At 38.2% G+C, this 144,179-nt stretch overlaps 2 protein-coding genes and 1 long non-coding RNA gene across 5 annotated transcripts; 2 read left to right on the forward strand and 1 right to left on the reverse strand.

Annotated features, from left to right (window-relative positions):
* Positions 1–520: 520 nt before the first annotated feature.
* Positions 521–8,114, reverse strand: LOC107499076. The gene is made up of 4 exons (XR_001594197.2): positions 7,148–8,114; positions 6,114–6,198; positions 2,789–2,850; positions 521–2,687 (listed from the first exon to the last, which is right to left on the reverse strand). It is a non-coding gene; the product is annotated as an uncharacterized LOC107499076 (long non-coding RNA).
* A 559-nt stretch (positions 8,115–8,673) lies between these two features.
* On the forward strand, positions 8,674–99,031 carry CUL3 (cullin 3). Of its 3 annotated transcripts, XM_016122888.2 has the most exons (16): positions 8,674–9,075; positions 29,132–29,329; positions 48,251–48,364; positions 65,271–65,431; positions 66,403–66,517; positions 68,372–68,600; positions 72,412–72,557; positions 73,279–73,455; positions 74,649–74,819; positions 75,399–75,506; positions 77,512–77,636; positions 78,261–78,357; positions 79,775–79,909; positions 87,716–87,902; positions 94,513–94,658; positions 97,342–97,818. In XM_016122888.2, the coding sequence occupies exons 1-16, from the start codon at positions 9,010–9,012 to the stop codon at positions 97,471–97,473; spliced, it is 2,307 nt and encodes a 768-aa protein (XP_015978374.1). In that variant the 5' UTR covers positions 8,674–9,009; the 3' UTR covers positions 97,474–97,818. The 3 variants fall into 3 exon arrangements, with proteins under 3 accessions (XP_015978374.1, XP_015978375.1, XP_015978376.1); XM_016122889.2 differs by lacking the exon at positions 29,132–29,329; XM_016122890.2 differs by lacking the exons at positions 8,674–9,075; positions 29,132–29,329 and adding an exon at positions 30,557–30,642 and having other exon boundaries at positions 97,342–99,031.
* A 35,010-nt stretch (positions 99,032–134,041) lies between these two features.
* Positions 134,042–141,238, forward strand: FAM124B (family with sequence similarity 124 member B). The gene is made up of 2 exons (XM_016122899.2): positions 134,042–135,095; positions 138,465–141,238. Exons 1-2 carry the CDS (start codon positions 134,364–134,366, stop codon positions 139,116–139,118), a joined length of 1,386 nt encoding a protein of 461 aa, XP_015978385.2. The 5' UTR covers positions 134,042–134,363; the 3' UTR covers positions 139,119–141,238.
* The last annotated feature ends 2,941 nt before the right edge of the window (positions 141,239–144,179 follow it).

The raw sequence follows: 144,179 nt of genomic DNA on the forward strand, positions 1-144,179 counted from the left end.
AACATACAACAAAATAACACATCTATTTTTATATTCGGGGTTCGTTAAAACATTCCAAGTTGATTCTTCTGTGGTGACTTAACTACTCAAAACCAAATCACCAATCATATTTACTACAACCTATAATATAATGCATTGAAATGCCTTTAAAATCCTGGTGTCAAGAGGCAATCTTTCCTTATAGGTCAGCTAAACCACATCAAGTTTCTTTTTGGTGGTTGTTTTAGTTGGACTCGTGTAATTTGATCTTGGTGTTATATATTCAAAAACATTTGTATATCCAAATCCATAAAATAAGAAGCTATAATAAAAAGAAATTCCTTTACATACACACATACACACACAGACAAATTGTTACTCCATGCAGTGATGGATGTTAACCAGATTTCTTATGGTGATCATTTCACAATATAGTCATATAGTGAATTGTTATGTTGTACACCTGAAACTAATATGTCAATTGTATCACAATTTTCAAAAAAACGAGAAAAATAAATATATAAATATGGAACAAGGAGACATCAAAAAAATGAATATGGCGAGTCGGTAAAATTAGAAGGATAACAAGGTCTCATTTTGGTTCTTCTTGTTTAATTCTACCATGTTTGAGCACCCAAACTCATTAACTCCCACAAGCAGCACTACGGAGGAGGTGGCTGAGAGCTCTCCTACCAGACGAAGAGTTCTGGCAACCTTGAGTCTTATTGGGTATGTTCCAAGAGAGAGAAGGATTACGACAGTATTATCCCCTGACGTGTACATGTTCAGTGTTTTATCATTCACACCTATTCCCTGCCCACCTCTCATAATATATTTGTTGTACATCCGATTATCTTGCCCACCTAAGTGGATGGCTAGTTTGGTCTCCTTGTTTTCGTGCATTGGTTTGCTTTGTTTTGCTTTTAGGGGGGAGAGTTTGGAGAGTGAAGGGGCCTCTTAATCACCTGTCAAATGGCTCTATGTGGGCAACTACCTTGTCCTCATGTACCTGTAGCTACTCTTGTCTATAGGGCTCGTGAAAGCAGGGAACAGAGAATAAGGTTTCTCCAGTACCTCTGAAACAGAAGCCTACATCTCTGAAAGGTATGTGCAGGTGTCTGTGTAAATGTGAGTGCCATGCCATCTTTATGAAGCAAGCTGCACCCTTCTGTGGGTACCTGGTTGTGATATTCATCTCTTTAATCTCCTTATCTGCATTTGAGAACTATTCTTTCAGTGTAGTTGGGGCTGAGATCATGTCTCCTTCACTAGCCGAACACTCTATCACACACACGCACACACATACACACTCCCTCAAACTCATTCATCTTCCTGTAAAATCTCTTCAGAGATAAATAAAGGTGTTCTGTGGTGGTAATTGGTGGTGGTAGTTGATTTCCAAAATCTATTCTAGACCAATGATTAGTAGAAATGGTGTCCATCCTCCCTTGCCACTGGGTGGGTTAATAGAGGCATGTAACCTAGTCTGGCCAATGAGCCACGAGAGAGTCTCTGGGGACTGCTCCTGGGAAGTTTCCTAGGTCATAACACAGAGCCATAAGAAAAAGACAGTCTGACTCTCTTCTTTCTCTAGTCTGGACTTTGTTATGACTATAAGTGATACCTAAAATGACTGCAGCCACCTTCCTACTAGCCGAGGCCAGGGGCAAGAGAATCGCTACAAAGCTGAAACAGAGCTCTGATGCACCATGCCTGGAACCCACACGAACTCTGGACTTCTTGTTCTGTGAGGTAGTAGATTTGATTATTGCTTGTGCCAATTCAAGCTGGGTTTTCTGTTCCTTGCAGCAAGAAGTAATTTAGCTGATTCAGATGCACTACTTTTATGGACAACCTTAATTGTCAAGAGTCATTTAATTTCACCTATTTAGTTGTTCATCTGCTCGACTGCTCTGATATAACCATATTATAATTGTTAATATTTTTTTAGTTCAAATTACATGCCAAATATTGATATAGAAGAGAGTCTTCTGGCTTGTTTTATAAATTAAAATTGCTTCTATTCGATTAATTTGTAATTCTTTCCTATCCCTACTCATGGGAACTTGTTAGTGTAATGGTAGACAATAGCCATGCAAATTCACCAAAAACTAATGACAAGTGAATTGATCAAACTAGAGGCATGTGGACCGCTTCTTTTGCTTCTACGTGTTGGGACACAATTGTGGAAAGAACTGTCTTCTTATCAATAGATACAATAAATACTTCAGATAATATAGCATCACATCTTTAATCGAAATTTTAAGGCTAAATTTATTTTGCTATGTACTTAACACTAATGCGAGACATCATTTTTCAGTTATTGTAATGATGTAAGGTCCGGCTTTGCTGCCCTCTTGTGCAAAACAAAAGTGGCATGGCAGTGGGGAAAGGAACGCAGAAACGCAAACGATGAGGAACGGAACCACCTGTAACTTACACATCCAAAGTTTGTAAGCCGCGTGTTTTGGAAAGAAAGAATTACAGTATGAGAAAGATCATGAGAAGTGACAATTGGGATACATAGCTTTGTGTGTTTATTTTTAAAAGTCTATGTTTAACCTTAAAATAAGCATAACAGATTAGAAGTTTTAATCCTAGAATTGTGGTGAAACCAAATCTTAATCAAAGCCCAGGGAGGCCGCCATGTAAAGGGTGATTGGACTCGGAAGTAGGAAATAGATTGAGCCAACAGGATGGTGTGGAAGCTGCATGAATGAAAGTCAAAAACGGTATTAGCAAATAACCATAAAATAATTGTTAATATTCTGAGTTCCAACTATGCGCCCTGTTGTGCTAAATACCTTACCTGTTTTCGTTGAATCCTCACAGTAGCCTTGTGCAGTTGGCACTGTCATTAACTCGATTTTACTGAGAAAAATAAATGGAGATTACTTTATACACCACGGGACTCAGATTAGAATGCAGGTAATCTGATTCCAGAGCTGGCACTCTTAACCACAGCGCCGTATTATTTTATAGTTCAAAATGTTAGTGTACTGGCAACCTCCATGCACTGCTGGTCTCTATGATGGTTTTAATGCAGAGTAGATAAAAGCCAAAGGGCCCTGTCTACCACCCAGGACCAGTCACAAGTTGCTCGTAAGCACTCTCCATGGATATTTCTTGTTTTCCTCTCCAGATCTATTCTCCATCCTTCTTCACTCTGCTCTAGGTCTCGAAAGGTTAGGTTCATCCAATGGAAGGCACCAGCCAGAAGTTCAAGGGAAGGAGGAGAGTGAGACTTGTAATTTCTTCTCTAGCTGCCCCCCTACTGAGCCAGTAGTTGGGGTTCTCCTCTAAGGCCTCAGCTTGATAGGCTGTCCTCTCCTCTCCCATAGCTTCAGAGAGAATTCTCCTTCCAGATTCTGGAGGCCTCTTCTCCTCTTGGACCTTCTAGCCCAGAAGCAAGACCTCCTGCTGCTGTTAGTCCTGAGATGCTTCATCATCCCTTCGTCACTCTCTAACTCTGCCCACACTTCTGTAAATAGTCCCTGCCCCAAAGTTGCTTCAAATTCCCTGTTCGAGTGAGCCATCTGTTTCCTGCCAGGACCCTGACAGATACAGAGCGGAAACACACTTTGACTATTTTAGGCAAAAATGGAATTTGGGGAAGGCATATTTGGAGTCACAGAAATGAGGAGAGGTGGGGGGGGACAGAGTTGGAGAACAAGCAGGGATCAAAGGACTACTGGAAAGCTGTAGAACAAGAATGACAGCTACACTAAGAGGGAAGAGCCTACCCTACCCATCGCCACTGCCTACATGTCCGCCAACTGTTCCTGTGTCCTTCAGTCACCTACTCAAGAGTTTCAGGGGAGGGTCCGATTGCCAGAGTCTACTTTATATGTCCCCAGGCTGATCTGGGGAGTGGAGGGGTAGATCACGTCCCTTTGGCTATTATGATAGAAGTAGACACCACAACTACCAAGACCACACCCATGGGAGAATTCTCTAAAACAAGAAATCAGGATGCTAAGAGGAAGCAACACCCCCCTCCCCCAAATGACAAATGTTGCCATAACAATTAATTTTAAAAATGTGAAACTGCCTTCACAATCCAAGCATCTAAAGCAACTTTTCCCAAAAGATGAAGGTTCATAGTAAGATATCTACTTCTCCACAAAGATTTCAGTAGCAGAGAAGTATCATTTCTAAAATTCTCTGAAATGAAAATTCTTCGAAAGGTTTTTTAACTGTGTTAGATATAAAATTGCTGGATTCATCATAACCAGGCATCTATGTTGTCCCTTGCTTAGAATTGCCCATTTAATGAGTCTTCTGCCCAATAACCAGTCACTCAAGAACTAGAATATTTGGGAACCAGTAACTATAGTTCTCCAGAAATTTATTCGTTATATCAATTTGGAACTAGAAATTGGTCCCAACAATTTTTTTCCTATTTGTTAGTTTCTTAAAGGTTATTTTCCATCTCTACCAGCAACCCTTTGCTTTACTCAGATTTTCATCTTCGCTAGTTCAAGATATAATAGAGAACATGGCTTTACCATGAACTAAAAACAAAGAGCTGATTGAAGAAGTTTAAAGATAATGCTATTTTATTACATTTGTGGGCTGCTGTATTTACAATTCACACAATCCAGAGTAAATTTAGATGATTTACTTTTATAGCTCTTTGAAAACATGCTTTATCTCAACTCCAAATTAACTCACTTCACAAAGACAGAGCTGATGACTTCTAAATGTCAACATATACTTTCCTCGTCACAGATGAAAGCAATATGTATTTGTAATTGTCCCCTGGAGATTTCTTGAGACAGTTATTGTTATCAGTAAGAGAAAATTATTTTTTTTCCAAAATAAAATTACATGAATGCAATGTCTATAATTTTCAATTAATGATTTATGCTCTGTTAAATTAGGTTAGTTGGTTGCATATATAAATATTTTTATTTCCAAAATATTAATTCACTAGATAAATATGAAACAAACAGAACATTGTCCAGGCCAACTAGAAAATTTCCAGAGCCGTCAGTGAGATGATTTTATTAAGCATGATAATATGATGAAAAATTGAGATGAGTTTTTATAACATTTTAAGATTTTTTTAATTCGAAATGTAACTTGTATCATATACTCACTCATATGTCTTACATACTTCTTGTTTTGATGATATATGCAAGGAAAACAGTAAGAACAAATTAGATAAGGGGCATGGTGAATACTTACAGTTTTCATGTATGTAAGTGTCTGTGCTTATTTTTCAATGGGATATTCCTCTAACACGTTATCTTATAACATATAAATGCTACTGCTCCAAATATATACAAACCTAATGGCCTACAACACAGTTGCCTGATAGAGACAAGGAAGAAAATAGAAGATCTAGCCCTTACTTTTAAGGAAGTGATAATATCTATAATTCTTCCCCTTCTAATTTGAAAACATACAGCTTTCCCTAACACAGTCTTCGTTTATTCAGATCCATTAAATAGGTTTTTCTCAAATCCACTGAACAGGTCTTTCTAATTGAATTGGTAAGCTGTCAGCTGTTTTAATAACCAATATCAGCATAATCAAATCAGCAAGTCTGACACAGTGATTAAAGCGGCTTGATTTCCTGGATACCTAAAAACTCGTGGTCAAGAAGAGGCTATTCCCTTTCACTGGCTTCTCACTGTCCATCCTGTCCATTTCTGGACTGAGATGTAGAAAAGGGGCTGGCCCACTCAGCTTCCCAGCTTTGACTGCACGTGCCCTGCACCAATAAATAGAAATGGGGCCACTGTTCTCCTGTGTCAGGACACCGTCAGCATATAAGTAGGAATACCAACCAGCAGGCATGCAACATCTAGTGAGTTCCTATTCCAACACTGCTTGCTCTGCTAGATCAGGTGGCAGTTTGCAGAAAAACTCATATCCTGAAAGCTATTTTGCTATTTGCAAGTCAGGGAATACCATTGAGCATAGAAGAATAGTCTACTGCTGCTTCAGAGAGTATTTCATACACATTTGAGAATGCTAGTTTCCTAGGATGAAAAAAATCTCCGATTTCTGATGTGAAAGGGCTATTTGGTCTGTGATAGCAGGTCTCAACTGTCTCACTCACTTTAGTACTTGACATACAGTAGCCATTAAATAAACAGTTCTCAAATAAACGAGGAAATACTGACCGAATAAATGAGCAGTAGATTTCTTAACGGCAGTGGCAGACAAATTCATTTTGAAGAGTTTTTCTGGGTCTTGGTGGTTAAAAGCCTATCGAAAAACACAATTGATGGTGATTCTTTGAAATGCTGTTAAATTTTGCTTAAGCAAAACCAACATATGAAAAGCTAGGTTCACAAACAAATTAAAGGGTGATTATATGCATCACAATGACATGGAAATACGCCTTAATGCAGGGGGTTCTTCAATGTTGCCCTTTCCTTCAACCCAACCCCCACCCCTGGTGTTTTCTCAGGTTCACGTGAAAATGAGAAATATCAATTTAAGAAACTGCCCTTTATTCCAGAATTGATCTTCTGCTATTTATGTGGTTCAAATACTTAAAAAATAGGATACCGGACCTAGTTTATGCTAGTTATCCCTTTTTAGTAACCTTACTTGCCGAAATAAAGTTGCCAACCCTCTATTGGTTCCCCAGCTCTTTGAAAATATTTTATTGGTTTGCGAAATCCAAGTGTTGGAGATTGGCTCAGGTTTAAAATAAAATTCATTTTATAAAAGCATACGAGTATTTCTTTTTAGAAGCTTACATATTGAATGAAGGAAGAAAGTATAACATTATGACCTATGATAAAAGCAGCTAACAGGTGTTAAGTGGCTACTCTGCGCTGAGAACTGCTCTCTGAAATTTTTAAAAATTAGGAAATCATTTAAATTTCATTGTAGCCCAAGGAGGATGTAGTATTATTACCCCCATTTTACAGATGAGGACCTCCATGCACAAACATTCAAGTCTTTGCCCCAAGAGACACATAACACAGTTAGTAAAGTGGTGGAGCTGGGAATTGAACCAATGGCTCCAGAACATATATTCTTATATTTCAAAGAAACTGGGCCATATGACAGTATGATCAATAGAAAAACATTGGTTGTTATATTCTAATGATTATGGAATGTGAGGTTCTATCACACACAGATTATAAACTCGTCCAAGACTCCTATTATCTTACATTTAAATCAGAGCCCCACCTAATCTTACCTTATCAATCCAGTTCTTGATGACCTATTTTTAGCTTCAGTGTTTACACATTGCTTCACATAACAGCCTCCTTTCTTAAGCTTGTGTTTTTGATTAGCAAATACCAAAAATCAAAATAAGAAAATGCGATATTCGAAATAGGGCATTTCAACCAAGTAGGGGATGAAAGCACACTCTCAAATTTAGTCAAGATTAGGTTAATTTAGGGCAAATTCTATTGGATAGTAAACGAATAGAAAAATATATTTCAGTTTACTAATTAAAAAATATTTTAAAATCTCCGCTTCCAAATGCTAAAGTATGAAAACCCCAACTTTCACATGTAGATAGATACCCATCCCAACCGCAGTTTATTAAAATGAGTTCACAAATTTTAGTGAGAAGTCACATACTTATTTCTCTGCGGCATCAGAAATCTCAATATAATATCAATTGGGGAAAGAGGTAAATTAAAAAGTAAAAGTCAAAACATGAATCAAACTAGACCTTTGACTATAATGAAAAAAAATTCTAAATTTGCAGCAAACTGAATCAAAGACAATTTTGGCTTTCAAAACTTACTATACTCCGGGTAGTGGTAAAACGATTCGGCAAGTTAAAGATAGTGTGTCATTCTATCTTCTATTTAGCGCCATTAACCGAAATATTGCATTACATTAAGGGAGTTGTCATTTTATTTCAACGGCGATGACAAAGGAATGTTGACACTAAGAAGCCCTGAGTCCCTCAGGAAGTACCAGAGATTCGAGAGATCCTGGAGCTTCTGCAGTTCAGGAAATTCTGTGGATTAAAACCTCCACCCCAGTCCTAAGAGTTGGGGTGTGCATATCCAATCCGAATTCCTTCTTTAGCATACAGGACCCTAACTTCTGACACCGCAGGTGACTCCTGCACACATGCTTCTTTCAACTTTCTAGCTTCTGCTCAAGCATCCATTTCTAGTCCGCATGCCCTAGAAAAACACTGGAACCAGTTCCAGGACGTAGCTATCCAGCTTGCACCCCACGCTCCACCCCGAGACTATCCTCCCGCCCAGCTCCAGCCCCCGCCCTAGCCCAGCCCAGCGGGACACAGACCACTACAGGCCGGCTCTGCCTATCAAAGCTTCCCCGCCCCCTCCGTCCACGTGACCAAGACCCCCACTCCCCGCTCCACCAATCAGCAAACACCTCCGCCCAGAACCCAGCCTCCGACGCTCCCCTTTCAAAAAGGCAGCGCACTCCTCCCACCCTCGGCCCCGCCCATTTCCCCTCCTCCTCGCCCCGCGGGGCTCCCCCACTTCCCCAACTCCCGGGTCCGCTCTCTCACGCCCGTGACCCCCTCCCGCTCCCGGGCTTCGCCCCTCCTCGCCCGGGGTAGCGCGCTGCCCTCCTCTCGCGAGATCTGAGCGCGCCCCGCCGCGGCCGCCGCCTCCCGCTCCCGTCCTCCCACCCCTCCCCCATCTCTCCGCTCTCCGCTCTCCTCCCTCCCTCCTCCCCCCTCCACCCCTGGGCCGGATCTCGTCTCGCTGAGGCGGAGGAGGAGAAGGAGGAGGAGGACGTTCGGCCTGCGCAGTGAGATGTTTGTCCGTCGCCGCCGCCGCCGCCATCGCGGAGGAGCGCGATAAAGAGAGCCGGGCCGGGTGTGAGGGGGACCCCGCGGAGTCGCCGCGCCAGCGCAGCCCCCCAGCCGAGCCCCAGCCGCGGAGCCCGAGCCGCCGCCGCCCGCACCGCGTCTGCCCGGGGGCCGGCCAGCCCCCCACCCCAGCCCGGGGGCCGCGCCGCCGCCCCCTGCCAAGCCCATCGCCTGCCCGCCCGCCTTAAATGTGACACCGGCGCCTCGGGGTGCGACCCGAAGCCGCCGCTGGGGAGGGGACGAGCACCATGTCGAATCTGAGCAAAGGCACGGGCAGCCGGAAGGACACCAAGATGCGGATCCGGGCCTTTCCGGTGAGTCTCTGCTCGGCACCCGGGACCCCGGGGCCGGGCCGAGAGCCGCACGCGAGGCCGGGGCTGAGCTCCCCCAACAGGCCGCAGGCCCGCCCTCCCCTCCCCCACGCCGCCGGCCGCGGGGCGCGAGCCTTCCCGGCAACGGGGCGGCGCGGGGCCCCGGCGCGGCCGCCCTCCCGGGCCGGTCCCCGCGCCCGGCGCCCGAGCCCGGCGCCGCGCCCCCGCCCGAAGCCGCGCTTCCAGGCGCTGTGCAGGCGTCGGCGGCGACCGGAGCCCCATCGCTGGTCCCAACACCTCCCCACGTTACTGGGGTGTAGGCCGAACCCCTAGCACTCCTCCCCCGGCTCGGTTCCCGGGACTCCCCGTCCCGCGGGGATGGGGACTGTCCAAGTCCTCTTTGTATGGGGCCTGTATGTAACTTTTCACGTGTGGTTTCGCTGTGCTTTAACAAAATAGCCCAGTCCCAAAAGACTGCCAGCCAAACCATAGGATGATGAAGGGGACTGCCCTCTCTTTTCCCATGCTCAGGAAGGGTCATGCCACTAACCTACCCCCGACGCAGTGACAGTGGTTCCACGTAATGCTCGCTAGTAATGGACTAATAACATAGGGCTGTACTTACAGCATCTTTCATCCACAAGCTTCAAAAGCACTTTACAAACTCTCTTGTGCAGGAATTGCCCCCGCCTCCCGTAGGAGGGTCAGGAGAAGCGAGAGGGAACAAATTGGACAGTCAGTTCTCCATTTCTTAGCCTTGGAAGCCCAAAAGAGTAGTCACCACCCTGAGTTGCTTTACTCTATAGGTTTTAGTAACAGCAAACATATTCTGTTTAGAAACTTTTTCTTTTTAGCATTACGTTGAGTCATACGCTTGCGGTGTTTAGTTTATAGGGTATAACTTAGGCTGTCATATCTGATTTAGATAGGCAATGGCAAGCAATTAAAATGCGCTGTTGTAACAGAAACTGGACATACTTGCTCATGTCGCTACAGTAACAAATATATGTCAAGATAGACAAACTAGGAATTGAACAGATTTTGAAAAGGTAGGACTAGAAAGATCTTGGGTTTTCTTTCTTACAGTAATAAACAGGAGGAAAAGAGGTTTGTACTCTTTAAAGCATGTGTTTTTTTTTTCTCCTAAAGTACTTTTTCGTAAGGAAAGATTTTATTAATATAATTGTCCTAGTCGTGTAAGAAACCCACTCAAAGAATTTGACCTCTCTGAATTCTTGAAATTTAAAAGAATACATGTGATGCAGGATTCTGAAATTGTAGTAACATAAATAGAAATGTCAGTGTATAGAGACTTCTGGCTTTATGTAGGATACACTCAGGAGAGTTAAGTGTTTTGATGCTAATCAAAGGGATTTTGAATTTTTTAAGTTTTTTTCTAAGTAGATGTGAGAAACTACAGGGAAAGTGAGAAGTGTTGCCAGAAGAGCCTGTTTTCCCTTGTAATGGAACAATGAGCTGGGTTTATGAATTTGTGAGTAATGTAAGTGTTCCTACTAAATCAGTTCTGACTTTTTAAACAGAATTTAGAATTATTCAGTATTTTACATAATTTTAAACAAGAAGCAAGGAAAAGTTTGTTATTCTTGGGGGTCAGAGTTTTTCTTATTCAGATTATTACTAAAATGTGCAGTAGCTTACAGCTGACTTATGTCAGTATTCTGATTAACCAGTTGTGCCTTTATCTGTGTATTGTCTGTCAACTCTTTGATCTCTGTAGGTCTGTCTGTTCCTACCTCTTCTCTCATTCCTTCTTCATTCATTCAACAAATACTGATTACTGTGTGCTAGGCACTGTTCTAGGGGTTTGGGATACATCAGTATAGCTTGAAAGACCAAGACCCCTGTTTTCTGGGTCTTGTATTGGGAGAAAGTTGCGGAAGAGAATTTCATTATTTCTTGAGCTGAAGAGTGTAATGTTATTTAATAAGACATAGTACTGAAACTAACTTTTTAAGTAGCTTTATAATTATGAGCTAATTTGGACCCTTTCTCTAACTATCTAACTTGTTGCCCTCCAAGTTTTTCTAAAATCCTTTTATGAAGTTTGTGACTACCATTTGATATAGTTAATACCTGCTCATTTTTAAAAGCATAAGACTTTTTCACCATTTTATCATTAATGTTCATAAGTAGTTCCTAATGAAAAGAACCACTACATTTTTTTAATATGTAAATTTTCTAAGTTATAGTTCCTCAGGCCTTTATTAAGGAAAGAGATGTGCCTCAGTGGTATGGTATTTCACATTGGTAAATGTTTGAGTACATGCAAACCTTCAGAATTTTTCTTCTACTTAGTGATCTTTTACGTAACCATAGTCTGCATAGATTGCTAGTTAGAAGTGGTAAATACATAGTATTCCATAAAGGAAAAATATTGTTTACGTTTGTACATATCTTCATACTTATAAATATTGTATATTACGTTACCATTTGGATATATAGTTACTATAATTTAAGGGAAATTACAGTTTAACCAAAGGTCTTAAGTGCTTATTTCAGATTCTCTTGTAAAATTGGTGTGTAAAAAGTACAAAAATATATTTTGGGTTTGTTTTGTTTTCATCATAAAATCAGTAGGATCAGATTGTTTAGTGTTTTGAGTTCATATTTTAAGTATGCTTTCATGATTCAGTAGAAGTTATACCATACCAGTTTTAGGCAAAATTTGCATTTTAAGTAGATCTTTTTGTAAGATTCCAGGAGAAATTGGTTCTTTTTAAGATGGAAAACAATAAGGAACATTCTGTATTTATAAATTGTTGATGGAGGAAAAGTCTTATCTCAGTTTGTAAGCTTTCCTGCAGTGCACAAAATATATATCCTTTAACATCTCTCTCTTTTTTTTCCCCTGGTACCCAAAGTAGCAAGGGCCACAAAACTTTTTTAAGAAAGGAGGCTGTAGATGCCAGAGTCCAAGAAATTGTATGGATTTGGACCAGCGAATCCTTCCCCAAGAAGTTTCTACTCTTTCCTTGTGTTTTCATGGGTCTCATTCCCTGGCTTTGGTTCCACTATGTAGGATTAGTTTCTGTCAGGTGAACCTGTTGTCCTTATCTCTGAAAAGCCATTCCTTACCATCTGTACTGTCCAGGGTTTTGTCCACAGGGGCTTGAAAAGTTTGATTGGCTTGGAGGGGATCTATCTAAATGGAAGTGCTGGCCTCTCAGATTTGCCTGAATTGGCTTAGCCTTCAGAGTTTAGGAGACATGTCTTGAAAGTTATTGTAGCTAGAGTGTGATCTGGACATAGCTTCAGTTGCTAGTTTTAGAAGCATGCAAAATCATGATGAAGAACCTCTGGTTGTAATGTCCACTCCATAAGTCCAGATGAGCTTCACAGAACTTGGCTGTGTGGCGTGGACAGGGAATGATGTGGAGGTTATTGTTAGATGGAGCGCATAAAAAGTGACTGACTTTATAGTAAGTGATAAGTTTTAAGATCATTTTCAATGAACTTAAGAGCACAATAACTTTATGAAAAATGAGGACAGTTAATATTTTTATTTTTTTTCTAGCTGCATAATATTTGTCAGATTTGGGGGAACAACTTTGATTTTCCTAGTAGGTTTCTCTTATTTCAGGGAAAGTAATTGTTGCCTAGAACTACCTGGACTGTGCGTACAAGAAAGCTGAATAATAGTCTTGCAAACTACACAGGGTGAGGAATTAACTCTAGGTTTGGTTTTCATTCTCTAGTAATTTCTTACAGAGAAATTCTGAAGTGAGGATATAGTAGATACATTAAAGTGTTGCTGACACTTAAACTGATCGTTTTTAATAGTTTTCGGCCAGCCAGCTGTATTGTAGCTGTTAGTACCTGTCTGGCTTTAGAAGTTGAAAAATAAAAGCACAAAGCAGTTACCTATAAAGTGTTTATTTTGTATTAGCTTTCTAGATAGCAGTTCAGAGGAGCCTGAAAAATTATTAGTACCAATATTAACAATTTTTGCTAATATAGAAAATAATGTGAGAATTTGGTCTTTCAAATAATGCATTAGTCACAAGGTCAATTCAAACAAAAGAAAGCTTCATTTGTACATTATTCATCAAATAATAGCATTTAATTATATAATTAAGGTTAGAAAAAGTATGCTTTCCTTTTGTATTATAAATTGGGAGACAATTTTTTTGCTGTTATTTTCATTCAAGATTATTTTGATATTTAGCAGTTTTGTTAGATTTTTATAGAAGTTGCTGGACAATTTGTAGTTTTAAATAATGCAGCTTTGAAGATATTTTTGTCCACTGTAAAGTCTAAAAAGGAAAGGTGTTATTAATGAGAAAAGTTATTAAGGTAAAATATGAATTCCAATTAGTGTCTGTCAGTGTATTGTGAAAATTATGTAGTCATAATTTGTCAAAGCAATGAATTCATTTTAGTAACTTTTCTAGTTATAAAAGTGATGCATATTTATGATAGAAAATTTAATATCTAAATTTATAAATAAGGAAATAAAAATTACCTGTAACCCCACCACTTGGAAATAAACCATATAACATTTTGATGTGTTTTAATCTTTCATACACATGTGAGCACATATTAAAAGTGGGGTACTATGTCATTTTATATACTGCCTTTTAAAATAATAGTATCTTACCATACATATATTTCCATGTTCCATGCTTCAGTATTTCCACGTTGAAAACATGATTTTTAATGACTGTGTAATGCTCTTTAGTACCTCAGTTTGCTTAATTATTTCCTTATTGCCAGGTATTAATTCCAGTGAATACATATTTTCTCTATTATAAATAATACAACTGTGACTAGGCATGTATTTGAGCCCATTTTTGATTATGGAATTCCTGGACTAACCATAATTGATGTGTATTACCAAATTCACCGAAAGGTCATAATAATAATAGCTAATTCTCACTGAATGTTTATCATGTGCTATGCACTGGTTTCTCTGCTTTGCCTATATTAACTCATTTAATTTGCACAATTCTGTAGCATACTACTATTTTCATTTGTTGTACAAAGGAAGCCTTGAGAGATTAAATAATTTGTTTAAGGTCAGTATACTTGTAAGTGGCAGAATTGGGATTCTAACTCAGACTGTCTGGCTCTAAGGTGATTGCTCTTAAGAATTAATTATACCTCTGAAGGTTATGTGAGTTTAACTTCTGTGTAGCAGTGTCTTAGTCAACATATCTTCAATTTCATAGGTGAAAAAACAGTATTTTAATGCTTTAATTTGCATTTCTTTGACTAGTAAGAATAAAACTATGGATAGTCTGTAGAGAATTTTCATCTAGTTTTACATTAATTTTGTATTAAGGAGCATTCCTAAAAAGCAGAGACTGAGAGCATCAGAGTGTGGACTCTCAGGTGCCAGGATTTGAATGTCAGCTCCGCCTCTTTAAAGCTGTGTTATTCTAAACAAGTTACTTACCCACTTCTAGACTCAGTTTTCTCCTCTATAAAATGCAAATACTACTAGTACCTACCTTACAGAGTTGTGAGATTAAGAAAATAAAGCATTAGAACCTAGCACTCAGTTAGCTATTATACCAATAATTAGCCATGATTATGCCAGAATTTAAATATAAAAATTGAACGTTATTTTTGCAAATGGTTATAAGGGAATACTATACACTTATTTTAGTGATGCTGTCATTTTTTTGGTACAGCTTTTTGAACTCATATTTTGAAAAGCCTACAGAGTCAATTTGTGAACCACACTAAGAAATTAGTCTCAAAGGATAGAGATTTGGTACCACTGGGGCACTTGAAAAGAATGCTGCTGGCTCTTGGGGGATAAATTCAAAAGAGAAGTTCCAGTGATTATTCTCACATAATCATTGGAGTAAGTATATAATGTTGTTGAAGGAGTAAACACTTGCATGTACATTCTAACATGTAGTTAAATGTTGATGTAAAAATGCATTTTGTTATTTCCTTTCAATCCCACCCTTCACCCCCCTCCTTTTTTTATTTTTGGTCTTACATAGGAACTAGGTTCATAAGTAAACCTAGTTTTGGTCCCTACCCAAAGCTTATACCAGACACCCTTTTGAACCACAAAGCACTTAGCATGGGGTGAGAATTGGTGTCGGTGGTTAGTGAATGATTGATTAAATGAGAAACTAGTCCTTAAAGCAAAATCATAGTAATCAGTTAATTGGTAAGTTGATGCAAGTAGTACTCTTAAATGTTTGAACTCTTTGCAATTATAAGTGAAATCTTAAGATACGGTAGGTCATTAATGACCTTGTGACACTTTCCTTAGGTGGGTAGTCAGCCTAGTCTCCTGAAACAGTAATGACTTGAAAGTAAAGGTGGTGTGATGCATTGGATTGAGTGTCAGAAGACCTAACCTCTGGTCCCGTCTTTTCTGATTACTATCTGTACTTTACATTTCATTCCCTCCGCCTTGACCTCTTCTTCCTAGTCTGTTCACCTGTGCACTCGGATTCCCCTTCTTCACTCCTCTATATCCTGGAGTTCTTTGCCTTTTTAAATCTGATACCTGGTTTTGCCCGGAGGATACAGGCTTATCTTCTTGAACTGAGGTGTCTGTTTTCTTGTAATCCTTGGATCTCTAGGCACAGACGCCATTTATTGCCACATCCATCATCCTCTTGTGGCTCAGGCCCCTGTGAACTATTCAGAGTATTTCCTGTGACCATCTCCTAACTTCTTACCTGTATTCCCTCAGTCACTGAAGACTTCAGTACCTTCTTCATAGACCTTCTCTGTAGCTTAAATCTTCACTTTATCCAATGCATGTGGGCATAAGTATTCATTTATTCAATTTAAAATACCTTCGTTGTATGTGTCTGCTAGGGGTCAGGTACTAGATTATAGTGATGATGATCAGACAGACCTGGCTTCTTCTGTATGTTATCTTCACCGTATCTTGGAGCTCATCATCTCACTACTTTAAGAATCTTAAATTCCAGTGTTGCATTATACCTTAGGTTCTCCACTTTTTAGATGTAGGACTTGAGCAAATCACTTAACCTCTGCCTGTTTCCCCTTTTGTAAAAAAGGAAAAAACAATAGTGCCTTTGTCATAAGGTTGTGAGGGTAGAGTTGATACATGTAAAACTCTTACGAAGTGCCTAGCACATAGTTATAAATAAATGCAAGCAGTTATTATTTAATTATTCTATGTTGATCGTTTCCTTCTCACATTAATGTTTTCTTGGATCTCGAGAAGACCCCTTTCATACTCCTAAGCCATAGTGCCCGGTACTAGTTGCCCCTTCTTTCCTGCTACCTACCTCCTCAGAGCAAGGCCAGAAATATCAGCAAAAGCATCTTGGGTCATTCCACCTATATGCCTTCACTGCTTATATGTAGGCTGTTGTGTACTCCTGGTGAAAATTGCAAGATGTGATGGTCTCTAACCTTCCTGGACTCTCCGTGCCTCTGGACAGTTTTTTGTGTCCCCTTGTAAGCTCCCTCTCTCCTTTCCTGCTTGAACTATTCCAGACTTTAAGCACTGTCCATAAGCTCTTTATGGAGAATTCTCTCATCTCTCTTCAAGAAATTTAACTACTACTTTACTGTGAAAACTAATGTTACCTAGTATAAGTTCCTCCAGCTTTTCTTTCAGTTATTTTCTTTTACTCGTTCTCAGCTCCTCCTCTCAGGACTTAGAGAAAGATGTTCCTTTTTCCTTCTTTGCTGTGGTGGTAACTACCATACTATCTTTATAGCCAAGAGCCTTCAAAGAGTAATCTGTATGTCCTTCATTAGAACAGTTTTCTTTAGAGGAGACATCAAGTCTTTTCGTATTGATATTTGTCAGTGCAGCAAATGGTATACCAACAATGCTGAATGAATGAACTAATAGACTGGTTTGTTTTGTCATCTTTAAGATGGTAACTGTAGCAATCTTACAGATTTATTGTAAGTATTAGAAGAAATAATGTCAGAAAATGCTTTCTAATAAACAGTGGCATCACTGGGGCGTTTAAAATGATTTTTTAATCATAAAGTCAGAATTTTCAACTGAAAGTGATAATGATTGATGTGGGACAGTTATTTTCAACTTGTTTATAGTCTCCAGGACCCAGGAGGAGTGGAGTAGGAATCTCCCTCTCTGGTAATTTAGAGCAGTTCATATGTTGCCATTTGTATAAAAGATTTCGTTTAAAAAGTTGTATTAACCATTGCTTTAAAATCACTAATTAATCCAGCCTTTTTAAAATCGAGGAGAATCCTGCTTGCCCAGGTTGGTAAAGTTAATAGGAAATTGAGAACAGACCCAGTAGTTGCCTTAACCCCTAATCCAGAGCTTTTGCTACTAGAAAGTATTACTTTTTTTTGTCAGTTTTAAAGTTGAAATAATTGAGTAAAATTTCTTAATTTGACTTTCATTCATTTAGTACTTTTGATCATAGAGAAAGGATTAGTCCCAAATTTGCTCATTAAATAAAAAAGGCTACTGCTAAGCAAAAGAATAAAGACTTCAAAGGGATTTCTTTACCGACTTTAAGAAAATACAAGATTCTTTACAGACACTTTTCTATAAAAGCAAACCATCATTGCTAAGAGGAATGCTTTAACATACTGATTGTAAGTCATTCCTAATGCAGCCCCTTAACTGAACAACACTTAGCCTCTTTTTGCCCTATCCTCTTGAAAGTAATCATGAAAAATTCTTTCTCTTTTTTTCCCTTCCAATTTATTGATAGTATGAGAAGTTGCATTATAAGATTAGTAACCACAACTTGTTGAATGTCTGCCTTGTGTTAGGCTCTGTTTTAGGTACTTTAAACTACAATTATCTCAAATCCTTACAACAATCTATAGGTGTTCTTACTCCTGTTTTAAATCTCTCTAGGCTCAGAGACCTAGTGAAATATGAATAACTACATTTATACCTAGGAAAGGGCAGAGCTGAGATTCAGATCCCAGGCATGTCTGACTCAAAATTTCATGTTCTTTTTATCACACTACACTGCCTTATTCTGTTACGAATTTGCTAGATTTTTGAATATTTACTTTCTTCATAGGAACATATTGGAAAATTAATTTTAGGTTCGCGTTTAAATTCTTAGCCTCTTTGGGGGTTTTGAAGCTTATACAATCCAGTACTCTCTTAATGAGAAGAATTCACAATTAAGTTCCAGGCTTTGGAAGGAGTTTTTGCAGGCTTAAAGCCTCACTAGAGTCAAGGTAAATGCACCACTCATAAGAGAAGAAGTGTTTTAAACTTTGAATCAGTCAAAGTATACAGTCAGTAAAATTTGAGTATATACATTGCTTAAGGAGGGCCCTAGTGTGTATTGACTTGAATAAAGCAGTCAAAATCATAATGTATAAGAAATACACAATAGTTGACATATTTATGATTTAACACTAATAAGGCTGATAGCACAGATTTCGTTTAATCTTTTTCAGTTAATAGAAATTTATCTTAAGTACGTTTAGAAAAAAGCAATCCCTTGAAGTTATTGACACATGTAAATACTTTAATATAATCTTCACTTTTTTTGTCTTTGAGAATATACTAATAAGTAGACCGAACAGTAAAGTGAATTTTGAAGCACAAAGATGAGATACTTTAACATATTTCACTTTTTCTCATGATATATGCAAGTGAGAAATGAAAAAGGTGTGTTTTTTGGCTGAGAGCTATCACTAGCCAAATAAACAAGTAATTTATTTGCTCCTATTTGTATTTGTGTTTTAATTTTTAAAAGCTAAAGGGGATCTTAAAGGGAATTTGTTCTAAATAGATGAGCAAACAGAGGACTTGAGAGGGTGATTTTACCCAAGGAATACTTTCATAACTTGAGTTAATGGAGGGACCATGACTTAGAAGCCTGATTTCCAATTAAAAGATTTTTTTCTCTAGACCAAAGCAAAATAAGCATATGACCGTAATAACTCAGTATTATCGTTTGCCTATTCAGTTATAAAACAATTTCTTAATATTGAGCATCCAGGCAATTTGAGTTGACGTAAGGGACACTTATGTTTAGATTAGGACACTTGGATTTCCTTCATTGCTCCAACTAGCATTGTGATCTTGGATAAGCCACTTAGCCACATTTTCCTCACTTGTACAAAGAAGAGATTTTAATTGGGGGTTATTCAGGCTCATTCAACTCAAAAAATTGCACTAAAGGTGGCATATTTATACATAAGTCTAGGAACTGAATACTGGTATATTCTGTGGCCTAAAACATTTTGTGTGATGTTACCAAACCTCTAATTTTTCAGCCTTAGAATTTCTTTTACAATAAGAGCGGTCTATTTCAGTGATGACAGATAAATCCTAGTAAGAAGCAATAGGAAAGCTTTCTGTGTTCTTACATACTTTCTGAGTGAGTTGGTAGTTTTAGAGACTTAATTAGTTTTGATATATTTTAGTAATAGCTTTTATGATAGGGCTTTTGCTATCATATCACATTAGTTAGGTTCATTCAATTCAAAGATAAAGCTAACTAGCAGTTGATACTGTTTAATATGTTTTTGTTTTTCTTTGGATTGCGTGTAGCTGATTCTGGTGTAAACTAATTTGTTATTGCCTTACAGTTTATAGAACCTTTACACAGTATCATAGTTTTGGTGAAACTAGGTTTACCCATTTATTAAAAAAAAAGAACTCAGTGATTTAAGCTAAAAAGAAAGTATCGTCACTTTTGAATAAAATCAATAACTTTACATTATAGAATAGAAATATGAACTCAGACATGCAGTTAGATATAAAGTATTTTTTCCCTGTAACATTATTTTTACTACTTTGAAATTTCATCCAAAATAGATTTCCGCTTTTCTATCATTCTGTTTTCCAGATGAATGTGTGAAGAGCAATTTTATACACATGATCCTTAATAGTGTTTGGGATTTGATAGGTTACTGGGAAATACATGAATCGTTTTTATTTTAAAGTGTTGTTCTTATTGACTTAATAACTAATTTTCTTAATAGGGAGGATCTCTAATTACAAAATTTGAAGAGTTTCTGTCAATATGAATATATTGTATTTTCCGGATAAAATGTGTTTCAGGGTGCCCAGTAACATCTTTTTATTCGTCAACAAAAACACCAGTAGTAGGACAGTGACAAATTTCTTGCTTCAATAGGAATACTTAGGATTGAATCTTATTTGTTGTGGTCATCATCAGACTGAAATGTTACACATAGATTTTTTTTTTTCATAAATGTAAAAGTCATTCACAGAGATACAGTTAAAATAATACTGTATTGTTAGTACTCTTAAATCAATTGTGATTTCAACGGACTTTCATAGGGTAATTTGGAATCTTGACCCTGTGCCTTAGAAAAAAATTGTTCCAAATTTCCAAATTGATTTTTGAGCAGCCTAGTTATATTGAGGACTGAAATGCAGATTGTGCTTGAACATTCTGTTGATGCTTTAGCTTTCTCATTATGTTACTCTTCTATAATTCAATAGTATTAGAGGCCAGCTAAATGTAGATCACACTTGGTTTGTGACTCCACAGCGTTGTCCATGCTGCTGTGCTTGTCTAATTGATAATCTTTTTCTCTCTTTTCTTAACATCTGTTACTACTTTCGGCAGTGCACTTCTGCTCCCATCTAATCTCCACTGTAACCGAAGAGAACCCAGTTAACCAAATATCAGAAGTCTCAATTTTGCACTCAGATCTAAGTTGTTAAGGAAGACTATATGTCTTTCTCTTCAGTGTAGAAAAGAAAGAAATTTATCAAGTACTGTGTGGCAAATGCTTTCACAAACTTAATTGTCACACAATATACCATCTTCTCCCATTTCTCCTGCCACAAGCAGATAAGGAAAGTGAAGTCTGGAAAGTTAAAGAACTTGTCCGAAGTCTGCATGTTTCCTACTGGGCTGTTTTCCTCAAAGCTTGGATCTTTGGTTGTGTTTTTGCCGATTGCTTAAAGATTAACTGTTGAATAAATGGGATTATTGCAGATGTCATAAATCATTGCATAGTTTTTGGTCATGAGATAAGATTCTTCATCACTATTAACTATAACTGCACTGCATTTAAATCATATTTTTGAATATTATCTAGGCATTGTGCTGTTTATTATAAAGGACACAATAAAATAAAGGAAGAAAGACCTTGTATTACTCTGAGGTGTTTACAATCTAGGAGGGAGTTTCCTTTCATAATATATGGTTTTGTGTTTCGTCTGACTAGAATACTGCCATTCCTCAGATATTTGTACCAAAGCATCCTTTTTGAGGCTGAAGCTCAAAATTAAGATCAAGCATTTTTACTTGTTTTTTTTTCTAGCTGTGTCATTCTGAATTGCTTGGAATTTCAAATTCTCACCCTTTTCCCCCACCCACCCTGTTCTAAATTTCTTGTAGAAAATTATTCACAGGGGACTAAAGACTTCTTGTTCTTTGTATGTAGTAGATGTGAAGAATACAGTTCTCTTCCTTTTAGTTTTAATTGGCTCGTGCTGTAATTCTCTCCAACTGAGTAATTACAGAACCTTCAAGATGTGTAAGTATGTAATAGACTTACATCCTTTCTGATTCAGGCATTTTGAAGGTTATGTTTTATATCATTTTAACTAATGTTAGATGAAAAATCAGAAGTTTGTGAAAGAAAATAAAGACTGTTAGCTTATTTTCGTTGTTGATACTAATGAGGGAATTGTAATCCTAGATTGGTGAAAGGTAAGGGCGAGAAGGTCACTCTTAAAAATTAAAGTCTTGATTTGTTTTTTAAAAGTGCTACTGAACCTTAAGAATCTTAGAATACTTAATTTTGGTTTTCCTTTAAAAAATGTCTTTTGCATTTTTTCCTACTAAACGAATGTACTTTGCTTGCTGCTTACTTTGTAACTTGAGCTTTTAGAGGATACATATTATAAATACCTAACAATTAGCAAACATTAAGTGTTTGCATATATGTGTGTGTGTGCATTTTATTTTATCATTTTATTTTACCAAATCCCTTCCTGAGTATGTTTGCAGTTATTGCAACCTAAATTAATCAGTTTTCTCAAATGGAATTAAAACCCCGCTCACATAATTTAGAATATTACTTTAAAATAAGAATGTTATTACTCTTTTTTATTGTGTACATAAAACTAGAGTCTTTAAATTTTGTGACATGTGTTTATTGGAGATGTGTAAGAAATTGAAGTTATTTATTAACATAATTATTTTGCCACTGCTGTTGACATGTTCACTTGTTGCCAAGACCAAAGCAAGTATATGTAGGAATTTGCACTTGAAGCTAGTTTTTTGGGGTGCACATTGTTTTTGGAGTTGTTTCATTTCGGGAGAGATTGTAGCTTATTGATCTCCTAAATGGCCTTTACTGTGCACTAGTTTCCTCTCAGTTAATACATATTAAATAAAATTAATGATTAAGCAGTCTTCTTAGGTATTTAGTTAGGTAAATGGAAGAATCCGAAAATATACTTGATATCTGAAATTGCAGAGTTTGTTGTTTGCACATTATTGTACCATATTTCCACTTGAAAAAGACATTTTCTTATTTAAAAATTACATTAATTGCTGTAGATAAGCACATCAAAGTACTTTCCTTTGTCATTGTGCTTAGTAATTCAGATGTTCATGTTTTCTAAATTGCACTGGTATAACATGGGTGAAACAAGATATTTGCTTATAGCCTTCTAAGTGGCATTGAAGAAAAATGCACAATCCTTTAAGTATCTCAAAGTCTAAAAGAAAAGATGCACAAACATTATTTATGAAGCTGTATGGGAGTGTAGTGATAGATATAACCTGAGTATTAAGAAGGAGCTGAGAAGGAGTTATTAGCTTTGCCTGAGGTCAGGGAAGGATCCATGGAGAATATGACACTTGAGCTGTGTTCAGAGGCTATGTAAAGATTCAGATGAAGAAGAGGGCATACAGAAGACATGGGAGGATGCCGCCTGGATGGGGAGTGTGGCAGTGGTAGGGAATTACGATCGGTTTAATGTTGGGAAAAAATGTCACATTTGTAATGGTGAGTGAAATATGAAGTTAAAGTAGGTACAGACTAGATCTTGAAGAGTGTTATGTTCCCTTTTAAAATACAGCCCTCTCTGCTGTCAGTAATGAGAGCTAGACTGGGGCATGATGCTCCTATGTTTATTTTGATGGTGATTTTGAGGAAGATAGATTCCAAGAGGTTATTCGAGTTCATGCCAATTGGAAGGCTCTTACAGTGATCTAGATGAAAGTTTTAAGACAGTACTATTCAGGATGAAAGAATGGGGGCATATTTGAGGAATATCTTGGGCCTCATGTTGTAGCATTTGATGAATGGATGAGTAGGTGTTGAGGGAGGAAAGAAAAAAAGTTAAGGCTTATACTTCTAGCTTGTTATAACTAGGTGGTTTGTGTTGCCACTACTGAATTAGAGAGTACAGGAGTAAGATTTGGATGGGTGTGGAGAATGAGTTTACCAGGGATTTTGGACATGATCAATTTGATCTGTGTCCGGGGCATTTGATGGTTTACATCCAGCAGATAGTTGAAGAAAGTAGTTTTAGCCTTTAGGGGGAACATGAGGGCTGGCAATATAGATTTGGGAAAAATTGTCCCATAAACCGGTTAATTTATCTTCTTTGAGATGTGGTCTGAACTGCTTGGAAAAACTGAGCTAGGGACCCGCTATCCAGAAAGAAGTGCGCATACATTATATTTGCAAAATTTTTTGTGCACAGTTTTAGGAGGCTCCAGAATCCCTTGCCAATCTAGGGTCTTGTAAATTTTAAAACCCTGTATGTGTGGGTAGTAGTTGTAACCATGGTAATGAATGAAAATGCATAGGGACTCAGCGTAGATGGAAGAGAGCCCAGGACTACACTCTGGGGATTAAAATGGCCCTGGACAAAAAGAAGGCATGAAGGGGTGGGGGTGGGGGGGGGGTCTTTCCAAAAGAAGGCTGCAGTATACCGACCATTTAGCATAGGTGTGATCTTAGGGTGCTTTTGTTTTCGCTCATGTCTGTTGATGTGCTCAGCTTAGAATGCAGTATTTCTGACATTTGAATTATACTGTGCCTTGGGCTGCGCTAAATTCTACTGACATTCTCATTTAATCTTCATTATAGTCCTTTGAGATAGATATTGTTATAAAACCCACTTTACAGGTGAGGAAATACAGGCTTAGAGGAGTAAGTAATTTGCCCAAGGTCACATGGCTTGTGAATTTAAGACAGCCATGACACAAACCCAGGCCAGTCAGACAGCAAAACCTTGTTCTCTGTTAATATACCGTACTGTGTTTACCAAGGGAATCAGTGACTGGCACTGTGGTATTACTGCACCATGTTAGCACAGTGGAACGTGAGGTGAGTCCAGTAGTTTGGATTAGATTTGGGAAAATTCGAGTCCTAATCCTAGCTCTGGGTAAATCATTTAATTTCTCTGGGTCTCTTTTTGTTGGTGTGAAAATTTTTACACCTGAGCAATAACCGGAAGAAATGTTGTTCTGTTGTTCCATCTCTGCTCTGTCTCTTGGACTTGAGTGTCTTGGATTAGAAAACAATCTTCGGTTTATATATGTGAGAAATGAATTTATTATAATGTACAATATTATATTTCAAAAATTCTTTATAGTCTAATAGAAAATGTAGTAATTTGTACTCCATAGAGACTTTTTTTTTACATTTTTAAGCTTTCATGGAATCTTATGTTATAGAGCTTGAAAACATTTCAAGTTTAGCTTAACTATTGGCAGTGTAGTTATCTCTGGAGTTTATAGTCTATATTTGAAACTGTTCTGAATATCCATTTGTATATGTTTGTTATTAATGTTAAGAATGGTGTCTTAGTCTGCTTTATTATAACCTCTGCATATGCTGTCAGCAAACTAAAATCACATTGCACATACAGCAGTCCCTCCTTATCCATAGGGGGTGCATGCCAGTATCCTCAGCAGATGCCTGAAACTGCAGTAGTACCAAACCCTGTATATACACTGTTTTTTCCTATAAGTTCATACCTGTGATAAAGTCTGATTTATAAATTAGGCACCATTAAGAGAGTAACAACAATAAGATAGGGCAGTTCTAACAATATACTGTAATAAAAAATGTGAAAGTGGCCATTTGTTTCAGGGGGTCCCTTGCTGAAGGCTTCATACAGGCTCAGTGCTTTCTTGCTGCTTTCATTAGGAACATGGTTTCTGTTCATGTCTTCCACACACAAATTTAGTTCCTTTCCACTTTACCTAAGCACTTACACACTATGAATGTAAGTTTTGTAGTTTGAAGTGTGACAGCAAATCTAGCTTAGATTTCTTTTTCCTTCCTCACAGTGTCTTGGATAGAAAAGTCTTACTGTAAATCTTCACAACCTCAGTGTATGATTATTTTTTTTAAGTCAAGAACTTTCACCTTTTCACTTAAAGGAAACACTTTATAGCTTCCGCTTGGCATATCTAAGTTGCAGCATGATTACTCGGTGCACTTTCGGGCCATTATTAAGTAAAATAAGAGTTACTTGAACACAAGCGCTGCGAAACAGTGAGGCAGTCTGATAACCAAGAGAGCTGCTAAGTGAATCCTGGGTGGGCAGCACAGACAGTGTGGACGTGCTGAACAGAGCGACAGAGTGGGGTGGTGCGAGATTCCATCGTGCTACTCAGATGGCGTGTAATTTAAAAATTAGGATTTAAAAATTTATTTAAATTTTTAAGTTTTTGTTTAATAATTTTGAACCACGCTAACGGTGGGTAACTGAAAGCATGAAATGCAAAACCACGGGTAAGGGAGGACTGCTGTACATGGAGTATTTGAGGCCATCATTGTCACATGGGCTTGTATCTTTTATTTGTGAGAAGTTATTAAATAGCCACATCTTACTTATATTTGACATGGATGGCACCTTGAGGATCAGGGCATCTGACAAAAAAATAGTAGTTTAGGTGCAGGGCTAAATTCTCTTAAGCCCATTTCAGAAAAGTCCAGTAGACCTGGGATTGGAATAAGATTTGAGTAACAGAAGTTTTTCTGTTAAAGAGTACCCTTTTAAGCTCTCCAGAAAAGATTAGAGTCATCTTGCTTGAGTCTTCTTGATTGATAGTTGAGCTGGTACTTTATTGACAGGATGACTGAAAGAACTGTTTTGCCTACTCCATCCTCTTTCACATTCATACCCATTGGACATGGCTTTTTTTTTTAACCACTTGATTGAGGGTATGGTTGCCCTACCAAAAAATACATATTTAATGTGTGCAACATGATGAATTTGGAGGTAAGTATTCACCTGTGAAACCATCACCACAATCTATACAATAAGCAGATCCATTCTCTAAAAGTTTCTTCCTGCCTTCTTTGGAGCAGATTGTACTAGCTCAGAAATTTTCATCCAGTGCAGGTCAGAAGTATGTGTGAAGCTGATGAGTAATTGTGGCAGAGTTTTCCAGGTTGTGAATGTAGAACTTGTAAGTTTTATGTGGCATAAAAAGGTCTCCTTAGAGATTAGCGGAAAATCATTCAGTCAACAAGTGTTAAGAGCCTGTTATTTGACAGGTATGATTTTAGTGGCTGAGAGATTCAGCAGTGAAGAAAATCCCTGCCTTCATGGAGCTGACGTTTGGCTGGGAGAAAGGAGGCCAGCAAAAGAAATAAAGGAATGTGACGTTGGAATGTGGGGGCCATTAGTAAGAACCAGCTGCTATTTTAGAGAGGGCAGTTAAAGCTTCATTTTAAGGGGACGGTTGAGCAGAGTTTTGAGGCCGATAAGTGAATGAGCCATGCAGATATCTGCGGGAAGAACACTTTAGAGAGAGTAGCAAATGTAAATACCTTGAGGTGAACTTGTTTGATGTATTCCAGGGGGATCGCAGGGAGGCTGGCGTGGATAGAGCAGTGAGCAAGGAAGAAGACTAGCTGAGTCAGAGATTATCAGATTGAATGCAGCTTTGTAGGATAGTGTAAGGACTTTGACTTCAACTCCAAGGGAAATAAGAAGTCACTTGAGGGTTGTGAACAGATGACTGACACGATTCGACTTAGGTTTTCAGAGGGTCAGTCTGGCTGCTGTACGATAGTGGGCCAAGAGCAGAAACAGACTAGTTAGAGGCCGTTGCAGTGATCTGAGAGATGATGGTGGTTTGGACTAGGCCAGTAACAGTGAAAGAGGTGCGAGTTAGATTCTCGGTACATTTTGAAGGCAGAGACAACAGAATTTCCTGTTGGATTAGAAGTATAAAGAGGATTACAAGCTTTTGGCATTGGCAAATGGAAAGATGGATTGGATGTTCGCTCAGTTGGAGATGACTGCAGGAGGAAGCCGACTTAGAGGAAAAGATTAAGGTTTCCATTTTAGACTTGATAAGTCTGAGGTATCTAGAAGGCATTCAAGTAGAAACATTGAGTAGGTGGCTGAATAGATGACTCTGGTATTAAGGGGAGAGGGCCAAACAGGATATATAAATTTTGACGTTAACTTAAAACCATGAGAATAGATGAGATCAACCTCACTTTTTAAAAACCGAATGTGAATGGACTAGAGGTTTAGAACCCGAGCCTTAGGCTTGGGGTCTGTGGTGATGAGTAAGAAGTGGTAAGCGGACTGACAAATAGCCAATAGAATAGGAAGAAAAAACAAGAGATTGCAGTGCTTGGAATGCAAGTGAGAAATGTTTCAAGAGTAGGAATGATCAGCTCTTTCAGTTGCTGTCCAGATAGGTCAAGTAATATAAGAACTGAGACTTTGACCATTAGACTTGGCAATGTGGAAGTCCCTGGTGACCTTCTCAAGAGTAATTTCAGTGAAATGGAAGAGACGAAATCCTTACTAGAGTGGATTCAAGAAATAATCGGAAAAATAGGACTTGGAGACAGTTGACAGAGAATACTTCTCCCCTGCCCCATGATTTTGCTGTAAACAGAAAAGAGAAATTAGGTGGTGAGGATTTCTTTGTTTTTCAGGTGGGAAACTGATGGTTTTGAATGCAGATGGAAATAATCTAGCAGAGAGGAAAAATATTGATGTTGGTAGAGGAGATTGCTGGGGGTGGGGGTCCTTGAATAGGAGAATTGGGATGGAACTAGAGCAGTACCTAAAATGCAGATTATGCTTCTGTAGGTGTGGGTTGGGGTCTGCAATTCTGCATTTCTAATAAGTTCCTGGAATTTGCTCGTTTCTGGTCCGTGTGCTATATTTTGAATATATGAATTGGCACTTTGAGCAAAAGAACTCGCAGATTATATTGATATGCAAGCAGGTAGTTTAGTGGATGTGGTCATAGTTTGTACAGTTTCTCTTCCAGTAGTTTCTCTTTTCTCAGTGGAACATGAAGCAAGTCATTATTCTGAAGTGAGTATGGAGAAGATAGTGTAATGTCATCTAGAAAGGCTGGATTAGTAGACTAGAAAAGTAGGATTGTGGGGTTGCCTACAGGCCCACTTGTGATTAGTGGTCATGAATTTCAGCTGAGATAGGTGTGTTTTTCTTCCTTGTTCTTTCAGCTGCGTGGGTGTAGGTGAAGAGTGGGTGAGCATTTGAGGTTTAGAATGGCTTGTATTTTGGAGGGAGGAAGAGAGAGACCAAGTGACTTATGAATGTGGACAAATGATGGACCATGGAATCTAAACTGGGAGAGGAGGAAAATGCCTACTAGGTTAAACAAAGGAAATGTGATGGGCTTTTTGTTTTGTTTTTATTTGTGTTGTTTTGTTGTTTGTTTGCTTGTTTTGTTTTTAGTTGCAGGTCTTCTCCCAATCTTCAGTTTGCCAAGAAGCTGTAAATCTCCAGGAAAGGAAATCTCTGAGCTTGTGTCCTACTAAATAAATTTAGGGGAAAAGACGTCTGTCTTAACACTTTGGGCTAAAGCAAGTATTAACATCAGGGATTATATTTTATTTAAAGTGGAGGGTTTTGCTTCAAATAAGAGAAGAGGGAGGTTTTAAAGGATTTTTAAAAAATTACTTCAATCAGCTCTAAAAACTTTTTAAATGTATCCCTTTATTTCTATTAAAACCGATTATTAACATCCTTATAAGTCATACAGCTTTATTCTCATAGCCATATAATAAAATATTTACTATATGGACAAATACAGACAGATTTTCAACCATTGGTTTTGTTCTTTTTTTTTTTTTTTTTTTTTGTCTCTCTTCTCTCTTTTGGATATTACAGATGACCATGGATGAAAAATATGTAAACAGCATTTGGGACCTTCTGAAAAATGCAATTCAAGAAATCCAGCGTAAGAATAACAGTGGTCTTAGTTTTGAGGAGCTCTATAGAAATGCATATACAATGGTTTTGCATAAACATGGAGAAAAGCTCTACACTGGACTAAGAGAAGTTGTTACCGAACATCTCATAAATAAGGTATCCGACTTTAAAGGACTGTTGCTAATTATATTGAATCTAGAAAATCCTTTATACTATCTTTTACTTTAACTAAAAGTATTGTTTATAAAGGCTCCAGGAAGCCTATAGAAGGAATAATCAATCAATGGCTGTATTACAAAACCTTACTCAAAATTTATAATTAGCTAAATCAGAATTTTTGATAATTGAGGGAAGATGGAATTTGTGATGTGTGATATTCTCCATAATCATAATTAAGAAAGCAAACTTTAAGTAATTTACAAATGTTTATTAATGTTAATGACAGATAATCATTTTTTTTCTTAAAATGTTTATCAGCCCATTTTAGCTTTCTCTGTATATTTGACATAATAAAATTACATTGTTTAAAAAATATTGTCTAAGACTTTTCACCAATCAGAATTGACTATTCATTTTAACTGAGTTTTACTGTAGAAATGTGAATTTAAAAAAATAATAAAATAGTGGTGGGCTGTTAACATTATAAAATGGTTCTTTGGTTCCAAAAAGATGTATTTTTTTTTTAAACATATGTTTTTATAGAGTAAACTCTTTAACTGCAAGTATGTCTTGCTTTATGATTGTCAGATAAAATGTAAATACCACAGATAAATAAAAACTTCTCAAAGTTTTTGTGTGGTATTAGGGCATTTTTAAAATTTCATTTTGAAAACATGAAAAAGTTGCACCAATTGTACAGTGATCTCTTATTGTAGATTCACCAGTTAACATTTTGCCATAATTTGGCCATTCTTTTTTGTGATACTTGTTATTGCTATTATTGCTATTATTATGGCTGAACGATTAGAAAATAAGTAGATTTATGTACCCTCAAATGCTTTGGAATGCTTCTCCTAAGAACAAGGAAATTCTTTTACTTAACCAAAGAACAAACAATGCTCACAATCAGGCAGTTTAACATGAATATAATACTGTTATCTAATATAGTCCACATGTAAATTCACTAGTTGTCCCGTGTAGCAGTGATGTCCTTTATAGTAGTTTGTTTTCTGATCCAGGATCCAATCCAGGATCACACACACAATTCCACAGCCTTTCTTTGTCTTCCAGCACATTGACATTTTTGAAGAGTATAGGTCAGTTGTTTTGTAGATTGTCCCTCAGTTTTTGGTTTGTCTGATTGTTTCCTCATGACTAGTTTCAGGTTATGCATTTTTGGCAGGAATAATACATAAGTGATGTTGTGTCCTCAGTGCATCACATCAGGAGGCACATGATGTCAGTTTATCCCATTATTGGTGATGTTAACTTTGATCACTTGGTGTCCGCCAGATTTCTCCACTGTGAAGGTACCTTTTTTCCCTTTGTAATTCATAAGTAATTTGTTCAGATATATTTTGAGATTGTATAAATATCCTGTTCCCCAGAAACTTTCATGTGATGGTTTTAGCATCCATTGATGATTCTTGCATGAATCATTATTACTCTAGTGGTTGCAGAATAGTCACTTTCTATTTCTACTGTTCCTTCTACAAATCCTTTCTCTTAAGTGGGGTTACATGAGCAGGTAGCTAGTATCTCATAAAGCAGGTGATTGTGTTCTTCATGCAATCAACAATTTTTTGTTAAGTGCTTACTATGCACAACTTTCTAGGAAAATACAGTAGATGCAAAGATATATATGATACTTTGCCTTCCTAAGTTTGTTTTTACTTTGATGTGAGAGTTGATATACACATTTAGATAACAGTTTGAGGCAAAATATAATAAAATGGTAAATGAATTGTATAAACAATAAACAGCTTAGGAATTCCGGTGAGGGAGAGATTACCCTGGGCTGTAATATTTCATGGGAAAGGATCAGAGTGAACTGAGCCGTGAGAAGTTTGGGATATCAGTGAACAATATGTAAGGCATTCCAGGGATGGTAGGTGTCACATGATTATACAGAAATAAGCTGAGTACACTTAGGAGGTAAGTAGAATTTAACTGAGGTATGTAATAATTTATGGAGATTAGTGGATTATAGTGTTGCAAAAATGGTTTGGGAGCAAATTGAGGAAAAACTTGAGTGCTAAGCTAAGGAATTTGGACTTGAAGTTTATTGGAGGTTTTTAAGTAGATGATAATGTGATAGTATTTTAGGAAGATTAAGATGGGAATGATAGAAATGTAGGATTGGGAGGATGTCAGAAGCAGGAGAAAATACAGAAAAATCTGAGTAAAGCAATAGTCTAGAAATGAATGGATGCTGTTAGAAATTCTGAAGTAAGACGATAGAATTTGGTTACTGAGAAAATTATGGTGCTACTAGTAGAAATACTGAGAAATTATAGTGGAAAACTGATTTGGAGTAGTGGAGATGACAAATTTTGTTTTAGATTACATTGGAAATTTTTATAGTTGGCAGGCACCTTAGAAATCATTTTACATGTGAGGGAAATTGAGTGAGACCATAATAAGATACTCAAGTAGAATTCTATGTTTGGAGATACACAGTTGAAGAGCTTGGGAAAGATTTGGCATTTGGTAACATGTATTGAGGAATAAGTCTTGGAGTTCAGAGAATAAAAATCCCAGAGCCAAGGGATGGATCTTAAAAAGCAAACTCTAGTTAAATACATGTTGGGAATAGACTAATTTAAGAAGTTTGGCATCAAAAGAGAAGAAAAATAGAGGGGAAGAGTTTTGCTTAGGGCTCTTGAAGGGGAGAAAATGGGAGCAACTGTATTCTTGGATGTGGAAAGAATATGGAATTGAGAACAGTGGAGACGTGAAGTTGAAGAGAAGTGTGTCTCACTTGCCAGAGATTCCCTAGGGAATGACGGTAATAACTGAATTACTGTGTGCTAGGGTCCAGTTCTAATGCTTTTATGTGCATGAGCTTAGTTATTGGTCACAATCCAATAAGTCAAATACTGATATCTCTGTTTTACAAGTGCAGAAACTGAGGCACAGAGAATTGATGATTTGTCCAGATGCACGTAGTTAGTAAGTCGCCTAGATGGAATAGTATGCAGTTAGTGTGGCTTCAGGCTGGGCTCTTGCCTTCTCTGTAGACCTTCTCCTCAGACATTGTAAATGGACCAAGATGCAGTAAATACGCTGACATTTAGGGTGTGTGAGGGGCTTCAAGTAAATTGGTTCAATGTTTGTAAATAGTTCTTTGTATTCTAGGTCTTGGTTTATATAATTAAAATGAAGGAATTAGCAGTAATACCTCTGTGATTCTTTAGTTCTAAAACTTATGAATCTAATAATTAAGCCATACATCTTCTGAAAACAAAGTGAAGAGACATGCAGAAGTCCCTTTGGGGAATCTACTAAGGAATTGCCAAGGTGGGGAAAAGCTAGCTCAGTAGTAAATGGCCTGAATGTGTGATTTTGTTTTTTTTTTTAAGCAGTGCTTTGCAGCATGGGCACAGACGCAGAAAAAACCATCTGCAGTCGTTGTGTTAGGATTGAGAATTGGCTTATCCAAAAAATGACAAGATGAGGGGAGGCCAGAGTGTGAGGTCAGTGTTTAAGTGATTGATTTTTGAACTCTGCAGCATGGTTAGGTAGAAATTGAAGTCATGTGAACAAACAACTCCATGGTAACTGTGAGAGCTTTAGCATATTTTACATTGCTTAAAGTGGTTCTATATCTAAGGCTGTCATTTCAAAATATAGGAGTTCCCTATAATATATTCCATAGAACATGTATTTGAGTTGATTGTGCTAAAGAAGTTAAAAATATAAATGCTAAATTCTTAATTTTATTTCTTTTACACAGGCATTAATAATGTCACCAGTATCTGAAAATGTTCTTGAATTTTTTTCTTGCACAAATATTTATTTGACAAGCATAAAGTGTCAGTTTCTGACTAGGAAATGTAGCAATTTCAGCATGTCTATTCGACTGATTTCTTTATTTCAGTTAAATTAAGTTTTTGAATTCCTTTTAGTATCTATGCTTTCATTTTTGTGTTTTCCACTTATCTGACTTTATTTTTACTTTTTTTATGAAAAACAGTAACCGTGTAAATACATTACTACTACATGAAGAAGACACTGCCAAAAGAAGTCTATTATCTGGCCGGCAGGGCCATCATACAGTAGCCCACAATGTTTGTCTCCTGTTTGAGAGTCTCAATTTTGCTCTGCTAAATGGGACTTTTAGGAACGTTGCCAGTGACATGTGCATAAGTGTAATTTGCATGAAAATAAATATTACCTGTCTTGATCCTTCACCTTCTGAGTGGGTGGTGAAGGAATGTTTAGGGTTCTGTGGTATCAAAGTATCTTCAGTCTCACAGCATATATCTGTTTTTGTTTTGAAGCAAGTGCATGATCTCTTCAATTTTTTGTTCACTATGCTTTTAGCAGTTAGCCGAACTATCTAACTAGTAAATATATTTAAGCATATACAGAAGTGAACCTTTTAGTGCTGTGGTATAGATATATAGCTGACACCTATAGTTTCATCTTGAAGAATTCAAAGGAAATACAATTTTTACATGGAATAGGGTGTATTACTGATGTCAAGATGAGAATAGTGAACATTTTGAGGAAGATTTTGGTAAAGCAGAGTGGCGTGATCTACCAGAGAGCAGGTGAAGGGAGGACACTTCAGAAACTGATTATTGGTTTTGGAAATAGGCATAGGAAAGCGAAATGCTAATTTCTTTCACTTGGTAGTGTTTTCTTCCTACCTCTAGAAGAATGTTCGTTTCAAGGAAACTGAGACCCAAAGGAATTCTGTGAATTTCTCAAGGCCACAAAGCAAAACCGAGGGTGTGATGGGGCCTTTGTGCTTCGCCATAAGAAAAATCTTGTCTTGTTTTAGCAAAAATGAAAACATTTCAGGATTCACAGGGATCATTTTTTCCTTAACAATTTTTTCTAAATAACTTTAAAAGAATGTTATACTAAGAAAAAAAATTCTGCTACTCTCCGGTTTTAAGAATTTTAAATTATAGATTATTTTGTCAAAGCTGCAAAATTAGCTTTATAAGACTTATTACAGAATTCAACATTCAGAAGTATTTATTATTTGCCAGGCTCTGACTTAGGTATAAGAAATATATTGATAAATAGAATGCATCTGATCCCTGTACTTTCGGAACAGATAGACCAGTAAATAAATATTTACCTTTAAAGTATAACAAAGAAAACAGGATACAGTGATAGAGAAGAATGATGGGGGCAACTGCACAGCTCAAGAAAGGGCTCCTTGACGACGTGGTGACATTTAAGCGGGAACATGAAGAACGAGAAAGGTGCTCATGAGAAAAGTGGGTTGAAGAGCATGCCAAGCGAAGGCAATGCCTGTAAAACATTTTTTCTGTAAAGGACCAGATAATATTTTCAGTTTTCTGGGCCACATGTTTTCTGGCATGGCTCCTCAGCTCTCTGGTAGCACAGGAACAACAATAAACCACACGTGATGAGTGGGTGTGGCAGCATTCCAAGAAAACTTTATTTAAAAAGACAGCCGGCCATCTTTTACCAACCCCTGAACTAGAGAAATTGGGGTTTGGGTCGGGAGACCTGTTGTGAATGGGAAATTAAGCATTGACAGTGGGGAAGAATGGGGCAGGGTAAGGCTGGAGAGAGAAGCAGAAGCCAGATCAAGCCAGGCCTCAAAGCTACGGTATAAGGGCTTCATACTTCATGACATGTACATTAGGAAGCCATTCAAGGATTTTAAGCAAGCAAGACAGTGACATGTAGGTTTTTAAAGTATTACTCTGGTTGCTGTGTGGTACATAAGTTCGAGGGCCCAAAGTCACAGGCGCAAGAGTTAAGGGGAAGAGAAAGGAGTCATCCAGTGGGTTAGGCCACTGGCAGACGCGATACGCACCTGTGTACAGCCAGTGGGGTAGAAAAGGTTTTCAGGTTTAAGATATATCTTGGATATGGAAAGATCGTTCTATGCAGGTTGATTATGGAGGATGAAGAAGAGGGAAGAATCCAAGGTGGTTTTTAGATTTTTAGCTCTTAGACAACTCGGCGATTCCATTTTTTGATATAGATTTGGGGTGAAAAAGGGAACTGCATTTGCACAGGTTAATTTTAAGATGCCCATGAAATTGAATATGCAAATCTAGTTCTCTGAGAAGTTTGGACTGGAAATGTTTATAAGTTTGGGAATTATGAGCATTTAGATGATACTTAAAGCCCTGGAAGTAGGCGAAATAATACAGAAAAAGAAATGAGGCCTCCCCCATTGAACCCTGATGAATTTAAACATTTCAGATAGTTTGAGGGTTGTAGTGGAGACAAAAAATGGCCAGAGTGTTAGTGGTCCTTCAAGATTAAGATCTCACCTTAAATTATAAAGTAAAATTCAACATTTATGTATCTGAATGGTGGTTTCCCGTGTGTGTGTGTGTGTGTGTGTGTGTGTGTGTGTGTATAAGTAATATTAAAAGACAATTTTAAATTCAGAAATAAGGATAATCAGTTCTGTTGATTGCGGGCAGGATTAGGTAAGGGTTGAGTTGTCTCAAAATTTTTCTATAGAATTATTAAGGTATAATTGACATGAAATTATAAGATATTTAAAATATTTTGCTTTTGAGGAACAGTATCTTTTTAGAAGATTCCTGTTTGGGGTTCACACTTGATAACAGTACAGTAACTAAGGACTAGCCTTTTCTCCTCCTAACTACTGTTGAGCACTCCATGTTTAATAATAAATAACTTAGAAGCAGCTGCAGTAGAAAAGTACTGAGTAAAAAAGTGGGAAGAACTGGACTTTTGACCTAATTCTTCAATGAACGGTCTTTAACAAACTATGAGACTTTTCTGAATTTTGAATTACTAATTTATAAAATGAGATTAGGATTGGTTGTGTTAGCCCAAATCAGCCTTAAAATTATATGATTACGTGTCTTGACAATTTGAAGTTATTAAGACTTAAAGTTTTTGTAGTGTACTGTTCATCCCTGTACCATAATATGTTTAGAATAAAAATATGTTTTTGATTGTTTCTTAAAGTCATGAGAGAAGCTTTATTTTTTTCAGTGTATCAAGAACTTTATTTATTTCAATTTCGTGATGCTTAACAGGTTTCTTAGATTTGCTTCATGCTTAATGTTCCATTGTGTTTTCACATTACTTACAGCCTCATAAATGAACTAATACTCATACTTTAAAAGTTTTCCTCTTAGAAATTCAAACAGCTGAACAACAACAACAAAAAAGATGTTGACTTTTTAACTCTATTGGAAACAGCTTCTTATTGCTAAAAAGACCTTTTATTCCAGTGGCTCTCAGAATCTTTCTATCCATATATCCTGTTCTGCAAATACTATCTTACTTTGATTAGGTGGGAGGAAGGCAGAATGAGGGGAGCTTCATCCTGCTCACTTTGATCCTTTCAGAAAGCTGCTTTTAAAAATCTGTTCCACGACAGGCACTGGTTTACTAAGCATTTGCAATATTATCAAAGATCTCTGACTTTTCAGAACTCATGTTTTGTATTTACTTAATCTGTGCCTTATAATCCTGTTCAATTCTAAACTCTGTGTTCCACAAGTAGGAAAATTGACACCTTGAGGGGGAATAGTTTCAATTTTTAAGTGACTTCATTTGAATTTTTTTTTTGTTGTAAACCGAAGGGTTTTGTTGTTGTTGTTGTTGTTGTTGTTTGGGAGTGGGGTAGAATAATACCCTAGTGTTTATTTTTATACATAGGGTCTAATTTGCTGAAAATAATGTCTCCATGTGTACTATTGTTTTAATATTTTTTTTTCTCTCCAGTTTTACAGGGAAAATAAGAAGAGCCAGAATTTTAGATATTATGTTTATTTGTAGGTAAATTAAGATGTTTATGTGAGGGTACTAATTGCATGTGGAAATGAAGTTGGCAATTTTATGGTAAGCTCCAGACTATTTTGTAGGCCAATTAAACAGACCCAGCTTTTCTAATAAAGCTTTTTAGTGCTTTTCCTTCCTTTCCAGCCAGTGTAAATGAATGTAGAGAGATTTTTTAATGGCATTTACGTACAAAATGTGTTATAAATATGATTGCAGCAAATTATGAAAGATGTTGCTAGAAACACTCAAGAATAAGATTTTCATTAACAGAGAGAGATTCAGAGGCCCACAGATACTGAGTCTCTCTTGTGTTTCATCCACCATAAAAATAAGACACCATACGTATCACCAGATACTGATTACGTCCTGTGTTTCAGCCACCAAAAAATAACTAAAATACCATGCCTGTCAGCAGGAAGCTCCCAATTTTACAGAGGTAACCAGATCTGAAGGGGAATTATTTTGCCAGAGTTCAGGACAAAGTAGAAAGAGGTGGTCACGTTTGATGAGCTTTAAAGGGTTATTAAAGATTCCTCATGTAAATGAACAGTGGCAAAAGATAGTCTCAGTGGGGAAAATGGCACGAGTGAAGAAGGCAGGTATGAGCATTGGTCAGATCAGTGAAGATGGAACATAAAAGACTTCGAATGCATTTCTAGGAATGAGAATGGTAGCTACTTGAATTTTCAAAAACATTGTAGTGGGGTTAGCTTTTCTGTGGATGGTGGGAGCCTTGGTTTTTAATCTTTGAAAAAAGACTGAAGTGGAGAAGATGGAGTAAAAAGTGTAGTAGGAGTGCCACTTTCAGTGTTTCGTTGCTACTTATTTTTCATCTTTGGCCATCTTGCCCTTTTTCCTACTTTAATGTTGATGGAAAAAAGTGAGAACTCATTATATTGAATATTGGTGTTGCCTAGGGTGGTGACAGGAGTCAGAAAGAAGAGGAAGGCTGTGAGCTAGGTGTACAAACCACCAACGAATATGATATGCAAGAGTTAACTTCAATATGAGTAGGATAATTCCAAAAGGGGAAGAAATTATTGGGGATAGGGCGAGGAATAGGGATTATTAGTGAGTCGGGAATTCAGCAGTCATGGGATGTAAGGGGCATAGGAAGTTGAGTAGCTTCTTCTTGGAAAGTAGTAGATGTTTGGGGAGAGCCAAGTTGAAAGTGGTGTTAGCAGGTTCACTGTGTTAAACACCTGCTATTTCCACATATATTGTTGAGTAGACTGTAAGCATTTGAGGGCAGGTACCCTCTCTGTCGTGTTTTCTGTTGTGTTTTCTAGTGTTATTCTCATATTCACTAAATAAATTAACGAACAAAATAGGACCTGTTCCATCTTTGTATCTCCTGTTCCTTCATGAAGTTGGCACTCAGTAGTTGTCTTTTGAAAGGAATCTCTAAAACTACCACTAGCAGTCAGGTGGAAAACATCATGGTTTATATCCATGAACTGCCGAGATGTGTTTTGTCTTCTGTATGTAGGGTAATACTTCTACCTATCCAATGTAGTTACTGAATCTGACCACTGTTTAAGCAGAGTGTGTTTCACCAATTTAAAAGTACAGGGTAATTTGGGGGCTGTATACCTCTGATTTTTTGAGAGTTCGTGAGCCTACTAGGTACCAGATCCTGTGATCTTGTACAACTATGGGTTTTTTCCCCCCATGATACTCAAGAGAACAAAAAACTAATTGCCATATTGCCATACTTTGTATAGGTTTTATTACTTATTCTGTCAGTGTCCCCATTGTTCAACTTAGCTATGGTACAAATGCTATAATGGCTTTTAATGTATATCTTATTGTCATAACCATTGGCAATGGAGTAGTTTACAAATGATAATTCTTACTGTCGTTCTGTGACATAGTGTTCTTTTCTTTCTGTTTCCCTTTTCAAACAGTAAGTAAAAAGCTACAGTTTTTAATGGCATTACTTTGTACTCATAAATCCCTATTTTCTAAGGTATATTTTTTTAAATGCACCTTAAGCTGAATTTAGATGAATTTTTTATTTGCCTGAAGATGTAGCAAATTTTCTTCATGTCTAGAAGTATGAAAATGTGTTGTCGTAATTCCATTTTGTGCCCCTCCTTTGAACCTCATGACTTCTCTAGTGCTAGTCATGGTATCCTACTTTGTATTGAGGTCATTTAAACGCTACTGTTGTAAGTTCCTCTTTTCTCCTTTTTCCCACAGAGATTCTAAAGTGGCTGAATGCATTTTGTATCTCCCACAGTACCTAGCATCCTGCTTTGCTTGTTGGAAGTAATCATTAAATATTTGATTGTCAATTTGGGGAAAGATTTTATGTAGTCTTTTGAATTAAGAGCTTCACTTTGAACACTTAAAGAGTGGGGGGAATATTGCCACTAGGAATGAATTCGATTTTGAAATTGCAATTTGTGTGCTCTTTGTGAAATGCTTAAACTTACATTACTAACTATATATACATTAGTAAATTACTTATAGAAGAATCTTCTGATAGCAGTCAAGAAAAGTTTCCCCTGCAGTGGCTGTCTTGTTAATAATACTGGTATGATTGCTCTGCTCAAGATTGCCACCTTTTTTCTAAAAGGTTACTGCAAATAACAACAACAATCCTGTCAATCTAGAAAATATCAAGAGGACAGTGAATTTTATATCATTCAGGAATCACTTACCATTAGTGAATTCTTAAAAGTTTTAAATATCTACAGCAGCTCTGTTTAATTCTCTTAACCTCAGCAGAAACTTGCTTTGAAATACAGACTCTTTAGGTGATTACATTATGAGAGAGCAGCATCTGTTCACTGAACTTATATTGCAAATACAAATAGGAGGTTGGCTGCATTGCAAGGTCCACAAAGTATGGAGTAAAAGAATTCCTTCTAGTTACAGAGATATTTCTGTTCTATAGAGGAAAAGAAAGCAATAACCAAATCGAAATTGAGAGTTTAGAAAATACTGTATAAAATATGTGAACATATGTATGTATATGTGTTTTATGTCACTTGTTCCTCAACATTTAAGGCACTTATGAATTTCCTGGTAATCTTGTTAAAATGCAGATTCTGGTTCAGTAGATCTTAGGCCCCAAGATTATTCATTTCTAACAAGCTCCCAGAGGACGATGGTGATGATTATCATCATCATCTGGACTATATGGTATTGCTCTGCGGAGCACAGCTCGAGTAGCGAGATTAAAATATGTATATGAATAATATTACAAATATGTAATACAAATAGTACTGTTATAGTAGCGAATGCTTCTGTGGCATTTAATGTGGGCTAGGCATTGTTCTAAGCATTTTGTGTATGTTAACTCATTTTATCCACGCAGCAGCTCCTTGAAGCAGGTGCTATCATTATTGCAATTTTATAAAAACAGATAATGCAGAGAAATTAAATTGCTCAAGGTCACACATTTCACTAAGTGTGGATCTGTGATTTGAATCAGACAGATGGGCTTTTCATCATCTACACTGCTATGCTGCCACTGTTCACTATATCTGACTGTTAAAAAAAATAGCAAAACATTGTACTATCTCTTTTTAATATTATAAATTATGAATTCTTGGGGTAAGGGGAAGAGTTGTAGAGCTCTTTTCAGACTGTGTTAGGTTAGAAAAATGTCTTCTAGACTCCATGGCTTAGCTCCATTGAGATTCACTGCTGTATAAGCCCCTTTTATTGATAGGTTTATGTTGCATTGCTCTGGTGTGATGAAGTGGAAAAATTTTTGAGATCTTCAGGAATAATTCTTTAATGGCATTTCTTGGAAAAATAGGATTTATGAAGTGGTAAAAATTTGTAAAGTGAAAAGCCCCTAGATCACATATGCAGAACTCTGAAAAAATTCAAATGTTATAAATGGGTACTCAAATGTTATTTTTAATCCTGGTAAATGTTGAATGTTTATGTAAATACTCTGGTTTCATGAAATGAAAAAAGCAATGTGTTTTAGAATTTAGATCCAGCAAGTACATAGCAGACACCCAGTGGCTCCCAGTTACTTTAAAACAATGGAAAACCCCACTTTTAAAATCATACAAAACCAATAGAAATCCCGTTTCATCAGGGGAAATGGAGCCTGCCATGCAGTAGTACTCAGGCATCTTAGTGGAGCTGATCTAATCAACCCCAGTCACATCGCAGGTAAGAGGAGCTGCAGACCAGATGGGTTAAGTAACCTGGTCGAAGTCTTAATAGCTGCCATAGGCGGTTGTTTGCAAATACTAATTTGATTGTTTTAGCTCCTGGGTGATTGTTTCTAGGTGGTCACATCTTAAAATTATAGTATCTTCATGATACTTTTTAATATTCTTTGTATAATTAGCATGTGCTCTAGTTTTTCATGCCCCAGTTTATGTTTTTAATACACGATGTTTATTTTAATGCAAAATGTTAAGTGGGAATTTCTGTATTCCGAGATTAAATATTGTCCTGAGTTTTGAAACTTTTTAAGAAGGAACTCCTTAATTCAGTAATCCCTATCATCATTAACTCTATTACTCAATTCTAGTTTCATCGAACTTTAGAGCTAAAATCTATAACTAGTTTTAGCTGATGAATGTCTTTGTGGTAGACATTTTATTAGGATTGGCTGCCTGCGATTTTGCCTCAGACATTCAAATATAGAGGGTGAAATTTTTTTATTTAATGATTTAAAATAATTATGTGTATGTGTTCGAGGGTGGGGTTACTGTGCAGATATTAACGTCTCTAATTCTCCAACCAGCTAAGAGCTACTGACCCAGGGTCCACCTCCTTGTCAATCCACGAAGATACTTGGATGTGAAAACTCAAGGGCAAACTCATGCCTGCTGGCTTTTCCTGTCATCCTTCTTTCCATTCTCATCTTCCCTTGGCCAGTAATTTGATTGATTTGAGGCTGTGTTTTTTGCAACTTGGACATTAATTTATTGGTGAATATGTTTTATTACAACGTTGGAAAATAAAAGTATCCTTTTGACTTAGTAGTTCCACTTTAATCTTCTCTCAATTTGTAATAGAAAGGACAGGAAAAGCTGTATTCAGAGAAATAAAGAATGTAGCATGCTGATTTGAATTATTACAGAGTTATTCATAAGGTTGATATACTCAAAATAATTCACAGTTCTTTATTGTTTGACATTCAAGTTACTTTTATGAGTGAAGATTGTGATATCATAGCTTATGTTTATGGTATAATAAGAAAACAGGACCTAACTTGAAAATCATAATTGCTACAAACTTCAAAAAAACAATATACAAGAAAATTAGCCTTTTATTTTCATGTACAGTTCTATGAATTTTATCCCATGTGTATATCCATATAGTTGCTATCACAATTAATATAGAACATTCCCTCACACCAGAAAATCCCCCATTTTCTCCTTATAGTGACACCTTCCCTCCCCTGCCTCCTAGTATCTGGCAACTACTGATCTGTTTCTGTCACTATAGTTTTGTTTACTCAAAAACGTGATATAAATGTAATCATACAGTTCGTGACCTTTTGAGACTTCTTTCACTCGACGTAATTACTTTGAGATTGATCAAACTGTTGTATCAGTAGTTTATTCCTTATTGCTGAATAACAGTCTATTGTATGAATAGTTTGCTTATCCATTTACCTGTTAACTTACTGAAAGGCATTTAGATTGTATACAGTTTCTTGTGATTATGAATAGAGCTGCTCCAGACATGTACAGGTTTTGGTGTGAATATAAGTTTTCATTTCTCTAGGGTAAATACCTAGGAGTGGGACTGCTGGGTCATATGGCTAAGTATATATTTAACTTCATAAGATACTGCCACACTGTACCATTTTGCATTCCCTCACTTCTTTTGTGATGTACAAGAGTTCTAGTTGCTGGGAATTTTGTCAGCACTTGATATTGTCAGTGTATTTTATTTTAGCCATTCTAATGGGTGTGTAGTGGTATCTCATCATGGTTTTAATTTGCATTTCCGTAATGGCTAATGTTGTTGAATATCTTTTCATGTGCAAGACTGTCTTTATGTATCCGCTTTAGCGAAGTGTCTGTTCAGACCTTTCACTCATTTTTTAATTAAGTCATTTCCTTTCTTTACTGAGTCGTAAGAGGTTTTGTTTTTGTTTTGTTTTTTGTGTACACACACACACTGGATACAAGTCATCTGATATTTTCTCCCAATATATAGCTTGTCTTTTTATTCTTTTAACCGTATCTGCAGATCAAAAGTTTTTAACTTTGATGGAGTACAGTTTTTCATTTTTTTTTTCTTTTATAGATTATGCTGTGGGTGTTATGTTGGAAGTTGCTTAAAGTCTCAGATGAAATTTTTTTCTTGTATTTTCTAGTATTTTCTTTGACTTACTGTGGTGCTTTGGAAATGATATGCTATAACCGAATATTTTTCTCCTAAAGTAGAGGTTAATGTTGAATGTTAATTGATGGCTTAAAAAAATCAGTACTCAGAATTGCATCAATATAATTATTATAACTATATGAAAACATTCATGTTGAAGAAATTCTGCAAGGGAAGGAATGGAAATGGCTACTGTGGCTCTGTTAAGCCAATGTTTTTTTAGTTCTGGCTGTTTTATCAAAATCACTTGGGTAGCTTTTTTACCCCTCACCTCCTTCCTCCCCCCCAAAAATAGATTCTCTCAGATTCTCTTTCTTTGGTTCTTGGGTGGGCCCAAAAACTTTTTTTTTAAATAAACTTTATTTTTTAGAACTGTTTTAGATTCACAGAAAAATTGAGCAGAAGGTACCAAGATTTCCCATAGGACCCCAGCCTGCACAGACACAGCCTCCCCTGCTTTCAGCCTCTCACACCAGAATGGTACACTTGTTACAGTGGATGAGCCCTCGTCGATGTATCATTATCACCCAGTCTGCAGTTTACATCAGGGGTCACTCTTGAGTTTTAACACATGAATAATGAAATGTATCCTCTATTCATTATAGTACCAAACAGAATAGTTTTACTCTCTTGAAAAATCCCCTGTGCTCTGCCGGTTCATCTTTCCCTCTACCTTCACCCCTGGGAACCAGTGTTTTTTTGTTTTTTTTGTTTTTAGTCTCCTTAATTTTACCTTTTCCAGAATGTCATATGATAGTTGGAATCAAATGGTATGTAGCCTTTTTATATTGTTGACTTTCACTTAATTATGTGCTCCTAAGTTTCCTCCATGTTTTTTCATGGCTTGATAGCTCATTTCCTTTAAGTGCTAAATAATATTCTGTTGCCTGAATGTACCTCAGTTTATCTGTTTACCTACTGAAGGACATCTTGGTGGTTTCCAAGTTTGGCAGTTATGAATAAAGTTGCTATATAAACATCTATGCAGGTAGTTTTGTCTGGACGTAAATTGTCAACCTTTTTGGTATTTATACCAAGGAACATAACTACTGGGTCATGTGATAAGAATATGTCTTGTTTTCTAAGAAACTGCCAAATTGTCTTCCAAAGCAGCTATACCATTTTGCATTTCCACCAGCAGTGAATGAGAGTGCTTGTTACTCTACATCCTCACTGGCATTTGGTGGTGTCGGTATTTGGGACTTCGGCCATTCTCATAGATGAATAGTGATATCCCATTGTTTCAGTTTGCAATTCCCTAATGATCAGATGGTGAACATATTTTCATATGCTTATTTGCCAGGGATTCTTTTGATGAGGTGTCTAGGTCTATTGCCAGTTTTTTAAATTGGGTCATTTTTTTTTTTATTGTTGAGTTTTATGAATTCTTTGTATACAGTAAGTCCTCACTTAACATTGTCCATACTTTCTGTGACTTTTAAGTGAAATGATATATAACAAAACCAATTTTACCGTAGGCTAAGAAACAAGGTTGAACAGTACTCTGTCTTTTGCAAATATTTTCTCCTAGTCTATCTTGTCTTCTTATTCTCTTAATCAAAGTCAGTTGTTCTTCAAATGATTCTCATTCTCCTCCAGGTTTGTGATCTGTTTGAAACGATTTTGTATTGCTTTATCCTTTGCACGGCTAGTGCCATACACAGCTGTCAGTTTCAACTACTCACTTTAGCCTCTTTGCCACAGCTAAAGTTACTGTCACAAGTAACTTCCATGGCTTTGTTACTTGTTCTGGCTTGTCTCAGCCCTCAGATTCCCACTCTTCATTTGGATAACCATGTAGATTTTCTTAAGGAGTAATGCTGGTCATACTTACCTGCTGGCCTGGCCCCTTTGGTTCTGGTACCACCTTTATTGCAGGGTTCCTTCCCATTTGCATTTGCTGGTGCAAAACCTAATGATGGTTGTGTTAGGGCGTGAGATGAACAGCACACACTATCCCTACTTTCTTTTTCAAAATTTTTTACGTTAATATTTGTAAAATAAGGTTTATTTTTTCCCCCACTTAATGTGTATTTTGGTTTGTATGCCAACTTCTTTTTAACAGCCTTTTTTAATTTTCATAAAGTTTGAATTTTCATCTCATTCCTACCATTTTATTGTATATATTTGAAAAAATATCCATTTACTTTTTATGTATCAGAGTAGAAAGATATTTTTCTGGTGTAGCATTAGAGATGATTTTTTGCTCATAAAGTGATCTGAATAATTAAGAGGAAGTTACAGCAATTGTAAGGAATTTATTTTACATCTCTTAGGCATATGTATATCTGCGTATGCATGATCATTCAAAAATAATCATTCAGAAGTATCACAAAATTAAATCAATAGCTATTTTCTGCTAAGTAATATTCACTGTCATTAATTTGTAAGGACCATTTTTCAAAGTATGTAAACAGTTTTATTTATGACGTATCGTGCTAGTTGATCACATTCTTGTTTTGTTGAAAGACAGGTGTAAGTGTAAATATTACATAAATACTTTTTGCTATATTATTTTAAAGTGTATAAATTAGTGATTTTAAAGAACATGTATTATAACTTTTAAAATTTAATTGGTCACTTTTTCATTCATCATGGTGACTTTAATACTGGTAACATATAACTTGATTTTATAACAAAGGGGTATACAGAATTTTTAAAATAATTAATTGCTAGATATTCTGGTGTTTGGACTATATAACTTTTATTTTTATTATGTAATACAATTTCTCTAGTATTGTCATGATTTTAATTTAATTGACACTCAAAAGTTAGTGGTTCAGTGAAAATATGAAGTTTGGTGAAGAATTGTGTAAATAGGTACATTTTCAACTGACCATGTGGTTTTTTGTTTTGTTTTTCAGCGTCAGGTGCCTTAGGAATTTGCATCTGACAAGTAGTAGACATGAGTTGAAATAAATGATTTATTATCCACTTTGCATAATAGTGTCTAACACAGTACTGTCAGCTAACCGACGTGGATGTTTATCATGTTTGATATAGTCACATATTTATGGAATAATTTCTCGGTGATGTATTTTGAAGTCCAGGAGCTTCAAAATACATACATCTCATGTACAAGACAATATAGTTGTGAACAAAAGATTAAAAATAAAATTCTAAATTATGTGGTATAGGCTAGTGGTTTTCATAGTACATGTTTAGTAGAATAGATTTATTGTCTCATCACTAAAATTTCTTGATGACCTCTTTTCCTCTAACATATAGGAAAAAATAAATTAGATACAGTTTTCTCAATTTGAACTTACTCTCCCATGTGTTGGGAACAGTGTATTATGTGTATTTTCTTTCAATGTTTGGCCTCTAGCTACTTGTTTATACTAGTTATAATATACAACATTTTATTTACATGTGTTTAGAATACAGGTTTGTAAATAACTAACTGTAAATCTCAACACATGTATTAAATTATTTGTTTCTCATAAAGCACCATGACTTCAGATTCTCCCCAACCCAAAAAAGTTTACTACTGTAGATTATCTGCAGTAAAGGATGTTTGGAGATGAAGATGTCTGGTTAGGCTGGAGTTACTGAGTGTTGAGCTAGACCATGGAGGATTAGTTGAATTTGAATAACTGGAGAAGCTGGTAATATAGTCCCAAAGTGTCATAGGAACTTAGAGAACAAACACACTACTTTTTTATAATAAAGCTAGAACCAGAGTCTAGATTCTGTTTCCTAGTCAAATAATCTTTCCATTGGACTGATAGCATAGCAGGAAGAAGTGGTGGTCAGCAACCTCTCATTGGAGATGGCAGTATGGTTGTGGACTATGTAGAGGAATTTTTGAAGTCTGCCTGGTCGTAGCAGGATTGCATCAGAAAGGCATTTCAGACTTGGAAACTTTATGTGCAAAGGCAGATACCCTGAAGTGCGAGCCATGTTGGAAGCCGATCATGGTAATGGAGAGTGGGAGGCAGTAAAGGGTCTTCTGTGCTCCGGCACTGTTCAAGATATGGGAGGTGCACATGGAAGAGACAGAGGCCCTGCTACTGTGGACCTTACATTTTAGTGGGAGAAACATTAAACAGCTAAACAGTGATATAGTAGGTAGTGAAATGTAAGGTAAAGGAGTAAAGATAGGGGCTGTTGTTTGAAATAGGGTGGTCAGGGAAAACGGCTCTGTGGAGGTGAAACTTCAAGAGAGTGAGGGAGTGATCCTGAATCAAGGCAGAAGAAATGGCGCGTTAGCTGTGTGCAGCCCCATTGTAGCTGGAGTGTACTAAATTAATAGTTTATGCTCACTGAGTGTTTACTGAGTACCAGGCACTGTCCTAAATGTGTTCCAAGTGCTAATTCAATCCTTAAAACAGTCTTATGAAATGGACACTATTTCACCTATAAGGAAACTGAAGCATAGAGATTCAGTAATTTACCCAAAATCACACAGCTAGTCAGGGAGCTGGGATTTGAGCCCAGGTAATTTGACTCCAGAATCAGTGGTCTCACCATTCTTCAAACGTAGATGAGGAGAAGTGTAGTTGGAGCAATAGTTTGGGGCCAATTCTGCAGTTCCTTATGAGTATTTAGGATTTTATTCTGACTGTGATGTTAAGGAACGCCCAGGAGTTTGCTTTATGATTTTGGAGGTCAAGGGAAGGGTCTGGACTACAAAACACATTCGTTAGTTTTCTGTACATTATAGGTCACATTATAGCTTAAAATATTTCTACTGGCCTGTAACATATTTCTTTAATTTACAATTAAAGATTTTACTTCATTACTTTATTGAACAGATATGTGCATGTATACATATGAGCGCGCGCACATGTGTGTGTATAAACAAACTGTAATGAACTCTTCTATTAATAGGTGCGAGAAGATGTACTTAATTCATTGAATAACAACTTTCTTCAAACGCTAAATCAAGCTTGGAATGATCATCAAACAGCTATGGTGATGATTAGAGACATACTAATGTACATGGTAAGTAGAGCTTTTTGTTGTTTTTTCTTTAAGAATTTAGGCATTTCAAAACAAAATATTTGCTTTCTGTTACATTTAGTTGGATAGTTATGCCAGGGTTGAAGGTGCTTTTTTTTTTTAATATATTTTTTGCAAGGGCCACCTTATATGAGTGAAGTCATATATTCTCGATTAGAATGGAAGACTGAAAGGGAAAGATTTAATTATTTCTCAATACCTAGTACTTGTGCTTAAAAATGGGAAATATTAAAAAGCTTTAATATCTCTTGAATAAGAGCGGTTGAATGACATAATAGATGTAAGCTGAATATTCTATTACAAGTTTTTAAAACCTCATGTCCTTATATCTTCAGTGACAGGGTGTCATGTTAGTACTAATATTTTTGTAATAATAATACTCTTAATAGCTGCCACCTATATTCCTAACAGTAAAACTTCAGATATATATTCCATTTTTCACCTATTATTATTTTTTATTTTATCAGTTAAGAAAAATGATCAATCAGCATGACAATTTGAAAACATTTACTTAAGGTGTTTAATTACCTTCAAAGAGATTAAACTATCAGGTTTTTTTAACTTTAGTATGGATTATAAAGTGAAACTAGAGTCATCAAGCCACATTATTCTGTCACTGCACTGCAGAATTATCAAGTCTAATAACTTGTTACTTCATTGTTTGGGAATTGGACATGATTTTCTTCTAATCTTTCGCTTTCTGTTTTTCACTTTTATTTTCAATTTCTTTAATTTTGATTTTTACTTGCAATACAATGGTCACAACTTGTCCTAGTTTCTTTTAATGTTTGGAAAGAATTTTCAGTGAAAGCAATACAGCTCTAAAGTTGTTTGTCCTACTGAGTGAATTCAGTCAGATCTCTTACTCTGGTTTTGTAGGCGTTGGTGGCCAGGGGTCAGGGAGAGGCTACTTCATTTTTCAGGGGGTTTATAAAAGATAGAATTATTTGGTCTTTCTGAACCTCATTTTCCTCTTTAAGGTATTGATACATATTGCGTGGACATTTTGAGGCAAATGACATACCACGTGAAAACATTGTAATCTCTGAGATAAAAATGTGAAATTAGCCTACTACTTTTATCTTTTAAGTTTTGGATTTGGCAAGTCTTTAAATTCTTAACACTAACATTAAGATAGAAAACCATTTGTAATTTCATGGTCCATTGATCTACCAATAAATAAGTATTTTAATTATACACATTCACTCCTATTATTTTTAAATTTTGTTTTATTTCAGTTCCTTTTTTTTGGTCTCAAATGAAATCTCAAACTTTGGATCTTGGCTGTTAAGTGACCATAGTCAAGTTCGTTCATCAGCTAGCTTCCTTATTTATAAAATGAAAAAAAATATTGTACCAACTGAGTAGGCTAGCTGTAAGACTTAAAGGAGCCATTCATGTGAAGCACTTACAGGGCCCTGGACCATAGTAATATGCTTAGTAAGGTAAACTGGTATTGATATTTCTTGTCCCTGCATCCTTTCATCACATCCATCTGGTACTACCACAGCCCTGGATAAACCCATCAACTTAAACCTCTCCTGGGCCTCTGCTGGAGGAAATGCTGCATGGTAGATCACTGCCACTGTTTTTGTCCATTGTCCTAAACCTCCAGCCAGCTCTCCACACTGCCCAGCAGTTTTGCTCTAGTCAGCTCATTCCACCACTTTGAAATGATTATTTCTCTTTAAACCTCCAGCTCTCCTGCTGGCCTTTTAATAAATGATCTTGCTTTCTACTTCTCAGAGAAGAGAGAAGGCTTTAGGTGGAAACTGTGTTCATATCTTGCTACTGAGTCTACAATTTTACCAGTATTTTTCCCCTTTCGTATTTTTCTTTTTCTCTCCTGTTTTAATGGGCCTGATTGTGTCTTCTGGAAAAGGCCAGTTCTCCAACCTGTAAGAATGCAATCCCTTTCTTCCTTGTCAAAAACTTGAAGTATTTTCAGGTTCTGCCTTTTTTCTGAATCTTACCTCATCGACTTTAGACATGTTTCGCCATTCACATCCTCTACATAAAATTCCACTAAATTTCCTCTTGGATCCCTGCATTGCCATTCACAGCTGAATATCTCAAGAAAGGTTGACACTTGCCATCTCCCTTTTCTCATCTTTCATTTACTTTGAATATATATGGTCCAGTTAAGCTTTCTGTCAACTATTCTGTTCAGTCTTGCTCTTCTTGTTAGGATCACCATATCTGCACATCTCTGAAGGCAAAGATCACTGAAAATTCTCATCTTCTTGATCTCTTTCAGCGGTATTTGGCACAGTCGACTAGTCTTTTCTTCTAACATGTCGAGCCCTAATTTCTGTGACAAAGCACTCCTTTGGTATGCCTCCTACCTTTCTGACCCTTCTCAGCTTGTCTCCTCCTCTGCCCCGTAACTAGAGGCATCCTCGAGACTTAGTCCTAGATTTCCTTCTCCTGCTACACCTACTACATTTTCCACCAGAGCTTCATTTAATGCCTCTGTGCTGATGAGCCGATGATTCCCACATTATGTCTCCAGCCTCATTCTCTGAGATCCAGACTCACATACTCATTTATCTAGTCGATGGCTCCCTTCATTGTCTGAGAGGTACTTCACACTTAGCATTTCCAAATGAGCTCATAATCGGTGTCTTTTCATTTATTCGTGCCAAATACCTGAGACTTACTCTTAATCAGTTTCTTCTCTCCCTATATCATGTGTTTCTAGAATCTGTAATCTCTCTCTCTTTGCATATCTACTGCCCAAGACCAAAGTACCTTAATTTCTCTCTTGGAACATTCAGTCACTAGTCTTATAACATTCATCGCGCCCCTCTCTTTTCCATATTGTTCCTAGAATTAGTATTTAAAGCACATTATTATGTTACTCCCTTGCTGAAATTTTTCTCATCTTGGAATCTTCACAATGTCTTCTGTCTGGAAATGTTTCTAGAATGTTTTCTCTTTATGTGAGCTGCTCCTACTTACCCTTTAAGTCTTAGCTTAAATTCTCATAAGCTTTCCCCGACCCACGCTGTATGTACTGCTCACTGGCTGCAGGGCCTCTTACTGTCCCCAGAACATTCTTTGCAGCATTTATCACATTCATTAACAATTGTTTGGTGCCTCGTTTCCCAGCTAGACTGAACTTTATGAGGAGGGGCCAGTGTCTCTGTCACCATACTGTGTCGCCAACACCTATTAGAGGTCCTTGCACAAAGTAGACACTTGTATAAATCTTGAGTGAATTAATATACACAGATTCTTTTTTAATCGTTTGTGCTTTTTCAAAATGCTTATTAAAATATGTTCCTTTTATATTCAGAAATTAAAGTGTTGATGAGATATCCTCTTGTTCCACAAACTAGAATTCTTTCATTTTCATATCCTTCATTCTCTTTATTTTGCATTTTTATATGCAGCATTCTGGGCTTAATAAAATGAGTGCTTTTTAGAATTAAGGTAAAACATATACAATTGAAAGTAGAGAAATACAGTATATAAAATTATTTTTTGGAAAGTGTATACACCCATGTAATCAGTAAATATGTCAGTTAGGATAAATAAATGCTTTTAATTTTCCAAAAATCAAGATTTTTTTTCTGTCACCATCTACTTTCTTTTTGAACATATTTTTACCCTCATTTCAGACTCTCTCAGGTCACATTACTTGCTAGATAGGTCATACACGTGAGGTGTACTGGCTATACCTTCGTGGAGACTGAACAGATTTTTTTCCCATGAACATTGGCTCAGACATTGGAATTTTATTGCTCAGGCACAGAGAGGGAGCAGAGAAGATGCTTCACTATCTACCCACCCACCACCTACTCAGCTAGCTGACTTACTCTTAACAAGGAGGTGTCTGTGTCTGAAATGTCATGCGTGAGTCTCAGAGTTTAGATACTGTGGGACAAACTAACTCTTGAAAATGAAAATGTATTCACAGGTTACGTGGAAGCAGCCGTTGGTCAGAACTCGTCCCACATAACTGTGGTTTGGGAGGTTCAGTGTTTCAGAAAGAAAAGTGTTCATGTCTCTAGATGGAACATGTGACCGCTAGTTTCTGCCACTCTACCTCTTCCTATATTTGAGGCTTGCATTAACTCTTTGGCCCCTAAAGGTAGTAGAGTTTGTAATCTCTGCTTTATTTAAATTAGTTATTTTTAATTAATTTTTTTCCTAAAAAATAGTTAACATGTTGAACTTTTAAGATTGGTTTGGGGGTACCCAGTATAAGCTTTATTTTCAGTTTTATTTGTTTATAAGATTAATAATTGGGGGAATATGAATATTTTATGGAGAAAGTTTGTTGTTATATAGGTTATATAGTAGTTTTAATTATTATAATCCATAAGTAAAAATATTCAGTTCATTTTTTCCTCTTAAACTATAAAAATGAATATAATGTTAAGGGGAAATTAAATTATGGATGGTATTCTATAGGCTAGTTTTGAGCAATTAGAATTAATGTCAAAGGAAATAGAAAAGCATTTCCTATCATGACATATAGGTTAATAGGAGATTAACAGAGGCATTTTCTGCATAAAACTTTGTTGGGAATTTCAAAGATATTTTTATGTTTTTACTTGAATTTGTCTATATTACCAGTGAGTTTCACAAACAGCAAAAATACAGTAGTAGAGCAGGTTACTCTTAAAAATTAGAGACTCTAAATTCAAAATTATGGGGAGAGAGTGCTGCTTTGAGATATTTGGAAGTCATCAAGGATGGGTAAAGAAGTGAGGTGGAATGTAGCAGCAGCTTTGTCAAGCTGAGGGAGGAACTCTCTCCTGATGCGCTTAGTAAAGCAGAAGGCGGGACCATCAGTTTAGGGGACAGAGGTGTGTGAGTATTAAGGAATGTGGTAGGCCGAATAATGGCCCTCCAGGTATGTCCATGGCTTATCTCCAGAATCTAAGAAACTTTGCATATGTAATTAGGTTAGGGATTTTGAGATGACCTTGTCGTATGTTATCCTGGTGGGTCCAGTGGAATCACAGGGCGCTTTTGAAAGGTTTGCAGGCGGGTCAGACTCAGAGAAGAACTGATGAGAGAGGCAGAGGTTGGCATGATACTGTCTGAAGGTGGAAAAGGGCTACAGCCGAGGAACACAGTGGCCACTAGAAACTGAAAAAAGCAGGGAAGCGGATTCCTCCCTCAGAGCCTCCGAAAGGAAGCAGCCTGCAGACATCTTCACATTAGCCCCGTGAAACTGATGTCAGTCTCCTGAACTCTAGATCTGTATATAAAATACTCGATTTGTGATATTTGTTCAGCAACAATGGAAACTAATACAAGAAAAAGGTCTGGAATATCTCCTGTGCTGGGGTCAGCCGTCTAGAAGTAAATGGATCATCTGTAGTTATAAGGGGATAATTTTAGTAAATGGGCAAATTTTGTATAGTGGAAGCAGTCAACAGAGTTTGTATCTTTACTGAGGGATACTTAGTGATCTCGGAGAAGAATGTTCAAAATAAGGAAAACCCACTGATAGGATTTGCCTTATTGGGCAGGGGTAGAATGCTAAGATTGTTAGTAGCATTGATGAAATGGTTGATCATGGGCAGCTTAATAAGTAGGCCAGTGAATCATAAGGTCCCAGGAGATAGAAGCATTAGGTATTAGAGATCAGTAGACCTGAAGATCCAGTGAATGTGAGGAACAGGTTCGTTAAAGTGTGAAGGGTAGGAAAGGTGCAAGGAAAAATTTTCAGTTCCAGACACATTCGATATTGTCTAATGATGAGGTTCAAGGTTTGCCCATATCACCGTGGGGGCAGGGGAAATCCTGGTAAGATGGGAGATGAAAATTAAGGCATCTGTCAGGAGTGTGTCACATTGGCCATTATTCGAAAGTCGCAGTTACCAAAGGTAATACTAGATGGCAAGGAGTAGAGTTGGGAGAAACTACAGAAGCTGTTTGCTGAAGCTACCAAGGATTTGTGTGTCCTTGGAGGGTAGAAATAGGATGAGAGCATGAGGATGGTGGAATTTGTGAGTGTGTTTTTACCTATAGATTTTGATGCTTTTAGGTCCAAAAAACATTTCTTCTTTACAATATTATAGATTATACATTTAGAGAAATTCGAAAATAGCTAAACTCTGGAATAGCACAGATAGATTGCTTAACAATCTTTTTGGCACTTTTCTCTGCTTTCAAATGTTATCTTAGTAGAAAATGGGATCCAGTGGCTTTTGGCTATTAAGTTTCACCTCTGTTCAGTGCTTTCACTGTCTGCTTTTGCAAGAAGGGTCTGTACAAGACAGGCTCTACCCATACATGCTCTAGGTTTTGCATTTGTGACTAAGAGTATAATACCTTGGCATGTTTTTATTGTTAGGTCAAAAGCCAAGTACTAGGCCTTTATGTAAAATAAAAACTAGGAAATCGTCATAAATACTTTATAGGTTGAGTGTTTTACTTGGTAATTAGTATTTCTTCCTTGCCTTCCATGTCAGTTTCTGTTTCACACAAATTAATAGAACCATAAATCTCTTGATTACTATGCCCTGTGAACTGGTTTTGTGTGTGTGCAGTGATGATGTAGCAGTCCATGACTTGAATTTAAGGAGGCGAGTATATATTCAGCATGAAGTAAACTCTGTGGTGCACTCAGAAGTAGATAATGTATTTCTTGATATAATAAAGGGGCCTGCTCCCAGTATATACATATATATACATGTGTGTGCGTGTGTGTTTGTGTGTGTGTGTATAAATGTCATATAGATATATGAGATTTGGAGTAGTGAGAAAAATATTTAATGATGAATTAAAACACACTCAACTCTAGTTCTTTGTCATTAATTTGCTTAAATCATTTAACCTCTCTGGGTAAAACTCTTGTTTTCTTATCTATAAAGAAAGTGTGTGTCATGTATTAGGCCCCCTTCTACAAAGCCGTGTTTCCTTTTCTAAGTTCTGGGAAATTTTATGGCGTGGACATCTGTTTGGGGAGATAATCCAGGGTTCCCAAGCCTGGTCTAAGAACAGCGACTTTGTAGTTGATCCAAGTGGAAGCTATCAAAGCACATTGGAAATCTTTTCTGTTTTGTTTCTTTTCTCATTTTTTATTTCGAGTCCGATGTTAAAATCCTCATTGAAGAGGTGACTTTTAAGGACTTAAGAGTTCTAATTGTCATCAGAAATTATTTAAAACCATCATTATCGTAATACTTAGACACTCACCCAAATATTCACTGTGCCTAGTAGTTATTCTACCCACTTTATAGTTAGTATAGCCCTACACCAATTGAAAGTTCTCTTAATTTTTTTTAAGACATTTTTGTTGCTATATAGCAAATAAAAATACACCAGTCATTTTTGCCCGTTTTTTTTTAATGTAAATTTTCTGGGTTTTTTTTTTTTTTTTTTTTAGTAATTTGTGGAAATTCTTTATATATTCTGGATATATGTTCTTTGTCAGATATATGTATTGTGAAATATCTTTCATTCTGGGCTTGCTTTGTTTCTCTCTCAATAGCATCCTTAAAGACAAGTTTTTAATTTCAGTTAATGCCAGTTTTTCGGTATGTAATTGTTGAATAAAATGTTGCATACATTTCAGTTTGATCAGATTTATTAACCATGTTCACATCTTTCACATCTTCGTTAAATTTTCTTTGTTGTCCTGTCAGCTATTGAGAAATGTTAAAATTGAAATCTTCAGATTTGTAATATCATTCATTACAAATTTAGATTTGTGTATTTCTCCTTTAGTTTTTATATTTTGAGGTTTTGTTACAAAGTGAACATAAATATAGCATCATTTTCTCTTTCTGTTGAATTGACTTATTTTTATGAAATATACTTATTTATCTCTAGTAATACTTCTTGCTTTAGAGTCTGCTTTGTCTAACTAATATTACTACATGAGCTTTCTTTTGGTTAACGTTTGTGTGGCAGATTTCTTCCCATCCTTTCCTTTTCATCTTCTGTGACCTTCTATTTAAGGTGCGTCACTTGTAAGTACCACACAGTAACATGCTTTTTTACCCTATCTGATAATCTTTGTTTTTAAATTGAAGCATTCATTCATTTGTATTTATGTTAGTATTGATACATTGGGTTTAAATTTGCCATCCTGTTTTTCTATTTGTCTCATTTGTTTCTTATTGATTTTCTCAGCTTTAGGTGCATTAAGTATGTTTTATTATCTCATTCCCCTTCCCCTTTAGCTGTTATTTATATATATTCTTTTTTTAATACCTTAGAGATTACAACATAGATCCTTGACTTGTAGTTTATAGTAGTTTTATTTTGTTTTTAACCATTTCCTGGATAGTAAAAGAGTCTTAGAATATTTTGACTTCCTGGGGTTTTTTCCCCCTTGGTTTTCAGACATTTGATCTTGGGGTACTTTGTTTTGGTGGTGGGGGACGAACCTAGTAATTTTACCAACACCGTGTATGAAAAGTGTGGGTGATATCATGTTCCTTCAGAAGAAATGTAATTTTCTTCTAGCAGGCAGATCACTGTGATTCAGTCGAAGCCCACTTTCAGGCTATGTTAAGGTTGGTCTATTTTTAGTGTGCCTTTGTTTCCAGGGCATATCTTCACTCACAGGAAATAGCCTTTCTGGGGTCTCAGCCTAAGGTCTTTACCAGTTTGCTCTCCACATTGCTGTGTCATGAATTCTAATTTTTGTCTCCTCTCTACTGCAAGTCGGCCAACAGTCTCAAATGTTCAGCCTTTTTCCTTCCCAGTGCTGGCGCTTTGATGTCTCACCCATGCTTAAGTAACGTGTCAGTAAACATCTCAGTGAAAATTTTATGCAGAATTTCTCCTTTTTTGCATTTGTCTCCTTTTCAAACAGCATTTGTTTGGTTTCTTAAAATTATTGTAAAATACACATGGTATAAAATTTCCTGTCTTGGCCATTTTTAAGTGTACAATTCAGTGATATTACATACATTAATCCTGTTGTGCACCGGTCACTGCCATCCATTCCCAGCCTTTGACCTTGCAAAGCTAAAACTCTGTGCCCAGTAAACAGTAACCCCCCATTCCGTCTTCCCTCCAGTCCCCGCCCACCACCATTGTACTTCCTGCCTATGAATTTGACCACTCTAGAGACCTCACGTAGGTGGAATCATACAGTATTTGTCCTTTTGTGACTCAGAGTTCATGTGTGTTGTACCATGTGTCAGAATTTCTTTAATTTTTAATGCTGAATAATAATCTACTGTATGTATGTAACACATTTTGTTTATCCATTTATGTTAATGGACACTTGGGTCGCTTTTATACTTTAGCTTTTTTGAATAATGGAGCTATGAACTTAGGTTTACAAATATTTCTCAAAGACTCCGCTTTGCTCAAGAGTTCCAGTTTCTCCATATCCTCACCAACACATGTCATTTTCTGGTGTGGGTTTTTGTGTTCGTTTGTTTTGATGGTGGCTAGCTATCTTGATGGTTGTGAGGTGATAGCTTTTTATTTTTATCCAGTTTGAATAGTTGTTCTTGCCAGAGAAGTTGGTAAAAGCTGTTCCTTTAGCCTCAGAGTGGAAATAACCTGGAGTAGCGTCTCGAGGTGGATATTATTTATGAATGGGAAGCTGACGCGGATGTTGAAGTTGCAGCTCGTGAACGGCAGAGAGGATTGGAGCAACCTCTAAATTGACGCCTAAGTTGGCACTCTCACCCACCACCTTGTATCACATCCCTAACACAGTCTCTCTTCCTAAATGTCTTGGAGTCTCATGGGCCCGAGGCCTTGAGGGCGATTACTCCTGTGCTTCTGATGGGGACTCTTTGCTAGTGTTGTTGGGTTTTCCTTACCATTAGATCATTAAATTTTGGAGTAGAGAATAGTGCTTTTATTTTATTTTATGATTTGGTGTAGTTTACACAGCTTTAGAGAAACATGACTAGGGTTTTGATTTGTCAGATGTCCTAGGCTGCAGTACTTAAAATAAATGAAAAAATATTTTAAAGTAGAATTTTGTACAACTACAATGTTTATAAAACTTTCACAGGTCTGAGAGAGATTTGGGCCCCATTTTATGTGATGAAAACTTTGAGCTTTAGTTGTGGAGCTGTTTTCAAGCCAGGTTTTTTGACAGCATATTCAGTACTTTTTCATTCACTTTATCAGTGATATTCTTAAATCTAGAAATTTTACTCTTTCTGTACAATTTATATTTCATATCTTATGGTGCCCTTTCAGCAATGTAGTCAGGCACTACCATTGTGGAAAATATGAGAACAGTTCTTTAAACTTTGATCTAATTAGACTTTTCTTTCTTACTCTAATTTTACAGTAGAAATGTTACTCTGTGTGTATGTGTGTGGTGGTTTTTAAATTTTCTATTTCTATTTTCATTGTGTTAAGCCTTCTTAAGTCATGTTTACTTCATGTTTAGAAAGGGAACCTTGTTTGAAAATACTTAAATTTATTACTTGTTGATGGGAACACTGCCTAGTGATTAAGCTTGGGAAAGCAGGTTAAAACATGTTCTAACAGACAGGAGCTACTTGTTACATAGTTATTTGCTTGTTTGGTTTAAAAAAATGAGTCGAACTTTTTAGGGCTCATCTCTAGTTTACAAACAGGACAGATGTTCAATATAAAGATTTTTAATGCTGTTTACATTCCTCTTTTCCTCTCTCTCTCTCATATATATATATATATATACACATATATATTTATTTTATTTTTTTTAACAAAGTTATAGATCTTCTTGCTGTAAGGACAAGAAACTGAAAGGATTATGTAAGAGCTTGATTAACTAGCTTTACAGTTTGCTTGATAAACCAAATTTCAGAGCTGTTCACTACAATTTTAACGGTAGTCTTTGCCTAAATAAATACAGTGACTTACAGTGAGACCAGGCAGGAGAGTGTAGATGAATTACTAATCCACAGCTGCCCTTGGTTCTTTAGTGGTATTATAGAAAGTAGTCAACTACTGATACTTGAAGCAAATATTTTATAAACAGTTCCCTTAAACTTTATAATTAAGATGCAGGACTATTGTATTTATATTTGTAGTACTAAATTTTCAGAATTGAATGTGACCCAAGGTTGGTTTTAGCATTTCATACCAAATACCTGTTTAATTTTGCAAGAAAACAGTGTCAAATAAGACACTAGATATGAGTGATATCTATAATTTACTTGTTTCTTTCCTTGGGGGCACTGTTGCTTTCTGTGCCCAATACCCATTTATCCTAGTTTGCTTTTTTATGACATCACTGTTGGTTAAAAATATTTGCTGAGTCATTTTTGTAAATAGATTAATAAGAGTTAAGTTACCTTTTGAATTTGATTGTCAGTTTTTTTGTTTTATTTTGATTTGTTTTAATACCATTCCCTGAATAATGAAGCTGTTTAGCTCACTTAGAAAGTCACTCCTTGACTTTGCACAGGTTTAGCTTTTATATGATTTATATTTTTGTATAGTGCATCTGAACACCTCTAAGAATACTTTGGCATGCTCAGTTTGATCTCTTATGCATTAGTTAAATATTTAGGAATCTTCATGGGTTAGGTACCTTGGTGAAGCCATTAGTTAAGGGGAAAAGGCAAATCTTTTCCAAGACACGGTGGGAGTCGTAATATCTGTGGCCTTTTAGGGCCAAGCACCTCGTATGCTGACGTCCTCTTGTCTGCCGAGAATGTGAAGAGCCCTACCTAGATCATGAGTGTTTGCAGGAGGGTTTTTCCATGGAGATCAGCTGGTTGAGCTTCCCTTTTCTTTTGTAGCAGAAGAAGAAAGACTGCAACTCTCTCTACCTCAACTCCTAGAGACCTACTTGTCCTAGTTGATGCTTTTAAACAGGTGGTACTTTTTTATTTGTTATCTGGCTCTTATAATTGTTCTTGGCAAGGAAGTTGATTTTATAAAACTATTGTTTCAAGAATAGAAGTAGAAATAAGTGGAATAGTATTGTAAGGTAGGTGTGGTGTTACAGATAAAGTACTTACAGTTGGTTTCTCATGCTAACTGTACAAACGAAGTCAGATGCAAAAGCAGCTGACTTTTCCCCAGCTCTCTGAAAACAGGGACAATGAAATGGTCCTATCATTGATTACTTCTCACCACCTGGTTTGTCTAGCTTGTGAGAGTTCTTGCCCACTTTGGGCTTGCTTGGCCTGGGAGTAGCAACTCCTGAGAAAGAACCATAAATTTAGAGATTTAAAATATAGCTTATTTCTATAGTGGTGAAACTCACATCTCTTTAGTAAATCTAACATTTGACTTAGCAGGCTTTCAAACGTGTTTTTTAGAACATTTTATATTTAAAATGCCTGCATTTAGGCTTAAAATGCAAATAGAAGCAGCCACCAACTTTCTATCTTTGCTAAGCTCTTTTCAGTAGATAAATGACTAATGTTGGATTCATACAAAGTACATTTTGGTCAAAAAGCCTGAGACTGAACTGTTATTTTTAGGTTATTGTTTGATATTATTCTCTTTGGGGATGATTTTATTTTATTCGTACTTTGATTGTATTTTTTTTTAATCTAGTTGAAGTTTAACTAGAGCTGAGATTTTAAATAGATCTTTTTTTTAAATTAAACATTAACATAGAAACATATACAAAATAGAAGTCCTACAGTGACTTAAATGATTAGAGCTATGTTAATACTGTATTACATAAAATTAGCCTGTTACTTTTTAACAGAGATTCGCATTAGAATCTGTTAGGAAAATGCTGTTTTGTACCCACGGGCTGAATCTCTTCTGATAGTGCCAGTTAGCAAACAGAAGATTTAGCATGTTCATGTAGCAAATATTTGCATATGTATCATGTACAGTCACCAGTTTATTGTGAACGTGTGTGTACATTTCTGTTTAACGTGTGCACACATAAACGCTCAGGTGTATGCATGTGTAACTTTTGTTTTGCTTGATAGTAATTAATCATAACATACCAAACATTTAATATAAGTGACTGTCATATTACTAATTTAAGTAGCCACACTGAAGTTTGCGGGTTTTCGCTTCTCCGTTTACGAGCTCCCTAGTATCTCTAATCCTATTTCAGGGTTAACAGGTTTTCTTATTATATTGTCATTTAATTATAATTATTTTATGCACCTCGACAGTCTCACATTAAAAGATAAAGGATTAGCTCTCATGCTACAACATCTATTATTTCCCTTCTCCACAGTCACCTTCCATAGACTTAAATGTTTTACGCTCTGCTCCAACACTCCAGCTTTGTGTTCCAGTCACACCTGGCTTCCTGTGCCGAAGCATCGTTTCCCCCCATAGGCTATACACCAGAGGACTTCATCACCTGCACCTGACCCCTTGTCCACCTTTTTGCCAGAGGGCTTGAGATAGCAGACATTTTGGCCGTAAAGTTGTACATTTACCTACTTAAGTAGTGATAACATCACTCCGTTTAGGATTGGGAAGAGGAAACCCAGGCCAGTGGAGACTGATAGCAAATACAAAGGGAAGAAGTAATAGTGAAATGTATCTTGATCCCTAGTGGATGGTGATTTTTGATCAGAGAGGTAAGCTTCATAGGAAATCATATTAGAGTTTAGACATTATCTTTACCAGCCCTTTGTGTTACCCAGGACCAAGTGGTTTAATAACTTTACTCATGGTCACACAGTCAGGTAATGGTAGAGCCAGAGATCATGTGAAGAATTTCTAACTCCACATCTAGTATTTTCGTATTCAAAAATGTAATGTAAATGATACGTCCACTTTAGGAGAAACAGTTTGGCTATTTTTGGTTTTTTTACTTTATTGTTTTTTATTTTTTTACTTTATTTTATTTTATTATTTATTTATTTATTTTACTCCACAGCGCCCGGTTTTCCTAGGTGGTACTAACTAGTACTAAGTACTAACCAGGCCCAACCCTGCTTAGCTTCCGAGATCAGACGGAATGGGGCTTGTTCAGGGTGGCGTGGCCGTAGACCAGTTTGGCTATTTTTATATGACCCATTACTTCTACTCTTAGAAATCTGTCCAAGAAAACCGAATACATATGTCCACAAAAAAAGGATTGTACCCAAATGTTCATAGCATACAAAACCTGGGAACAGCCTAAAATATCCTTCAGCTGAAGAGTGGACAAACTAAATATGGCATATCCATACAGTGGAGTACTATTCAACGCTAACACGAAATGAAATACTGATACGTGTTATAACATTAATGAGCCTTAGCAGCTTTATTCTTAGTGAAAAATCAGACACAAAAGATCACGTATTACATGATTCCAATTATATGAAAATGTCCAGAAAAAGAAATTTATGGAAAGAGAAAGCCAGGGTTCTAGAAGTGGAGTTTGACTTCAAACAGGATTGAAGGATTTTTCAGGAGGCGGGGTGGTAGAAATAGTCTAGGACTGGATTGTGGCAATTATATATAAGTAAATATAATTCAAAAAATTATAGAAATTTACTGTAAAATATTGAACTGTACTCTTAAAATGAGTGAATTTTATGACATATAAATTATACTGCAGTAAAACCAAAATGAGGGGAACATTAAAAAAATTTCACTCCCAATTTACTTTAAAGATTACATTGTATGTGCCTTTTGTTTTATAATTCTTATAGGTGATAACCTTTTACCAAAAACAATAAAATCTGACCTCACTCTTTGACATTTACTTCAGCCTAATTTAAGAACATGTGGTTTCTTAAGAGGTTAGTATCTTAGTAATATGTTAAACTTGCTGATACCCCGTGTGTATGTGTGTATTCCCTACAAGGTTTGCTTCATGTCCCATAGCATGTAGTACAGTTAAAACCTACAGTACTTGCCAAAATTACTAGGACTTTCTCTTGCTGTGACTGATGGGCTGTAGCCTAACTGATAAAGTTCTCTCACTGCTATTCAGCTGCTTTCTAGTCTCTCTCTCCTCTATTTTGTCCCTGTTTTCAAACCTATTTATTCCAGTTGTACTTATTATTATTACATAATTTACTATTGTATAAACCAATAAAATGGTGTGAAAAACAATAGACTTTGTTCTTTAGTTAACTAGATCAAATATCTTGGAAAGACTTGACAAAGGCAAATCATTAAACATTCCTTTGAATTGGGTGTGGAGTAGAAATTGTAAAACTCTAAAAGGATTTTACATTCAGATTGCCTCATAGATGTCTCTGGTTCATGCTTCATTTTAAACAGAAAGGAGAAATGTTAGACAACTTGTTATGTATGAGTGTATGTAAGAAAGACAACATCAGACCCTAACATACAGGGCTCATGTTCAAAGAAAAAGTCTTGATATCGCAATGAACATTTTTATATGTTTTAAATTAAGATGTTTAAGATGCAAGTGTGTATGTATATATTTAATAATTTCTCTCTTTTATCACATGTCTTGAATGAACCAGTTACTGGTTTTGATCACATTGGGTAAGAGTGATTCTGTATATGGTGCTTTTACTTAACACAGAAATTGATATTCAAAACTGTAAAATCAAATTTGTGAATAATTCGTGCAGTAATTAATCATTTTCATAATAAAAAGGATTCCTGTTGCTTTTTAAACTATTAAGTTTATGCTAGTTTTTATTAAGTGCATCTTGTTGAGCCAGAATCTAGACGATAGGGGAGGGTTGGGCTTTGAAGGTCATGGGGGTGAAGAGTACCTTTAGTACGAATGAAATAGTGAGAGCCATCAAAAAGGAGGGGGATGTGGTGGTGGGGGGGGATCTTGGAATTTAAGATCTTGAGGATGGAAGTGTGGAATCCAATAACTTGTCAGAGACGTCATCAGTGAAAATTTTGAATTCATAAAGTTGATGTCAGGATTTTAAAAATGTGAGCACTGAAGATGCTAATGAAAGAGCAGCTTTCCTCGGAGCCACCAGGTGTGTGCCATTGTGTAAGATAAATAAAAGCGGTCGGAGGAATGATATCATGAAGAGAGCGTTTCTCATGGAGAATTTATTTAAAATTGATTGGAAGGTTGATCAATACCATTTTAGTTGTGTTGCTAATATTGTAGAACTTGTGTTTGCTTTCACCTTGTAGTTTTGTTTGATGTTGCCTGTCGTGACAGCGTTCCTGTTAAAAGTTCAAAGATCACAGTTTGCAGTGGTTCTTCTGCTTTTGGATTACAGATGCCTTTAAGAACCTGGTGAAAGTTCTGAACTCTGTTTCCAAAATACTTATGTATGAACATAGACAATAATTTTATAATTTTAGGAAATTCACAGACCCACCAAAGCCAGACAGATCCTGGTTAGGAACAGAAAGGAATTCAGTTGCTAATCCTTTCGTGAATAAAACAGTAGTTTTATTTTAATATATTTTAGTGTAAATATGGATTTTTAAATAGTGCATAAAATAAGACTTTTATAGCCAGTAATCTGGATTACCTGTGCACTATAAAATGAGATACCTATAATCATGTTGGTAAGAACTTGAAAATAAGATGACTACCAGTAAGCAGTTTGAAACGACAGTAACTGGAGTTATTTTAGTTATATTTAATGCTGCTCTATTATAAGCGTTAGAGCCTTTAATATTTACCAGTAAGCGATTAATTTAAATCTTGTGGATTTGTATTTCATTCAGCTCTCAGTTTTACTTCATAAAGTATGATCTTTAAGTACAGTACTAAAAGAAGAACCATGTCGACATGGTATGGCTTCGGGGAGAAAGGCCCATCTGCCTGCCTTACTGTCTCCCTTTCTTCGCCTGCTCCTCCCTGAATGTGGTGCTTGCTTTCCCCCCTTTTTCTTAGGGCTAATGGGCAACCATCTATAGCCATTATTTGTTTCAGTAACAATTATAAATTGTAAAGACTTACTTTTATAGTAGAAATCTAATTCCATGTTGCTTAAGATAGTTCGAAATGTTCCCCTTCTGAAAAATTGACTGCTTTTAGAATTTTATTTCCTTTACCATTGCAGCTCACAATGATTATTTTTATGTCTGCAAGAGTTGTACTCATGTTCATGTGATTTTGTTTTAACTGTAGGACCGTGTATATGTACAACAAAATAATGTGGAGAATGTCTACAATTTGGGATTAATTATTTTTCGAGATCAAGTTGTACGTTATGGGTGTATTAGGGATCATCTACGACAAACATTATTGGATATGATCGCAAGAGAGCGGAAAGGAGAAGTTGTAGACCGGTACAATCATCTTTTTACTCTTTTGGTTTTGGTTTTTAGCAGTTATATCCTGAGAATAGATTTACTGTCAAAATTTTATTAAATAACGCTTGATTGCCTAGCATATTATGAACATCTTCAAAAACCTGTATCACAGTTAACAAAGTCTCCTAGATTTTAAAAGCACGCTTCTATTTTTATGAGATCATCCTAAGCTTTATTTTAGTATACTTTTACAAAGCAAATTTGCCATTACTCTTCCGATTTGATTTTTCATATATTTTATTAATGCTGGCATTTTGTTCTTTTTCTAACGTGTGATAACATTTTTGTTTTTTCATCTTTAAGGGTTTTAGCTAGCCTTCATTCTTAAAATATATGAAGAAAAATATTGAACATAGTCTAAAATGATTTAGAACTACTGTGCCCCTCTGTCTTTCCCCCTTTATAACGTGATTACAGTACTATTTTTGTGCTGCTGTAGCTAAAGTGGCTTGAAACATGCAAGACTGCTTTCTCTGCTTGTCTGTATTCAAAGCAGCTGTTAGATAAAGACTTGTAAAGTTCTGTTTATTTCAGCTTTGGTGCTTGGTCAGGGTTGCCCAAAAGCCATTTGGTACAAAACAAATAATATTGCTTAGGAGTAACTATGACCATGTCAATCAAGCACTGTAGCCGCCTTCCCTCCTTCCTACTTCCTGATAAGCAGCCTTTTTATTGTGTGTGTGTTTAAACACATAGAAATAGACCTCTTAAACATATTTAAGATTTTTAAGTTATTACAGCATGACAATAGCTTGAGATAAATAGCTGTGCAATCAAGATATGCTTTCCAATTAAAATTACATTAAATCTGTCTGTTATAAATGAGCTACTTCTGGGAGATTGGTCACTTTGATAAAAATGTTCTGAAACTCTAGCTACTTCTGTTGTATTTTTACATGAATTTTTAATGTAATTTGATTATCAAGCGGTTTAACTTCTTTTAACAGAGGCGCCATAAGAAATGCTTGCCAGATGTTAATGATTTTAGGTCTTGAAGGGCGATCAGTTTATGAAGAAGATTTTGAGGCTCCTTTTTTGGAAATGTCTGCAGAATTTTTTCAGGTAATTAGTAAAGAAATAAATAAGTGCTCTTTTAAGATATTCTTAAAGTTACTGAATGTAGTTACTAATTTAAACCTTTTGACCTTTTTTTACTGAGTTCTTTGGGGAAGAGCATGCAAAAACTACCCTTCAGCATACCTACCCTCACATTGCAGTGAAGGAACTCATTGAAAACAAATTGAAAGTTTGGACTTACACATATTATTTTTTGAATTATATGTTGTAAAACATATTATTATATTTACATGTTACACATTATTTACCATAAATTCACAGGCAGTGCATCACCAATGAAGTCTCACTTTTCAGGCTTTTGGTAATATAAGTTACTAGTGGAATAAACGGGGGAATATGCATGATCCCATAATGCATATACATCTTAAAGACTGTTAATTAGGGAAGTGTAGGTCAGTAAGTACAAATGATACAAATTTGCAACAGTATATACAACCCAAAACCAACTAAATTGCTAAAAGTGAAGCTTCACTAGTACTAGTTTACAATGAAATGGTAATAACAATAACTGAGTACTGTGAGGAAAGTAAGACAGTTATTGATAAGATAATAATACCAGGGTGTAACTGTCTGAGCGATTTACAGTAGGAGCCTTGTGCTGTTGCCAAAACAGACTTAGTTGAATTTTAATTTTAAGTTTTTACTGCAGTAATATGCTTTTTAAAAAATAAATACAAAATTATATTAACTTGATAATTCAGTAGGTCATTCATTAGAGCCATTGCATAAATATGAAACCATATGAAACTCGGTGAATTTTGGTGTCATTTACCCATAAAGAAACAAAGAATGGACTTGCTTTTTTTTTTTTTTTTTTTTTTTTAATTAGTTTATAGCCCATCAGGAAGACCTTTGTGGCCTGCATTGGTGAGCCTGGACTATGCTTTATGAACTATTAATTCTATAATGTAGGAAACAGTCTTTATTTTCTAATAATACAACAACTAATTCTAGATATTTTTGACAATATCTTTGACCTTTGCATTTGTTTTAATTTCCTTCATTACAGTGTAGAAATACCAATAGAACATTAATTGTCAAGATTTCAAAATGTACTGCAGTGACATTATGTATATGTGTGTGTGTGTATATATATAATATATACTATTTCTAATAGTGAGTGGAGAGATGGTCTCACCAAGATATTTGTTTGGTGTGTTAATGTCTATTCTTAGAAATTTGATTATTTTCAAGGATTAAAACTACCTTTCGTTAAGAAAAGTAGGAAGTGTTAATAAACTTGTACATCATTTATATCAATGTATCTTCTGTTAAGTAGTTCTTAGATATATTCATTGATCCTGCTATCAAATACGTTAAAACCAATTGAGTTATGATTTATAATTTAGGGGGACTTCTCTAAGGCTGATGTTAGCAGACAAGTGTATAGTTATTTAAAAGTTCTGTTTCTCCAACTTCAGAATATATATTCTTGGAAGTGGGCGTGGGGTGGCAGGAGGACTTCAGTAACTAGCAGGATGCCAGCAAAACTATATAAACATATCATATAAGGCATAATTTTATGTTACAACAAATCCAAGAAGAATTTCCTACTGTTACTTGGGGTCAATGCTTCATTCTGGCACACGCTTACTTTTTCTGCTATTTGGAATACATTGGCAAAGTTTGAAAAACACTGCTTAAGGATAATGTAATAATTTAGATTTACGTAAGTAAGTAAAGCTTTTAAGGATATATGTGTTTAACAAACTATGTAAAATGTTAATAGTGCTTACGAAACTTAGTTTGGTTTATGATCAACACTATAGAAATGCAGTTAAAAGCAGAAACACATTTTGCTTCTGTGTTTAAAAAAAAAATCATGCTTCCTATTTGCAGATGGAAAGCCAGAAATTTTTAGCAGAAAACAGTGCTTCAGTATATATAAAGAAAGTAGAAGCTAGAATTAATGAAGAAATAGAACGGGTGATGCACTGCCTTGACAAATCAACTGAGGAGCCGATTGTAAAGGTGGTTGAGAGGGAACTCATTTCTAAGCACATGAAAACTATAGTAGAAATGGAGAATTCTGGGCTAGTACATATGTTGAAAAATGGAAAGACAGAAGGTAAGTGTTAGCAATTGAAAAAAACTTAAATCCTTATAGTTCTACCAAGTTCTCAGTAATATTTTCATTTTTCTGTAATTAAAATAGATTATGGATATCATTTTTCAAAAAATTGTATCATTAATTTTTCACCTGTTTCTTTGACAGGATTTAATGGTAAATAAAGCTTGATATTTACTAACGAGGATATTTCTAGTGAATTGTAGCTTTTTTCCTATCTTTCATCTTAAAATCTCCTCAGTTTGTGTTATCATTAATCTGGAAGATGTAGCTAATATTGGCAAGGCCAACAAGCTTCTCATTTATTCCTGTACTTTGATTTTATATACTAGAGTGTTTGGGCTCTTTTCATTCCCACATACTATCCTGTAGTTTTTGTGATTCATTTAAAATCTGAAGTTCCAATCTTAAATTTTTGTTGACTTTCTTGTGGGAGTTAATTGTGATAAGGGTTCTGAAAAAGCAAAACTAGGTGTCTTCCATGTTGACATAATTTAGTTGATTGTTTTGGGGGACTCTGAAGTTATAGACTGAAAAAAGAAAAAGGAACATTGCATAAAAGTGAACATTTTGAAATAACTATAGCATTTATTCATTTTGGCTTTTTACCTTTATTTTCTTGAAAACAATATTTGGTGACAAGTACCTTAGTAGAAATAAGAGAAAGAACAGTCATTTGTCCTCATTCTTACTTTCTAAAGTTTTACTTGAAAATTATGACTTTATAAATCACTGACATGGTATTAAAAAATAAACATGGTACTCTTGCTATTCTGCTTCTTAGGTGCAGTCTTAGCAAGCCACTTCTTAGAAAAGAAATACATATTGCCCATTGGGGTCATGGCCTAGGTAGGGATGAAAAAAATATTTTTAAGTGAATAAGTTTAAAGAGTGGATTATGGAAGAGAAGGGAAAGGAAGGCTGGTGGGAAGAGAGGCTGTTCTGTGCTTCCACTGATAGAATCCTTGCTCTGTGTTTTGAAACGGTTATATTTCTATAAATGTGACAATTTCCTGAAAAGTTGTATGGAAATTTGTTGTTTTTATTAAACCAGAGAAGACCGTTGTAGTAATAAGCCTTTTCTGTCAGAGTAAAAAAAAAAAGAAAAGAAAAATTCATTTTTAGGTATGTTCGTCATGTTTTCTAAAACATACCTTTTGAGCCAGCAATTACACTTCTGAATATTTAGCCCAAGAAAACCAAAACAATAATTCGTGAAGATCTGTGCACCCTTGTTTTCATGGCAACACAATAGCCAAGATATGGAAGCAACCTAAATGCCCATCAATAGACGATCAGATAAAGAAGTTATGATTCATATATACAATGAAATATTACTCAGCCATTAAAAAAAAAATGAAATCCTATCATTTGCAATGACATGGATGGACCTAGAGGTCATTATGCTGAGTTAAATAATTCAGAGAAAAATAAATACCATATGATTTCACTTATATGTGAACAAAAAGAACAAAGTAATCAAAAACAGACTCACAAATACAGAGGACAGTCTGGTCATGAGGAGGGTTGAGGGCCTGGGAGAAAGGGGCGAATGGCTAAAGAAGTACAAATTAGTAGTTGATAGATGGTCACGGGGATGGGGAGCACAGCAGAGGGAATGCAGTGAGCATTGATGTAATGGCTAGGGGGAAAGCCAGAGGAGAGAAAGAGCAATCAGGGGGATCATTTCTAAACTATATAAATATCTAACCAATGTACCGTATACTTGAAACTAATAATAAAATAAAATTTAAAAACACTACTCCTGAATGTCTAAGATCTAAGTCCGGGGTTAGCAAACTTTTTTTTTGTAAAGAGGCAGATAGAAAAGATCTTAGGCGCATGAGGCATACAGTAAACTACCCATCCCTACCGTAATAGTGAGAAAGTAGGCATAGATAATAACAAATGAATAAACGTGACTTTTTATAAAACTTGGTTTGATTTTTTTTTTTTCAGTTTAAAAGTGTGAAAACCATTATCAGTTCATGAGCTGTACAAAAACAGAGAGTGTATTCATATTTGGTCCGTGGACTACAGTTCGATGACCCCTGATCCAAATGGTCCCTGGCAGATTCGGACTTTTTCATAAAAAGCATTTTCCCCTCCATAAGCAAAATGAGAATCAATAAATTTTCTAATGCACTGTTTAGCCATTGAGTTCATGCTTTCATGCCTGCCTTGGGGTGGCGTGGGAAGGGAGAGTAGGGGCTGTGAAACGTTTGACAGAGAGGTTGTGGGACACGCCGGAGGCGTTCAGTATGCCTGACACGGCAAGTGCTTACTAAGTGCACAAGTGAAGAAGCGTCAGAGTAGCTACTTACCATCGTTCTCTAGTTCTTAATGTGTTCAGCAGGTAAGCAGCTACCTGTGATCCTGTATTGTAAAATCCTGGCTTCAGTTTTCCTGACTTTTCCTCTAGAAACCTAATTGCGAAATGTTCTAATTTTGCTAGGCCTTGCTCTTGAGCAGTATGTCAAGAATAGGTCGGGCACAGCTTGACCATTTTGAAGCCAAATGTCTCATAAATTAGAACGTGAAGAAATGGTTTTTCCACCATAAATAGAGGGTGAATTAATTGGCGTGGTTATTCAGTGCAGTTAGTACTGTGAACTTAATTTCAAGTGGTGTCTCATTTTATTGCTTTAGTAAGTGTATGCAGAAATAATGATATTTAATTTTTGAATGCCAAGTATTTTTCATTCTTTCATATTCTCTATACCATATATTTATATACAGTGAAATTAACGAAGTTGTATTAATTTACATACAATTGTAAATTACAGCATATAAGCAAAATTACAGCATATAATTAAGCAAAATTATGGCAACACAGTAACAAAATAGATAAGTTGAGAACGGTATTTGATATGCCAGATTTACTGTAGCCATATGTCCATAAATTGCTGTTGCATTTGTAATACTTGTTTTTAACATGGGAAATTTGGTTGTAATTTATGCCAAATGTGAGAAGTTATTAGCTGTGTTGTGTGTAGATTACTTTGAACATATATTACGGATGAAAACTTATTTGTAAATCAAATTTGCTCTTGCAAGCCATTAAAACCAATTTTAGAAGCCTTTTTTTTTTTTTGTAAAACTTGTTGCTAAGTATTTTTTAAATATATACAACTTTAGTTTTAGGATCTAAATTGCTGTTACAAATATAGACCAGGGTAGGCAAATTATAGCTTGTTTCTCAAATAATGGCCCACCACCAGTGTGGTTGGAACAAATCAAAAAAAGTAATATTTCATTATATATGAAATTATATTAATTTTAGATTTCTATGTCCATAAATAAAGTTTTATTGGAACAAAGTCATGCCCACAAACTTATGTATTACCTGTGGCTTTTTTATTGCTATAATGGCAAAATTGAGTAGCAAAAGAGACCATGTGGTCCACAAGTCTGACATATTTACTATTTGGTGCTTTACAGAAAAAAATTTTCCTGATTTAGAAACTGCTGTTTTATGGGATAAATTATGCAGAAACTCAAAACTGTAGTTTTCATTTTTTGTGGCTTTACTGTGCTGTTGGGGCATCTTCATGTAAATTCGAATTGCTGAGACATTTTTTTGATGCTTTCAAAGCATCTCATCAGAAAATTATTTTATAAATTGCAATAACAACCATGAACTAGCCAATTTTTTTTTAATTTTGCTGGGGTTTTTTTAGTAGATTTCATGTCTGCAAATGGTTATAATGAAGAAATAAGTTTCTTTAAATATCACAAATCATCATGAAGAGATTTACATTTTTGTCTTAATGTTTAATGTAGTCGATTCGTGTGTTCTTTCTGATTGCAGACCTTGCTTGCATGTACAAGTTGTTTAGTCGCGTGCCAAATGGTTTGAAAACGATGTGTGAGTGCATGAGTTCCTACTTGAGAGAGCAGGGCAAAGCCCTTGTTTCTGAGGAAGGTGAAGGAAAGAATCCCGTTGATTATATCCAGGTAAACTGATACAGAGGATTCTCTTTTCTGTGTATGACAAAGTAATGTTGACAGTGCTGCAAAGGTCACTTTTACTAAGCCATGTATTATGTACTTTTGTCTTTATTGTCCCAGTGACAAACCGATATCCTTAAATATTTTAGAATTTTCCAAGTATGTATATTTGTTTCAGGGAGCCAGACTCAGTTGCTGCTTTTCAGTTGTTAATCTGTTTGGCGAAGACCTTGTTTAAATAGTCTCAGGAATAAAAATTATCCTTTTCACTTTTTTGTATGCTTTGAGTGTTCATCTATCTTAGTGTGTTAACAAACCAAGTGTTAAATACTTTTCGTTTCAAAACGTTTTGCTTTCAAGTAATGGTATATTTTATGTTCCAGATTTTTCATGTTTTAATGTAAGTAATGAGCTTTTTTGGTACATTTTTAAAGCTGATTTTCTCAGGCTTGCCCATTTAGTCCAGAGAGAGGAGTGTGAGGAGAACCCGGGAAGGGACGCTTAGGTTCCTCTTCAGTAGAACAGGTAGAAGGACTCCTCTCATCACTGCCATTTTTAATAACAGCTTAGATATAGGCTTGAAAATGATAATACAGAATCTGTACATTTTAACACTAAATGCACACATTTATTATCAGCAAAGTTAAAATAAGCATACACGTTCATGTGTGTATTGTTTATAGAAAAATTACAGTGTACCTTAAATTTCTCTGTTTTTGTTTGGAAGGGTTTGTTGGATCTGAAGAGTAGGTTTGATCGCTTCCTCCAGGAATCGTTCAACAATGACCGGCTCTTTAAACAAACTATCGCGGGTGACTTCGAGTATTTTCTCAACCTCAACTCCAGGTCCCCTGAATACCTCTCATTATTTATTGATGATAAGCTGAAAAAGGGAGTAAAAGGGGTAAGTATAATGCATTTGAAAATTCATTAAATTTTATTTGCAGATAAAAAATTGTATATCAAATGAGGAAATCAGATATGAAATTGGAGAATTTTATAGATATAAAAATAAACATAGCCCTTTACTGTGCTTAAATGTGTGCTATGGTCTTTGAAAAGGATTGTTTAAAATATGTGAATGGCCAGAGGTACTTTGACATTTCCCTTAATGTATAATTAGCATCCAAAACAAAAACTACACAGTGATGGTTGTTAAACAGTCTTTAGAGTGTGAGGACTCGATATGCTGTAGAGACCGTAAGGAACTAGAAAACAGCTGTTCCTAGCACAGAATCTTAGAGCTTTCATCTGGTTCTGGGGTTTACGTGGAAGCTGTGAACTAGAATAACTGTCAGAAAGTAATTTAAAAGCATATTCTGAAGCTCAATTTCAAGCTTTTATTGTATATATTTGGGATCCTAGAAACACTATAGCATAGAAAATCAAATTAAGCGTATTGTGATTACACATAAATTGGTCTTTTTGACTTAATCTTGGAATTTGTGAGACTAAAGGGCAGAGCAGCAAATGGCCACAAGTTTTACAGGGAGCTCTAACAAAGAAACAAACAGAAGGAAAATCACCGAGGACACAATAGAAAAGACATTTGTTTAGTCTTTCCTGTTTTTTAATATAAGCTTAATCTGCCACAGTATTTATCTTGCCTTTATTTAAAAGATAAGGGCATGGGGCCTTTTAAGTGCTTTGAATTACAACAAATTATTACCCTTCTATTTGTACATTTTGGATTTTGAATAAGCTCATAAGAAAATATCTTTTGGCTATGTAAGCTCCTGCCTAACTTTTATGCAGAGGTTCCTTTTTGTGAGTAAAATTTTATTTCATCTGTTCTCAACCATGTTCAGTCCAGCCATGCAGCACTTCATGGCTTTGGGTCAGCGGCCGCCCTCTGGGTCGGGAACGCCGCGGAGGCCCTGGGCAGTGCTGCACGAGAGCAGGCTGGGAGAGCCGAGCGGCGCTGCCACGTGGGTAGGAAGCTGCTCTGCGCTGGAGGCCGCCTCCTGGCGCAGCTCCCCCAGGCGTCCCTGCTTGTCGTCCGACACACCACCGTTTTACACTGTAGATGAACTGTGGCGCAATTTTCATAGAACTAAAATTTTGTAATTATCAAATCCTTTTTAATTGATTTTGCAGCTTACAGAACAAGAAGTAGAAACAATATTGGATAAGGCAATGGTCCTTTTTAGGTTTATGCAAGAAAAGGATGTATTCGAACGTTATTATAAACAACATTTGGCAAGAAGACTTCTTACAAATAAAAGTGTTTCTGATGACTCAGAAAAAAACATGATATCTAAGTTAAAGGTAAGCCATAAGATGGACTGTAACTCGCTGTTTATCACACTATTGAACGGCAACATGTAATTGTGAAATATCTAATTGATTTAAAATGTTTATCTTTATAAATAAAGCTAGATTTTTTTATTTTCAGTGGGCTGTACTTATGTTTGTTGAAGTTCTGAGACATTCAGAATTTGCTGGAATTTCTCTTGGTATGGCAGGATACATTCATGGAGATCTGGATAGGATTAGTACAAGGGGAACAGTGAAGGGAATATTACTGTATAGTTCTGTCAAACGTGTGGTCCATTGACCACCTTTACCTATATTGTCTGAGCTGCTTGTTCAAAACGCAAGCGTTCTGGGCCCTATGTACAGTCTTGGAATGAAAGACTCTTGGAAAGAGTCTTGGAATCTGTGTTTTAAAATCAAGTCCTTGGGTTATTTTTAAACATGCTAAAGTTTGGTATCCACAGACATGGAGCAACTATTGGGAAGATTTAGAAATGGTGGCAGTAACATGGAAGAGTTTTTTTTTTTGTGCGTTTTCTCATAGAACAATTCGTCACTTATTTTGTGTGTATTTGTGGTTTTCTTCCACAGACTGAATGTGGATGTCAGTTCACATCAAAACTGGAAGGAATGTTTAGGGATATGAGCATCTCAAACACAACTATGGATGAATTCAGGCAACATCTACAGGCAACTGGGGTAAAATTCTTCATTAAGTTTTGTTTTTATGCAGTCTTTTATAATGGGCGTTTCCATCCATTTGTCAAATAACTGAACTGCTAGTGTCAGTTATATATCTGCTAATCCAGTTGCAGCTTCCTCTTAACTATAAGGGCAGCATTTGCATGCAATTATTGGCTATGTTTATATGTTGTTTTTGCTAAGGGCCTTAAGCCTCCTGTGTCTAAACTACATTAGATTTGATGAAAAGTCGTGACAGAGTAATGAAAACAAATCTTGAGCTTTCTGAAATCTTCGAGCACCTTTAAAATCCCTTCAGTCCTCATGCAGGTGATTCTCTGTAACTTGCTTGGCTTGTTGAAATGTACCAGAGTGGCTCTTCCGTTTAGTCTTAGAAGTACTTTCTTACAGTTCTAATAATACTCGTGGTATATTTTATTTAGACAGTTCTTATTATGGCAAAACTAATTTTAAGTATTTGTCCATTTTTTTCTGTTTTTATTTTTAAAGTGGGAATGGGGCAGGAAAACCACCCAGCTATCATATTTCTGTTTTTTATATCATCAAATCATGTGTCATCACTTTTCTGAACCTTTGTCTCTTTACTTACCCCTGTCTTGCACAATATAAGCTGAGTGGCTTCAAAATATTACTAAAATAGTTAGGAATAGAAGATGCCAGCCACTAGAGTAATAAATAGTTCCTTGAGGTTCTTTTTTTTCTTTTTCGTTAAACAAATAATTCATTAAGTATTTTCTGTGCCAAGCATTGTTCTAGTCACTGGGAATACAGCAGAGAACAGGACAGGCAAAAATCCCTGCCATCACGGAGCTTGCATTCCACTCTGGGAGACAGATGATGATAAAAAAGAGAAGTAAACACCTAGCACCTTAGCTGGCGATAGAAGATACAGAGGAAATCGATAAGCAGGAAGAGTGGTCAGGGAAGGCCTCTTAAAAAAATGGCATTTTGAGAAAAGACTTGAAGATTAGGGAGCAAAATACGTGCATATGTGGGAGAGGAGATAAAAGACTATTGTCTTTGGTGGATTGAATCAAGTGGTGACCACCGCCACCTCCCCTACCAGCAGCTTACAGATGCACCAGCAGCTCTGCGTCCCTGTCATTCATCCTCCAAGAGTCTCTGCTGCTGTTTCCTCTCCCACACCAGCTAAGGTTTCTGGTTGCACCTTCCTTAAAATGGAGTGATCGTTTAGTAGGTATTTGTGAAGAAACCCGAGTGTGGAATACTTCACAATATTTATAAATTCATCCTTCCTTTTAAAAATCTATATCACTGTATCATTAAGGTTCAATAAAAATGTAGTAATGGTTTAGGACATTTGTGAATATCAGTAATAAAGATAGTATTTTACCCGTAAGAATTTTTGTTGATGTGTTTGTTTTCTTAAAATTTTAATTTGTTTAAAAAGAAAATATCTCCTTGTGACAGTAATGTTAGCACATATGTTTTAGAAGCACTCCATTATTCAAATATTTATAGAGCACCTACTATGTAGAACAGGACTTACAGTGTCCTATGCAAAGGTGGTTAGAATGTGAACTGCATATGAAAGTATTTCGATCAGTGTACTTGAAATGGGAATGGGATAGAAATATTTTGTTTTGTGCATTAAGTTGGTAAAATACTTAAAAGCTGAGATGAAAGACATTATCCTAGAATTTCCTTTAAAGCGGTACTTACATAGCCCCTTAGTATTTTATTTTTAAAAGCTTAAAGGCCAAAACGTTGCACTTCTCAATGACACCAGTGATACTTAGTTCACTGCTAAGAACTATTCTTTGGTCAATATTAAACATCCTAAGCAATCACTTTGGATATTTGCCAGGACAGTTAAAATTTGAAAAACACCAGTGGGTCTACCTTTGTAAACACAGTATCTTATGCACTTGATCTTGGACATGGAGCTACTACTTTGATGACTCTAAAGCAGTGTCTGTACGGAATGACTAACAAATCCTAGCTCATTTAAGGGGAACATCTCTTTCTTTTCTATACACAGGTATCTTTAGGTGGTGTTGATCTCACAGTCCGGGTGCTCACAACGGGATATTGGCCCACTCAGTCAGCCACACCAAAGTGCAACATCCCACCAGCACCGAGACATGCTTTTGAGATATTCAGAAGGTAAACATAGATCAAACTTTGTATTTCTAAGTACAGGTAATTGTCCAAAACCTAAATAAATCTGAGCATTAGTAGTATCCCTGATTGACATTGAATTTACTCCATTTTTTACCTCATATTCAAAAGGAAAATTTATCCTTTATGCTTTTAATTTGTAAGACTTCATCATGTAAACTTTTCAGAGGAACATGTTATTAATGTTCTTCGACATTAGTGCATGGTTAGGAGTATGTGTTTATTGTTGATGTCTGCCACTAGCCTAGGACGAATTGGTTGCTGGGTTACCTTGAAGGAAGGTGGTCTTATGAGCAGCAGTAGCTGACCAGCAGGCAGGGGCAAAATGCCAGTAGAAATGATTTAGTATGTTACCGTTATCATTTAATATCTAGCTAAGTTACTTAGGTCTGTCTTTTTCTCTCCGTGTCTGTCTCCCTCTCTCTTCCCTCTTCCCTCTCTTTTATTTTTTATTTCCCTTCTGTAAAAATATTGAACTTTCTAAGATTTCCTTTAGCTTTTCACCTCTCCTTTACATATATATGTCCATTAAGGGTTGTTATCCTGTAGTTTATAATTTCAAATATGTATTTTATATGATTCTCTAAAATCTGGTTTGATTTGCTCAAGGTTTTACTTAGCCAAACACAGTGGTCGACAGCTCACACTCCAGCATCATATGGGTTCTGCAGATCTCAATGCCACCTTTTATGGACCAGTTAAAAAGGTAAATATGGATAGTTCGACCATATTTATATTTACTAACTGAAAATTAATCAGCAGAACTGATTTGTGATTTTCCTTGGCCTGGATAAATTGTTTCTTTTATTTCCCTGTTTTAGATATTAAAAAAGGGAGAACTTTGGCTTTAATTTGTTTACTTTTGTTCCCTTAGTTCTAATGTAAAGACTATTTACCAGTAGCCTTCCTTAAGGAGTGAATAATATGATAATTACACATTTTATTTAGAAGATTAGATTCGAGACAGTATCGCATAAAATAATAAAATGTAAATTGATTTGAGAATAGAAAAAGCCATGAGTCCCTTTTTAAAATTATCAGTCTCCTATAATCCTTACTTTCAGATCAAAACCGGTCACATTAACCCTTGAGATTTGTAATATGTACAATATGTTACTAAAGTCATTTAAAAATTAGCACTAGTCTAGTGAATTGCCTTCATTTTTAAATTTTATACCTAAAATTGTGAGGTTTAGAGTAATAATTCACCTTTCATTGATTAGTATAACTCAAATTAGGGCCACTTTCCTTAAAAATAGAAAAGTAATAGAAAGCTTTTAGCAATACATTAAAGAAAAATGCTTAAGTTGTCATCTAGGCAGCAAATAACAGTTTTAGTCTGTATTTCAATTAGAATCTTACTGGTTTTGTATAATAACACCGTTAATACCAGTTTTTTTAAAAAAAAAAATGGTTAAAATGGTTATATGTATATTCTAATTTTTACATTTAATTAAAACAGGAACTATTCCCTACAGTTCATTTAGTAAATAATGTTCAAAACTATTATATACTTAAGTGGGAAGGTCAGCTGTACAAAAAACTCAGGTTTTAGCTATGGTTTGCTTTTATTTTAACAGAGAGGTTTTTTTCCCGAATAATGTTGTCTTTTGAAGTTTCATTAAGCATGTGTAGATTTTAGAAACATAATTCACATATTAATTATTGAAGACTTAAATTCCTACTTTGTACTTCTTAAATCATAGAGTCAACAGGCTTTAAAGAGTGGCAAAGATTCCCCCACCCCCATCCTGTGCTATTTGATCTCTTACTGTGATTAGTCACACAAAAAGAAACCTAATACTACTACTTCTGGGAGTGGTGTAATGGAATGATGTCTTATAAGTCCATTATCCCATCGTTAAAATAATTTTAGTTGTGAATGTAAGGAATTTTTTGATTCATTTTTTAGATGTATTAAAGTATTCACAATTTTTTAAAAAATGACAGTTCTAAAGACTGCACACACACATACATGCACACTACACATTTTTTAATAATATTTTCTATCAGAATAAATTATATAGTTTTCTAAAGGAGGGGTTGGGCATGGCCTTGCTTATTTCTCAAACATAATGTTAAAGCTAATTGTATGTTGTTTATACTTTTTAAAAATGAAACAGGAAGATGGATCTGAAGTTGGTGTTGGAGGAGCACAAGTAACTGGCTCTAATACACGGAAGCACATATTGCAAGTTTCCACTTTCCAGATGACCATATTAATGCTCTTTAATAATAGAGAAAAATACACATTTGAGGTATGCATTAGTTGTATAAATTTTAACCAATTGTGTTGTTTCTAATTCTCACCTGTTACTTGAATAGCTTTTTGAGTCATTATTTTTTGAAGAGGAGGAGGATGGTGAGGATGGTGGTGGTGGTGGTGGTGGTGGTGGTGATGATGAAGATGATGATTTGAGTAATCTTTGAGTATTGTTAGAGAAGAGAGCGCGAAATTAGGCTATGGAACTATATAAACATTGTACACTTATAGGTCACATTTCATTTGTTTTTTTTAAATAAACTTTATTAAAGTATAAATATGTTTTATATAATAAACATCCCATTTAAAAATGCGCACAGTTTGATGAGTTGTGGCAGATGTACCCACCTGTATAACTACCATCGCAATCAATTCCATCTCACCCAGGCACCCAGTAATCAGCTTTATATCAGCATAGATTTGTTTTGTCTTCCTAGAATTTCATATAAATGCAGTTATCTAATCCATACTTCTTTTGTGGAGCTTCTTTTACGTAGCACAGTATTTTTGAGATTCATCCATGTTGTTGCATGTATAGTTTCAGTAGTTCATTACTTTTTATTAGTAAGCGATACTCTGTTATATGGACCTACTACGTTTTCTGTATCCATTTACCAGTTGATGGGCATTTGAGTTGTTATCAGATTGAGGTTATTATGAATAAAGTTATATGTTTAACTTTTTAAGAAACTGCCAAACTGTGTCCCAGAGTGGTTGCACCATTTCACATCGCTGCCATTAGCGGAGAGTTCCAGTGCTGCACCTCCTCTCCAAAATTTAGTACTGTCAGTCTTTTTAATATTAGCTATTTTAGCTGGTGTGTAATTATTATCATATTATTAATTTGCCTTTCCTTGATGACTAACGATGTTGAGCATCTTTTATGTGTTCATATGCTACTTATGACATGTCTTAGTGAGGTATCTGTTCATACCTTTACTGAGCTGTTTAAAAGCTCTTTATAAATTCTGTATACAAATCCTCTGTCGGATCGGTGTGCTGTGAATATTTTCTCACAAGTCTGTCACTTACACTTTTTTTCTTAGTGCTGTGTTGTTTTTGATGTCCTAAGAAATTATTGGTTACCCCAAGATTATTATTCTTTAGCTAACTTTTATTATGCTTACATTTTTTATTATCTTTTTTCTTTCTCCCTATCTTTTTAAATGGATAGGTTGGAGTTGAAATGAAGATTATGTGATTCTTAAGTTTAAATTTAAGATAAAGAGTGAATCTTCTAAGAGATGACTATTTTTATATTCCTCAAGGAAATGTTTTGAAACTTGAATGTTTTAGGTCAGTGGCTAAGTCAAAAGGTTTTGCTCTTCCAGATGTGCCACAGGGAAGGAATAGCCTTAGTTTTCAAGCACAAGTTATGATTGAGTCCCAAGAATATTGTTTAAGCAAGTATTGAGTACCTTACTCAAACATAGTACTTCAAGCAGAAGTACAGCTAAATTATCTCTAACAGCTTGGATGTTTTATTCTGCAGCTCTCATGGAGAAGTATATTTTAAGCAAAATAAGCTAATGCTGGAGTGGGTTTTCAGAGCTCACCTTTATGAAGAGCTGGCAAAAATAATGGGATAAACAAAAACATAAATTCATTTTCTCTGGCCATTATTGGAATTGTTAATAATGTTAGTGGTTCAAGCCTTTTCTTTCCCAACCAGCTTGAGATCATTGATGCTAATGAGCAGTGCTTACACAGAAGATAAAATTAAGTAGGAAATTTTCTCTAGTATTTCAGATTTTAGCTAAGTCACACACCAGAAGCCTATCATAAATGGCATATGTAGAACGTTGTTCCTATGGCTTCATAGCCTTTTGGCTGCTCATATCTCGAACCAGGGCTGTTGTGAAAAGAAAAGGCACGTGAAGTTTATCTTGACTCACACCGTATGTTTCACTGTAGTCCACTTCATAAGTTTCATCAGCCAACTCTTTCACAGAAATCATCTCTACAAGTTAGAGGAGATAGTTAATAATTTTCAAGGAAGCTAATCTTTTATCTTTGGATATTCTTTCTTTCAGTTCAGTAATGGTGTATTATTTAATGCTACATAAAAACCTTAAAGCTTAGTGATTTAAAATGGCCACCAGCAATTTCTCTTCCGTGGTTTCTGGGGGTTAGGGATTTAGGAAGGGCTCGATTGGGTGATTGTGGCTCAGAGTCTCTCATGAGGTTGCAAAAATGTGTCATCTGGGGTTCAGTCATCTAACGTTTCTTGGGGGCTGGGAAATACACTTCCAGGCTTTTGGTATACACTTCCTTCCACGTGGCTGTCAGGTTCCTTTGGCTCTTGGTGAGAAGTCTTAGTTTCTCTCCACATGGCCCTTTTCACATGACTGTTTAATTGTCCTTGCATCCTAGTAGCTAGCTCTCCCTAGAGCAGTCAGTGCTAGATACCCAAGCAGAACTGCAGTGCCTTTATGACAGAGCCCTCAGAAGGCACCTATGGTCACTTCCATATTTTCTTAGTTGTCCAAGTCATCCCTGTTACAGTGAGGGAGCCACACAAGGTTAAAACATACCAGGATCATCGTGGGCCATTTTGGAACCTCCCTACAAATGGTGGCATTTACTTGTAGTGAAACATTTAATCCATAGTAATCAGGATGCTGGGCTTTTTCCTCTTTTTATAGATTCTTTGAATAGAAGTCTGTTTTGTGATTTGAACCCAGAAAGCGAAATATACATACTACTCTTGGGAAATATCTGAGGCTGGCATAACTTTATTACTAAAATTGACCCAGGAAAATACAAAAAAAGAGAACGAAAGCTATAGGTTATTCAACATAAATGCACAAATCTTAAATAAAATTTTAGAAAGTCACATTCAAGAGAGTATTGAAAGAACAATTCGCTGTTTCCAAATAATGTTTTTCCTTGGAATACAAAGAAGGAATTTGTTAGCAGATAGTTGTGAAATTTTATATTAATAATAATATAATTAACACTTGCTACAATGCCAGGCACCACTTCAAGGATAAGAGCAATTAATGATCTCTACAGATGTACAAAAAGCATTTGATAAAAGTCAGTCACCAATACTTCTACTGTGAGGGACTCTTAGGTACTTAAGAATAGAATGAATTGCCCGCCCTTAATGTCATAAGAGTGTGTTTAATGAGAGACCTGAGCACGCAGCAGTTAGTAAAATATTAGACACTTTCCCATTAAAGTTAGGAACAAGTTAGGATACCTGCCTTTACAGCTACCACTCAGCCTTGTTCTGCAGGTTCTAACACAAGAAGAAAAGGAATGGAATTTTTAAATATCAGTAGTTGACAAAATTTGTAGACAGTGTGATTGTCAACTGTGATAATCAGCTAAGAAACCATTATCTGAAAAGAGGCCAGTTGAAAAATCAACTTTTCTGTAAATCAGAATTAATCAGAAAATGACATGAAGAAAGTGGTATTTTAATAGGAATCATAATTTCCCTAGGAATCATTCCAACAAGGAAAGTGGAAGACATAACAAAAGGCAATAAAAGCAAAAGAATGCGAAAGGGTAAATGTACCCAACTGGGAAAGCTCCATGTTATAAAGGAGTTATTTGTTTGAAGCCACGTATAACGTCCATGAAATTCCAGTCAAAATTTGTAAAAGATTTGTTTTCTATGAAAAGTGACAAGCCGATCCCAAAATTCATCTGAACAAGATGCACAAAAATAGGCAAAACTTTTTTTTTGAAGGAGTGGGGCTTTGGGGTGGAAAAGCCCAGTAAGTGGGGAAGGACTTTGTCCTAATATTAAGAACATACCTGAGTTAAAATTGTTTTCAATCCTGAAAGGAAAGAACACAGCCAGAGGTATTACTCTGCCTGACTTTAGTTTATACTACAAAGCATCAGTAATCAAAACAGTAGTATTGGCAGAAAAACAGACACACAGACCCATGGAACAGAATCAAGAGTCCAGATTTAAACTGACCAAATAATTTTCTACAAAGAAGCCAAAAAAACACAATGGAGAAAGGAAAGCCTCCTCAATAAATGATGCTGGGAAATTTGGAAAGCCACCTGCAAAAGAACAAGACTAGACTTTTCTCTATCACCATACACCAGAATTAACTCAAAATTGATCAAAAACCTGAATATAAGACCTGAAACAATAAATTGCGTAGATGAAAACATAGGTACTAATTACACTCATGGACCTTGGACTTAGAGAGGATTTTATGAATTTGACCTCAAAGGCAAGGGAAGTAAAAGCAAAAAATGAACAAGACTACATCAAGCTAAAAAGTTACTGCTCAGCCAAAGAAATCGTCAACAAGGCAAAGAGGCAACCATCCAAATGGGAAAATATATTTGCAAACAACGCCTCCAATAAGGGCCTGATATCCAAAATATATAAAAAACTCATACAACTCAAAAATAAGAAAGCTAAACAATTAAAAAATGAGCAAAGTACCTGAACAGACACACTTCTCCCAAGAAGACATTCAAATGTCCAGCAGACATGAAAAGGTGCTCAAGTTCGCTAGCCATTAGGGACATACAAATCAAAACCACAATGAGATACCACCTCACACCTGTTAGAATGGCTGTACTCGACAAGACAAATAATAAGTGTTGGAGAGGTTATGGGGAAAAGGAACCCTCATACTCTGCTAGTGGGAAAGTAAATCGGTATAGCCACTATGGAAAAACAGTATAGAGGTTCCTCAGAAAATTAAGAATAGAATTACATATGACCCAGCAATCCCTCTTCTGGATATTTACCCCAAAAAAGCTTGAAAACATCCAGAAAGGTGTATACACCTTGATGTTCATAGCAGCATTGTTCACAGTAGCCAAGACATGGAAACAGCTGAAGTGCCCATCAGTAGATGACTAGATAAAGAAAATATGGTGCATGTGCACAATGAAATATTATTATTCAGCTGTAAGAAAAAAGGAATTAATGCCATTTGAGGCAACATGGATGGGTCTTGAAATTATCATGCTAATAAGCAATTAAAATCAGAAAAAGTTGAGAACCATATGATTTCATTCATATATGGGATATAAAACTAAAACAAACATGACAGACAGATGGTGGATTAATGGTTACCAGAGGGAAGGGGGTGAAGTGGGGAGGTAAATAGGAGTTGGGGATGGTCAAATATTTGGTGGCAGAAGGAAATTTAACTTTGGGTGGTGAACACACGATGCAATATACATATGACATATCATTGAATTACATTCTTGAAACCTACTTGATTTTATTAACCAATGTAACCCCAATGATGTTAATCTAAAACATTGTTTTAACTGTGCAGGTAAATAGCTCATTAGAAGAAAATAAGGAGTCCAGAAACAGATTAATATAAATAGAAGTATTTAAGATATGATGAATTTACCGGTTCTTATCAAACTCAAGTAAAATAATTGCTTCATTTGTGGGAATGGTCAGCAAGCAGTATGAGGACCTTAGTTCCAAATGTCATTTCACATATAAAATTAAATTTCAAATAGATATAAACACAAATCTATACAATTAATAGAAGAAAACAATATTTTGGTAAGCTTGATAAGAAAAAGGCCTCTTTTCAGTTCTGTTCCATAAACCACAAAGGAAAGGGCAGATTTAACAACATAAGTAGTAATAAAACATCTATATGGTAAGATGTCATAAAGAAAAGATAGACTGGGAAAAATTATTTACATGTAACAGAATTGAAAACTGTAAATATACAAAGAACGCAAATAAGTCAACACAAAAAGAAACAACTGAAAAGAAAAACAGAAGGAAAATGAGTAGACAAAGCACAGAAGTGTTACAGATATCCTTTAAACATTAAAAGAAAAATGCTTTTCTTCTATTGGTCATGGAATTACAAGTTAAAGTAGTAAGATAACCATTTTTATCCCAACAGATGGACGGACGAAATGAAAATTCTGTGTCGAAGGTAGAAAGAATAGGTACTCATAGACTGTTGTGAAGTTAAATAGTTAACTCAAAAGGCAGTTTGTTGGTATCTGTCAAGTATAATATATAACTTGAAGGAAACTAGTACATGTCTAAAAATCTCCTTGGGGAAACCTGGCTTTTGTGTTCAAAGACAAAAAGGCATGCTCCATCACAAAACCGGGCACAGTCCCAGTCTGCCTTCGTGTTGTGATAGGAGCAGTGCTTTGGAGTTCCCCATAGCTTTGATCTCTTGATGCTAACCTGGAAAATCTCCAGGAAATTAGTAGACCCACCATGTGATGAGACCCCCATTTACGTTTAATATTAATACAAGTGTGTAGATGGGCATGTCCATGGACATACGATATGTGTGCGTTCATGTCCGTATGTGTATATGTAGATGTATAGGGAAAGTCATAGAAGGGTACATATTGAATTGCTGTAGTTACCTCTGGGAATGTTGTGTAATTGTAAACTCTCAACTAAGAATGTTTTTTCATTTCTTTGAATATGATTAAACAGTAAATAACTCACTTGTAGTATGCACATAGTAATTATAACCAACATTCTAATGATTAATAGCACCTATTTAACTTGTTGGGATTAACATTTATAGTATTTGAAATGTCCAAAATAGGTAGACATGACCAGAAATCATTTGAAGCAAAGAAAGAATGTGCGTTATCCCCAAAATTCTCTCATTTCTCTCAATCCTCACGTAACCCGACAGTCCTTTAGAAGAGCCTAAACTGTTGCTTACAGACTCTCGTGAAAGAAAGGGAGACTGACTCCAGGTCATTTACATGATCCCGAACGTCGCCACCTTCATGTCCGCTGCTCCTGTGCTGCTTCTGAGAAACAGCTTTCTACAGCAGATCAAAGCCACATATCCTGACGCGAAGGCTCTCCACACACGCATCCCCGCAGATGTGTGGGGACTAAGTCATATGCATGTGCACTTCTCTGAGTGTCCCGCTGACGTAAGAAGAGAGTGATGAATTTAAAAGTTAGACAGTTGACTCTCGAACAGGTTGCGGCTACAGTCCTTGACACCCACCTGCCCCCAGTTGAAAATCGATGCATAACTTTTGACTCTACAGTGATTGCCCTTTGCATCCTCGGATTTGAAGGAAACTCGAAAATAACTGGTTTTCACCCACCATTTGTTGAATCTGTGGATGTGAAACCCGTGGACACAAAGGGTTGACTGGATTTATTGAGGGGAAAAAAATTGTGTGTAAGTGGACCCGTGCAGTTCAAACCTGTGTTTTCAAGGGTCAACTATATATTCATTTTTTCCCCAAAACTTTTTTGTTCAATATTTCATTTATCTCATGTAGAAAAATACCTACACTCCAAAATACTTATTGCTGTTTATATTTAGTATTAATTACCAGATATTTAATTCTTTTTCATTTGGTCGTAAAGACAGTAAATATGATCAAGTTGGATTATAAATTGTGATTGTATGATACAGCCTGAGTTCAGCCCTACTTTGCTTCTCTGCAGAAGTTGCTAAGCAAAAGAATAGTTTGGATAAACTTGGAAGGAAGTTTATAGAGCATGTCTAAAATTAGACATGGTTAATATTTTGTTTTTACTTGACTATTAAAGCAGGCCCCTAGTATTCCCTGCTGCGTGGCCTTTTTACACTAGGGGTCTTATATCTCCTGAAACAAAAGTAATGTGTGTATTTTCTATACTTTGTAATTTGAATCACCTTTTCTCTGTTTTGTTCAAATAAGTGGGATTTCAGGGAAGTGTCACAGTCAGGAAATTCTTTGTTGTAAATTGTTTTTTTAATGGAACCACTGCCTGGTCAACTTCACCTACTTACTAACTAACCTGCTTGAATCTTTCAAAAAGTCTGATTATAATGTCGGTGTGATGAAATTTCAGGAAATTCAGCAGGAGACAGATATCCCCGAAAGAGAGCTCGTCCGAGCCCTGCAGTCCTTGGCCTGCGGAAAGCCCACCCAGCGGGTTCTCACGAAGGAGCCCAAGTCAAAGGAGATTGAAAATGGTCACGTGTTCACAGTCAACGATCAGTTCACATCCAAACTTCACAGAGTCAAGATTCAAACAGGTATTCTTCCTTTGAAAAAAACAATTTTATTGTTTTCTCTAAAAAATTCTTGTCAGTTGGATTTCTTTTAAAAAAGTAATTCTTTTCTGGTGCTTCGTGACACATAGGCTTAATATACAGCACAGCTTTTATTGACAGGTGCTCTGTCAGAATGCAGCTGAATCCAAGTACAGTAAACATTCAGAAAAGGAATTCATAGTGTGAACATGGTACTTAACTTCCACGTGGGGTTCTTGACAAGTGAAGTACAATTTTATGAACATACTACATCTTAAAATAATCCTTTTTAACTGGTTAGCTAATCTAATAGATGGTGTCTATTTTTAAAACCGATTTACAGATTATTCAAAATTAGGAGTTACCTATCTAAAGATTGGTCTTTAGATGCAGCTATTTATAGTCCAATAAATATTTTTTAAATTTGAAAACCTTAAAACTTATATCTCAAACTTAAAAACAAAAGTGACACAATTATGAGCAGTTTTTGATTTTTTTTTATTACATTAAAAAAATTTGGGATGGGGTATTTATAAATTACCTGTGTTATTAAACAAAACATCTCCTCTCCCAATACACATAATAACTTGTCAGTGGATTCACAGCAAGAGAAATCTGCCAGATGCCAAAATCCATGCTATTTTATTCTTTAAATTCATTCACTATGTTCTCCCTCAGTCTCTGCTTTTTCATTTTTATTTTTCAATTAGATTTACCATTCAGTGTTCTGTCAGCTTCACGTGTACAGCATAGTGGTTAGACATATATGTAATTTACAAAGTGATTCCCCCCGATTAGTCTGGTACCCACCTGGCACCATACATAGTTATTACGATGTTATTGACTATGTTCCCTCTACTCTACTCAGCACCCGGTGACTATTTTTTAACAACCAATTTGAGCTTCCTAATCCCTTCACCTTTTCACCTGGTCCCCTACCCCCTTCCATCTGGCAATTAGCAATTTGTTCTCTTATCTGTGAGTCTGTTTCCTTTTTTGGCTGTTCATTTATTTTGTTATTTAGATTCCACATATAAGTGAAATCATAGGGCATTTGTCTTTGTCTGACTTATTTCATTAAGCATAATGCCCTCTGGGTCAATCCATGTCATTGCAAATAGTAAGATTTCAGTTTTATAGTGGAGTAATATTCCATTGTTGATGGTTTCCTTTGCTGTGCAAAAACTTTTTGATGTAGTCCCATTCGCTTATCTTTTGTTTCTCTTGCCCAAGAAGATATATCAGAAAAAAATATTACTAAGAGCAGTGTCAGAGTTTAATGCCTATGTTTTCTTATAGGAGTTTTATGATTTGGGGTCTTACATTAAGTCCTTAATCCATTTTGAGTTTATTCTTACTTGTGGTCGTAAGAAGGTGGTCCAGTTTCTTTCTTTTCTTTCTCTTTTTTTTGTATATATTTGTCCAGTTTTCCCAATACTATCTATTGAATAGACTGTCTTTCCCCCATTTTATATTCTCGCTTCCTTTGTTATAGATTAATGCTGGCAGCGAGCTGCACTTTTTTTTCTACACAGGAAAGGGATTACGAAAACCTATGGGGTCACAATACTTATCACTAAAGAAAAAATTTTAACGTAACCAAAATATCAGTAAGAGCCAAGATGATCTAAGTCCCATTCCAAAATGAAAAACATTTATTTGCAGAATTTTACAACTGACAAGAACTTTGAGACCATATCCTATTCAAATCATATCTAAAATACTAAACATACACACATATCACCAAAAAGTAAAAATCTGTGAAGAGATGACTATCTTTTGGATAATAATATCTGACAGTACTGTTGCTGGGCGTGATGGAATTGGTGACTGTGAAGACAGTTACTTGTTTAGGGTAAAGCACTGTGAAGCTAAGTAATTCAGGTACATGCCTCCGTACATTTTTCTTTAAACCTACAATACAGATAAGTCCTGAAACCTAAAACCTGTATCTGGCCAAAACTATAAATTTGTATGTCTTGCACTGGGGAGAAAAAAGACATTTTATTCTGTGATTCTCTTCAGCACAGTTCTATTTTTAGTATACATCTCTGTCCCAAAGACATAGGGCCAGTTTTGGTGATGGAGACACAATGATGTGATTTGCAGCTGTGGGGCACAGTAGTCAAAGCTTTAACAGAGGTACACCACCCTGCTTCGAAAAGCATATCCAGTTAGGGTCAAAAGGAAAAGCAAAAGTGTGTATGTGAGTCAGTGTATTCTGGCAATCAGTTGTATATTTAACATTAAAATAATTTTTTTTTTAATTTTCAGAATTACAATTTGTTGTTCATCGTTTTACACACACTATTTACATGCACACAACAACAATGCATTTGGGAGATAATACCTGAAGGCTTTGAATGAACTGCAAGTGTCCAGTCCCAAATTAAAGAGAGCTGGAGTTTTAGACTAGTTCCAGAGAGCCAGCTACCTATTGAGGGGTCTCGCTACTGCAGATTCCTCTGTGCAAAGTCACTCACTGCCCTTCAGGATTCATTTACCAAGTCTATGAGAAACAGATAAGCATTTGATCAAAACAGTGATTTTGTGATAGCCTCTCCTCTCTAACACTTTTTTTTTCTTATTTTGATCTATTCATTCTTTGCCAAAGTAAATCTTAGCTTGAACAACTAGGGAGTTTGGTAGTCTGCTCTCAGGTGAAGAAAGTGAATCTAAAGGAACATTAATATAAATTGAGCCCTTAGGAGTCAGTCATGAGGTAGTCCAGTCTCTACTGTAATCCTTGGGCCAAATGTTGAGTTAATTGCTCTCTTTGGTCTTTTTTGGTTTCAAGCATATAGTAAGTACATTGGTTAGACAGCTATATAATTTATAAAATAACCCCTAACTGCTGTTTCTCTCCTCTGGGCCTCCTCTAGCCATTACATCACTGCTAACTGCATTCCGTATGCTGTGCTCCCCATCCCCATGACCATCTATCAGCTACAAATTTGTACTTCTTGAACCCTTCACTCCATTTTCCCAGCCCCACAATCCCCCTCCCCTCTGGCCATCCCCAGATTGTCCTCTATATTTGTGAATCTGTTTTTGATTAGTTTGCTCTTTTTGTACCTTAGATTCTGTATATAAGAAATCATATGATATTTATCTTTTTCTGATTTATTTCACTTAGCATAATAACCTCTAGGTCCATCCATGTCATTGCAAATAGTAGAATTTCATTTCTTTTTAATGGTTGAGTAATATTCCATTGTATATATGAACCATGACTTCTTTATCCAGGTGTCTGTCGATAGGCATTTAGGCTGCTTCCATATCTTGGCTCTTGTAAATTGTGCTGCCATGAACATAGGGGTGTATAGATCTTTATGAATGATTGTTTTGGTTTTCTTTGGATAAATACCCAGAAGTGCAATTGCTGGGTTAAAAGGTATATCCATTTTTAATTGTTTGAGAAACCGCCAGACTGTTTTCCATAGTGGCTGTACCAATTTGCAATCCCACCAACAGTGTACGAGGGTTCCCTTTTCTCCACATCCTTGCCAACACTTGTTTGATTTGTTGGTGCTAGCCATTCTGACAGGTATGGAGTGATAATCTTATTGTGGTTTTAGTTTGCATTTCTCTGATGATTAGTGACGTTGAGAATCTTGTCATATGTCTGTATCTCCTCTTTAAGAAATATCTGTTTAGGTCTTCTGCCCATTTTTTAATTGGATCATTTGGGTTTTTGTTGTGGAGTTATATGAGTTCTTTATATATTTTGCATATTAACTTCTTATCATATGTATTGTATCATAAGCGAATATTTTCTCCTATTCAGTCGATTTTCTTTGTTTTATTGATGGTTTCCAAAGACTTTTTTACTATAAATATAATTTTTTAAAAATCAGAAAGTTGTAGTCATTTAAAAATTTTACTTTATTTTAAAAATACTGTTTTACTACAAAATATATTATTGTAATAAGTGAATTAGTACTGGGAAACATACTAATTTTAAAACTGTATTTAAATATTAGTATTGTGCCTTTATTCTCTTCCATAGAAATATGCATAATTGCATAGAGAATACACATCTTTCATTATGTTAAATATACAATAAATAAGATGTCCATTATCAACTTAAAAATAAGACTATACTAAAAACTATTCAACAGAACCATAAAGATGACACCAAAAAACTGTTAGTACTGATAAATGAATTCACTAAAGTAGCAGAGTACAAAATTAATATTCAGAAATCAGTTACATTTTATACACCAGTAATGAACTATCAGAAAGAGAAATTAAGAAAATAGTCCCATTTACAGTTACATCAAAAAAAATACCTAGAAGTAAATTTAATGAGGTAAAAGACCTATATACTCAGAAAATTATAGCTCACTGAAGAAAGAAATTGAAGAAGATACGAATAAATGGAAGCATATACCATGCTCATAAGTAGGAAAAGTTAACAACAGCATTAAAATGTCCATGCAGTAGACTCAGTGCAATTCCTGTCAAAATACCAATGGCATTTTTCACAGAACTAGAACATATAATCCTAAAATGTATATGGAGCCATAAAAGACCACGAAAAGCCAAGGCATTCTTGAGAAAGAACAAAGCTAGAGGTATCACACCAGCCGATATCGTACTACAAGTAATCAAAAGAGCATGGTAACGGGCATAAAAGCAGGCACATGGATCAATGGAACAGAATAGAGAGCCCAAAAAGAAATCCACGCCTACATGGTCATTTACTACAACCCCTGAAAAGAATTATTCGCTGTAATTTACAGGAATTTCCGTAGCCGACGGTCTTTCCTTCCACCACCACTCCCCATCTGCCGCCCTCCCCCCATGCAGCCCGATGCCTGTGTAGCCACTTAACAGATGCCACTGTTAGGCACCTGAGTGCGGAGTATTGTGCGAGGCTCCACATTTTTAAAAACATCATAATGCATTGTGTATCACCCCGTTTTCCCACTTACCTGAGAGTATACCCATTTAGCTGACCGAATCCAGATGAACCAAATGAATTATTTAAAAAGATTTTTTTTTCTCTCCAGCGTTTTATTTTAAATATTTTCAGATGTATAGAAAAGGTGAAAAACACAGTAATGGACACTGGCATGTTGATCACCTCTGCGTACAAGTCATTTAATTCTGCCACATTTGCTTGGGCCACCCTTGCGCTCGCCCGACTTCTTTCCCTCTGTAGGGTATATGTTCACTACAGCACTTTGAATTAACGTGCAGACGTCGTAACACTTCACACCAAATACATGAGCAAACGTCTGTCTCCTTAGAATAAGATATTTTTCCCACATTGCTTGCGATACTGTCTCACACCCAAGGACATAAACGATACCGTGCATCCGAGTGCCATCGGTGTTTGTACGTCCACGGTTGTCTCAAAAAGGCCTTCACGCCTTACTTTTTGGATCCAGGATTGTCGACGTTTTCACATTAAATTGATTTTTATGTCTCTTTAGTTCTGTTTAAACCAATACCTATCTTTTTTTATGGCATTAAGTTTCTTCAGGAAAAGCATTATTTTTCTTAGTAGACCATTTTAAGCTAATTTTCCTTTTTTTTTTTATTAAGATACTGATTATCTTTAATTTGAGAAAAGACATTGAAAGCAGAATTGTTAACCAAGGGATTCTAGTCAGAAACGGCTGCATGGACGTGCACAGCAGCGTGCTCTGACGCGTGCAGTCTGCTCGCACGGCTGTGCTCACGTCTGCGCCCACGGGGTCCCATGTGGGTCTTTGTAGTTTTTCAGTTTCTACTTCCAGAAATTTCATATCCACTATTTATGACCAAATATGCAAAATTCAGTTATCCCTCTCCTTTCTCTGCTACTTGAATTAGAGCAAAGTTGTAGGGGAAAGAGACTTGTATATTTAATTCCTTAGCAACTGCCTTGAATACTGTAGGGAATAACAGAGTAAGACTTCTCCTACAGATTAGCATGTAGTATGCTTATTAATAATGAGACATGAAAAACTAGGAAGATGTATGATAGAAACTGTTGGATAATTGGTGAGAGGTACAAATGAATGAATTCTTACAGAGTTTAATTGACATTCTTGTGATACTTTTGAGCTAACTAAATCTTGGCAATATGTACTCTTTCCTCTTCTTTGAGTCTCAGAGATGACAGCCACATTTTGAGTTAGTAGGACATCAGGTATTCTACTGAGGTACCTCTGGTGAGGTTTAACTTGGAGTCGTGGTGGTAAAATACTAGACCTCTAGAAGTCACCAGCAATGGAAATGAATGAGAATTATACTACTAATGAGATCCAGCTGCCATTTTTCTTCCAGGAAAGGAATCACTGTACTCTATAAAAATAAAATGGGTTTCATTATCTCTAGAAAACTAAATCCCTAATATTTAAAAAGAATTATTTAGAATTGCATGGTTTTTATGTCACTGCTTGTTATTTAAATATTTATTAAAGTAGACATTGAATTAGGCATTTTTAAAATGTTTATTGAGAATAATAAGTATACACACACACACATATATACTCAGGTTGAAATTGGTTTTTCTTTGTGGATATTATTAAATCATATTTTTTGTTGATAAACCACATTTTTTCATTACGTTTGAAGTTACGTAGTAGTCACATGGTTAATGTATTTATTTCTCTTTTAGTTGCTGCCAAACAAGGTGAATCTGACCCAGAAAGGAAGGAAACAAGGCAGAAAGTAGATGACGACCGAAAACACGAAATAGAAGCTGCTATAGTGCGGATAATGAAATCTAGGAAGAAGATGCAGCACAACGTGTTAGTAGCAGAGGTGAGGCTGCCTGAAGACCGGGTTGACGGAGAGAAGCGAAATAGCATTAGTCATTGAAATTTAGGAGAGGACTACATTCAGCCGATTTAAAATGTAACTTTAAAAGTAGGGAACCGTAGCCAGGTAATACGCATCATTAACAGCATGACACTTGTTCAATACATTGAGATATGCACACACTTTAAACACTAAAGGTTTTGTAATGAAAATCATAAAATATTGTCACATGAAGAATAAACAAAAAATTTTCCCTGCTATTTCTTTTACGCAAAGCAAACTACCTTTATTTCTAAAATTAATTAATAACTGTTAACGATTTAGTGAGTGTTTACATATTACAAATTAGGAAACTAAGTAAGGGAAGACCCATTGAGAGACCATTGAACTAATGAGGGAAGAGGTGACTAGGGCGGATTAAGTATTGGTAGAAGATAAAGAGCAGAATTAACAAATGAGAAGTAGGCTTGACAGATGTGCTGCTCGATAGGGGAAATGAGAGGGAGGAGTCGAGGATGACTCAGGGTTCTGGCGTGAAGGGCCAGATACAGGTCTTGTGCACTGGAAAGCGCGGGGCAGTGTGCTTCTGTGTGCCACATGTCAGTTAATGTCATTTTGTACAAGGTGACTTTCTATCATATTGCAAAGGAAAAAAACTTATAATGAGTGAGTAATCAGTAATTTCAAAAATCGAGAAAAACGCAAATCAAATAAACACTTAAGACATGTCGGCAATTAAGTGACTGGTTCGTTTTCCCACACATTTTCGTTGGGCTGGCCAGAGTGAGTGTCTGATGGCAGGACTCTGAGAAGTAAAAGGAGGTGGAGCCACCGGGACGGCGGCTGGTCCTCTGAGATGTGGCTCGTGGGGAGGGCCGAGCGCAGCATCGAGGGTTGCGTCGATGGGTCCCGGGTTTCATTTTTCTCGATGGGAAGATGTTGAGGATGTTTATATCCTAAGGATTAGAAAGGAATGCTTGAAAACGAGAAAACGAGGGCATAATTGGTATACCAAGGTCAAAAGAAAGGAAAGGATTGCATAGAGAACACAGGTGGGTGACAGATGGTTTAACAGAGATGTTACTAGATGTTCCTCCTGAGAATTCAGGCAGGGTGCAGGGCCGTGTGTGAATCGAGGGTAGGTACAGGTGTGGGTAAATATACATGTGTAAGCTGCTGGGAGTTTGAGGAATTTCAAACTGAAGTGACCTCTTTTCCTCGAGTAAAACAGCATGCAAGGTTGACGTGCCCAGGGGACTTGCTGAACTTCAGTACTATAAATTTGTGTTACCAGTCTATATCAGAGATTGGCAGACTGTTTGTTTTTTAATGACCAGGATGAAAGCTGCCATAGATAATGAATGAGTGGCTGTGTGTTTCAATAAGAATATACAGAGATGGGCAGTGGACTGTGGCCTGTGGGCTGCAGTTTGCTGACTCCCGGTCTACATAGAAGGTATTAAAAAACGACTTTACTCAGCAGGGAACTAAGAAGTGGATTTTGAATGATGTAGTGAATTTAGAAAGGGAGTTTATAGAATAGAAGCAAAGGAATCGGGGAATTGAGGTGCTATCAAGAATGTAGCTAATCTTGTGTGCAGTCTAAACCCTGTCAGGAAGGAGATGAGGTCAAAGAAGTTATTAAGGACTTAGAAGACAGGGTCAGAGGGGTAGAGGTCTCACATGGGTTTCGAACAAGTTTGTTGGTATTGGAAAGATAGCCCAAGAAGGATGCTAGAGTTTAGTTGGAGAATGAAGTGCTAAAGTTCTAGATTTCAAAGAATTATCAACTCATTGTGGTCTTAGGAAATGAACTGATCCAATAGGAGTGAAAGAAAAGCTGGCTTGTGGGTGATCTGCAAGAGGCAGGACGGATCAGTAGGGAAAGCGTGGGCTTGGGTGCAGAAAGGTTTCGATTCTCATCTCTAACTGCTGCCTCTGCCTGCTGCTGGTTCATGTCAGTTTGCCTCTCTGGCTTATTTTCTTCACTTGTAAAAATGAGACAACCTACTCTGCAGGGCTAAGACCATTAAATAAATTAATGTATACAAAATGGTTAATGCCATGACGCATAGTCAGACTCTGGCTGCTGCTGTAGTTGCTGTTGTATTACTGTGTCCCGACAGCAGGTGAAGAAAAGCAGCAGTAGCACTTACTGTGGGCTGGGCGTTGTCCTAAAGCATCACATCCATTAATTCATTTAATACACACAACAACTTCATGAGATGAACTTTCCCAAGATCCCAGAGCTTGTAAGTGGGGTTGCTGAGATTTGAATCCAGGCAGCCTGGGTCCAGAGTTTGTGCTCTTAAACACGTTGTGCTACCCGAATTCTTTGATTTGGGCGAGTAACCCAGAAGTCAGTAGATTATAGCATCAAAATGGTTAAACTACAGGTGGCGTGCATCCATACTAAGACCCTAACTAATTCTACTCCTAATCCACTTGAATATTCATTCACATTCTGATGTGCAGAGGTGTGTTCCAACCATACGTTACATTTTCAAATAAAACCTTTTTAAATTTTAAGGTTTTTAACTTTGGTAATCAAATTTCTAAAGTCCACTCTGAGTCTTAAAATGGCACATCAGTTCTATTCAAAGATATAATTTTTGTGTTTATATGGAAATGTTACATATTCTTTAAATTTTCTGGTGTGAAATAACTTTTTTACCTTCTGTTTTAGGTAACTCAGCAGTTGAAGGCCCGATTCTTACCAAGTCCAGTTGTTATTAAGAAACGTATTGAAGGACTTATTGAGAGAGAATATTTGGCACGAACACCTGAGGATCGCAAAGTATACACATATGTAGCATAAAATGCGTTCAGAAATTTGATTTATTCTTGGACTATACTCTTCGCATGGACTGAGAAGTTCTTTTAAATCATTAAATATTAAGACGACCATCTCCTCTATTAAATTACAGTACATGTTCTAGACCATTCAGATCAAGCCTTTACTCCCTTTGAGAGTTTTCAACATCAGTTGATTGAGCTTCAGGCTTTATACAATGTTTATCCCTGTAGAGATCATCTTTACAGTTCCTCGGGAAAATGTGAATGTGCTGCGTTTTGTTTTCAATACTGTATGAAAACAGGAAAAAAATAAAACAAAAATTTAGAAAATACAGCTCATTAAAATAAAATTGTTGGATTTCATTTCCCCAGGTCTTCAGTGTTGATGTAAATGTGTTTTTGTAGTGTTGCTTAGCACTTTTCGCATTGTATAAGTTGGGTAACAAAAATGGTAAAAGAAATGACACGATTCCCAGTTATCTTGCTCTGCTTCAGGCATTTCTTTAGTCTTGTTTAATTTAAAGGTTTGATAACTATACGGAGACCCAAGCATACAATTGGAGCATGCTTTATTCTACCACTTGCACTTACTAATCTTATAGCCTTATGACCAGGAACTTTGTTTTGGGCTCAGTACACACCCTGATCTGGTGTTTCCCTGTTGTAATTTGAGATTTCCCAAAGTAAGTCTTACAATGATTAGGTTTTGATCTGCATTATCTCTAGAGAAAGAAAATATTTTAGTATGTATAAATTGTACAATAATTTTTGCTGTTGTACTCACTGCTAATAGTGGATTGTATAGGGCAGTGTTTTTATTTCATTTATTGTAGACAAAAATAAATGAATTTAGCATACACGTACCCACTAATTCAAGTATGTCAGAGCACAAAGTTGGCAGCTGGTATTATTTAATTCAGCCCCTTTCAAAAGCACACATAATCTGTACTTTGTTTATAAAATATCTTAGGTTCCCCCTCTCTTAAATATATATATTTTGGTGAAGCTGAGGTGCACTGTTAATTTTCTGCTTCAGAATGCATTCTAAAGATGCAATAAATACGATTACCTTGATATATTTTAACAAGGTCTTCAGTTCTTGCAGCTGACCGTGTTTTGGAAAGTGATTAAGCAATATTTTTCCAACCTGATGATTCTTGGATATCTAGCTATTGTCTTCCAAAGAGTCGTCGTTTCATGTTTTTAAAGGTGTGCTTCGCACTGAAGATTCATGTTGGTTATCCTGTGCTTCCAACTTTCACCAGTGTTTTTTACCTGATCTGCCAAGGATTATAGTTTGCTTTATTTTTTAATAACTTCAGAGTATTTTTATCTTCAATTTTATTTAATTTCGTTTCCATAAGACATTGTTTTGGAGATGTAATTGGGGCAAACCACTATAGATTTCTATTGGATAGAAAAATGAAATGTTACTAACAAGTTCAAATAACCAACCATTGACTATCAATACTGTTTATACATTTATTATAATGTACTTCTTAGAAGATGGTTTCTGTTTAAATTTATGGTCAAATTACAACAACTGAATTCTAATATGGATTAAAAACTCCACATAAATATTTTTCCCCGTGCGTCTTGGGTTATAATTTTCCTTTTAGACTTGCAGATATGCTTTTTCTGCATTTAATTTTGTCTTTGTTTGTACTGTAGATTTTTTAAGCCTTATGCTCTTAATCTCTACATTTTCCACTTTTACATGATGCAAATAAGATACAAATGAAAACTATCATGAATATTATTCTCAGGATGCTTTTACCACACTTGAGCGTTAGTAGGTCAGGTGTAACCATGGAGAGCTGAAGGGTTTCACTTTCTGATTTTTACCTAATTGAAATTTCTGTATTAGTAAGGTGTTTATCTACAGGAAGATACAGGTATTTCAGGTTTCAGAATTTTTTTATTGCTGTCAATTCCCAATTAAATGATATGTAACACCTTGGGAAATAGAATAACTCAGATTGTCACATTAATAAATATGAAAGATGTAAAAACTTCATTTGAGATTTCCGAAATGAGACATTAAAACAAAAATTTAAGTGCTAGTTTAAAGTATTAAAAATCAGTAAAGGTAAATTTATGTCATTGTCTCAAGTGTGGATGTATAAATCAAATCTAGCATTTAGAGACACACTTGTTAGTTTTGGGGCACAGGTTTGATATTTATGCTTCTAAGTGCTTATAGATACATTGAAGCACAGTTCTGAACTGCAGTTGAGTTGAATGGTCAGAGACTGATGCTGCATCAAAAAAAAACAAAATTGGGTCACCTAACACGCTTACATGTTTCAGCTCATAAGTATTATTTTAGCTCATGATACGTTTGACGTTGCTTTCTTTTCAGTGAGAGGTCATTCATGCTATTTTTCTCAAGGGTTTTAATGTCTTAATTTCAAAGAATAATGCATCCTAACCATTTATTTAATCCTGTTGATGTGAATAAATTTTGGTGACTTATACTTGAAGAATTTTAAGGAGGGTGGATACATAGTTTTCCAACTGCAAAAATGATGTAATCTTTGTTCACTTTGTTAAATTGTACTTCTCTGCTATCATTACCGAATCCAGGACAGTGTTTACTTTGAATTGTTATATAGTTATATTATTTAAAAATTGAAAATTCATTGCAATTAGGGAACACAGCCTCACAAAATAAAATGTGGTTGTGATTGCAAGGATTCTTTATGTCGGTGAATTCTAAAAGGGGGGGGAGGGGAAGGGATGCATGTCTCTCTAAAGAATATTTTAGAATCGCCCACGTAGCATTGTAAATTTAGACATCTTCCACTCCAAAAGCCTCAAGATGCTGATATGCCTTCTCGAAGAATTCTTATCAGAGTGAAGCACTGTTGATGTTCCATGCCCCCAATGTGGATGCTGAGTATCAAAGACTTAGCGACAAGCATTGATCTTAAGATCATGCCTACATCCCTAGAAGCCTAGCACATTGGCCTCTTCTCAGCCTTCTAAATATTTAGTTCTTCAGTATAGAGAAGAATTTTAATATGTTAAATCCAGATAACGTTTGTGTTTACAGTTTTAAATACTCATTTTGAACAACCGATTGGTGGTGGTACAGGGTTTTATCGTTGCCTCTACGATAGCTTAGGCCTCAATTTTTATAGCTTAATTTTTCACAAGTTGTTTGATGTATACTACTATTAGATTGTCTCAGTCTTGGGAGGAAAGTTGTTACATATCAAAACTATAGATCATGTATTATACTCTGTGGTACAGATAGTCGACAAGTATCTGGCACTCTAATACGAATGTTAAAACATTTTAGGTTAGCAAAACGGTTAACCATTTCTATTTCTCAAAGGAACAATTAGAAATTTTAAATAAGTAGAAACATTTAAGTGCTTATCACCACGTGCCAGACACTGTTCTGAGTGCTTTACGTGTATTATTTAATTTTGTTGTCACATCAGCTGTGTGAGGTGAGAACGGTGGTTATGCCATTGTTGTCCAAGGTTACGTACTGTTGGAAAATGTCAGAACCATGAGCTGGACCTAACTTCGATCCTATGTTCTAGCTCCTGAGCCTATATTCATTCCGTATGGCACATGAACATGATTTTTTATCACCTTGTGTGTACCTCATTTACTCGATGAAAAGTTACAGTATATACAATATGCCAAACTAAAATTAAAGATAATTTATGAAGCATCTCTATGGAACTTAAGATATTTTTATTTTTATATTATTTACCGATACCAATTTTTGGCACGAGGGGGAACAGGAGGTAAGTGGCTGCTATGTCAGAATCTTAGTTTTACGTACTTTGCTGGGAAACATGGGTAGATGCTTAATTCATACTTAAACCTTGAATTTAAAAGAAAGTAATTTTTCTTATTGGGTGCCTTTTCCTATACTAAGTCATTTAGAAGTAAGAGGAGACGTAAGATCATGGAGTGCTCAGGAAAACATGAACAGCTAGAAAGTCTTGAAAACCTAATCATTTGATAATTTTGATAAATCATTTGACCCTCAGTATTAGGATCTAAGTTGAACTTAAGTGAACCATGCAAAAGTAGCTTTATCATATGTGTGAGGAGCCTAAAGTAACCTCGGATATTTTTAGAAACAGTGAAACTCAAATTTTAATATTCAGGTAACAAAGCACAGTTCGAATAATAACGTAAAACTTTTATGTAAGAATTGTTGCAGTGTGAGAAACAGTTCTAAGCCTCAAAATTCTGCAGTTACGATACTTAAATGCACAGTGTCTGGCCTGTGGAGCGAAGGCACTCGGTTAATCCCAGACGATTAATCCCAGACGAATGTGCTTAAGGATCACTAAGTGTCTTGGAAGAATGCCAAATTTCATAAAATAACATTTGTATGGCATTTGGGAGGTATGATAATATAATGATTATATTTTTTACTTCTATAAATGGAAATCATTTGATTTTGGTTTTCAACTAGTTAAAAAGTGGAAAATGTAGACCAAATGCTCATGGTCCCAGGTGGTATTAATGCTGATTTGAAAGCTCTCCAGTCACACACAACATCTCGTGAAAAAACTCAAACTTTAGTGATACACAAACTCATTCGAGATCCCACTAATAGTTAACGGGGTGCAGGAATTTGGGCCCAGTTCTGATTTCAAAACCTTTGCCGTTAGCGTTAATGTGTCCCCAATTTGGGCAGATGACAGAAGTTTATAAATTGAATTTGGTTCTGAAAGTAGATTTTCTTGGTGACTGTTTTGGTGAAAGTTTGTGTTGATTGATTAGAAAGTGTTCCTCGGAGAATTTGATATTGTGAAACAGATTCTGCACGAGAGAAAATTTTAATATTAGCTGTGCATAATGATGTATATGATATATGAATTTTTTGGCTTATAAGTTTGTAGAACTGATGTCGGATATCAATATCTGTAGAATCAGTCTCAACTCTTATTTCCTATGTGATGCTGTTCTCTGTATTACAAACCACTGGACTGATTTTCCAAATGGAATGGAATTGTAGGCGCAAAGAGAATTTACCTCGAGGGCATGACAGCAGGTGGAGAGAAGGCAGAGTCTGCATTTCGTTCCCGTGTAGCCTTAGCAATAGGCAACCAGTGCGTGTACCTATAAAACAGCGAAGTTCTGCCAAACCTATTGCAACTTCTGCATCTGAATGGGGAGGAGGAGAGGAAATGCCCTCCAAGTTAAAAGCTCTATACATACTATGAGTCACATTTTTAAAATTCACCTTTAAAGCAAAGCCATTTTGCAATACTAAGGGAAGCATTCTTACTATTACTCAAATTTATAAAAAGGGACTCTATTCACCAAAGCGACTAGAGCTGATTAAAATATAATGCAATACATTCTCAAAGAAAGTGGTGTACTCATTAAAGTTATTCAGGAATGTGCTACAGACATCATCATCATTATTATTATTAATTTTGCTACAAACTTTAAAAAGCTATTCTGAAAGAGTGGCACCTGCTTTGCTCTTTTAAAACACCAGAATTTCCTAGGGAAGATGCTTTAAAACAAAATACCTCTTGTAGATTTGATTTCATAGGTCCAAGGTGATTCTTTGTGCAGCTAAATTTGGGGACCGTTGCTCTAGCTTACAGATGTTAATAAAGCATATAAACTCCCAATTTTACTAATTAGAGGAGAACGTTCATTTGATAACAATGCCAGTTGTGAGCTCTTTAGCATCTTGACTGCACGTGCTACACATGAGCTGGTTAAAGCAACGTGTTGGTCAAGTCGAGAGGTTTGTTTAAAAGTAGGCCAGTTCATTTCAAGCTACTCATGGTCATAGATCACAGTACGCATCATGACAAGCCAACTGTCATCTGCAGAGCCTCCTCATTGGGGAAGGGATCAGGAATGGTGTCATAGTCGAAGGACGACTTGTGGTCTAGTATTTTCAGTAGGCATTTTCACCAGGAGAATGTGAATTTAGAAACCAAGTGTTCAAAGTTCAGTGGCCTCCACCCCATTAATATTAGTGTAGATAGCAACACTAAGAGTAATTCTAAGAAAAAAAGCAAATGCCTACTGAACAGATTTGGACTTTTTTTCCCTATTAGAACCTTTGGTTGTGAAGCAATATAGCGAGATTTGAATGACAAAAATTGGTATGTTTGTGCTACTGAATTTGGAAGGTCGTTAAGTGTAAACCATCCTGTGAGCTATTATCAGTGTAATCCAAATGGAGCAGAGTGTTTCCACTGGGGTTTAATCTGATTTCATGGTCATCCACTTCATCTGACAAGAAGTGACCCTTAAGGACAAGCTACTTAGAACTCCCCAATCCTCAAACCTGACTTCTGGATTATTTGTCAGTAATTGAGCTTTCATAGAATCTTCCATATTCTCTTCTACCAGTAATTAAGCAAAATACACGATTTTTAAATTTTTTTCTCACGCTTGAAAATAAAATTGAGAGTCATAAAAATAGCTCCTTCATCAGACTGGAGCCTAGATTAATTAAGATCTGAGTGTGTGAAAAAGCTCCTGGACAGGCAAACTGATTCTCAAGGTCAGTGAAGCAAGGGGAGCCCCCTTCCAACCTGTGCTTTGGGGCCCCTAAAGGTCACTTTGGAACTTCTCACTAATTATTGCTTTCCTCACACCACTGGCTACAGTAATTGCTGCTTCAACCCACATGTGAATACACACCCGATTACTGTTTGCTTCTCTCATTGAAAACAGCTCTTAGCTTGCTACCTGTCAGCCAGCTCTCAACCAATGTTAACTTCATTCCACTTTAACAAAACAGCATTCATTAGGAGACAAGGGTAGGGATCCCCTTCCGTGTAGGTGGTACCCCTGCACATGAACCCAAGCTGTTGAATTAGTCTTATTACATCATGCTCTAATCAGCTCACCTTATTGCCCAAAAATCAATTTATAAACTATTCTCTTTTAAACTAGTATATCTTCTTGAGCCATAATGCTTAATATCCATTAAGAACTTCTCGCAGTTCTTGTTTAAATGTCCCATTTTCTCTCCTTATTTTTGCAATCGATATGACCACAAAGTGAATTATTAAAACAGTTATAATACAATCACATTGTTGAAATCACTTGTGTAAATGTTTTTGCACCTGGATGTGTGTGTATGTGTATGCATGTCCATTTGCACATGTGTGGTGAGTCACATTAGATGTTAAAAGTAATAGATAGCTGATGGATGCATTGATAATTTCTGTTTTAAATTACTAGATACATAGGTTATCAAATGGCAAACCATATAGCAATAAGTTTAAACCCTTTTTAGTTCACTACTTTTGCTGAGAAGCTTATTAAATAGCAATAAAATTTTGTTAGACAAAAAATGTACACATACATGCAAGGCTACATAGGTGGAACTCTAGGAAATTTGTTGACTAAGAAGCACTAAAGTTGTATTTACAAGTTGAATTCCCACGGTTAAGTGTGTCATCAGATATGATGTAAATATCTCCTTTTGGTAAAAAAAAAAAAAAATACTAGAAATGCATAAACATAAAGATGTCTACATATGCTATACAAAAATGTTACATTTAGCTAACCGAATAGTTACATGACATGTAGTCTCTTCATAATTTCTGATGTCATTTTTCTGCAACTGTTACACAAGTCCTCACCTTTTTTGGAAAGAAGTGAGCGGATGTATCTATCACCTGATCTGCCTCTGCCCACTGGGTGGATGGGCGACACATGCCCTATAAGTTCTGTGCCGTCTGGAGGGTCCACAGTTCTCCCTCCCATCTGGCTGCAAGTCGCCTCCTCTTTCTGTGTGCTCGCCCCTAACAGCCCCCCCGCTCCTTCCTGTGCTAGAGACAGGAACAAAGTTACTGCAGGGGCAGAACTGCTCTGCAGGAGTCAGGGCCTAACAGGACGGGAGGAGTGACGCTTGGCTCCGGGAGAGATCGTTTTAGACTTTGCAAAGCAGTTGGGTTTGGATTCCGAAGGGCAGGGGAAATCGCAGGAAAAATGATGTGCATCTGCATAACATAAAATCGCCTCTCTCCACTGCCTTCTCTCGTTCTTTAAATTTCAGTCCAAGTTTACTTTAAAAAGGAAGAAAAACTTCCTTAAAAAGGAGTAAAGAAGTTGAAAGGAGATCATGGTGGGTGACAGGGTGACGATACCACACCCCACAGAGTTTTAGTTCATTCCTTGATTCACTCAAGACGGCATGTGCACCAACAATTGATAAGATATGCGTATTTTCAGAAGTTAGCCATATGGGTCGATAGGACTCCCATTCACCCACAGGTAGAAGGGGGGCGTTGTTGCTAGGCGAGCATACATCCCCAGTGCGTTGCCTAGTTTGCGTATCAGGCAGAACCTACTCAATTTAAAGCATGCCAATGTCGTGAAATATTTATATTGAATAACAATTTGTTTCTCATAGAATTCATTTGTTTAGCCATTTTTATTATGTCTCTTCATACATATTTATGTATATATCTTCTATGTGCCAGATAGAATTTTAGGTCTGGAGACTCGGCAGTGAACAAAATAAACAAAAATCCTTGCCCTCGAGAAAAGTACACTGGGGAGAATTGCCAAATAGAATCAATTGTATAGCAGGCTAGAATGTGATAAGTGCCCTGAGGAAAAATAATGCAGCTTGAGGGCCTGAGGAGTGACTTGGTGGAAGGGAGTTAAGTCGTAATTTTAAATAGGATCATCGGCATAGGCCTTCTTTAGAAAGTGACACTTGAACTAGGTAGGACCTGAAGGAAGGGAAGGAGTGGGAAAGCCACTAACAGGGAAGAATGTTCCAGGCAGAGAAATAAGACAGTCCACAGGCAATAGAGAGGAGGCTGACATCACTCGCGCAGAGCAGGGACGGAGAAGCAGGCTCACCCCAGAATTCTCATTCGCCACATCAAATGCCAGACGCAGCATGGAACGACGCCAGCCAACAGCTGAGGAGAAAACACTTCCGAGAATTCCATCCCGGACAAATGACACGTCGTCTCCAAAGCCGAAAGAAAGTCATTTTCAGGCCAGCCATGTAGCTTTCTAAAAAGAATTACTTCGAAATTCTCCAGCCGATGGTAAATTCGAATCCGAAATTGAATTTGAAAAATTGGAACAATTGAAAAACGTTATATCCAACAGTGACATGAATGACACTCATCCCCTTCCCCCCCCCCCCCCAGAGCTACTGGATCAGAATCTTCAACTTTAACAAGATTCCCAGGTGGGAAGCTTTGCTCCTAAAACAATCCCGCACACCCTTACAACCCACCTGCTGAATGGCGGGAAAACTTTTTAAACTTTTGGTCCAATTTAATCATTTATGCATCTCTAGGCTTACCTCACTTTGTAGGGGGCTGACTGTACCGTGGTTTTAATCCCACCTGCTCCTTATCTCTTTCTAACAATATCTGGAACGTTGGGTTGGGACAACAGAGTCTCGTCATGCAAAGGCAAAGGGAGTCCTCGACTCTTAAGTTGGTCCTTGGGCGTGCCCTTGAGTTTGCTAAAAGGCGCTTGGTCCCATTCTACTCCAGGCATCCTGCTGGCGTCTGCATCTGGCCTCTGGAAATAACGAACTCGTAGTTTGTTCTTTCTAGGCTCCACCAGGGCCCAGCCACCCCTCTCTCGTGCTCACCATCCGCCCTTTGATTTTCCCTGAAGCTGAGACCCTCACCTGCGTGCTCCATCCGGCTTTAGCTTCACGATCCACCCACAGCCTTGGCCCTTACCTGCTGGCTGTCAGCTCAGCATGCCTCACCTCTCCGGATTTGAACCAGGATGGATCGAGTTGACAGATTTAGATCCCCGTCTCTGGTTAACTACACTGCCCTTCCTCGTGAGGCCAGGGGTGCTCTGCACCTGGAGCTCCTTCCACAGCCCAGGTGGGAGTGGAAGCCTCATCCTCATCTTAGCACACGTTTCCCTCACCAAGCCAAGGCTCCGAGGAAAACTGGGACTCACATTGGGCTCCCTCGTCCCACGGCACAGTCTCCCACGGCCTCTTCATCTTGTCCTTCCAACCCACCCCCAGGACCAGACAGACAAGCTGTTTTACACCCTCTGGGGGTCGTCTCCTCCTTCCTTGATTCCACCTTCTTAGCTAAACCCTCCTGGCAGGCAAGATTAGTATTTTCTGCGGATTTTGGGAGCATGACTGCTTTGTGGTCCAGGCCTAGCATTTGCTGTATTAAGCAAAAGCAAAGGAATTTAGGCATTTCTTTGTTTTCAAATGACTTTTGAGCATATTCGCCTATTGCCTTCCTGCAAAATGCCATTTAAATGTCAGAAACTGAAAACTCTTTGTTCATCATTGCATTTCTTTCCCTATAAATGAATTTTAATAATTCTCATTTTCCAACATCTCTTGATGACAGATGTACACCTTGGACTCATATATTTGGAAATGCATATGAATTTCTCTAAAAACGTTATTTCCATTAGTCTACAGAAACTGTATGGTTGAGTCTAAATAGTTTTCATAAGGTAGTTTTGTAGTTTACAGGTGGTGAAAAATAATTTTCGAAAGGAGTGGCATAATGTAAAAAAAAAAAAAATTAGTGAAATTTTTCCAGTTCTACTTTCAGCATTGATCAGTGAAGCAAGGTGAGACATAATAAATAAAAAGATAACAAAAAATCCCATTTTGAAACTTAAGACTGCTCTTCTAAATATATCTAGTCATAAAGGAAATCAAAATTGAAATTACAAGATCCTTAGAATTGAATGAATGACAATGGGAATATTAGTTATCAATGACTATGGAATTTGGGCACAGTCATACCCTATAAATTCAGGACTCAATACTTTTATTAAGAAATAAGAGACAAGCATTCAATTCAAGTACATAATAAAAATAACCACAAAACAAAGGAAAATAAAAATATAATAAATACAAAACCAGAAACTGATAAACATATGTAGAAGTCATGGATAAAACCAAGAGTTTGACCATTGATGGGAGCGAGTGGATTAATCACAGAAACATTTTTAGCAGAATAAACTCGTTCTCAAGTTCATCTGAAAGAATGGATAGAGACCACTCATTAAAGATATCATATTGGACACACTTATTAATCTTTATCGCCTCCTAAAATTCTACAAAAATGAGAGTAAAGATATTTTTATTTGCTTTTTGCGCAAACTCTCAGGGCCAGAGAGGGCTGGACAGCGTGAGGATCTGCAAAGCAGATGGGTAATTGCAGCTGACTTAGCAGTTCCTAGAAAGCTGAATCCTAACCGGGCTGAAGAAAGGCAACCTTTCAAGGGGAAAAACAGGCAGATTTTCTTGCACGGCACAGTAAAACCAGAAATGTGGTGGTTAAAATAGAGGGAACTATGGTGGCGACCGGCAGGCTGAAATTTTGTGAGTCGACTTGGTAGATAAGAAGAAGTCACTGAACTTTCAAAGGGAGACATCATCAGACACATTCTGGCCAAAAAAATATAAATAGATGATAGATAGATAGATAGATAGATAGATAGATAGATAGATAGATAGATAGATAGATGAATAAGAAAGTTTAGATCATCCAAATAGAAAAAAAATTTAAATCAATAGGAAAAAGAAAAGATTAAATGCCTTTTAAAAATTACAGTTAAAATTAATTAGAATATTCTTAGTAGAAATGTAATTTGAATTTTTCCAAAGAATTTGGACAAAGTATTTGGTTCTAAAAGACCGCTGCTCTTACCAGTGTTATATGATTCACTTTAATCTCTCTAATTATGCTTTTTAGTTAAAAATATAGCAAAACTGGACTAGTTTCTGATTTTAAAATTTTAAACTTAAAACTTTAAAGTAAAAAAAAAAGTCTCTGTATAATGTTTCAAATAAATGTTTTTTGTTTTTTGTTTTACTGAAAACAAAGAAATATTACCTGAATTCACTTGAAGATTAATATTTTCCCCCCATTGAGTCTTGTCAACAAATGCCTAACTTTAATTTACAAAAATAGCCCATTAGACCATTGTTGAGCTTTTCCTACATTCTCGGAAAGTAAGAGTGGGTTATGGAAAGAGCATTTGTTATTGATTTACAAAACAAGCTTTGAGTGTGACCTCAGGACAGTAGCGTAACCTTTCTTGGGGGCACGTTACTTAAATATGGAAGGTGGGGCCAAACCGATTGGCTCAATCAGGCTCCCACTCTAGGTTTCACCGTGTGTGTGTTTTGCAAACATTTTCTTTAACATCGTTTATGCTTTTGGTGGAGTCCGCATTGTCCAGCGTTACGCCGCTTGGCACCATAATCTATTGTTGTACACAAGGTTACTTGACACATTTACGTAGCCTGACTGGCCTCTGAAGGCATTTGAGTCTGTGGCTCCTGGCTCAATTCTATTTCAACTCCAAAAATGAAATAAATAGGCCCCCGTGGGCTCCACCAGGGGTCAGCACACCAAGCATTATCAGTCCAGAAGCAATATGAGTTGAACCAAGGAAAAAAGTTAGAAAGCTTAGAAAAGCCAAATGCCTTTTAAAACTCGCATATGCCCATATTTAATTTCTTCTGAATTTTTTTTTTCTTTTCTTTTTTTTTTTTTTACCTTTCAAGCAAATTACCGGACTTGTTTGCTTTGTTCTGCTTTGATCCTTCCCTCTGAGGACCAGCAACTCGGGTGGCCATTAACTCTTGATTTCTAGCCAAAATGACTCTTAGTTAACCTTTTAACTCAACTAGATTGCTCCAAATTCATAGCAAAGACAGATAGGCCATAAAAATAGAGAATCGTTAAGATGGAGTCTAGGAGAAAAACAAAATAAATATTTCATGGACCAGAAATCACCAGAAATGCAAAGCTATGAACAGAGCCAAAGCTACACAAAGATCCTCGTTAAGATGATTATTAAAGAATATATTTGAGTAGGAAGAAAAAGTAACCTAGAGAAAAAGTATGGAATACAAAAAAAATGGGGAAAAGCAGGCAAATTGATAAAGTGTAAGCAAATGTTTATAACTATTAAGGGGAAACAAAAATCTTCAATTTTTGTTTGTTTTGTTTCAAGAAGTATAAAACTAAAACTGTAGATAACAACACATTGAAGAGGAAAATAGTGGGCAGTTAAAAGTGTGCTATATAGGCTTTTTTGCTACTGTTTTTCAGGACAAAAAATTACCGAATTATTTTGAATTATTTAGAAAAATGTGTGATCTAATATGTGTGTTAAAAAACTAAAGATAAGCAGTCAAGAAATGAAAATACCATCAACAGCTTTTAACCATGAAGGGGGAAAATGCAGAAAGCTAGTTCAAGAGAATGCAGAAAAGAAGGAAGGAAGAAATGAAGACAAATGAAAGTAAACAGAAAATCAAAAGAGAAAGAGTAGAAATAATTTTAAATCAATTGATACTCCAAAAATATTGAAAATGGAATAAACTCACTGTAAAAAAAGAGACTATTTGACTAAATTATAATTTAAAAACCTAGGTGTAGTCTCACTATAAAAGATACACATAAAACCACCTAGATAAGCGGAAATTAAAGGGGTGATAAAACTTGTCCCATACAAATAATAAAAATAGTAACCCTAACAGGAGCGATATCAATTTTATTTCAAACATAACTTATGGCAAAAACATTATAAGGATAAAGGAGGAAAGAACTTAGTAATAAGAGCAATATATAGTATTCATTAATTTGTATGTCCCTAAAAAAAAATAGCCTTGAAATCTGGAAGGCAAAACTTATATAAGGAAAATGGACAAACCTGTAATCATTTTAGGGAGTTTTAACGCATCTCTGCAAGGTAGGGATTGGTTACATAATTTCTCTTAAGTGTAAGTAAGGGTATAGAAATAAAAAATAAAGTTTATAAGTTTGAAGTAATGAATTATTTTCAAAATTAACAACATAATGGTTAATAGAGTCTAAACAAATTTAAAAGCACATTTCACACACCGCATTCATTTCTCTGGCCACAATGAAATTAGATGAGAACTAAATAAAGAATAGCAAAATAAATAAATAATAAAAGTATTCATAAAATAAATAATATATACATATTTGGAAATAATAATGTTCTCAGTAATTTGTGAATTATTTAAAAAGATCACAATGGAATTTCATCATTTAAGACTAGAATGATAATAAATCTACAACATGTTAAAATTTAGGGAATACAGAAAAATGGTCATTAGAAACACATTTTGTAGGCTGTACTGTACGTTTTGAAGAAGAAATTTGAAAACAGATGAGTAAAGCACTCGACTTAAGAAGTTAGCAAGAGAACATAAAGTGAATATAAAGATGATAGAGGGAAGAAATTTTAAAGAGTAGGAGAAAGTAATAAAGTAAAAAACAGAAAGGGTGAGAATCAACAAAATAAAGAAGTAGTTTTTTGGCTAAAGTAAGAAAATACAAAACAATAAAAGAGAGTCTAGGTATATACACACACACATATATATATATGTATGTGTGTGTACATATACACACACATATATACACATATGTATATATGTGTATGTATATATAGATATACACATATATACACATACACACACACACAAAATAATATTAGGATATATCCACAGACTTAGTGGAGGTGCTTAAAATTATACATAAACATTAAAATTTTTGATTAAATATTTATTTTCTTTAAAAAATGCATTTCTAGATAAAGAAATTCTGAATAAACCAATAGCTAGGGCAGAAATTAAGTCAGTAATCAAAGCATTCTCTCCACCCCTTCCAAAATAACACCAAGCCAGAAGATAACACCATGGCTGGGGGCGGGGGCCTTAACAAACTTCCGAGGAACATTTATTCTCTCTTTATCTATTTCAGAGGGAAAAAGGAGAAAGACATTACCCAATTACGTTCATGAGGTTAATATAACCTTGGTACCAAGACAGGACAAGGACAGAACAAGAACAGAAAGTCAAAGGCAAATTACAGGTATGATTTAGAGGCAAAATTGTAATTAAAATACTAGCAAATTGAAGTTCAGAATTACATATATCTAAGAAGCCAAAGTGGAAACTCGAATGCCTTCTTTGACCTGGACTCCTAAGTTATATTTCATAGCACCTTAGAAATCGGATGCTTCTTGGTTAAAAAAAAAAAAAAAAAAAAAAGTCTTCCTTTTAAACTTCTCGAGTGTTGGACGCATAATGGAACATCTAATTCCTTTCCCTTTCTTTGGCTCAGTGACGAAAGCCCAGTGATATGTGGCCCAGCTTCCCTTTCTATCCAGCTGTAGTTGGCTCATCTCTTTTAAGGCCAAGGCTGGATACTTTTCTCTAGCCTGCGCGTCTAGCCTTGGGTCTCAAGGGGTCGTCTCTGGAAGCCTTACCAGGGGCTTCTGGAACTGGGTAGAGATTAAAGCCGGAAACACCTAAATCTCTCCATTCCTATGATTCCATGATTCTGACCTCAGTTAATGCCTTTGGTTCTCCTTTGCCATTCCACCTGGTGCACATTCTTCAAAATGTATCAGAGCTTTAACAGACGAGCTGGGTGGTCCTTCCTTTACCACATGAAATCACTGCAAGAAAATTAATAATCCAACTGAGCCTGGTGGTTCCTTTTATACGATGAAAATATCCAAGACTTGCCCTCATGAAACAAGTAACCCACAAATTAGCTGTCTCCAATGTGGGGCAGATTTTACTTGAGATCATTTCAGGGATGACAACTCTCAGGCTCTCATTGAAAGATTTGGGGATGGGGTGGTGGGGACAGTCAAAGGATAAGGGGATATTTCTGGGTCAAACCTGAAAAAGAGCAAAATAAAGCAAGGGCTGAATACCTGAAGTTCTAAAATGGACTTTTAAAATAAAGTTCCACGATTAAAAATAAATAAATAAATCTGTAGTAAGTTTTCTTTTGGAAAACCCTAGCTTGCCTCCACTGTTAAGGGGAAACCATAGGGATGCTGAGGTCCATGGGTACTTGGTGAGAGTAAGAGGGGGTGGGAGGGCAGGGAGGCTGGAGCCCTGACCTGACCTGACCTGCGGGACAGGCTCTAAGGGGAGAGGGAGAGGGAGCAAGAAAAGAGACCAGCCTGACAGGTCACATTTGCATCCTTGGGCGGGTCCCTCCAGCGCTATGACAGTCAGGGCTGTGTGCTTTTAAGCCTTCAGGTGGCCAATGCCCTTCCAGGCAGATGCTGGGAGAGGAAGAATAGAATGGAAAAATACAAAACGAAATCTGGAGCCCCTCAATGTCGCACTGGTTTTTGCTTTTCAGAGGGAAGGGAGAATAGTTCAAGGCAGTGGGTTTGCAGCTAGAGGCGTGGGGGACACCAGGCAACCCCGCTGCTGCTTTGAGCACTTCTCACGCCGCGTGGGCTCAGGTACTCGGAGCAGGTGGAGGGGTGTGTGTGCCTGTGTGAGTGTGTGGGTGTGTGTGCACGTGCGTCTGAGTGTGAGTGTCTGGGTGTGAGTGGGTGTGTGTGCGTGTGTGTGTCTGGGTGTGGGAGTGGGTGAGCGTGTGTGGGAAGGGGATGTGTGTATGTGTGCGCGTGTGTGTGGGTGTATGGGTGTCTGTGTGCGTGAATGTGAAAGTGCGTTTGTGGGGAGTGTGTGTGCGTGCGCGCGCGTGTGTGTATGTGAGTATGTGTGCGTGTGCGTGTGCGTGTGTGAGAGTGTGTGTGTGGGTCTGTGTCTGTGTGTCTGAGTGTGTGTGGGGGTTGTGTGTGTGAATGGGGGTCTGTGTGTGTCTGTGTGTGTACACGAAGCCTGAAAGGCCCGGGGCTTGGTTGTGCTTGGCTTCAAGGAGCCACAGAATGTTCTAGAGGGGGAGGGTCGCCGTCAAGGCAGCGCGAGATGGGGACAGAGGTGCTGCACACGGCTGGTCAGAAAAGATTCGTTTGGTAAAGGAGAAAGGAGGGCCCAATGACAACACTAAGCTCCGCCCAGAAGGGGTGCGGGTTTCAGCCCCTGGGCTTCGTGCCTCCAGGAAGCCCTCCAGGATAGCGCCGCCTCCCGCAGGCCACAGCCGGCCCGGATGGCCCCGATTCCCGGCGGCCTCGGCCTGGATGGTGCTCAGGCCGAGGGTGCAGGCCTGGAGGGGGCGGCACGGTGTCCGCAGGGGGGCTCAGGGCCGGCGGCCTCGGGAGGCGGTGGCAGGGCGCAGGGTCCAGACCGGAGGGGACCGAGCGGGGACAGCTCCGGGGACACCGACCGCGGCGACAGCCCCAGCGGATCCGGCCGCGGGCCGTGGCGAACCCCTCCGAGTCCTTTCGTCCCGGGGATTCGTCCCACGTGGCCCGGGAGGGGCGGGAAGCCGAGGCCCGGGTCCCACCTGGAGCGAGACCCGGGGCCGCGCGTCCCGGACTCGCGCGCAGGCGAAGGCGGCGGGAGCGCGCTGGGGGCTCTGGCCTGGCTGGGTCGCGGACCCCGCCTGCCGGGCGGAGTCGGCTTCTTTATCCTCCTTCTCTCTCCCCGGCTCTGAGTCAGGGGTCTCTGGCTTTGTCGTATTGCCCATGTATGCTGGGTCCTGAATTCTCACGCCCCGATTCTCTTTGGCTTCGCGTTTTGAATTTTCTTGAGTGCCATCTCTCCTAAGCTCAAATCCCCCCATCCCGCCCCGACTTCCTCCGTCTTCCACAGCGCGTAGCGGTCACTCTGCTTCTTACAGAGGCACAAAGTCCCGCACCAGGGCCGCCGCACCATGCCCATCATTCAAAGACCCTGAAGGCGGGTTCAAGACCAGGTTCTTCTCTACGTGGGTTCTCAAACCGGGCCCCGTGATCACTCAACCCCCCATCCATCTTCTTTGGGTGAGACTTTGTGGAAAGCCGCTCTTGGCCCATCCCTTATTTTTTCCCCTGGATATTGAAAACAATTTCCTTCATTCCTCTCTTGGTTCTACAAGGTGAGAGGTGATACCAGCAGGACTGGCAGAAAAAAATCAGAGACCAGGGTAGGTGGCTGGGCCGAGGACCACAGGTACCTGAACAGAGAAGGTGGCAGGGGATGGGGAGCTACCTGAGCTGCAAAGAACCTGCATCTTCAAGCAGCGGCAGGATCCAAGGTGACAGTCGGTCTCCTTGGGCTGGTCAGGTGTTGCCCTGTAAAGGCCACGTTGTTACAGGTTACCTGTGCAGGGCTGACCTAATGAAAAGAAAAAATTCGAATGGAGACTTTGCCATTTGCTTGACAAATGGGTGAAGTTAGAGGAGACCTTCCCCAAATAACCTCACTAACTTTGGGGAGTAGGAGGTAAATGGTAGGAGTGAGAAAGAGCTTGTCCCTTGGGATCTTGACACTTACCAGCCGGGTTCAAATGAGTGAGTTCAGTAGCCAGGGAATATCAGATAGAACAGGCCTTGGAGAAGCAAACATAATGCAGAAGAGTCATTATGTATCAGCTTTAAGCTGGAGGCATCAGGCACCAGAAAAAGAAATATACAGGGGAAAATCCAAAAGCATCCAGAGTAGAACTGAGGAGTGAAGAAAGGCGGTGATGGGTAAACCCAATTCAAGAATTATCACTTTAATGGATAGGACAGTTGTTTGCAAACCAAAGATGAGAAATGTCTGTGGCTTTAATAATGAATTATATAAAATATTTTTTTAGACTGAGGACATTTTAATCCCATCTCTCTTCTCTGCAATACGGCCTTGTAGGAGAACATGGCAGTTGGGATCGAGAAAAATCCATTTGAACCCTAACTCATGGCCCTGTCCAAACTGTATGACCCTAGGGATGGGGGTCGGGTAAGTTATTGACCTCTCAGGGCCTCTGACCGTTCATTCGCTCACTAGGATTGTGTACGGATTAAATGATATAGGGCATCTGTGTGCACCTGGCAACTGCTATTTACAAATGTAATTGTCATTAGAAAAATTATTCATAATAATGAACTATTTTTGTGGAAATTCTGCAATGGCTTTAATAAGCATTCAGTACATATGTAAAAAATAAGTGAATGACCCTAAATCATAAGTAATACTGTCTATGTCTTGTATTTAGTCACAGATTTTCTGTTTTATCCCAAAGACAATATTACACAAGCTAAACTATTGGCATCTTCTTAGTTTTGACTTTTTTTTTTTTTTTTTTTTTTTTTAGGAATAGAAAGTTTACATATAGTGACATAAGGAAGCTGGTGCGACACTGTAATTAAACTTATGATCGATTAAACAAAAAAAAGTGAGAAAGCAGAACATGCCAGGACTTCACAGAGACACGGCACCCATTTGGATTTTGGGTGTTCACCATCTTTTCTTGTCATTCACAGGGTGCAAAGGTGCTTTGGAATGTGATTAAAAAAGTGGGAGGTAAGTCTTCTTGCCCTTGGAGTCCTTACGTCCAGGGGGTCAGGGGGAGAAGGGAGAATAATTCAATAATATGGGAATTAATATTAACTTCATTCTGAAAAGGTTTGAAAATCAGCCTCAGACTGAGGATGAATGTCCTCCAAAGAAATTAATTAATTTTTTAAAATATCGATTTCATTCTGTTCGCCGGGGCCAAACGATTGGATTTACATTACAAAGGCTTAATTTACATTATAAAGAAATCCTTTGAGTGTTTTATAACTAAATCATCGTAGGCAAAGGCTTGTGAAGACTCGCCTTGGCTAACTTTACAAAGCATCCCAATCCCGCATAAAACCAGGTGAACGGTGATACGGTGAATGCTGTTCAGAGTACATCTCAATGGACGCCTCGGGTGGGAGGGCGAGGTGGGGGCGGCGGGGGCGCAGCTGGGTGACACGTGCGGACGGAAGCTTGAAAGTGGAGAGGGGTGAGCTGCGGTCAACTGTGGAGTGACTTCTGTTCTCCAGGTGACCGGTGCGTCCTCGTGCTGGTGTGGAGGGGAGAAACGGGGAATGCACTGGGGATAGGAGTGAGCGAGCGCGCATATCAAACGAGACGGGAAGGGGAGGTGGGGGATGGGCCGCCGCGAAAGAACCGTGAAGCCCTGGACAGGAATTTTCCAGCGACTGGAGAAGCCACAATAATAATAATAATAATAATAATAATAATAATAATAGGAAAGAATGAGGTTCAAAAGGAAGTCAGTGTGTCTTATATGGCAGCTCCAAAATGTCCAGTGCAGAAGGCAGCCACCTTCTTAGGGACACCTGAGTATTTATTGGCCTGGAAGTTTGTCTGGAGACCGAACATACAGATTTTACTTAGACTGTGTATTTATTTGGAGCGGCTTATTCTAGATTAAAGAGATAAGAGTCACCAAAGTGCCACCCCTCCCAACCACCTCTTGTATTATTTAGAGGGTTTTGATTCCAAAACAATGGCAATTGCAAAAAAGAGAGAGAGAGAGATTGGTTTTATTATAAAGATACTAGGCAATTAGGGCCCTCGCTGCCTCCCACGGAAAGCCAGCAGCCTTCACAGGGACCAGAAAAGAGTCATGGCAGAGAAGGGAAAGGCACCAGATTCCTGCAGGAACCCTTAATCATCTTGCCTGGTGGAGACTTGGTGTCTTTCCGCTGCTTACCAGCGCACCCCATCTTCCTGCCGGCGTCTCTTCCACGTCAACCGTGGGACTCCATATTGCCCATTCACCCCTTCCAAGGAGGAATACCCAGCTGGTTTAATTTAGTTCCCAAGAGGCCAGGAGTCAGGAGCTTTGCAGGGGAGGGGGTCTCCCCAGACGACTGCGGCGTTAAGAGCTGCCTGGGCTGCTTCTCACGGTGGCTTCTGTAGGGGGCACCGTGTAGAAGGGGCTGAGACCCCGGGACAGAGATTGCTTTCCGCTCTGGGAATGTGCCCAGACCCGGGGTGGAAGGGCTAAGGAGGGCACCCAGGTTCCTCTGTCTCAGAACCCACTGAATGTGTGGGAAGGACAAAGTCCCCAGAGGGTTTGAGAGATGATCCCCCTTTACCTGGCTGACAAGTCATTCATCCTCTTTGAAAAGGACAAAAGCACCACCAGTCCACTTCGAGGACGTGTTCGTGACCTGGCAGGAAGAGGTAGGGTGCTAAGCGCGCACCACCCCCCACCCCGATAACGCTCCCCACCCCCAAGTCACACATGTCCACCACTCGCCAGCACTGCGAGGCAGGTGCTCTTGACGAGCTGGCCGCATCTTAACAGGTGAATCATCTGTTTCTATGTAACACACCACCCCAAAACGCAGCAGACTTTACCTCTGCTTTATTTGTTCGGAGCTGCTGGGTCAGAGATTCCAGTAGCCCAGCAGGTCAGCACTTCTCTGCTCTATGATGTGTGGGCCTCAGCTGGTCTGGCCGCGACTGGCTGGGACAGGCTGGGACACATGGAGACTGGCTGAGCCTCTCTCTTTGGCCTCACTCACATGTCGGGTTTGGTGCTGGCTGTGGGCTGAGAGGCGAGGGTTTGCCTTTGGGTGATTCATTCTCTCTCTCTCTCTCTCTCTCTCTCTCTCTCTCTCTCTCTCTCTCTCTCTCTCTCTCTCTCTCTCTCTCTCTCTCTCTCTCTCTTTCTCTCTGTCTGTCTGTCTTATCGTTTGGTAGTCTAGCCTGCCCTTCCTTACATGGTGGCTGGCTTCTGAAGGGGCAACTATGGGAGCTACAAAGCCTACTATGGAAGATATCTGAAAGCCACATAGCATCACTTCTGCCATATTCTCTCGGCAGAGCAAGTCACAGAGAGCCCACACTCAAAGAGGGGGAGGTAGAACTGAGGTGGAGCCCCATGTGCTTGCGGGGGACGGGGGGTGGGGGAGGAATTTTGGCACCCATCGCTGAGGACCACCTACCACAGGTCATGAGCTCACTGAAAACGGCAGAACTACTTTTTAAATTGAGACCGACCCTCAAGTCCATGCTTGAAACTTCCTCAAATTTCTAGTAACAGCCCAGTCAGTGTTGGACTTTTGTATTTGTTACAAATGTTTTCTATTTAGCTGAAATCCACTCCCTGTTCTAGGTCGGTGGTCTGAGGTTAGGCTCTTTAAACCTTCCTCCTGTTATGAAATGAGCTATATTTTTCTTCACAAGAATTAGCTGATGATGGTTCAGACAGAAGACCTCGGTGGTAAAGGACATATACTTCACCTTTCTGCTGTAAACGTGGTCCAGCGCAGGGTGGTCACAGGACAGAGGAGAATGTCGCAAAGATGCACGGTGACAACCCTTAAGTTACCCTTTCTCGTGGACTTGTGTCCTATAGCATGGTGATGCTTATAGCGCCTAACAATTTATTTCTTCTTATCACTCTTTCAAATATGCCTTATTCCAATCTTTCAACTATTTACCTTTTTTTTTTTTCTATCTGGATTCAGTTAATGAACTATCATTCAAGAAGGAAATTTGGTAGAGTTATACCATTCTCATTTTTGAAGAATATAGAATCATGTCCTGGGAAACACAAAAGCTTGAGCCATCAAAATGCTTAGCAGTGGGACCTGGAGCTGGAATTTTTCTCGTTAACTGAATATTTAGCTCTAGTCATTTCAGCTCCTAGAAAATTTAATTTACTGCTTTTGTAATTACAAAAGCCTTTGAATTTTGGCTCACAAGTGAAAATCTCTAGACTGAATGTTAGCTTTGCAGACGGTATTTTCTGAGGAAGCTGTGGCGGGACCGAGTGCCTGAGCCAAATACGGAGTTCCCAGGAAGTGACTTTGTTGACAACGTTTAATAGTTTTAGTATAGCTTTCCTTCTATTGGTGTCCTCTCTTTTCAAAAAAATGCTGCCTACTTGGAGATTTTACTGTGAACTTAAATAAATATTTTCAACCAAATGAAGAGAAACCATTTTGCTCTTTAATCATGGAGAATTTCACTCTCGTTTCATCCGACTCTTCAAGAGGAAATCAGTAATTAGTGTAGGATTGCTCTTCATCAGCCTGGAATCCCACGTCTTCCTCAAAGGAAGGTCTGAACAATAGGAGATAAGAACTTTTATTGGACTATTATTATAATAAATAGGCATGTCTTTCCAGACACGTTCTTCTCTGAACTTTGTTTCTGTTCCACCTTTTATCTGTTACACATTGTCTGTGACTTTCCTGATGCCCTCTGAAGAATCAGATTTGCACATAAAAGCATAAGAGTAGTTTTAAGGCTAGGTGATATTTGCATTTGACTGGATAAAGTTTAACTTTGAAGACGAGTTATTTGATTTGTATTTTACAAAGAAACCCCTCCCAATACAGTGATATTGTTTGTCGAATGGACTATGAGATACGGAATGAATTTTCCTTGCGCATTCTGCTGCACCTCTGCTAAGGGTGGTTACGAGGAAAACCAGTTTGAGCAGTGAGCAGAGGAACCCAGGCAGACATATTCCTAGGAGACAGGGACAACGGCAAGATCATGCTTGATTGTCAGTGTTGGACCCATGTTGATGAAGAGCAGTGATCCCACCTCCGTGACCTTCACAGGCGGCTAGCCTGAGATGACCCCGGGAGTGAGGGAGCCTGAGGGGCAATATCTTGCCTTTGTTGTCCTCATTGACCAAACAACTAGGTGCCACAGGGCAAGAGGTCAGCTTCGGGACACAGCAGGGTGGAGAGGGGTAGAGGGTGGATCAGAAGGTACAAGTGGAAGCTTCCAGCACAGTCAGGCCATGGAGGCTGGACTGAGAGAAGCTGAGCAGCAAGGCCAGACCGGGCTCCTCCCGCAAACCTTCGTCCCGAGCATGGTGCTTGGACTATAATCGGTATTTGATAAGTATTTATTGATAAAAAGAAAGGGCAAACAAACATGCTTTGGGCTCCCAGAAAATGAGGATGTCAGTGTTGAAAGCTCAAAGAAAAGTTTCATACGAGAGCATATTAACACTTGAATTAACAAAGGATACCTGGCTTGGAAAACATTGGGATGTGTGTGTGTGTGTGTGTGCACAATTAAGATTCTGTCTTCAAAGTATAAATATATATCATGGATATGTACAGTTCTACTTTATGTTTTATCGACTTTGAAATATTAAAATCTGCCTTAAAATCAATTATAGGTATTACTGGAAGGTCTAATATTTTAAGTCGCCCCCAATAATCTTTGAATTTATTTGACTCATTTTACCTAATATTTTTGTGCAGGACAAAGGAGAGAAATGCTGCATTTACATTACTTTATTTAAATATATATATAGTTTTCTTATTAAAGTTCTAAATGCACATTTCAGATAATTTGAAAAATACAGAAAGATAAAAAGAGAAAGAAATATAACAGTTATCCCATGACACAGAGATCATGCTATTCACACTTGTATTTTCTTACTATTCTATAAATATTTCTTTACCGACATTAGAAACACACTATATATGAAATATTATGCCCTGGCTTTTAAAATTTAACATTCCCATAAGCAGTTTTAGGTATTCACTAGGTATTATTGGAAAGAAGTTTTTCAAATGACAGTGCCATGACTTATTTCACTATATTCTCTACTCCAATTTCTTATTACTTTATTTAAAACTTAGGTTGTCTCTTTCCACTTTCACACATTTGCCATTTGGTGAATATCTTTTTCTACAATGGTTTGCCGGAGTTTCTAACATTGACTTAGAACAGCTTTTAAGAAGAATTAAATTACTGAGTCGAAAAGTATTCACCTTGTTAAAGCTTTCAATAATATAGGGCCCAGTTGTTTTCCAGAAGCCCCGTGTTCCCATGGCCATTACTTTATTTCTGAGCTCTTTGGACATTCCACTTTACTCTAGATGGAAATTGGTATAATTCAGGTCTATGTTGGATCCCTTCCAAGAGACATATTACTGAGGAAGCAAAATGGCCTCCCCCTCTGGTAGTCTTGCATAAAAAATGATCCCAACGCATGGATACCTAAAGACAGTATTATACCAACTTGCCTCCTGCGTATTTTCTTCCTCATTATTCTGGGGAGAAGCGTTAGTATTCGGATCTGGTTTCCTGAACTTCAAGTTGGAGAGAAAACTGGAAGAAGTGGGTTGGTTTAAATTCCCAAAGCCTTCCTTTTCGCCAGTGAAAATGTACAGTTTTTGAATAGATACCTGTATTTCAGCTGGTCCCATGGTGCCTGAAGAATTTAGGGCATGATTAAAAGAGTTGAAAGGAAGCAGTGTCAAAAGACCCAGAAAATCTAGTGTGTCGAGACTGAAAACAGGATTTCAAGCTTTTAAATTCCACCAACTCATTCACAGCTGCGCATCCTGCCGGATTGGAGCCACTGGGTAAACATCATTAAAAGAGATCGTTTGACATTTACCATGAGATTTTTTCGAACCTGAAGGAGAATGAACAATCGCAATTACAATAGGCTGACAAGTTTTCAGGAAAATGGTTATTTTTATTCTTTACGGGGTAGGATATGACTACTCCGAGTAAAATGAGTACTTTTGGCTCTCCGTCTGCCTCTCAAGTATTTAATTTCAAAATCGTGTTGACTGAGCACAGGGAGGATTTTTTTCACAATTTTGATTGTGGTAATTAAGGACAAGTAAACAGTGTCCTTGTGTGTGTGCATGCATCTGTGTGCATGCGCACACATGCGTGTACAGAGAGATGCACTAATGTAGATATATTCTGTAGATCATGGCATCCAATATATCCCAGTAACTCTAGAATAACAAAACTTGGGATAAATATTTCTATCATCAAAGCAGCAGTTCTAGTTAAGTTAAATTCCTTTAACTCTGTATTTCCTGTTGTTCAGGAGCTAAGGTTGCTAACAGAGATACGAATCACTGTGAATGTGTCATGCTTTCCTTTGAAGTTTTGCTAGGGTGTTAACTAATTACTAGGCAAATGGACAATTATGTCTAAGAGGTTTTTTAAAGCATGTTTGTTGATACTGTGATTAGGCTATTTATAGTAACCTTTTCAAGCAGATTCTGAGTCTTTCTCTATAAAAAAGTAAATGTGAAATTAATAGAGATGGTCTAGCAGGGAGCGGTGACTTTGGCTCTTTGGGGGAGACCGTAGTGCTAATGAGGGCATGATCCCTTGAAGACCAGAACAACAATTCCATCAGCACCAATGGTGAATTCTTACCATAATCAGCTATCTTGAACTTGAGGCATTTCTCATGAGAGGAACTGGGTCAATGGGAGATGTTCAGTGCAAACTGAACGTCACCTATGGTTCCTCGCCTGGTGATAGTAGTCATCACTACTGTCCTTGAATGTGATGACTTTCTTCTTAAATAATAGAGAATCGAAAATGTGCCTCATGATTCGTCCCTGGCTTCACTTCGCAAATGTAAGTGTCACCCGGCAAAGCTGATGGTTCAGGGGGCCACAAAGAGGGCACTGCTCGTGCTCACGGGAGGGAGGAAGTGCCCTGAGTGCCTGCAGGAAGCCCCTGGGTGCCAGTTCCAAACAGGCCTCTCGTCCAGCAGTCAGGGGCTTGCTCTGGGCACGGCTGTCACCACGTCACAAAGCGCTCAGTCGATATTCACTGATAAAATCAAGAGCAACGAAGTCTGGGTGCCAGCTAGACTCACTGGGGAATCGCTTCATAAGTTACATAAACCTCTAACCACCGTGCTGTACTCCTGAAACTGATATAATATTAAATGTCAACTGTAATTGAAAAAAAAAAAAAAAAGCTGGAAGGAAACATACCCAAAAAAAGAAAAAGAAAAGAAAGAAAGAACGATGACACCAGCCCTTTCAAAACCACATCAGAACATCCTTCGCCTTCCATCCACCCGGAGTATCTTCTGTAGCCGGCAGAACTAACGGCGGAGTAAAGGGGGCACACGATGAATTTTTCTGATCATTTCTTTAACACTTTAAAAACGTATCTTCTGACGTATCCCGAGAACGGTGCTGCAGCTTTTCCTCCACGTTTTTTCCATCACGTGCGTTATTACTACTTAGAACTCTGCTGTCCTCGAACGCTATGCAGTCAAAACCGAGTGCTGTTTAAAGACGTTTTTAAAATGAAAACTATTACTGCGAAACTGTATCTTTACGAAGTTAGTAATATTCTCTTTGAAAGAATCCTAATACCTGAACATAGTGTTCCTTTTTTTTTTTTTTTTTTTTTTTAAGGAATATGAAAGAAATATGGCTTCCACGGTACTAGAGAGAAGTAAATGGACGTGATAAATCCATTCCAGGGACATTACACAGGATGGCTGTTCCTTCCCCTAGGGAAATCTTAAAGTCTCATTGCTTTGAGTAGCCAATGAGTACAGCAGAAACTAATTCACTAACTTTACCTATTACTTTTATTTAAATATTTTTAAATTATTGGAATGTCATGACTTTTTCCCCATAAATAAGGGCTATGCATCTCTAAAAAGTAAGGACATTTTCTTACCTAACAACAATGCCATTATCGCACTTAACAGAATTAATAGTAATTCCTTAGCTGTATCCAATACGTCTCTTTTTATTTTTCATATTTCCCCATTTGTCCCTAAATGTCATTTGCCATTGGTTTATTTGAATCGGTCAAGGTTCATACATTGCATTTGGTTATATCTCTTAAGTCTCTTTTAATCTAGGACAGTCTCTCCCTTGTGCCCCCACTTCACCGACTCGATGAAGAAATAGCCAACTGTTTTGTAACAATTGGTCTCATTAATTGCTAAACACGAAGGCAAACAGAAGTCTTGCCAGCTTGATGAAACCGGGTGTCTTCATTCCATGATTGATATTTTTGATATGGGGTTTACCGATACTTAATCTCAAGAGCAAAGAAAGCAAAAAACCAAACCAAACCTTGACTTTGACTAGAATATGACTTTACATGTAGCAGTTCTATGGCAGAATCCCTGTGACTTAGTTCTATGAATCTCTGAGTCAACGGCTGTGTTTCCCCTATGTGATGCCTAGTTACTGTGAATGTCTACTGTGATCCTTTCCTACCTCTCCTTGATTCGCAGGTCAATTTTCAGGCAGCTAATAATCTACCTGTGGGTTGTCTTTTGGAAGCTATGCCATCCCCCACCAGCAGTATAAAATATCTCCCTGGAAAGGAGACAATATTCAGTGGAAAGATGTTTACCAAGTTTCCCTCTCACCTGGTTATATCTGCCCTTCATCTCTATCATTTTCTGAAAAGAAAGCCGCTGTGACAGAATGGCAATTAGTACTAGTATTCCCTGTAGTAACCAATAACCGTAAATCTTACACCGTAGATGTGTTAGAGATGTGGGAAAAAGGGTCCTTTATTCATAATGAAAGAAAATTGCCATTTACAAAATATAACCCCTACAGGAAGTATTTAGGAAATGGTACCCACTGGTTACTAGTATGGGTTAGAGTTGATCCTTTATTACATGTATGGACCCAAGTACATCCATCAAACCATGTTCTAGTTCCCGTTGAACCTTATTTACCTGGATGACCTGAGGCCACCCACCCATCATCCTTAGCCTCATAATCTCAATCTGAAAAGCCAGGATATTGGGCTAGATTTCTAAGGTCCCACCCAGCTGCTAGTCTCAATGACTTAATCATGTTAATAGCAAATCCAGTTTTCCCATTTTGTCTCTCCCCTCCCCCCATAAGTGACCTCTTCCAACAGGCACTGCCTTTGTGTGTGTTGAGAGCCACCGTAATGGTTTGGGAGCCATGAGTCAAGAGGTTCTTATTCTTAAGCTTTAAATATGACTTTGCTAAACAGGTAATTTCATGTCTAGGTTTACGCGCTGTCGGTTTCCCACGAATGGAAAACTACTCAACTTTTTAATTACCACCAGCGAATCTCACTACATTTTTTGTTGAAATGTGTGTTATCACAGGGTTGCCTGGAACTGGTTGGATTAAAAAAATATGGAGCAAGCAAATGTGCTCGTACTGAGTAGAAGAGCTGACGATGCAGTGCACACAGTGTCTACGCTAGAAACACGACAATGTGTTTTCGGGCGTCGACCCTATGCCAGGCACACACAGGCTCGTCTTCTCTCTAATCCCCACGGCGACGGAAGACGGAGCCAGCCCATTTTAGAAATAAGGAGAAATTAACCTTGCAGGGGATTTCAACCCAGGTCTCTTCTTCCACACACCAATTCTCATCTACTGCTGTAACTCAACTTTTTAAGCTGTATAATTGAGCAGTATTATTGTTTATACTTAGATTGTGTGTAATTCGGGAGCTGTCCTCATTTTTCTCGTGTGTTATCCTACAAAATAGATATCATAGACAAATTTAGAAGCCTTTTCAGAATGATTCATATTTGGAGAAAAATTCAGCCATAAGACATTTGTAGTAGGTAGCCATAGAAACTGCAACCTCAATTTGTGTCTTATATAAAAAAAAAAAAAAAGTTCTTTTATGAAGTTGAATAGACCAGAATTTCTGCTTTGTGTTTTAAAAACAGAGTGGTTATTAATGCGTATGGTTATTTCCCCTACTCTTCTATTTTTATTGTCTGGTCGGCACAGCCGAGCCTTTCGCAGCAGCTGGGATGTAAGTATCAAGTGGAAAATGAGGCCCCTTAGGAGCGGGAGAACAGCTGACGGAGCACCGCGCAGCCCCAGCTCTGCAGGGCCGACCGGCCAGCCCAGGCACGCTGGTTTCGGTCTGATTGGCTTGTCGGCTTTATGCTGAGCGAGCTTTAATGATTTAAAGGTTGGCATGGGAAGTGGTGTTTCTTGCCATGAGAATATCCATCTCTATTTGTAATCGACGTGGTAATTAAGGCCAGACTTTTTGATGGAGCATCATCTCTGCAGAATTTGAGGCGTGGTATTATATTATACGCTCATTTCTAGCTTAATTTTAAAGGTGCGCATTAGATGTTAAGAATCGTTTAGGGTTCAAAGTCAGTTGGCGTCCTTCTTACCGATTTATAGGTACATGTGTCACTTCAGGAGCATAAGCCCTGATGTTGGAAAGGTGCTTGTCTAAAACCAAGGGGACTTTATGACATTTACAATCCCTTTTGCAAACACTGGCAGGATTTTTTGTTTTTGTTGTTGTGTTTTGTTTGTTATTTAGTTTAATTTCATTTGGGGTCATTTTTCAAACTTCTAATGAGGAAAGATTGCTATTGCTTATTAATTATATTTGACCTGCAACCCAAATTGTAGACTAATTGCTAATATCTTTCTATCAGAGGAATAGAAATCATGTACATGTATTCAGCAAAAAGTCTCCCATGTATAGTCAGCTCACGGCTTACCGTAGCAAAGGCTTCTGAGGTGGCCACCAGGTGCCAGGTTGAATGGATGTCATCTTAGCCCCCCAGGAGTTTACAGCCATTTCTGTCAATTCGGTGAATTCCAAATTATCTGTAATTATATAAAAATATTTTTATTTTTATTATGTTATATTTTATAAATATTATAAATATAAATTCATATATTTATTAATTTGATTAATTCATTGTATTTGCCTGATTTATTAATGATTTAATTTATTGAATGTATTACTTCACATGATATAAATTTATATATTAATATATTTGTGCTTATAATTTTATTTCTTATATTTATAAATTTATATTATGCATGTATTTATTATAGTAATAATATAATATATTAAAATGTATATATAATTTTATATAAATATAAATATTTTAAAAGTATATTGTCTTTCTATTGTAACAAAAAACAAAGATGCCACATAAAGGTTGTGGCTTTACATATCTAAATGTCATGACTAAAATGTCTATGCTTTTATTTTTTCCATCTGTTTCTCAGTTTTCTCATCTGTAAAATGGGCATAAGCATAATACTTACCTCATAAGGTTGTTGCCAGGATTGATTAGTTAGTTAGTTCGTTAGTAATGTATAATTCATTGATATACGTCGATGTTTAGAACAGTGCCTGGCGCAAAAAAAAAAAAAAAAGATCAGTAAGTTTTAGCAGTTGTTATTATCTGGCCAGTGACCGTTCAGATTCACTTCTTTGGGTTGCTAGGAGCATTCTGCTTTATATGACATTTTTCCAGAATTCATATATCAAAATCACTCCAGCCCCGCCCCAGTCGAACCCGCTTTTTTGGACAGAATTTCCAGCTGGTGTGGTACTGCCCGCCACATGAGCCAGTCCTTCCTGCCGCCACGCTCCCTCCTGCCACAGCGCCTTCGCACGTGTTCGCCCTTGTCCTGGAATGTTCTCCCCATTTCCCCCAGGTAACTTCTGCTCCTTTTCAAAGATCACAGCTTCCCTCTGATGAGACGGCTTGTCTGACCTCCCCGAACAGGTGTTTAGCATTTAACACAGGTGCCATTTTACTTTTCATTGGGTAATTATTCGATTAACATCTGACTCTCCCACCAGAATGTAAGGTCTATGAGAATCAGGGCAGTGTTAAATTTTCTTAGTCATGGTATCCACAACCTCTAACTCAGTGCCTGAATTACGTAGCAGGTGTTTAATAACATCTGTTGAAAGACTGGATTAAAAGGCTGTATGTAGTGCATTTATTATTTGAATTGGTTTATGTATTACTTATTATTTAATTATAAAAGTAATACACAGTATTTTTAATAAATACTAATAATGCAGGAATATGTGAAATATGATATGAAATTGCTCCCGTACCCTATACTCCCATATCTCAGCGGTGTTCACTGTTACGAGTTTGGGTTATGTTCTTTCAGACTTTTTTTATGGTTACTAATCATAGTCACATACACATCTGCACATGTATAGTTCGCCTCGCAAGGTAGCATCATATGCTTTTGTTTTGTTTCACAGTATACTGGAGCTATCTTTCTAGGTTGGTACATATTCAATCTCTCTAAAACGATTATGAAATACTTCAACACAATGAGCATTCATATACCCACCACCTCGCTTATTAATAGTTCAGGTTCATTCATTTCCCTTGTGTAGTGTGGTCTGCAAGAAGATACAACTAATTATTCATTCCTCTCATGATGTGCGTTGGGGCAGTTTCTTCTCCCTCAAATTTTTTTTTTTTTTTTTTTTGCTATTTGATAATGCAGTATAAAATACTTTTGTTTTGTTTGTTTTTGTTTTTGTTTTTTTAAATAAAACGTTCTTGAATCTGCCTTCTTTCATGTGTATGTGAGATCATTTCTCCAGAGATTATACCTGGTGTGAAGTATTACAGCTTCAACAGAGCATCAATCTACTTCTCTAAAGTTCTTTCGTTATGTTTACAGCTGCTCAGTATTCCATCAAAATCATGTACGCTGATTTATTTATTCATGTCCTGCTGCATTTGCTGGATATGGTTTGCAAGGGGTTAAAACAATAATAACATATACTATCTTTCACGGCGAGGCGATTATGCCAGCAGGACACTTGGGAGCTTGGGAGGCCCTCGGGGGTATTTTAGCTCATTCGATCCATGGAGATAGTCAGGTCAGTTATTTTATTACCATCGCTACTTTTTATCACTAATGGAGATGATGAAACCAAACCTGAGGGATCAGGAAGCTCAGGTGCTCGCTTGGTGAGCAGCGGCTCAGGCCTCTGACTCACAGCGTGTCCCACTCTGTCCCACTGCTCTGTCTCCTTTCCCAGTTGCCGAGTTGGTTCAGTGGAGAACTACAGCTGGGGAGATCCTGGGAAACACTGTCGCAGCGGCAGACCGCAGCAAAGAACAGAAGGAAACATGCCTCTTTTTGCTGTACCTGTGAAAACGCAGGGTCGCGGCTCCCAGGCTGCTACGGGGCCGCATTGTCCTGGGAAAGGGGGAAACAGATGGCGATTTAATAGGAACCTGATAGCATTGTTTGGGGTTGGGCAGGAGGTGTCCTCTGGGGGACCAGGAGGGAAGCTTTCGGCGAAGAGCCACACCCCGCTCAGAGAAGGAGCTTGCTGTGGCCACGTCCGTCCTCCATCTGCCCTGGGAAGAGCCCAGAGAGGGTGGGAGTGTGAAGGTCGCCATTGCTGCCTGCTGCCTGTTCTGCCAGAACGGCCTGTGTGTGTGCGTGCGTGCGTGTGTGCGTGTTGGGAGAACGGCTGGGATAGTGAAAACTGACAACAGGAACAGCACTGGGGCAGGCGTGCCTAGGATGGGAAACGCCTTGGCCAGAGGTGTCTAAAGCATGGGACGTGAACAATGCGGATCACTCACTGCCCGTGCTCTCCTGTTTCCTGTCCGTCTGCTGGCTGTGTCCTGAACGCGAATGGCTCTTACCTGAATAGAGCTGCTTCTCTCAGGAGTGGTGGGAAAGCGTGGTTTAAAACCAGAAATTCAGGCTTTGCCACTAACCAGCTCTGCGATGCTGAGAAAGTCCCTTACCCAGGATGCCTTCTTTGCTACAGATCTATCTAGTGGCTACTCTGCAGGCACAGGGTTGGTTGTAGGCTGCTGCCAGGGGTTGAAAAATAAGTATGAACTTATCCTTTCCCAGCACCTTTTTCTCCAGTCATTGCCTCAATGCTTGGCATCTGGTGAGCAACTCAATATTAGACAAAGAATCGGAGTTAATGCTGTTCCGAGAACAAGGAAAACAGAGGTTAAACACCTCTGAGACCCGCTTGGTGCTTCTTTAGGGCTTGCTTAATGGAGGAGGTAGCGTGGGTCACAAATGTTCTGAGACGCTGAGCGAAGACGTCGGCCCAGCCAGTGGCATTTTCTGAAATCCTCGTAGCCTAACACACAAACGCTCACGCAGGGCCAGACGACACTCTCGTTCTCCTCTTCTTCCTGGGTGCCATTCACACGTGGCCCGTCCCTTAGCCTGGGCACTCTCGTACCTTTCCTACCCTCGTCACGTACTCTCCACCTACGTCGTCACACGTGTTTCTAAATACCAGGGGGTCCCCAGCCCGTGTCCTCCGGTCTGCTGCTCCCCGCTAAGCTCTATGTTAAACAGCAACCGGACATGTCCAGTCTGATGTCGCACAGGTATCTACACTCACCTGTCCAAACTGCACCCCTCGCCCTCACTCCCGACTGTCTTCTTTTTTACAGTGTTTCTTATTTGGTGACTGATGGCCTCCCTTGGGCACCTGTAAGCATCACCTGGGGAGGCCTCCTGGACCCATCGTGGCAGCTTTCTGCCCCTCCCGCCAGCTCCCACGCCGGTCTATTGACTGATTTTCCCCATATCACTCCTGTTCATGTTCCTTAAAGCACTACTTCCTTTTTCAAGCCAACTGTGGTTCTGTTAGAAGAAAATCCTAGCCCTTTATGGTGACCCACGAGGCCTGGCTGCCTGTCCAGCCTCTCACCACCCTCCCCTGTCTTCGTGCCAACCCTCCAGCCATCCTGACCGGCTTGCAGTTCCCCCAGTGGGTCACAGGCCCTACGCCCTTCTCCAGATGTGGCTTGTCCCCATCAGCTTCCTTGCTCTGCAGTACCTCCCTTTTCCCCAACCCGAACTCGTACCTGGCTGCTTCCTTCCTCTTCAGGTGTCAGGACTTCAAGTAGCATCTCCTCTTCCCCGAGGGTTCATCTAGATGGGCGGCTCCTCACAGGAGCTTTCATGGAACCCCTCGGTGACCTTTATCCCAGCACTGATGACATCATTTAAGGTGCTCCCCCCAAGTGGGACATGGTGATCATCTTGTCTCTGCTCCTGACACAGTGCCTGGCTCTCAACATGGGGGACAAATAAACACATTTTCTACAGTAAAGAGAGAAAGAAACTTTTTCTCAGCGTTATCTTGGGGTGGCAGTGAGACCCTAGGGTTTTAATGTATCCCATTATATTTATGAAACTCGCAGTAGGGACAAATCCCCGCGAGGGTCCGTGGGTTCCAGCGTACCTTCACAACTAGCTGATTTCTTAGATTTCCTTTACCACCTGTCACCGGCCCCTCTGCTTTGCTGTGAGAAGTTGGCCAACCGGCTGCTGTCTAAGGAGCTGGTGACTGACAGATTTCTGGGCATCATTGCCAAGCTTATGAAAAATAAGGTAGAGAATCAGGTGTCAGCTGTCCAGGCGCCGGGAGTCAAAGCTGATGCCTTCCCCTCATCTTTTCATCTGTGTCTTCAACAGAAGCAGTTTTGGGGAACTAAAGAGCACCGTGGAGTCTGAGGCCCAGCCAAGAGCCTGGCTGTGGGGTGGGTGGGAGGGGGTGAGGAGCCACAGAGGCATTACTGCAAGGGTGGGTACTTCTGGTTGTTCCAGGAGAAATAATTGCAGAGTCAGCCTGTCGGAAATAAGGCTGGTGGCACCCCCCCTTCCCCACTCCCTAATATCTTGGCGCGTTGCCTGCCCTCGGATTAATGAAATCTTTTAATTCTGACAGAAATGACAACCTCATGAAGAAAGAAGTATGTTTTCATGCCGGTTGAAAGATTAAAACAATGTCAAGAAGCAAAAACTTTTCCTATCTATATAAGCTTGCCTTGTACAAAATATGCTGAGTTAATATCTTTAATTTCAGGGTATAATTTTTCTCCTAGAATCTTTAGAGTTATTTCCAGAATTGTAAAGGATGTTTCGAAAGCCACGTCTGAAATTGGAGTGGAAGAACAGAGAAAAAAGAGGAGGGCACACTGAGGAATGAAAAAGTTACAGACTTCAACCGCCAATGTGCAACATAAATTTACATTTTTTTTAAAAAAGCTCGAAAACTGTAATGCTTTAAAAACTTTGATTTTTGGAGACTTGAAGCAAAATGATTTTAACTACGGAGTTGCCGATGGTAATTAAAAAACAATTCATCTCTTATAAACCGTATTTATATATTTTTCTAATACAAAGCATATAGGACTTACGAAACTCAAATGATTAGAAGTGTAGGTTCAACTTGGAAAGGAAATCTGAGTAGAAATGATTCCTTTCCATGGATAACAATGTGTAATGTTAAGTTTGATTATTATACTATTTAAAAAATCTACACAAATAAACTAAAAGTTAGGGTAAGTTATATTTTTCATCACAAAAATGCTGTTTAACTTACAAAAAAAATAAGTCATACCATGCTCCATTATACGCATTAATATATTGCTTATTTAAAAATTACATTTAGAAAAATGTGCTTGTCTATGCCTTTTTTAGGGGCACAGCTATCAGAATAGCAAATGATTTTCCGATGGATTTCAGAACACATTAGGGTGGGCGTTTGTTTAGATCTTGAATGTTCTTGCTGAAGATTATTCATTTTAAGATTCAACAGCACACACAGTCTCTGAGAAACACATGTCCTCGACTAGAACCGCCTTTGGCATCCTTTTCTTATCCTCAGGAACAAAATTCAGGCCCCCGGGACTTCTTCATCCGAGAGAGGCACCCCTTCTCTGATTCACAAGGGGACATCTCAGTTCCTGGGTTCAAATCCTCCCTCAGCCAATTTTCAGCTGTGAGACTTTAGGTAAGTTAATTAACTTTTCTGTGTTTCGGTTTCTTCATCATTAATTTGGGGATAGCAGTCTGTACTTCAGAGGTCTGGTGTAGGGTCAAATTGATTGATGTAAAGTTTGAGGGCAATTCATGACTGGTGCCTGATAGGTACTCAGTCGATAGAAACAATAATCACCGACATTGGGAAGAGCTCACTCTTTCTAAAGAACCGGCATGAATAAAGAGAGACTAAGCTTCACGGCATCTTTTCAGTTACATACACTCAGATTTTGCAGTGGAGCAAAAACTTTAGATAAATGGTCAAAATTATTTAGATGAAATATCTTCTCTTCAATACTCTTGCATTAATTGTTTAAAAATAAAATAAAAAAATACAAAAGGAGAAAAAAAAATCCTGGCAAGGGGACGCGTTCTGAGAGTTGTTTGAAAGCAGCCATTGTGTTCAGGTGGCCGACAGGCTACTGTAAACACGGTGTGGAGGAAATCGCAGCCCATTGTGAGTCCGCAAAAGGGATGTCTTTCCAGCTAAACAGATCGCTATCAGCCTGACAGAGCCGCTCGCGTTCCTTTTTGCTCCGTCATTTCCTTTACTAAGTGTCTGTAAGATCCACCCACTCTGGTGGTTCTCAGGATTACAGGTTTTTAGGTCAAACAGAGACTCTGGGGAGCGCCTGAAAAAGCCAAACACAGGCAGTTAGTTACATTATGCCTGAGCCCGATGACATCCTCCCCGCCACTGTCGTGTGTCGGGGGAGCTGCTGTGCCCCAATTCGTGGAGCTTCTCTCCCTGGGGGACCCGCGGCAAGGCAACCAGGACCACGGGTTCGCTTCGCTCTGAAGTAGCCAGAAGTTTCCTGGAGCGCGGCAGGCTCCGCGTGAGCACCGACTGCAGGAGCTCGCACAGGGGGCCTGCACGCGTTGTCATCCTTGGGCAGCTCCAGGATGGACGAGACCCAGGAACCTTTGGCCATGACCGTCCACCTCCTCGCCAGCTCTGGGCATGGCGCGCAGCTGCAGCAAACTCTGGACCAGCTCCTCGGATGCATTTGCCCGGAGGTTCGTCTCTTTCTGGTGTCAGAGCGGATGAGCCCAGTGAAATACTACGACAAGGGCCACCCGAAGCGATCTCGGTTCCCGGGGATGTCTGTTCTGCTCTTTCTGCACGACAGCCTCGGAGAGGAGCGACTGTTTCGCGTTCTAGACTCTTTGCGGCGCTGGCCGTGGAGGTGCTACCCTGCCCCGATCGCGCAGGGCAGAGCGTGTCCCTCCATCCTCGCCAGGCAGGACTTCTACAGTCTGGACAGCCAGATGCCGGTGTGGGGTGTGAGGCAGGTGCACTGTGGCTCAGAGATCCTGAGGGTGACGCTCTACTGCAGTTTCGATAACTACGAGGACGCCGTCCGCCTCTATGAGATGATTCTGCAAAGGGACGCCACCTCGCAGAAGAGCGACTTCTGTTTCTTTGCGCTCTACGCCACCGACAGCTTCGCCCTTCAGCTTTCCCTGAAGCAGCTGCCGCTCGGAATGTCCGTGGACCCGAAAGAGTCTTCGGTGCTGCAGTTCAAGGTTCAAGAGATCGGCCAGTTAGTGCCCCTCCTACCCCATCCGTGCGTCCCCATCAGCCGCACCCGGTGGCAAACGCGGGACTACGACGGCAACACGATCCTGCTGCAGGTATGGCCGGTTCTCCTCTATAATCGCGAAGAAACGGTGTGGTTTTACGTTTGAGAAGGGCCTGAGAGACGATTGAAAGTAGGGGTTCTCAACCGTGGCTGCACATCGGAACCCCTGGAGAGCTTTCGAAAATTCTCGGGGACTCTCTGGGGACCCAGGCCTGGGCATTTTTTAAAAAGCTCCTTGGATGATTCTGATATGTAGCACGTAGTGGGTTTGGGAGTCGCTGACCTAATAATATCCCCTCATCTGACAGAGAAGGAAATTCAGACTCCAGTAGGTGGATGGCTGCCTCTGAAACATTTGTCGACCAATTGCTTGTGTTCAGGAAATATGTTTTTGTCTCTCCAGAAAAGGTGCATATTCCGGAAGCTAGCAGGCATAAGCAAGCATGCGATTCTTTTCATTTTATCAACAAACCTTTAGATAAGTTCATCTTTGTGTTCTTTATTAGCCATTTAAAAAAATCATCTCTCATGAAGTGAGCAATTCACATTCTTTTTCTTCTACAGCGTTTCTCATGTCCCCTTTCTCAGCTGTCCCCACAGCTGTCCTTGCTCGGACTCTCTTCCTCCCACTTTGTTCTTCTGTTCATTTCTTTTCCATTCTCCATCGCTGCCCCTAATTACTCCACACAGCCAGCCAGCCAGCAGCAGCCAGACAGACAGACAGACGAACACACACACCGCACACATACACTCACTCTCTCTCTCTCTCTCTCTCTCTCCTCCATTCCCATACTCTCACTCACTCACATTTTGGTTTATGATGCCTTGAGAGAAAACTGCAGATCTTGCTCAGAAGCCTGCTGCTATAAAAGAGCAGGTTAATGTCAATGGTTTTGGTTAATCAATTAAAATAAGTGCCTTTCAAAAGATCGGTTAATTGGAACAGACTGATTTCAACTCTTAAGTAAGCGAGTCTGGCACTGTTTTGGGGTTTCCGATTATCTGCATAATTTGCTTCCATGCAATCTTTTTTCTCACTGTAAGAGATATTCTTTTTTTTTTTTTGCTGTGTCTTGGAGTTACATTTAGTAAGAGACAATATTATTTTCCCTTCATGATGTTACTCTTCCTCTTAACAACTTAATCATTTTTCAATGATGTATATTTTCTTGTTTCTCAACTGTTTAGAGCAAATCGAGTGACAAATGATCTTTCTAGTGACAAATGATTTTCTTGTTCATCATGGTACTTGCTAATGTTCCCTGAATCATAAAAAAAAAAAAAAAAACAGCTGTCAATTTTTAACATTGTACAAGCATTTCTTAGAAAGATGAACTCTAAATGTCAGAATTCCTACAAGTGCATTTCAATTTATTTTTTGGCAGGAGGAGCTTTATTCTCCCTCAAGGCATTTATCTCAATCACTCAGCATTACATTTCTCCTAAAAATTATTCATTTCAACCGCACAAAGCTGCATTTCTGCATTAATAATGTTGTTCTCACTCTTGCCTTATAGTCTAAGGATCTTAGACTTCTCTTCAAAGGTGAAAATTGACATTTTTTTTCTCATAAAAAGATGGCAGAAATGGTCAGCCATATAACGAAAATCACTTTCAATCGTCTTGATAAGACTACCTAATGCCGGGGGCCTAATTTATAGATTCTATATTTCAATGTGCAAAAAATTGTATTTTTTAGGGATTAAGCTTTATTTATCCAACAGATATCTAGTGATCGTTTACTGTGCGTGAGGCACTGTGACAGGCGCTGGCGATAACAGTGATGAAGATGTGTACAATCCATCTCTTCTAAATGGCAAAGTCTGTAGGAAGATTCAGAGAAGTAAGCAGGCACGTGCAAAGCAGTGTGGTAGCAACTATGATAATAGAAACTACAGGCCGCCAGGAGGGCTAGTAGTAATATCAATGGTGATGATAATAACCAACTCATGTTCAGCGCTACTATGCCCCGGATACTATTATCATTTAATCCTCCCAACAACCCTATGATGTTGGTCCTAATTACTATCATCTCCTTTTATAAATGAGGGAACCGAGGCACAGGAAGATTAGGTAACCTGTCTAAAGTCACACAACAAATAAAGTGCAGAATCAATGTATAGGATCACTGAACTCTGATTCAGTGATATTGAGAAAGTTTCCAAGAGGAAATGATGTGTGAGATGGGAGTTAATGATGAGTAAGGATTTTTAGGAGAAAGGGATAGAGGAGACATATCCTAGACCAAGGAAAAAATGTACACGAACACTGGCATTAGGGAAAAAAAAAAACAAATAATGTCAAGCAAACTGAAAGAAGTTCAGTTTCAGCAAGTGGAGCTTGAAAGGAAGGGTGAATTAGCAGGCTGGAGGAAGAAAGGGAAGACTGTGCAAGGCATGGCGGGCCGTCCTAAAAGGCTTGGCTTAGCTTGTTATCCTAAGAAGAGTAGGACGCCCTTGAAACAAGAAAGTGACATGATCCAAACTGTTTTCAAACTCCTTTGGTGGTAGAGTGGAGAGTAGATTAGAAGGAGGTCAGAGCATCCTTGGGGAACCCCTTTAGATGACCGTCGGAATAATTCAGATGAGAGATGATGACTGCCTGCCCTAGGGTTAATGGCGGTAGACATGGAGACAACATGGATGGACATAAAGGACATTTCGTAATATGATTCACGAAATAAGTCACATAGAGAAAGACAGATACCATAGGATCTCACGTGTATGCGGAACCGGAAGAACAAATAAATAAACACATCGGAAACAGACTCCTAGATCCAGGAGCAAACTGGTGAGTGCCAGCCGGGAGGGTGCGGGCGGCCGGGTGAAAAAGGTGAAGGGACGAAGAAGTACAAATTGGTCGTCACATAGTAGTCACGGGGCTGTGAAGCAAGGCACGGGGGATACAGCCAGGAATACTGTAATCACTACGGACAGTGCCAGGTGGGCGCTAGACCAGTCGAGGAGATCGCTTTGTAAGTTACGTAAGCGTCGGACCACTATGCTGTACACCTGAAACTAATATAAAATTATATCGAATGTCAACTCTAATTTAAAAAAAAAAAAAAGCTAAAAAACAAAACAAAACACAAACTTATGGCTTTTCTCCACCAGGTTGGGAAGTCTGATACTAACCCTAGATGATTTCTGAATACGGAAATAACCATTCCAGTTTCCGTTTCCTGAAGACAATGCTTCTTTGCGTCCCATAAAAGGGTAGAACAGAATGTCAGATGATTCTCCAGGAGGCAAAGGCGGCAGCTCAGGCTTTTGAAGGACTACTTGTTCTATTCAATTCCGATGATTTTCTGAAAGTCTGCCATGGGCACGGCGTGGCAGAGGGTGAGTGGGACGTAGTCTGTTCCTGACACTCAGTCGACAGACACATGGTTACATTTGTCCCTCCTTTCCTTGTCCCGTAGGTCCAGTCGAACCCAGGACCTGGCGTCAGGAAGGGTGAGCTCTCCTTTCTGAGCGGCGTCTTGGGCACCAGCGCGCTCCCACAGGACTCCAGGCAGACCCGGGTCTCCACGGGGCAAACCCTAGAGCCGAGGAGGCGAAGGGGCCGGGGCAGGCGGGTCAAGGTGGGCTCTCTGGAGTTCCCAGAGCCCGGTGGGAGCCTGGCCTTAGAGAGCAGTAGCGGCAGCTCGTGGAAAAGCCCTGGCTGCCGGTCCCAGGCCAGCCGCCCCGCCGCCAGCACGCAGCCGCCTCTGCCCTTCGCCCACTTGGATCCCGGGGCAGGAATGAAGGTCCTTAGCAGGGAAAACAGCTTTGAGAAGCTGGAGGCAGAAACGAATGTCGACACTGGGTGCACTGTGGTCAACTCTGAGCCCAGACGATCTGCTCTGAGCAGATTTCCGAGGGATCTGCAGACCAGCTGGCCACCTCCCTGCTCGCCAGCCTCCTGCGTGGGGGCAGCTGCCTCCAAAAACATGAGACTCTGGAAGGGAAGGGTCCATCCTTTGTCAATTGCGGGCCAAAAGGAGCTCAGTGCAAGGAGGATAATCTCACACTGCTCCCTTCCTCTGCCAGTCCAGGGCGAAGAAAAAGGAGGAGAAGAAGAATTTTTTATATAGCATGAAACCAATGTGGGTTTCTAAAACGCAAGACAGGATACGGCATTCTGGAAACAAAGCACTGTTTCTTGTTCATCGGGCGGGGCCTGAGGGCTAGCCACGCTCAGATCTGTATTGCTTTCATTTCAAATGTTCAAAGTCCAACGGTGCTGTCAGTGGTCGTTCAACTGCCATCATGGTCACAAGGGAACAGAGCCAGCGCGGAGGGAAGAAGCCCTCGCCGGAGTCCTCAGAGACACACTAACCGAGCGGGGAGTGGCCAGTTCGGCACCTATCAGGATAATTTGCATTGCATGCAAATGAGCTGAATGTGTTATGCGCTGTTGATTAGTGCATGTAATTTGGTTTTAATTTTGACTGGGAATGCATAGCTCATCCCCTTGGACAGTGTGGACTAGTTGTTCCTTTAGTGTTTGGTTTTGTTTTCGTGTTTTAATGTGACCTCTTTTTGGTAACTAGGTACATCTGCTAACGAGTTTGCCTTTAAAGTTGTTCGCCTGAGTTAACATGCAAAGTGTTTTGAAAATTAGGAATAATTATTATTATTTTTTTCTGTTTAATGAGAGGAAACACTAGAAGCCAAAAAAAAAAAAAATCGGGTCAAAAAGGAAAGCGAGTTTCGGGGGTTTGGCTGCTCCTCCGTTTCTCATCGATTTCTGCGCTACTCCCAAGAGGCCAGCGGTTCGTGTTGCTAAGAGAGGAACGCGGCATCATTGGGAGACTTGGGATCTCCACTGAACATGGCGGGAGGATTGTATTGGTTGGGTCACTGGAGCGGGATTCGGGTTCTTGCGGCCACGTTCAAATTCCTGAATTTCTTTGCAATGCTCACGCATTCATTCACGGACACTTTCGTTCATGCAAAAAATATTTTGGGGGCACCTAAGTCTGAATTAGAAATCGATAGATAGGATACACACATTCCGTGACCGTCGAATCAAAAGTATTCATGGTTTCGCCTGTGTGATAAATCCCTTCCATCGACTCTCATGAATATGTTGAGATCCACACGTATTCTTCGGGGAACTTCTCCCCTGGTTGTCTCTCACACTTGCTGCACGAGGCTGTGGTCAGCGCTCACTGCGGATGGAGACTGGGCGTATTGTGCATTGCAGTTATTATCGTAATTTTAAAAATCCTCAATTGCTCATATGCTGCATTTTTTTTTTTTTTGGTTGGATCTATACACACGTTTAGAAGAAGTCTGAGGTTTGTGTGTTTCAGTAATTGACAAGGTTATTTGACTCTATAAACTTCCTTCCTGGGACAGATGTTACATAAGACTACAAATGATGGCTACACTGGATCTTCTGGTTACTTAGTACACATATATGGGGAGAAGGACCAAATTATAGCGCTGAGACTAGGCCGAGTTTGGGGTGCTCTGCCCAGCCTGGATCAGAGCTGCAAATAGACAATTATAAGGCTCCTAAATTGATTTTTTTTTTTTTTTTGGTCTGTACAACATCAATATATTCCCATTCTCATTTTCTCTCTCTCCCTTGGATTAAGGATAGATTTTAGAAAGTGGGGTGGATCACTTAATTTTGGTATGGTTTTCTGTAATAACATTTAAAAAAAGGAAGTCTTATTTAAGTTGAACTATTGAGCTGCCTTGCAAAGCACAGCAGGGGTACATTCTGACATTTCTTTTTCCCCTTTAATGAGGTTACCTAAATTTCTTTAACGTAATAAGAGGATAAGAACGTCAGTGCATGGAAATGATGAAGAATTGGAGAACTGTAAATGAACACGTTGCAAAATTGACTTGTAAAATGATACACTCTCAAAATGTCATCTACTCTATCTTTCCACCCCATCTAGGAATCCAGTTTACATCACAATAAGGTGGAATTACCAGTAAGCGAGGTAGAAGAGGCCCAGATTTTGGTTTCAAGCATTAAAATTTGCTATTTATGTGACCTTGAACTGTCAGCCTCTCTGAAAGGGGTTAACTCCATGATAATTTAATCCAATGTATTAAATTAGTCAGACCCTTAACTGTAATGATATTGTATTCCTTAAAATGTAAAACGTGTCACTTTCAAATCTGAGAGACTCCTAGTGATCAGGTAATTTTATTTTTCCTTACAAGTGTATTAAAAACCAGTTGCACTGCTGTCGTTTGGCTGTTTTTTAACCTTATCAAGACTATCTCGCACTTTTTGCAGGTGTCATTTGGACATTGCTAAACATTACTAGAAATGGTAACTTTTGGAAACTTGTGACTGCATCTGTCCCTTAGGGGAAGTAGAGCACCTTGACTTAGGAAGGGAGGTGGACGAGGCCCCTCATCTGCACCCGCGTCTGCCCTCTGCTCTGACGAGCATTTGTCCAGGGATTCTGGTCCTTCTGTCACTCCTCCAACAATCTGTTCACCACATCCGGCTACGCGCAGAGGCACCGAGAGCGATGGAGGGCAGTGTAGGGAGAGGGGGCACCCCTTTCTTCCCTCCCAGAGGAATATGGAGAAAGAGGAAGGGAAGGTCCAAGAAGAGAATAGAGCCAAATGCACACACCACGTTTTCGGTTGATTTGAAGCTCCTAAATTTTGTCTCCATGTTATAGAACTTATTCTGGAGTTCCTGAAATACTTAATACCATCTGATTCTCTTGTATCTTCTTTAAACCCTCATGGTTAAGCTTTTCTCTCCTTTTCTTTTTTCTTTTCCTCTCCTTTCCCTTCCCTTTCCCCCTCCCTTCTTTTCCCATCTCTCCCTCTCTTTCTCCTTCTGTGTGTGTGTGTGTGTGTGTGTGTGTGTGTGTGTGTGTGTGTGTGAATTCCATACTCTCTTCATTCTTCAGTCTGTCTTGAAACCCTTCGTCTCTGTAACACATCCCAGATTCCTCAGCCCGCTGCGAGGACCAGAGTAGGTGCTTTTGCAGATATTTTGTTCGGTGGATGCACGGCAGGGCTGTGGGAATGCAGACGATGCCGGAGGTGGGTGATGGTCTTAGTCAGCTGGGGCCGCCGTGATGCAATGCCACAGGCCGAGTGGCTTGAACGACAGACATTTGCTGCCTCACAGTCCGGGGTTGGGAAGTCCAAGATCGAGGTGCCGATACAGTCGGGTTCCGGTGAGCGGTCTCTTTCTGTCTTGTCGGACAGAGGTCGCCTTCTTGCCTTCTTGCTGTGTGTCCTCATGTGGCAGAAAGAGAAACAGCTCTGTGGTGTCTCTTATCAGGGCACTAATCCCTTCACAAGGGCCCCACCCTCATGACCTACTCACCTCCCAAAGCCCCCACCTCCCAATACCATCACACTGGGGTTAGATAGGGCCTCAATATAGAAACTTGGGGCGACACAAACATCCATTGCACAAGCACGTCCCGTGTGCCAGACCCTGGGGATGTGGACGTCAGGTAAGGCCCACCTCCTGCCTCCGTCTCCAGGAGGCGCCCGGTGCCTCGGCCAGCGAGCCTCACTTCAAAGAAGCATGTTTCGTCCTCAAGAGACACTGCCACACTGGACGGTCACGGCAGGAAGGGAGCCGGTGCTCTCGTCACAAGGGTGTTTGAATTCCCGCAGGCGCGGACTGTGGTTGATTCAAACTAACACCTGTCACAGTCCTGCTTATAATCCCTCTCGTGGGAGAGCATACGCATCTTGGAATTTTCTCTTGCCTCGCACAATGGTCTAAGTCACAAAACTAAGTGCGGCTGCATTTCAGGGAGATTTTTTAATCAAGCGAGTAGACATTCCCCTTGTTTTCCACCCTCATTAGTCTGTCGCTAGAGGGCGCTGTGGTAACACGATGGAATCACCGTGGGGTAATTCATTCTCTCTCTCTCTCTCTCTCTCTCTCTCTCTCTCTCTCTCTGTTTCGTCCCAAGAAAAGACAAAGGAGGTATTTTAAAATTAATTTATGTTTAAAAAATACTCCCATGGAAGTCTCAGCAGGAGGCAGAGCCTACCTGAACCACAGTCCACCTCTGCTGACTTGAACACCAGACATAGACACAGCCCATCAGGTATATTCTTCCTGGAGTTTTAATGCTCTTTGCAGAGATGGGAAGGCTTCTTTTTTTGGAGGCGGTGGGGGAAGGAGACTTCTTTAGAGTAGGGGAGCCAGGCAGCAGCACCCTGGTCCTGGGGAGACATGACGTCAGTCTTTCCTACCATAGAGCCCGCAGTCCACACTGGTCCCAGAGTCTGCTTTGGGCTGTAATTCTACCTTTTGTTCTTGGGCATTTTTTGAGTCAGGCTCTCCAGCCTTCTGATAAACTCATTCTCGGCATGAATCAGCCGGAATCAGTTGTGTTCTTGCACCAAATAACTGAGATTGATACAGACTGAAACACTGATAGAAGTTAAAGCCAAGTACAAAATTGGGGCACCATATTAGGGAATTGAATTTTCGAAGGGATAAACAAAGATGTTAAACACTGTTCAGTTGGGGGCTCGACGTCTCTTTGAAGTTCTCTTGGCTTTAATTCTTTTGATGTTTTTCCTTTTGGGTTGCTTCTTTCTTCTCCCTTGTGGCTGTGATACTAAGAAGACCTGTCCCCTCCCCTTTAGCAGGCTAAGAAGGAAGCAAGATGGGACCCACCAGGGTGTGGGTGAGGGGCATCTGGCTCTAGACTTTTGTCCTGTCTAGACAAAAATACTCCTATGGGCTACATGCGGTCTGGCCTACATCACCAGAACAGAGCCTTGAATTAGAGCCCTTTCATTGACAAGCGAGAGAGGCTGAGAACTAATTTAAACAAGAAGGGGGAAGAAGGAAAGCTCCTGAGTTGTTTAACTAAAAGATGGTCCCAGCATCACATCTCACCAGCAGAGACCTCTAGTGGAAAGAGAGCATCTTTTCTCAGAGCCCCAGGAGAAAATTCCCAGAGGAGGCTCTGATTGGCCTGGCCTGAGCCACATGTCCATTCTTGGACCAATAACTGTGTCTGGATAATGGGGTTCTCTGATTGGTGAGGCTGTGGCTTTGTGTCTATTATTTGGATAATCCAGAATGATCTCGTTTCAAGATTGTTCACTTAATCCTGCAAATGAGAGTGTGAATGAGAGTTGGGGGAGACACAGGGAGGGAGTCAGCCCCACTTGAATATCAT

The sequence above is a fragment of the Rousettus aegyptiacus genome, unplaced genomic scaffold, assembly GCF_014176215.1.
Source record: "Rousettus aegyptiacus isolate mRouAeg1 unplaced genomic scaffold, mRouAeg1.p scaffold_m13_p_2, whole genome shotgun sequence".
NCBI classification, from domain to species: Eukaryota; Metazoa; Chordata; class Mammalia; order Chiroptera; family Pteropodidae; genus Rousettus; species Rousettus aegyptiacus.

Bases quoted from the DNA above. Each gene is read 5' to 3' on its own strand.
- CUL3 (XM_016122888.2), top strand. From the start codon at position 9,010: ATGTCGAATCTGAGCAAAGGCACGGGCAGCCGGAAGGACACCAAGATG. The intron at 77,637-78,260 runs GTAAACATAGAT...GATTTGCTCAAG, and splicing joins GCTTTTGAGATATTCAGAAG to GTTTTACTTAGCCAAACACA. The intron at 79,910-87,715 runs GTATGCATTAGT...ATGAAATTTCAG, and splicing joins GAGAAAAATACACATTTGAG to GAAATTCAGCAGGAGACAGA.
- FAM124B (XM_016122899.2), top strand. From the start codon at position 134,364: ATGGACGAGACCCAGGAACCTTTGGCCATGACCGTCCACCTCCTCGCC. The intron at 135,096-138,464 runs GTATGGCCGGTT...CTTGTCCCGTAG, and splicing joins GCAACACGATCCTGCTGCAG to GTCCAGTCGAACCCAGGACC.